General features: G+C 44.6%; 1 protein-coding gene and 1 pseudogene across 3 annotated transcripts; both read right to left on the bottom strand.

Annotated features, from left to right (window-relative positions):
- Positions 1-12,064: 12,064 nt before the first annotated feature.
- On the bottom strand, positions 12,065-13,196 carry LOC136389543 (large ribosomal subunit protein uL30-like; annotated as a pseudogene).
- Positions 13,197-43,934: 30,738 nt separating this feature from the next.
- On the bottom strand, positions 43,935-97,146 carry GCLC (glutamate-cysteine ligase catalytic subunit). 3 transcript variants are annotated; one of them, XM_066359184.1, is made up of 16 exons: positions 96,555-97,146; positions 68,711-68,823; positions 67,038-67,220; positions 62,010-62,123; positions 60,376-60,434; positions 60,143-60,276; positions 55,212-55,286; positions 54,654-54,770; positions 53,154-53,292; positions 52,586-52,698; positions 52,002-52,094; positions 51,622-51,726; positions 46,969-47,050; positions 46,779-46,885; positions 46,585-46,705; positions 43,935-45,561 (listed from the first exon to the last, which is right to left on the bottom strand). In XM_066359184.1, exons 1-16 carry the CDS (start codon positions 96,702-96,704, stop codon positions 45,350-45,352), a joined length of 1,917 nt encoding a protein of 638 aa, XP_066215281.1. In that variant the 5' UTR covers positions 96,705-97,146; the 3' UTR covers positions 43,935-45,349. The 3 variants fall into 3 exon arrangements, with proteins under 3 accessions (XP_066215281.1, XP_066215282.1, XP_066215284.1); XM_066359185.1 differs by having other exon boundaries at positions 46,779-46,882; XM_066359187.1 differs by lacking the exon at positions 96,555-97,146 and adding an exon at positions 87,962-88,056.
- Between the last annotated feature and the right edge of the window lie 47,033 nt (positions 97,147-144,179).

Genomic DNA, 144,179 nt, shown 5'->3' with positions numbered 1-144,179 from the left:
ACCCTGATCCACAGCCAGAACTCCCCGGCCGTAGTTTCCAACCACAGTCCTTGCAAGACATCTACCCTCAAATATATTCAGGAATAGGAGATACATACACCTTATATGGCTTAGGAGGCAGTCTCCCTATCCCCAATGGAATAGTTATTGGCTTCACTTGAACAGTTTGGCCCCCATAACCATCAATGGCCACTGGGGTCCCAGCAAACCGCTCTGGGTTCCCATAGAGGAGGGAACATTCTGCACCTGTATCCACCAAGGCCAACACCCGTTGTACATTGGAAGGGAGCCAGTTCCATGTGTGGCCTCCGGTCCCCATCCATCCCCATTAGACGGGTTCCTCGGCCCTTTTCCTATTCAAACTGGTACAATGGGTCTTGGGAGTTCTCCTCTCCCTTGGCCATCTCTATCATATAATCTTGTAACCAAGCTGCGCGCGCACCAAACGTTTTATTGGTAGCTGCTGCGGCCTTTCGTCTCAGTGGCTGGATCTTCTGTTCTGGTTTAAGCTGCCGCCAAAGCTCCAAAAGAATTTTATTAGACTGGCCATCCAATTTCCCCTTATCTGCTCCAGCCGCAATCAAATCTACCCACACCTGTGTTTGGGTAGCCTGTTTTTTTTGTGGTTTTTTTTTTGTGATTTTTTTTTGTTGTTTTTTTTTAATTTTCTCCTTTTTTTCTGTATTTTTCCGAAGCCGGAAATGGGGAGAGACAGTCAGACAGACTCCCGCATACACCGGACCGGGATCCACCTGGCACGCCCACCAGGGGGCGACGCTCTGCCCACCAGGGGGCGATGCTCCGCCCCTCTGGGGCGTTGCTCTGTCGTGACCAGAGCCACTCTAGCGCCTGGGGCAGAGGCCAAGGAGCCATCCCCAGTGCCCGGGCCATCCCTGCTCCAATGGAGCCTTGGCTGCGGGAGGGGAAGAGAGAGACAGAGAGGAAGGAGAGGGGGAGGGGTGGAGAAGCAGATGGGCGCCTCTCCTGTGTGTCCTGGCTGGGAATCGAACCCGGGACTTCTGCACGCCAGGCCGATGCTCTACCACTGAGCCAACCGGCCAGGGCCTTGGGTAGTCTTTATAGGCTCGTTTCCCTTGTTAGTTGGGGGGGGAGGGGTAACACAGGCAGCAGCCTTCACTGCTTTATGATCTCGAGCGGCCTCCTGTTCTCCCAAATCTGCTACCATCTGTGTAACTGCATTGATGGGCTGCCCCACATAGGGGCCCAAGATAGCCACAAGTGACCCAAAAAGGGCTGATGGGGTGCTAGCAAGGATAAATTCCCTCATTTTTGCCATAAACACTTCCTCATCTGGCCCACGGGACCCAGGATTGAAAACAGCATTCTTCATACCTAGTTCCCGAAGGACCTTTACTAACTCACGGTAGCACTGCCACCAACTCATTGCCCCTGGAAACTCTCCAGCATTCTGCCAGACCATATGAATGGCAGCCATCACCCATTCTAATAGGGCAGGGGTCCCCAAACTACGGCCCGCGGGCCACATGCGGCCCCCTGAGGCCATTTATCCGGCCCCCGCTGCACTTCCGGAAGGGGCACCTCTTTCATTGGTGGTCAATAAAAGGAGCACATTGACCATCTCAACTATGGACCAAAAGCAGGCCCATAGTTCCCATTGAAATACTGGTCAGTTTCTTGATTTAAATTTACTTGTTTTTTATTTTAAATATTGTATTTGTTCCCATTTTGTTTTTTTACTTTAAAATAAGATATGTGCAGTGTGCATAGGGATTTGTTCATAGTTTTTTTTATAGTCTGGCCCTCCAACGGTCTGAGGGACAGTGAACTGGCCCCCTGTGTAAAAAGTTTGGGGACCCCTGTAATAGGGTATGGTCTCCTGGGTTGCCATGGCAGTTCTGAAGATGCTGCCTCAAGGAAGAGTGTGTGGTAATGGCGGCCAATTTCTCCATCTCTGTTCTGGAGAGCGTGATGCCATCCACCCCTATGTCCCATAATCATAGTAACCAGGCTACCAGGGATTCAGTAGGTTTCTGCCTAAATTGTGCCCCCAACTCCATCAGCTCTGCCTGGGTATAGGGCCCGACCACAGAGTGTTCCATTACCTGGGCAGGAGGCTGTGGCTGCCCCTGAGGGATGCTTTGTGGCTGGGTTTTTACCTTCTTGGTGACCACTGGTCAGTGTGCATACGGCAGCTTCAGCCTGAGCCTTCTCATCCTCAGAAGAGGAGTTGCAAGCGCCTGCTCCCGCTGACTCAAAGCCAATCCACCGGCACGGATGCTGCTGCTCCTTTGGCGACCATTTAGGCTCCTGTGGCTGCTGGCTTTTGGCCGGAAGCTGAGACTCAAGCTCTTGAATCTGTAGTTATTTCTCCAACAACTGCTGGTGCAGACGTTCAGCTTCCAGGGCAAACTGCAACTTGTGAACCTGTAATTCCTTCTCCAGTGCTCGCTCCAATTCCAGCCTTTTCTGCAGTTGGATTTGCAATTCATACTGAAGCTTTTGACCTCAGGCAGCTTCTCACACAGAACTCCTGGTTTCCTCTTGAGTAAAAAACATGTAGCCCACAGCCCCTAAAAGGACAGCCATGGGGAGACAGAGCAGCAACCAGTCCTCTACCCCATCCGTCAAGGGTGGCGGCCCTATACCCATCTCCGAATCCTGCCACAAACTATGCCAGTTGTATGGCCAGGAGCCACCATCGTGGCCATTCACATGCAGGTTCCCATTGAATTCGGGCAGATGGTAAAGAAATGGCGGAGTTGGAGGATGGTGGGCCATTCTGTTTATTGGTTTCTCACCAAGACAGGCAAGTCACAAGAGAAGACAACCTGCTTTTCCCATGAAGGGCAAGGGATTAGGGAGGCCCCTGCAATGGTGATAGCAGGAACCAAAAGAGAGCAAGCTCCCGGTCTGTCCCCCTTTATAGAATAGAAATCAAAACTTTCAATCCAATATACAAACAGGGAAGTCTCTGATACAAATCACTTGTCTGAGGCATAATGGGATTCCTCATGAGAGTGTACCACCCCACATCATGCAATAGTCAAGGGCAGGGGTAGTTAACCTTTTTATACCTACTGCCCACTTTTTTTTTTAATTTTTTTATTTTATTTATTCATTTTTAGAGAGGAGAGAGAGAGAGGGAGACAGAGAGAGAGAGTGAGGAGAAAGATACAGGGGGGAGGAGCAGGAAGCATCAACTCCCATATGTGCCTTGACCAGGCAAGCCCAGGGTTTCGAACCTGCGACCTCAGCATTTCCAGGTCGATGCTTTATCCACTGTGCCACCACAGGTCAGGCTTACCTACCACCCACTTTTGTATCTCTGTTAATAGTAAAATTTTCTAACCGTCCACTGGTTCCACAGTAACTGTGATTTATAAAGTAGGGAAGTAACTTTATAAAATTTATAAAGCAGAGTTACAGCAAGTTAAAGCATATAAGAATAATTACTTACCAAGTACTTTATGTCGGATTTTCGCTAAGTTTGGCAGAATAAATCTTAAAACAACTTACTATAGTTAAATCTATCTTTTTATAATATTTATACTTTGGTTGTTCTGCAACCACCCACCATGAAAGCTGGAATGCCCACTAGTGGGCGGTAGGAACCAGGTTGACTACCACTGGTCAAGGGTGTGGGGAAAAGCTTAGTCTTAAAACTAAGCCTCACGCTATAACTACCCAGCCTGCTTACAGCCTGTCCCCCACACACAATGCAAACTATAAATGAGCAAACATATATATCAATTTACAAACATATTTGACCAACATAGTATCTACTTCATTTGTTGTTGTGAGGATTAAATGAATCACTCACTAGATGTGGACCACGAAGAACAATGTCTGGCAGGCAGCAGTTACTCTAGAAATACATGCTTGTTTCACTTGTAGCATTAGCTTCCTGTGGCTAGACAAATTACTAGAGAGTTGGTGCCTTATAAACCACAGGAATTTATACTTCACAGTTCTGGGAGCCAGAAGTTCCACATCAGTTTCACAGGGCAGGTGTCATCAGGGCAGCACTTTCTCCAGAGGCTCTAGGGTAGAACCCATTCTTTGTCTCTTTCAGTTTCTAGTAGCAAGCTGCACTCCTTGGTTTGTGGCCACATCCCAGCAATCTCTGCCTCCATTTTTACCAGCACCAGCTCCTTTGTGTGTGTGTGTGTAATTTCTCTCTGCCTCTCTCTTATAAAATGGCTTGTAATTGGATTTATAGCTCACCGAGGTAATCCAAGATAATCTCTCCAAGGTCAAGATTCTTATTTTAATCACATCTTCAAAGTCCCCTTTTCCTTAGAAAATAACATTTGCAGGTTCCAGAGATTAGGATGTGACATTCTGGGCGGCCATTGTGCAGCATGCTATGCTTGTTGTCCTGCCTACATGAGGTACCCTTTTCTCTTTGTTTCCTCCTTCTCTTTAAGACTCAGTGCAGGGTTTGCCTCCTACAGGAAGCCTTCCTTCACCTTCCCAGTGCTGGATTTAGCTCAGCTCGTCTGTGCTCCCATAATGTCCTGAACATACCCTGTCACTATCATTTTCTTAATACACTTTATTTTGTAGAGAAGTTTTGGGTTTATAGAAAAGTTGCATTGGAAATACAGACCGTTCCCATGTGCTCCCTCTTCCCTTGCCCTCTTTACAGTTGCCCCATTATTAATGTCTTGTGTTAGTGTGGTACATTTGTTATAACTGATGAACCAATACTGAGTCATTATTACTAGTGAAAGTCCATCATTTACCTTAAGTTTTACTCTTTCTGTTAAACCGTTCTGTGAATTTTGACAAATGTATAATGTCCTACATCCACCTTTACTTTACCATACAGACTAGCTTCACTGTCCTCAAAGCATCCTGCGCTCCACCTATTCTGTTGTCTCCCTGTCCACCTGATTTCTTGACAACTGCTGATCTTTTCACTGTCTCCATAGTTTTGCCTTTTTTTTTTCTTTTTTCTTTTATTTCTTTCTTTTTTTTTTTTTTTCATATTTCCGAAGCTGGAAACGGGGAGGCAGTCAGACAGACTCCCGCATGCGCCTGACTGGGATCCACCCGGCATGCCCACCAGGGGGCGATGTTCTGCCCCTCCGGGGTGTTGCTCTGTTGCATGCAGAGCCATTCTAGCACCTGAGGCAGAGGCCACAGAGCCATCCCCAGCGCCCGGGCCATCTTTGCTCCAATGGAGCCTTGGCTGCGGGAGGGGAAGAGAGAGACAGAGAGGAAGGAGAGGGGGAGGGGTGGAGAAGCAGATGGGCGCCTCTTCTGTGTGCCCTGGCCGGGAATCGAACCCGGGACTCCTGCACACCAGGCCGACGCTCTACCGCTGAGCCAACCGGCCAGGGCCTTCTTTTTTCTTTTTTAAGGAAAGAGAGAGTCAGAGAGAGAGAGAGACAGGGACAGACAGAAACGGAGAGAGATGAGAAGCATCAATTCTTTGTTGCAACTCCTTAGTGTTCATTGATTGCATTCTCATATGTGCTTTGACCGGGGGCGGGGGGGCTTCAGCAGAGCAAGTGACCCCTTGCTCAAGCCAGTGACCTTGGGCTCAAGCCAGTGACCATAGGGTCATGTTTATGATCATACACTCAAGCAAGCAATCCTTGTGCTCAAGCTGGTGAGCCCATGCTCACGCCAGATGAGCTTGTACTTAAGCCGAACGAGCCTGCACTCAAGCTGGCAACCTAAGGGTTTTGAACCTGGGTCCTCCGTGTTACAGTCCAACACTCTATCCACTGCACTACTGATTCCAGTTCAGGCTAGATTTTTTAATTATAAAATTTCACACACACACATGTCTTACGCATAGTTTGTATATCGTTCAGGAAAGCTGACATGATGGCTGCTTCAGAGTCAGAGGTGATGGGGGTAGGACATTTCCATGCACTTCTCATTCTTGGATAAGTTGAGTACCTTGGTTAGATCTCTTTGTTTCCACACATCTTCCTAACCAGTCAGTATTCAATGATGGTGGGACAGACTTGACCTTGGTCTGAGGTCTTGAGACTGCTTGGAGCCTCACCCTAAAGTCCAGGTTGCCTCACATGAAACTGTGTAGTCAGAGGCCAAACGCGGAGGCTGTAGTGCCGGCAACCACTTCTGCCTCCCTCCCCAGACCCTGGACCACGCCGGGAATGCTGGGGCCAGGCTCAGCCCTGGGATGAATGAAAGAAGGACTTACTGAGGGAGAAAGAAGGTCTGAGGTGAGGCAGAGTGAAAGGAAACAGCACCCCACTGCATGGCTTTTGGGGGTTTCACAGCTCTGAGCTGGGGAAAACTGTCCTGCTCTCCGTATGTGGGATCCCTGTTCAGAAGGGAGGCACAGAGGGAGGTGATAAGGACACGGAATGGGACCATTTATGTTTCTGTTCAATCTTTGCTTTTGAGAAGGATGTAGAGAATCACCTAGAAGGAAGTTTTTAAGTCACTATGGGTTTCAACTTTTCTATGTAGCTTTGTCCCCTGTTACCAGGAATAATAAAAAATCAGCTGGCTTCCAGGGAAATGAGAAGTTGGTAAACGATCTAATGATTGATGGTAATTTTGGAATGAAAAGCAAGGTGATTATTGTCCAGGAAGCACCAAAGTGCTGAGAAGCCCCCAAATGCTGGTGGGTGGACGAGGAACACGGCTGGCTGCAAGCTTCCATCAGACAGTCCAGATTCTTAGGCAAATAACTGTATCTAATAAAAAAAGACATTAAAACCTGTTGCTTTGCTTTCCCGTCAGGGCATGCTAGCAGGTGGAGCACGGGCTTTCGAACATCCTGGACTGTGATGCACAGGGAGAAACACATTTTATACCAGGGACAGTTATATACCCCTCCCATCCTCTCATACTCTCAGTGCACACGCATAATGGAAAGGAAAACTTAGAAGCAGTACTCTTTAGAAATAAGGTACTAAGATATTTTCCCTGGCCCTGGCCGGTTGGCTCAGCGGTAGAGCGTTGGCCTGGCGTGCGGGGGACCCGGGTTCGATTCCTGGCCAGGGCACACAGGAGAAGCACCCATTTGCTTCTCCACCCCTCCCCCTCTCCTTCCTCTCTGTCTCTCTCTTCCCCTCCCGCAGCCGAGGCTCCATTGGAGCAAAGATGGCCCAGGCGCTGGGGATGGCTCCTTGGCCTCTGCCCCAGGCGCTAGAGTGGCTCTGGTCGCGACAGAGCGATGCCCCGGAGGGGCAGAGCATCGCCCCCTGGTGGGCAGAGCGTCGCCCCTGGTGGGTGTGCTGGGTGGATCCCGGTCGGGCGCATGCAGGAGTCTGTCTGACTGTCTCTCCCCGTTTCCAGCTTCAGAAAAATACAAAAAAAAAAAAAAAAGATATTTTCCCTTCTTCCTAGCTCTAGTGCGTTGAACATAAAATCTATTTGCAGTACACTTAATTGCTAGACTAATGGGTCATAATTTACAATTTGGAATCTAGCAATGGAGAAAGTGTTGGGGATGAAGACGCTGCCGTGGCATGGGGCAGGTTATCCTAAGGTTGGCTGCAACCTTCACTTGTCTGAAAAGTCAGGGCCAGCTGTTCATTGGGTCAGGCTGGTGGTACATGTAGGTAGATGGACAGGTCAAGGTGTATCAGTTTTGTCCAACCTTTGGGGACATGCATCTGTTTTGGAATAACTACCTGCTTAGGGGACCTGGGTAGGTCTAAGATTTTTCCACAGTGGTTAGAGTTCATGTAATTATATAATTTTTAAATATATCTTGTAAAATAAAGGAGCTATCAAGGGAATAGTGCTGCGAGGAAGGACAGGACTCAGATCCTAGCAGGGAATTGTAGTGCAAATGAGAACCCAGACCGAAGCCCTCTGTTTGGTGGGTCCAGGAAGGACAGGACTCAGATCCTAGCGGGGGATTGTAGTGCAAATCAGAACCCAGACCGAAGCCCTCTGTTTGGTGGATCCAGGAAGGACAGGACTCAGATCCTAGCGGGGGATTGTAGTGCAAATCAGAACCCAGACCACAGCCCTCTGTTTGGTGGATCCAGGAAGGACAGGACTCAGATCCTAGCGGGGGATTGTAGTGCAAATCAGAACCCAGACCGCAGCCCTCTGTTTGGTGGCTCCAGGAAGGACAGGACTCAGATCCTAGCAGGGAATTGTAGTGCAAATCAGAACCCAGACCGAAGCCCTCTGTTTGGTGGATCCAGGAAGGACAGGACTCAGATCCTAGCGGGGGATTGTAGTGCAAATCAGAACCCAGACCGAAGCCCTCTGTTTGGTGGCTCCTCAGAGTCCCAGATCACAGCCCCCTCTGAGAACCTAACGGTGTGATTGACCAAGTACAGCCCTAGCCGGGAACTCGTCAGAAACACAAGGCACGGGCCGACCCCAGATGTGCTGAATCAGGAACTGTGCGGAGGGGGGCCCAGCAGCCTATGTTTTAGTGAGTCCCCCAGCTGATTTTCATGCAGGCTAAATTTCAGGATCACTGGTTTAATGACATGGGCACTTTTATCAGAAAAAGGTATATACGCTCACCATATTTTCTATATAATTTCAAATCTTTGTAGAGTCAGGGAGTGCTTAGGTCATAAATTAAACAGGGAACAATGAAACCCAGACAGTTCAGTGAAAACACAGGCGTGTACCTGGAAGGTTCGTGTGAGATCCCAGCCACCGGAAAGCACCCCTGAGTCCAGGGGTCCTGCGGGGTGGATGGGCTCCTACCACACTGTTCGGCTGGGAAAGGACTGACTCGTGCGTCGCCGGGGATCAGCCTGCAGGTGTTTGCACCTGTCTAGAGGAAGTGGGGAAAGCACATGAAACTTCAGGAAGGAGGTTAACATCAGGATACAAGTACAGACCTTCAGGACAATGAACAAAGCGTGAGGATTATGAACATCTTATTAAGGACACCATGCATGTGTGGGTCCCACAATTTCCAGCATGACTCTGATTTCATGTGCTTTTTTATTTTTAATTAAAATCAATCTTTTAAAGTGTAAGTAAGCATAGTTTTATTTTTATAGCTCATGGGGATAAATTTGCAAATCAGAAAAGGTCCTTTACTGAGCCATGTGTTTTGGTTTCTGCTTCAGAGCAAGTGGCCACTCAGCCTGTCTGGCCAATGGGTGCAGTTTCAGGGGGCACTGGCTTCACCAGTAAGTGTTCAGAAGTTTAAAAAAACTGAAGTAGAATCACCTGGCATCTACTGCAATTTTCATGGCAAATAACTTTAAAAAACTCAAGATGAAACTCACATAAAATAAAATCAACCATTTCAAGTCCTGGCTAGTGGTGCAGTGGACAGAGCATCGTCCCAGAGCATCGAGGTTGCCAGCTAGACCTTGAGGGCTCACCTCAATCCTGAGGGTGTCAGCTTGACTCCCAAGGTCTCTGATTCGAGCCCCATCAGGGCACATTTGAGAAGCAATCAATGGCACATCACATAGAACCATAAGTTGGTGCTCCTCCCTCTCTCTCTCTCAAAAAAAAAAAAAAATGAATAATTCAGTGGCAGTGGTCTATTAGAGTGGTGTACAACCACTACCTCCATTTAGTTCCAAAGCATTTTCCTCACTCCAAAATAAGACCCTGTACTTTATAATGCTGTGGTTTTACTTCCTATTGCCTTCTGCTCACAGCCTCTGAACACCAGCGATGTGCTCTCTGTTACCTATTCTGGTTCTTGCGTATACATGGAAGCAGATAATGTGTACCATTTCTTTCTTTTGGCATGTTTTCAAGGTTCATCCAGGTTGTAGCAGATATCAGTACTTCACTCCTTCCTCTGGCTGAGTACTATTCCATTGTATGGCTCCACCATAGTTTGTATATCCACTCATCCATTGGTGGACATTTAGGTTGTTTCAACCTTTTGGCTCTTGTGACTAGTGCTGCACTGACCATTTATGTCCATGGCAAAAAATTTTTTTACTCTTCTCTTTTTAAACCCCCTCCCCAAAAGATGGGAAGGAGAGGAATTCCACCTAGCTTCATTCTCAATTCTGCTGCTGCTGCTTAATGTCTTCAATTTCATTCTTATCCCACACTCCAGCTTGGCTCACTGGGTGGGAGCTAAAACACTGGTTACGGGACCCTTTGAGGCATCACAGTACATATGTTGTTGTATGTATGCTTAGTAAGTGCTGCCCTGTGAGTTTGGTATTTGTTCTGAAGGTGGCCGAGAAATACTGAAGAGAGGATTCCTCCATTGTCATCACCTATATGAATTCTGACTTGAAGAATTTTCATAATTATAAATGATTTGTTCTAAGCCTAGAACATGTCAACTCTTTGGGGTGACATGCCAGGTTTTCTGCCCTTTAATCCCTCTCTTCCCACAGCTAAAGTTACTTCAACCCACCACGATTCTCTGCCTCGCATCCCACTCTTTTAAAATCAGGAGTGTCTCCTTTTAAAATTAGGAGTGTTTCCTTCTCTTATGAAGTTATTAAGGTCTTACAAAGCAGTGAGGTCCGCTCCCCAGCACAAGTTCTTCAAGTGGGCTCCGCCCTTGAAACTTAACGTCAGCATATTTCTGGAGTCTCCATCACCATACCTCCTATTGGCACAATACTTCTCTGGGCTACAGTTATCTTAAGTTATTTCTATAACCACTGCCTCTGTTCGCATAAAATGGGGATTCCAACTTTACCAATCAATGTTGTTACAAGAGTGAAATAAGACATGCAAAGGACCTAGCACGGTTCCTGGCACATGGAAGGCTCCCATCCAATGAGAGAGTTGTGTTATAATCTCCCTGCCCCTTTCTTCTTGCTGAATCTCTCTAGGTTGGCCCCTCTAGTCCTATACTTTTCCTTCCCCACCAGCTGCTCTGTCCCTGCATGCTTAATTCCAGCTTCATTCCTGTCCCCACAACTGGACATGTCCCCAAGCCTACATTCCATTTCCATGGAAGGGAAGCTTCCTTTCCAAGTGTCGGCCTCCTGTGAATGGCCAGTCCCATTGCCTTCCGACTTCTCAATCATGTTTGAGTCACTTGGGAAATATGACTGTAGAAAGAATAAAGGGTTCCTCAGATACATCCAACCGACTTTTTACTTGGAAGGTTAAAAATGTAAAGTAAGCCAACCTTGTGCTGCATGTCTTCTCATCTCTTGGAAGTAAATGGATCTCCCGTGGGAATAGGCTCACTCACTGTGCTAAGTGAGCTATTTGCTCGATCATATCTGTGACACTATCTGCCTTGCACAGAGGCAATCTGAGAAGGAGGAATCAAAAGAGATGGTATTTCATTTTGGCACCATTTATCAAGTGTAGGAAACGATGTCAACGGTTGTGTTAAGGATAGAAATGGACCTTATCATCAGCATAAGACGTGCTGGTTTTTGTCACTCTTCTGAATAACTGGAATCAAAGCTGACCCCAAACCAGATCAAGCTTTTATTATTGCTCATTATATGAGAAGAAACTGGGATAGAATGACTTTTGGAATGCTGCAATCAAGTCTCCCAGGCCAAAGGCTTGGGGAGAAAAAGGCATACTTTTCTAGTTTACAAACAACATTGCATTTTATTCTCAAAGGACTTAAGGGTAGCACAGCCCACACTTGTGCTTGAACCAATGACAGAAGGTGTGTAAGCATGTGCCTGCACATTGCTGATGCTTAACCAACAACAGTGAACAGTGAGTGTTGTGGGAAAGGCAGGCACAGAGAACCAATGAATGTGTTCATATAAACTCAATAACGGATGGATTTTCATGAGAAATAGAAAATGCACCTGGCATTGTTTGAAGAGCTGTTGTAACAAGAGTCCACTGTTAGAGCATAAGAGAAAAAAAAAGCCAAGTTGGGTAGGTGGGAGGATATGAAAGATCTGTTTAATACCTTAATTAAAACATACTCTTTGGACCGTCCACTGTGCAGATTTCTATCTGGTCAGCCTTTAGTTACATAATGGACCCTTAATGCGTTGTCTTCACCAAGCTCTACAGCTACTTGGAACAATGCTGTTCTCCAGGGGTTTAGTATGATCGAATCGTGGCCATTCTTCCCACTCTCTTTCAGAAATCTTGTTCTTTATCTTTTCTCTCTCTCTTTTTTTTTTACAATTTTAAAGCCATCACTTAATTATTTATTAACTGACCAGATTACCAAAATAACCATGTAGATACCTTAGTTCATCTTTCTGATAAGCCCATTGATCTGGACTTCCCTGTGGCCAGCATTTCCACCTTCTATAAAATGAGTGGTCTTTTTCTTCATTCCACCTCATGGAGAAGATCATTTGAAGGGCCACAGGAAGTAGCTTGCCTCTTTGTTTTTATTTATTTATTTATTATAGAAACAGAGAGTGAGTCAGAGAGAGGGATAGACAGGGACAGCCAGACAGGAACGGAGAGGGATGAGAAGCATCAATCATTAGTTTTTCATTGCATGTTGCAACACCTTAGTTGTTCATTGATTGCTTTCTCATATGTGCCTTGACCGCGGGCCTTCAGCAGACCAAGTAACCCCTTGCTGGATCCAGCGACCTTGGGTTCAAGCTGGTGGGCTTTTGCTCAAACCAGATGAGCCCATGCTCAAGCTGGCGACCTCAGGGTCTCGAACCTGGGTCCTCTGCATCCCAGTCCGACGCTCTATCAATTGTGCCACAGCCTGGTCAGGCAGCTTGCCTCTTTGAAGCGTTTTCTAAGAGTATAGATCCCATGAGTTAGATCCTCCATGTAGATGATGGCATATTTACCAACAGATCAAGCAATCGATGTATTATTCATCAGAGCAATTAGTTTTTTGTTGATTTTGCTATAACCGCACTTGTAGATCAATTCACTTACTGACTTCAGGTTTGGGTACCCCCCCATGCAATATATGGTTCCACGATCCTCAACATGTTCATCAAACAAAGCTTTGTTGAGCTTCAGGAAGGTGCTGTTGAAGGTCTGACGCAGGCGCAGAAGCTGCAGCACCGTGAGGACCTTTAAGCTCACACCATTAATGCCTCTGATCCTGATGACAAATGCCAATTTGGGTTCCTCAGGCACATAGAAGTTGCCAGCCTTTCTCGCCATCCTAGCGACTCGAATCTCAGTTCGTACTTCCGCCTGTGCGCCTTGTGATAGTGCTTAGCTTTTTCATAGATGAGCTGCCTCCTGGCCTATCCGAGCATATTTTGGGCAAACCTCTTTCTCAGACACCTGATCTTCAGCTCTGCGAAGTTCCTTTGCTTTTTCTCCAGGGTTGCTGACATAGCAGGAGCCTTCAACTCTCTGGCATTAGCATTCTTCTTCTCTTCTGTGCCTTCCATGGTTCCACCTGGAAAAAAAAAAAAAGCCCTTGTTCTTTTTTTTTTTTTTTCATTTTTCCGAAGCTGGAAACGGGGAGGCAGTCAGACAGACTCCCGCATGCGCCTGACCGGGATCCACCTGGCATGCCCACCAGGGGGCGATGCTTTGCCCCTCTGGGGCATTGCTCTGTTGCATCCAGAGCCATTCTAGCGCCTGAGGCAGAGGCCACAGAGCCATCCCCAGTGCCCAGGCCATCTTTGCTCCAATGGAGCCTCGCTGCGGGAAGGGAAGAGAGAGACAAAGAGGAAGGAGAGGGGGAGGGGTGAAGAAGCAAATGGGCGCCTCTCCTGTGTGCCCTGGCCGGGAATCGAACCCAGGACTCCTGCATGTCAGGCTGACGCTCTACCGCTGAGCCAACCGGCCAGGGCCTACCCCTTGTTCTTTACCTTCTCCTTTAGCCACACTTTGAGTTGGATGTGGATTCAAATCCAGATTCTTAACTAGCTACGTGGCATCTGTGAGTCTCAGTGTCATCAGCTGAAACATGGGGACTGCGTCTGCCTTTTAAAGTTACTATGAGGATGAAACGAGGTAACGCATAAACAAGAAGTTCGGGGTCTTGCACAGAGGAGGGGTTTCATAAATACTTCTTTTGCCTCCTCTCTGGCTCAATCTGTTCCTCTTTCCTGCTTTCTGGTATTCAGTGGATGATTCTTCTGTAGAGACCAGGGCACAAAGGGACACGGGCTGCCATCTGCGTGCCACCCCAACCCCACGCGTCCTACCTCTGTGCTCATCCGGCAGACGCAAACTGAGCAAGGTCTTACGGAGAAGGAAAATGTGTCGGTCGCTTACTTAAGGTCTACCCTAAGGTGGCCTCCACCTAATTTTACTGCCACCATTTCAGCATACACTTTGACCTTACTTGACCATTTTTCTGACCTGTCATGGACCGTAAATAGCAAAAAGCCATAGTAGATTTGAGGCTTAGCAAAAGGCTAAGTTCTCCTCCCCTCCTCCACCTCCATATTGGCTATGATGCTGAGTATTTGCACCCACTTCACTTGCTTCCGTAAGTTGCTGGAAGCAATATACATGCCCTTCCTCTTACTCTTTGTTTGTTTTCAGATGTTGGTAGATTTCACTAATGCATCCTGTTCTTGCCTTGGGAGAGTTCCTGCTTTAGCCTCAGATGTGTAACTTTGTAACAAGGTCTTCTTTGATTTGCATATGGCTATATAATAAAGCAAACTGGGGCTACGGGGCACTCGGATATTGCTATCAGCATTTGAAGAGTCCTCCCGGTCCCATTTTTTCTTAATAAGTGTGTTTCCTTAATTCCGCACCGTTATTAGGAGCCGTGCTGGTCCGCGGCACTGACCCAGGAAGAGACACTCACTTCCATCCCACTCCCATCCAGCCTTCTCTCCCCTGCCCTAGGCTTTCACTCTTGAGGTTTTCTTTACACAGAGCCCTTTCTTCACTCCTCCTTTGAAAGCCTACAACTCTTTAAAAGGCACCTTTTACAAGAAGACAGCCGGCCCCTTTCCCTACCTCACTGACTGTCTTCCTCCATGCCTCAAGCCCTCCATGAAGGAAGTGTATTTTGCCTCAAGCAAATACAAATACACTTGTCATTTCATTTCCCTTGAGCCCTGAAATTGTACCTTTGTATCTCTCATGCAGCTTATACTCTGTATTTCTGCCCTGACTTTTCCCAGAAAGTAATCAAGGCAGGACTTTGTACTCAGTTGCTTTGTAGTTCTGTCTAGGTTCTAGGTTGTAAATTCCACGAGGGCAGAGATTACATCCTCCTCATCTTTGAACATTCCTCCGTTCCCCCACTGACCTTTCCCAGTGATGGGTAAAACATTTATTAAATTAGGTTGAACTTATGTCACCTAACTTTAGAGAAAGCTTAAAGAAGAAGTGAGATTGATAGGGTTGTCAGATAAGAGACCCAGGCTGCCTGTTAAATTAGAATCTGTGATAGACAAAGAGTAATTTGTAGTGTAAGCATGTCTCAAGCGTTGCCTGGGCTGTACTTATACTAAAAATGGGTTTGTTTGGTGTTTTTTTTACGTAAAATTCAAATTCAACTGGATATCCTGTATTTTTATTCACTAAATCCGGCAACTCTAACTCAGGAATGTGTTGTAAAAGGCAACCGTGGGGAAAGTAGCCCGTTAATTTGAATTGTGTTGGAGGGACAGACTAGGAGGAAATGGAGCTTCTGGTCACTCTCCTGAGAGAACTGTGCTTTCTGTCTGTTACCCGCACTCCCCTTCACAGCTGGGCCCTGCCGTGTCCCCTGTGCTGTCTGCAGGTGGTCCCAAGTCCCACCTCACACCTGCTCCTCCTCTCTCAGGCCTTTAATGAGCCACATCATCCAACAGAAGGAAAGGATCAGGAAGCTAGTTTTTTGAGAGAAAAGCATTAGGCTAACACAGTGACATATTAAGCCACTAATGTCCTCTTTTCCCCTTTATTTGAATAACCTTGTATGTACCTTTCACATCGATGTGTATGTTTCAAACCAGTGAAGCCACACTCCCTTTCATTGAAATGTTTTCCCTTTCCTAATATAATAGCCTCCTCTCGTTTCCTTTAACCCCCGCCCCTTGTAAATATATGTTTTCTGCTGTTTCATACCTTCATCTCCCAGAAAGAAATTTTTTAAAAAGATTCATTTCGGCAAATGATGTAGGTTTAAGATGTTCTTCTCATTTCACACTCCAAAATTAAGATAAGGAGCACACCCACCCACACGAATTAAAAGTCCTTGCAGTTCCCTTCTGATTGCTCTTAAGTCCGTCCTCCCACACACCTCAGCTCAGCCCCCCTGCAGAGCAGCGGGAGGGAGGGGCAGCCCCCTCTGCAGAGGAGTCCAGCCTCCCAGCCCCGGGGAGCAGAGAGCAGAAACGCACTGAGCTCCCCTCAGGACGCAGACCGATGGCGTCTTCACCTGTATTGAAATGAAAAGCAGTACACCAAAGGGTAATACCGAGCTCAGTCCCACTCCTCTATTCTATTTCTTGAAGATATAAAATTGTCTTTATTTGCATATCGTATCATCTTTTTTGAATGGAAATCCCAATTTTTTAGTTTATTTCTCAATTACTGTTTACAATCAATATTATTTTGTATTTGTTTCAGGCCTTCCGGTCACTCCCCACCACTCCTGCTCTGCCTCCGCGTCCTCACCTTTCACGTTAACTCAGTGAAGTCCGGCTGTTGCTTCTAATCTTTCAACAGAGGCTGTTTCTTTTGAAGACCACCAGTAACAAGAGGGGCCACACAGGGTCATTTTTGAGAGTGACAGGAGTTGCTACTGATGAGGGTAATAATTAGGACAACAGGTATAAGCATGAGCTGCCCCTGTCCAGACCCTCCCATTTGATGGATCCAAACCTCTTCCCAGCATCTTTCTGGCCCATTCTGGCATCTGATGTGGTCACCACCCTCTGGAACTGTGGCTTATGCTGATCTCATGACATCACAACTCTCTTGATCTGTATTGATCTGGCTCTTCTTGTTGCTGTTGTTTTGCTAAAAAATTTTTGTTTAAATCATGCTGCCTTGGGTAGGAGGATTCTCAAAGGTGTAGGTGCTCACAGGCACCGACCAAATCTGCCCTGAGGGTCCGCGGGCAGAACCACCAGCCCTCCTGGCACCTGGCACTGTGACCTCTGTCGGGAGAGAGGACACTGCTGGTCCTGAGTGGTGGAGGCTGATGGGGCTCGGGGCGCCCGGGTTGTGAGAGAGAGGAGATGTGAGCCATTGTCTTATGGGACAAATTCAATGTAAAATGATTAAGAACTCTCAGGCCACAGCAGAGTATCCAGCCCCAAGCACAGGATCCCATCTGACCCCAGAGCCCTGTGTGACCACTCTGGTCACATGTCCGGGATGTCAGCCTGATGTTAGATGAGAGAATTGATGTAGGGAAATTTAGTTCATTCTTTCAAAAGGCAGTTAAAAAGAAGGGGAATAGCATAAAAAAGAGAGAAAGAGAAAGGGGCAGGGGGACGCCAAGGTGTTTTCAGGGTCTGTGACGACAGAGAGGGGGGCCTTGACAAGGCTGTCCCGCAGGAGATGAGCTGGCCTGGGGCAGGCCCACGGCTGAGGGGTCTGATCTTGGAGCCGACACATCTCTTGGCCAAGGCGGGAGACAGCGAGAGTGAGTATAGAAGCAAAACGTTCAGAACTAGGAGACTTTATCATGAGCACTGGATGGAAATTGGCAGAAGTATTTAAGACTTAATGAGATGCGACTTGGCCTCTGTATCGATGAATTCAGCAATTATTTATATTATATATATGTCATCGAACTAATTACTGTGCCACCCTCTAATGTGAGTCAGTCAGACCCTGTCATAGCATCTCGAAAGAGCTTACAGTGACAGAGGAGACAAAACACAAATCTGTATGCATATTTATGTAAAACTGAGGGCAGACTGTATAAAGACGTGGAAAACACTTTTTAGCCAAACCAGGCTCCCTAGAAATATCCGCCTGCTAATGATTCAGCAGTGAACTCAGCTTGCTACGTCAGGGAAACACAAAGGAAAACAAGGCATGGTGGAGTCAGGGCAGGAAAGGTGGCCTCAGACTACGGCTTTGTTTTCCTTCCAGACACATCGGCCTTACTCCTTCCATGGCTACTCCTTCAGAGCCTACTCTGTTCCAAGCGACAGTGATACGTTGCAAGAGGACTGGTGTGTTTGCAAATGGCGGAGGGTAGGGAAGCAGTTCATAAGATTTCAGGTTGCCATAGGAGAAGCGTTAGCTTTGGGTCTCCAAGAAAAGGCTTCCTGACTCCAAAAGTCCTGTTCTCCAAAAATTTAGCAGCCAAGACAAAGCAGTGGCCTAGCTTCCCTAAGCAGTGACCAGGCTGGTGCCCGACAGACTGTAAGAGAGTTTAGGAAACGAATCTTTGCAAAGGAGCCCAAGGGGCAGACTCAGAATTCACCATGTCTACATCTTGGACATGACTGCAGGATCCTTAAGGAGAGAGAAATGTAGGGCACACCTAGAGACACCAGAATAGCGAGTTAGAAATCAATTAGAAACAATGTATAGTTAGTTAGTGACTGTTTACTGGGGTGCCCTGCATGCCAGGTGCTGTCCTCGGGTCTCACGATGTCCTGGGAACACAAGAGCCCCTGCAGCTACGGGCCTTACATCCTACTGGGTTAGATAACACATGTGTATGTAACATAAAATCAGATCGTGGTGAGTGCTGTGAACTCCATCCAGGAAGCAGGGTAGAGTGAGACGATTGTGCAGGGGTGAGCACACACTGTTTTAGACAGGGGTCAGTGAAGGCCTCCCGAGAGGGCTACCTTTCCATGGGAAGAGGAAAGAAGATGGAGATGAGGGCTGAGTCATGTGAATAGCGGAGAGAAGAGCAAGCCAGGTGGATGGAACGGCACGTACAAAGGCCCTGGGGCAGGGCATGCTTGGGAGCTGAAGGGCAGGCTAGAGCCCGCTGTGTTCTGAGCACAGGGAGATAAGAGAGTGTTATGCATTGAGAGCAGGGCGGTAGCCAGGCTAGTCACTGTGATCCTTGCAGGCCCAGTGAGGCTTTTGAAACTTAGGAGACATTGACCTCAGTTTTGAAAATGACCCGAGTCAGTCAAAGAAAAATTCCAGGCCGAGGAACGAGCCCGTGGAATGGCACAGAGCAGGGGCTGGCCCCGAGTTCAGGGCAGAGATTCTGAGGACTGATGCCGGGGGAGTCCGCATCAAGGAGAGGTGAGCCCGTGGGAGGTGGGTGCGTGGACACTGCGCGCCCCCTGTGTGTGAGGTCCACAGCGCTCCCCTGCGGTGTGGCTGCGAGTGGCCTGCTGGCGAGAGTGGAGCGGAGGCTAGAAATCAGGGTGTCGCGCTCCCTCTGGAGGCCCTTTGGGAGAACCCTTCCTTGCCTCGCTGGTTGTCTGCAATCCTGCAATCCCTGGCATTTCTTGACTCGGAGGAGAGTAACTCCAACCTCTGGCTCCATCTTCACATGGCCTTCTTCCCTGTGTCTCCAGATCTCTCGCATGAGGACACCAGTAGATTGGATTTAGGACCTGCCTTCATCCTGTATGGTATTAACTTAATGACATCTACAAAGGCCAAGTTCCAAATTAAGTTCCATTCGCACATCGTGGAGATTAGGACTTTGACATATTTTGGGGGGAGGACACAATTCAACCCACAATGTTGCTTTACCTCAGTGGTAGGCGCAGGGGGCTGGGAGAGGAGGCAGTCTGCTCAGACCCAGGCAGTAAGAGAGGCATGGTTCATGGGGAGTTTAAAAGCAATAATAGAACAGGCGTCGTTATCGTCGCTCTTCTCCCGGACTCGTAAACAACATCCGTGATGAAGCACTCCTTCCTACTGGGAGGCCACTCCTAGCACGATTCTCCTGCCCCCGCCTGCACAGCGGTGTAAAAGTAGGGACATCATCACTAGTATTTATTTCCTGAACATAAAGTACCACAGACTGGGTGGTTTAAACAACAGAAGTGATCTTTCTCCCAGTTGGGGAGGCAAGCGGTCCGAGATGAGGCGTTGGCAGTGTTGGTTTTGTTGGGTTTCTCAGAGGCCACTCACCAGGCTATCGATGCCCACCTTGTCCCTGTGTCTCCACGTGCTCTCTCTCTGTGTGTGTCAGATTCAGATGTCCTCTTCTTATAAGGACACCAGTCATGTTGGGTTAGGGCCCACCCAAATGACCTCATTCAACTTACTTATCCCTTTATAGACGCTGAATCATAATACAGTCATATACTGAGATCCTAGGGGGTTAAGACTTCAAGATATGAATTGGGGGGGGGCACAATTCAGCCCCTGACACCACTGCCACCAGCTATTTAGTATTTTGGGTGGTGTTATAACAGAAACAAAACTCCTACTTTTTCCAGGAAACTCATTCTTACCTTGACTAGCATGCTGTTATCACAGTTACTATGGCAACATTCCACTAATGGGCTCCTAGGAAACACAGTTTCACAAGCTTACTGGATAAAAGAGGTTCATAGTTAAACAGATTTGGAAACAAAAAGAGTGTAGAGTTCCACACACTATGTTTTTAAATCACAGAACCTCTTTCTTACTGGCTTACCTGTAAATGCCTTTCAGAAAGGTACTCTATGGCAGTGGTCCCCAACCCCCGGGCCACGGACTGGTACCGATCCATGGGTCATTTGGTACCGGTCCGCAGAGAAAGAATAAATAACTTACATTATTTCTGTTTTATTTATATTTAAGTCTGAACGATGTTTTATTTTTAAAAAATGACCAGATTCCCTCTGTTACATCCGTCTAAGACTCACTCTTGACGCTTGTCTCGGTCACGTGATACATTTATCTGTCCCACCCTAAAGGCTGGTCCATGAAAATATTTTCTGACATTAAACTGGTCCATGGCCCAAAAAAGGTTGGGGACCACTGCTCTATAGGACACAATAGGAAAAATAAAAGCTGATTTTGTGGCAACAGAAATATTGCAATGGTATTTGTGTGTGTCTATAATTTACATATATTTATATATACAATATATATACTCTATTTCGGGTAATTTTTGTAGAATAGATTCCTAGAAATAAAACATCTGGATACACCCTGATGGGATAGCTCAGTTGGTTAGAGCATCATTCGAAAGCAGATGTTGCCGGTTCGATCCCCGGTCAGGAGACATACAGGAACCGATCCATGTTCCTGTCTCTCTTTAACTCTCTCCCTTCCTCTCTCTAAAATCAATAAAGTAAACATTAAAAAATAAATAAGTAAAATAAAACTCTTAGATACAAAATATAATATTTTAAGGCTTTTAGGTTTATTGCTATTGAAATATGGAAAAACGCCCATTTTGCTATATCTATGCCAGCACCAAATATGATACTCTTAAAAAAACTGCTAATTTGATCAACAAAAATTGATTTCATTTAGGCCCTGGCTGGTTGGCTCAGTGGTAGCATGTTGGCCCAGCGTGTGGATGTCCCAGGTTTGATTTTTGGTCAAGGCACACAGGTGAAGTGCCCATCTGTTTCTCCATCCCTCCCCCTCTTGCTTCTCTCTCTCTCTTTCTCTTACCCTCCTGCAGTCATGGCTTGACATGGCTCCATGGCCATGCCTCAGCGCTAAGAAGAGCTCTGTTGCTGAGCAATGGAGCAACACCTCAGATGGGCAGAGCATCACTCCCTAGTGGGCTTGCCAGCTGGATCTTGGTAGGGGCATATGTGGGAGTCTGTCTCTGCCTCCCCTCCTCTCACTGAATAAAAAAAAAATTATTCATTTTGATTTCCATTTCCTTAATTACAAATGAATTTGTATAGTTTTTCTTATACTCATTAGCTTTCCTTTTTTATTAAATTTTATTTTTTTTAAATTTTATTGTGGCAAAATACCTATAACACAAAATTTATCATCTTAACCATTTTTAAGTGTACATACAGTTTAGGAGTGTTAATAAGTACATTTACACTGTCGTGCAACCAATCTCCGGAATTTTTTTCATCTTACGAAACTAAACTCTATTCATTAAACAACAACACCCCATTCCTCCTCCACCCAGCCTCTGGCGACAACCCTTTACTTTCTGTCCCTATAAATTTTACTACTCTAACTACCTCATATAAGTGGCATTATACAGTATTTATTTTCTTGTGACTGGCTTATCTCACTTAGCATAATGTCCTCAAAGTTTATCCATGTTGTGGCATGTTATTAAAATTTCCTTCCTTGTTAAGCTTGAACAGTATTTTAGTATATGTGTATACTACCTTTGTTTATCCGTTCATCTGTTGATGGAGACTGGGTTGCTTCCACTTGCAACGAACATGGGAGTAAAAATATCCCTTCGAGACTCAGCTTTCCATTCTTTTTTGTTTGTTTATTTGTTTGTTTTATATTTTTCTGAAATGAGAAGTGGGGAGGCAGAGAGACAGACTCCCGCAAGCACCCGACCGTGATCTACCCAGCATGCCCACTAGGGGGCGATGCTCTGCCCATGTGGGCATTGCTCCGTTGCAACCAGAGCCATTCTAGCACCTGAGACAGAGGCCATGGAGCCATCCTCAGCGCCCAGACCAACTTGCTCCAATGGAGACTTGGATGCGGGAGGGGAAGAGAGAGAGCGAGAAAGCAGAGGAGAAGAAGCAGATGGGCGCTTCTCCCATGTGCCCTGACCGGGAATGAAATCCAGGATATCCACACACCAGGTCGATGCTCTACCACTGAACCAATTGGCCAGGGCTGCTTTTGATTCTTTGGGGTTTGTACTCAGATATGGGTTTCCTAAATTGTATGGTAATTTTATTTTTGATTTCTTTGAGGAATTGACACACTGTTTTCCATAGCAGCCACACCACATTGCACAGTCACACACACAGTGCACAAAGATTCCAGTTGCTCCACACCCTTGCCCCTATTTGTGGTTTTCTGTCTTGTTTTGTTTTTATAGTGGTCTTGCTAATGGTGTGAGATGACATCTCATTGTGGTTTTGATCTGCATTTCTCAGATTAATGTTGTGGAGCACCTTTTTATGTGTTTGTTGTCCATTTGTTTATCTTCTTTGGAGAATTGTCTATTCTAGTTCTTTGTCCATTTTTTAAAGATGAGCTACTTGGGTTTTGTTGTTGTAGAGTTGTAGAAGGTCCTTATATAATCTGGATGTGCACAATCAGATCTATCAGTTGAAATATTGTCTTCCATTCCATAAGTTGGTTTTTCATTCCATTGACTGTTTCCTTCGATATACAGAAGTTGTAACATTTGGTATAGTCTCATTTATCTAGTTTTGCTTTTGTTGACTGTGCATTTGATGTCATATCCAAGAAACCATTGCCAAATCCAATATCATAAAATTTTTCCTCAACTTTTTTTTTCTCTAGGAGTTTATAGTTTTAGGACTTACATCTAGGTCTTTGGTCCATTTTGAGTTGATTTTTGTATATGGTATAAAGTAACGGTCCTGCTTCATTATTTTGCATGTGATTTTCAGTTTTCCCAGCACCATTTGCTGAAAAAAATTGTCCTTGCTCCTATAAATGGTTTTGGCACTCTTGTCAAAAATCCTTTCACCATTAATGTGAGGGTTTATTTCTGGGCTTTCTATTCTATTCTACATGTCTGTATTTATGCCAGCCAGTACCACAGTTTTTTATTACTGTGGCTCTGTAATAAGTTTTAAAATAATAAAATATAAAACCTCCAACATTATCCCTTTTTTTCAAGATTGTTTTGGCTACGCGGGGTCCCTTGAGATTTCATGTACATTTTAAGATGGAGTTTTTATTTCTGTAAAATACACCATTGATGTTTTGACACAAATTGCACTAAATTTGTAGATCGCTTTGGGGAGTATTGACACACTCGCAATATTAAGACACAGCATGTCTTTCCCAACTTTCTCTCTTTTACAAACAGATTTTTGTCCTCTACGGGTACTTGCTTTTTGTAGGCTGTCTTAATACCTTTAATTTTCACTGTTTATAAACTCTCTAAATATTTATATTAAGGACATTAACCTTTTGTCATCTTGTGGCAAATATTTTCTCCAGCTAGTTATCCACCTTTCCATTTTCTTGGCAATTTTAAAAACAATTTAATTAAATTTTGGAGGATGATATTGCTTAATAAAGTTATACAGGCTTCAAGTGTACAACTCTTTATTTCGTCATCTGTATATTGCATTGTGTGTTCATCATCCAGGGTTAAATATCCTTTTTTCACCATATATTTGAATATCTTTATGAGTTCATAAAGATGTTCCCTCTGGTAACCACCATACTATTGTTTGTGTTTATGAGTATTTGTCTTGTTTGTTTGTTGCTTTCAGTTTTATGTCTCACATATGAGTAAAATCATGTGGTTTCTTGACTTTTTCTAACTTATTTCACCTAGGATAATATTCTCAAAGTCCATTCAAGTCATCGTAAATGGCAATATTTCATCTTTTCTAATGGCTGAGTAGTATGCTGTTGTACATATGTACCACATCTAACAAAGGACACTTCAGTTGTTTCCATGTCTTGCCACTGTGAATTATGCTGCAATGAACACATGGGTACATATATTTTTATGAATTAATATTTTCAAAATTGTGGGGTCAATACCCAGAAGAGGGATTCCTAAGTCATATGGTAACTATGTTCTTAATTTTTTTTTTTTGTATTTTTCTGAAGTTGGAAATGAAGAGGCAGTCAGACAGACTCCCGCATGCGCCCGACCAGGATCCACCTGGCATGCCCACCAGGGGGCGATGCTCTGCCCATCTGGGGCATTGCTCTTTTGCAACCAGAGCCATTCTAGCACCTGAGGCAGAGGCCATAGAGCCATCCTCAGCACCCAGGGCCAACTTTGCTCCAATGGAGCCTTGGCTGCGGGAGGGGAAGAGAGAGACAGAGAGGAAGGAGAGGGGGAGGGGTGGAGAAGCAGATGGGCGCTTCTCCTGTGTGCCCTGGCCGGGAATAGAACCCAGGACTCCTGCACGCCAGGCTGACGCTCTACCACTGAGCCAACCGGCCAGGGCCTGTTCTTAATTTTTTGAGGAAGCTTTATACTGTTTTCCATAGTGGTTGTACCAGTTTACATTCCCACCATCAGTAAATGAGTGCTCCTTTACAGCCTCTCCAACAGTTTTTATTATTTGTCTTGCTGACAATAACCATTCTGACAGGTGTGAGATGGTATTTCATTGTGGTTTTGATTTGCGTGAGGTGAATTATTAGGTTGTTTATTTGGGGATTTTCTTGTTTCTTGAGGTAGAACTGTAATGATATAAACATTCTTCCTAAAGCTTTGGCTGTATTCCCAAATTTCTAGTAGGTCATATTGTCATTCTCATCTGTGTCTATGTATCTTTTAATCTCTCCTCTTACTTCTTCTTTGACCCAGTCATTATTTACTAGCACGTTGAATTATGCCCTTTTTCTTCTGAATGCATCTAATCCCCATTCCCCTTTGCAAATCCAGACCTTTACCTCCTCCCTCTGGATGATGTTTTGATATCTTTTACATCAAATTAAAATTTACAGTAGTTTTTTATTATCTTTTTTCATTTAGGGTAATTTTTATTATGATATAATTGACATATAACATTATATTAGTTTCAGGTGTTCAGCAACATGCATTTAGGATACTTTTTAAAAACTGCCCTGGGCTAGGATAACAGCTGGTGTTTATTGAGTACTTACTATTCTAAGGCACTAACGTGCGTGACTCATACGAGCTCTTCTATGCTCACAACTCTGTGAGGTGTTACTATCATCATCATCCCCATTTTACATATGAAGAAACTGAGGCATGAATGGGTTAGGCAGCTCGTCTGCAGTCACACAGCTAAAGTCAAGCAGTCAAAGGTGAGACCTTATTCTTTGATCTCTAGGCTCTCTTGCCTCCCTTCCTTACTTGTGCTTTTTTCTCTCCACTCATGTCCATTCAAACTTAGATTTATTCGGGACAGTGACTACGGAGCAGGAAACCTGCGAGCGTAGGCAGGATCCTTGCCAACAGGGAGCCGTGGTATTCCATAGCGGTTAATACAAGACCAGCTGAGGCACCGGTCTGGCTGACGGGAGCAAGGGAGGGGGTCTGATCCTGGCTGCCTAGAACGAGTCTGCCCAGCAAAAGCCTTTTCTAGCTTGGGGATGGAGAATGGGAAACAACAAACTGGGGGAAAAGAACATTAACTTATTTAACATTTCACATGGCACTGTTTAAATAACTGTCAGGTGAATGACATCTGAAGGTGGGTGTACCCTTCGTGAGAGTTATTCATGGTAACTCTCCTAGATCAGGGGACTTTTTTGAGCCAGAAAAGAAGAGGAATGGATCTTGCCTATTGTTATTTTTATTCTTTTTTTTTTTTTAGATTTTTATTTATTCATTTTTAGAGAGAGGGGAGAGAGAGAGAGAAGGGGGGGGAGCAGGAAGCATCAACTCCCATATGTGCCTTGACTGGGCAAGCCCCGGGTTCTGAACCGGCGACCTCAGCGTTGCAGGTTGATGCTTTATCCACTGCGCCACCACAGGTCAGGCTATTTTTATTCTTTTTATTATTATGATGATTATTATTTTAAGCTTAGCACTGTGCTAAACACATCCTTCCCCTGTCAATCAAAGAATGCCCCCTAGGCTCTCTTGACCAAACTCAGACATGCTTTTTGGGGACATATATTCAAAAGGCAGAGAAAACAGTTACAAGGTTTTGAATACCATTCTGGGCCACCATGATACCAAAGCTACCCTCCACGCTCACCCAGGATGGGTCCAGCACAGTGCTAAGCTTAAAACATCCTGTTTATTTCTCAGGGAGGATCTCATTTACACATAGACCTTAAAATTTTTTTTTTATTGACTTTTAGAGAGAGAGAGAGAGAGAAGGGGGCGCAGAGAAGTAGGAAGCATCAACTCATAGTTGCTTCTCACATGTGCCTTGACTGGGCGAGCCTGAGATTTTGAACCAGTGACCGCAGCATTCCAGGTCAATGCTGTATCCACTGTGCCACCACAGGTCAGGCCCTATGGACCTTTACTCGGTGGTGGGATTCAGCTGGTTCACACCAGTTTGGCAGAACTGATACTGAATTATTTGTTGAGTTCAGTAAACCAGTTGTTAAAATGACAGTTGTAATCAGGGTTCTCGCTAAGGTGGGTGCCTGAGCAGCTGCTCAATGTGGAAATCAGAACTTTACATCCCTTACTCTTTTTTAACGTTCATCTGCGCAACAGCGTATTCTAAGCGCCCGTAGTCATGTTCATTCCGTCCATAGGTGAAAAAAATGTGATGAAACTGTGCTTGTAATTTTTATCTATTCATTTCATAAAACTCATTATACCTTTGATAAAATACTACATTTTAATTCCCTTGCACGTGTTACTTCAGGAAACAAACATATAATGTAAAGGGGAAAAGTGCCAAACAACCAGGGGGTGACAACTTGTACTGTTTTTTGTCAGGTATTATTTAATACTTTTTAATTAATATTGTAAAATTCTTTCTTATAACATAACCTAGTTTTGCGTACCTCTTTTATTCTTAAGTATTAAATGCATGAAATAATAAACTACCTTTCAGTATATCGTTTTTTATACTTAAAATGGTCATTAGGGCAGAGAACTGGTTATTTGAATCTCACCATTGCCTTTACTTTTGAAAAAGTTGCTCCTCTCTGTGAGATGGTGAGTGATGCTTTGCCGGCCTTTGCTGTATAGCAAGTGGGGGCGATACGTCAGTGTCTTCCTAGTGGCTGCCTCATGCATGCGCACAAGCCTGTCTGTCCCCTCTCTTACTGGTCTGACCTGAGCAGCCAGACTGTGGGGCCCAGCTAGGGATGTCATACCTGGGAAGTGACAACAATGCCTATGTGTTGGAACCCCTGAGGTGACAATATTCAAATGGGCAAGAGCGTCCTATGCCGTGTGTGTGTGTGTGTGTGTGTGTGTGTGTGTGTGTGTGTTAAAGGATAATAGAGATGCTAGTGCCTCACTGTCCTTCCATGCTCTCCATAAATGTTAGACAGAAATCCAGAGGCGCCGGACAGAGAAGGAAATCTGAGTTGTGAACCCTGGGTGTGACTGTTGGCGTACACTCGCGAGAATGTGGGGTTCGTGAGGGTGGGAACTGTGTTGTGGTCTCACCGTGCATTTCCCGTGCACCAGCCCCTGGCACTGAGTGGACACACAGTAGGGAGCTGTTGGCTGCGGGCACCTTAGCACTGCTTGTCAGTGCTTCCTCAGCCCCTGGCACTGCGTGGACACACAGTAGGGAGCTGTTGGCTGCGGGGCACCTTAGCACTGCTTGTCAGTGCTTCCTCAGCCCCTGGCACTGCGTGGACACACAGTAGGGAGCTGTTGGCTGCGGGCACCTTAGCACTGCTTGTCAGTGCTTCCTCAGCCCCTGGCACTGAGTGGACACACAGTAGGGAGCTGTTGGCTGCGGGGCACCTTAGCACTGCTTGTCAGTGCTTCCTCAGCCCCTGGCACTGCGTGGACACACAGTAGGGAGCTGTTGGCTGCGGGCACCTTAGCACTGCTTGTCAGTGCTTCCTCAGTCCCAGGCACTGAGTGGACACACAGTAGGGAGCTGTTGGCTGCGGGGCACCTTAGCACTGCTTGTCAGTGCTTCCTCAGCCCCTGGCACTGAGTGGACACACAGTAGGGAGCTGTTGGCTGCGGGGCACCTTAGCACTGCTTGTCAGTGCTTCCTCAGTCCCAGGCACTGAGGACGGTGGCCGCCCAGCAGCTCCAGGGCCCGGGACTCTTTTCTCTAGGCAGAATAGGTGACTCATATCCCACTAGAACGGGACGACTTAAAGATATTCCAAGAACCACCCTAAGTAAAAAAGGCTTCCCCAGTGGTGCCGAAATCCCACGAGTAGAGTTTTTCTGTTTGTGTTATTCTTCCTAACTTCTTTGAAAATATCTAAAGAAGAGGTAACCGCACTGGGCCCTTCCTTGAGTCCTTCATGAGAATGAGTTGATCATGTAAAAGTTTTCTTCACGAGAGAGACCATTAGCAGAAGGGGCGGCTGCCCATTTGGGAGGATGGGACTCGCCTGCTCCAATATTGCCAGGCATGTGGGCTCCAAACTTTCCGACTCAAACTTCGACATTGGCTTAAAATACAGGAGCTACTTGCACCCTTCTTTCCATAAGCGTCTTTCTTAGGAGCAGTGACACCTGCACCCGCGCTTGCAGGCTCCAACAGAGAAAAACCGGTCCCTAGTGAAACAGCCATAATTATGGCTGTATTTCTCTTTCTTTGTAGGAAGAATGGATGTATGGCCTATTACCAACTCCCTTGGGGTTTGTGTGACTTGCGCTGAGACCAGCCAGAAGACCTGCCTGCAAGGCAGAGTGGAGGCGAACATTCATCATATATATATACTAAGCATCTGCAATGTGCCAGGCACTCGGCCAGATGAGCACTTCCTGCTGGAAATGACTTTGTCAGGCAGATATTTTCATTTTCGTGTTTACCAAGTACAAAACTGGGGTTCTGGGTTCTTTGTTTCTACAAAGGACATTTGTAAAGCCGAGAAGCTGGGTTGAATTCCAGAGACTCAGTTCCCTATCCTTTCTTATGGGCACTGACCTTTGCACAGGACCTTGGCGTCTTCTGTTGGGAATGCATATAACAGAAACCCACCCCAAATAAGCTTAAACAAAAATGTAAATTTATTGGGAGGGATATTGGGTATCACCTAGGATAGGAGGAAGGTTGACAGCCAGGTCATGAAGAGCAGGAATCCTGGGCCTTCTCCCTGATTCTCTACCCAGGAGGGGGCTCAGAAACCTGCTTCCGGTTTTTCATTGCAGTCCTCAGGAGAGAGAACCTAATTGGCCCTGGCCAGCCAATGGTTTGTCTCCTTCAATGTCAGGTGTTCACCTCTAACCCAATCAGCTATAGCTGAGAATTAAGTTAAAAACATGGCTTCTAGTTGGTAGTTCTGTGGATAGATGAAACATTTCTCTTTTATAAAACACACACACACAAACAGTTTTGTGCTGGGCAGACAACTCAAAGGTATCTAACATATTTGGCTGTAGCTCAATAAACGTTAATTGTTTATTGCTTTTTTTTTTCTTCCTAACCTAACACTTGGAGAACCGTGGCTGAATTATCCTTCTGTTTTCCATTTAGTCCCTTGGCAGGGTTCATATGTGATCAAGTAAAGATGTGATATTTCTATGAATATGCCGGTTGTCCCCTTGTTTACGACCATTTGGGGCAAATCAAGAAAGGAAAAATGGACTATTTGCTCTCAAATGCTTAGTTTCAAGGGGACAGAGGAAATGGGAACACATCTGGGGCGAGGGCCATTGTGCTTGCTGCTGGAAGACGACCAAGGCCAGTTGTTAAATGAGCGGGCAGCCACAAGACAGGTGTTTTGTTTTCTCCAGTTAGGAAGTTGTTTTCTGTTTTGCAAATCTGTTGAATTTCTGTTGTGCCTGGGATAAATATCCTGAATGCCTGACATTCTTATTTCCCCCCTCAGGGTGCCCTAATTTCGTATTTTACATAACTCTGGGTCCGACCGTAAAGTGTGTTCAATTCCATGGCTTGCACGTGTGGTCCCTGGAGGAAACCGGCAAGCTCGCGGCTTAGTCTTATACCGCCACCATCAGGGCACTGCTGGAATGCCAAGGGACTTTTGGTTAAAATGATGTGTTATCAAATACAGAGCTTCAGAGAGAAAAATAAGCAAGTGGAAAAAATAAAATCACAATGGAACAATCCCCCTCCTAAAAATGACCTTTTGCAAGGGCTTAAAGGGATAGACAATATTTCCAGGTGTGGCCAAGCTAGGTAGGTGAGGGCTTGAGACTTGCCTCAGTCTACCACTATTATATAGTTAGTGTCCTTAGACCAAACACTTGGGTTTTCTAAGCCTCAAGTGTCAAAAAAGCAATGACAGTATCTGTTTCACTCGGTTTTGTATTTGACTAACCGGCCTTGCCTGTTTCGATCTTTAGCACTTGGAAAGCAGTCAATAAATGACTGCTATTGTTAACCTGAACTTGGCCATGCCTGAAAGCATTAGAGAAGTCTTCGGCATGAGGAAAGAGAGAAAGGTAATGGGAGGCTGCATCAGTAACCCAGATAAAACTAAAATCTCAACCTATGCCCTAGATCAGATGTGCAATACATACTTGAAGGCTTGGGGAATGATGTCACTGGACATGGCTCTAATTGTCAAAATAGGGATAAAAACATTCTTTTTTACCATTCATTTTATAGTCAAGGGATTATAAAAATATAGAATGCTCAAGCAGCAAGGATTCTAGAAATGTACTCCAATTTCTTTTTTTTTTCACTCAGCAACTGAGTGGTTGAATCACTTCTTAAGTTAAATGTAGATCAGTAGAAGACTGAGATTAAAATCTAAGACTTTTGACAAATAATCCCAGTGCCCTTTAGATAATGCTGAAATATTGCTCAAGATTAGCCAAATCAGGGCTACCTTAGATTATAAAAAAATTACTTGGGCCCTGGCCAGTTGGCTCAGCGGTAGAGCGTCGGCCTGGCATGCGGGGGACCCGGGTTCGATTCCCAGCCAGGGCACATAGGAGAAGCGCCCATTTGCTTCTCCACCCCCCCACCCCCGTCCTTCCTCTCTGTCTCTCTCTTCCCCTCCCGCAGCCAAGGCTCCATTGGAGCAAAGATGGCCCGGGCGCTGGGGATGGCTCCTTGGCCTCTGCCCCAGGCGCTAGAGTGGCTCTGGTCGCGGCAGAGCGACGCCCCGAGGGGCAGAGCATCGCCCCCTGGTGGGCAGAGCGTCGCCCCTGGTGGGCGTGCCGGGTGGATCCCGGTCCGGTGCATGCGGGAGTCTGTCTGACTGTCTCTCCCCGTTTCCAGCTTCAGAAAAATACAAAAAAAAAAAAAAAATTACTTGGACCTGACCAGATGGTGGCACAGTGGTTAGAGTGTCGGACTGGGACTCAGAGAACCCAGGTTTGAAACTCCGAAGTCGCCAGCTTGAGTGCGGGCTCATCTGGTTTGTGCAAGGCTCACCAGCTTGAGCCCAAGGTTGCTGGCACGAGCAAGGGGTCACTCAGTCTGCTGTAGCCCCATGGTCAAGGTATATATGAGAAAGCAATCAATGAACAACTAAGTTGCAACAACGAAGAATTGATGCTTCTCATCTCTCTCCCTTCCTATCTGTCCCTATTTGTCCCTCTCTCTGTCTCTCGCTGTCTCTGTCACACACACAAAAAATCACTTGGGTGAGTTATTTAACCTGAATCTGTTGTGGTTTCTTTATCTGCAAAATGGTAATAGTAATAATATCCTAGTCCAGAGCGTTGCTGCAGATCAAATGAGATGCTACATGTAAAGCATTTAGTACTATGCAAGAAATGTCAACTGGTATGATGATCTGAAAGCAGAGGTTGTGTCTTGTGACCAGACTGTCTCCCAGACGTGACCAGTCAGCCTTTGCCATCTTTAAAACCATTGGCTTACTAACCCTGGGTCTCCGAATAATAAGCTCTTCGATGGCACCTAGCATATTCATCTTTTTAAAATTAAACTTTTTTATTGTGAGACAGTTATAGATTCACATTCAGTTGTAAGAAATGATAGAGACGGCCTAGCGTGCAGAGGACCCGGGTTCGATTCCCGGCCAGGGCACATAGGAGAAGCGCCCATTTGCTTCTCCACCCCCCCTACCCCCATCCTTCCTCTCTGTCTCTCTCTTCCCCTCCCGCAGCCAAGGCTCCATTGGAGCAAAGATGGCCCGGGCGCTGGGGATGGCTCTGTGGCCTCTGCCTCAGGCGCTAGAGTGGCTCTGGTCGCAACATGGCGACGCCCAGGATGGGCAGAGCATCGCCCCCTGGTGGGCAGAGCGTCGCCCCCTGGTGGGCGTGCCGGGTGGATCCCGGTTGGGCGCATGCGGGAGTCTGTCTGTCTCTCCCTGTTTCCAGCTTCAGAAAAAAAAAGGAAAAAATAAAAATAAAAAAAAAAAAAAAAAAAAAAGAAATGATAGGGAGCTCACGTGCCTTTTACGCAGTTTTCTCCAATGGAAACAGTTTGCGGAAATAGAGTACAGTATCACAACCAAGATGTTGGCATTGATGTAATCCAAAAATCTCATTTATATTTTCCCAGTTTTAACTGTACTCATGGGTGTGTGAAGTTCTGTACAGTTTTATTACACGTGCAGTCTCATATATGTGTCATTATAGCCCAGATACAGAGCAAGTCCACCGTTCACAAAGGTCCCTTGTGCTGTTCTTTGATAACCACACCCATTTCTCTCCTGCGCTCTCCCCTCCCTTCCCTTAACTCCGATCAGCACTAATGGGCATTGGGCCCTTTTCACTCAGCAAAACTCTCTGGAGATTCATCCAGATTGTCGCTTGTGTCAATAGTTTGTTCCTTTTTATTGTGGAGTACTTTTGATGATACAGATGCACCACAGTTTAACCATTCACCCCTTGAGTGACATCTGGGTTGTTTCCTGGGCGTGGCTACTAGGAATAAAGCTGCTATGAAAATCTGTGTACAGGTTTTTGTGTAAATATATGTTTTTATTTCTCTGGGATAAATGCCCAAGAGTGTAACTGCTGGGTTGAATGGTAATGACTATTTTAATTTTATTTCTTTATTTTCCCACCCAGCCCCCACCCCACCCTCCTGTGCAACCATTGCTTTGTTCTCTGAATCTATGGGCCTGTTTTGGTCTTATTAATTTGCTTTGTTTTTTAGGTTCCACATAAAAGTGAGAGTATATGGTATCTGTCTTTTTCTGACTTCTTTCACTTAACATGATACCCTCTAGGTCCATCTGTGTTGTTGCAAATAGCAGGACTTCATTCTGTTTTATGGCTGAATTTCTATTATACATGTACCACATTTTTATTTATTTATCGATTGATGGACATCTAGGTTGCTTCCATATCTTGGCTATTATTAGTAATGCTGCAGTGACCACAGGGGTGCACATATCTTTTTTTTTTTTTTCTTTTTTTTTTTTTTTCTTTTTGCATTTTTCTGAAGCTGGAAACGGGGAGAGACAGTCAGACAGACTCCCGCATGCGCCCGACCGGGATCCACCCGGCACACCCACCAGGGGTGACGCTCTGCCCACCAGGGGGCGATGCTCTGCCCATCCTGGGCGTCGCCATGTTGCGACCAGAGCCACTCTAGCGCCTGGGGCAGAGGCCACAGAGCCATCCCCAGCGCCCGGGCCATCTTTGCTCCAATGGAGCCTTGGCTGCGGGAGGGGAAGAGAGAGACAGAGAGGAAGGCGCGGCGGAGGGGTGGAGAAGCAAATGGGCGCTTCTCCTGTGTGCCCTGGCCGGGAATCGAACCCGGGTCCTCCGCACGCTAGGCCGACGCTCTACCGCTGAGCCAACCGGCCAGGGCGCATATATCTTTTTGAATTAGTGTTTTTGCTTTCTTTGGATAAATACCCAGAAGTGGAATTGCCAGATCATAGAGCAGCTCTATTTTAAATTTCTTTAGGACCCTCCATACTGTTTTCCCATAGCAGCTGTACCAATATACAATCCCACCAATAGTCCCCCAGGGTTCCCTCTCCTCCATACAATCCCACCCACAGTCCCCCAGGGGTTCCCTCTCCTCCATACAGTCCCACCCACAGTCCCCCCAGGGTTCCCTCTCCTCCGTACAATCCCACCCACAGTCCCCCAGGGTTCCCTCTCCTCCGTACAATCCCACCCACAGTCCCCCAGGGTTCTCTCTCCTCCATACAATCCCACCATACAATCCCACCCACAGTTCCCCAGCGTTCCCTCTCCTCCGTATAATCCCACCCACAGTCCCCCAGGGTTCTCTCTCCTCCGTACAATCCCACCCACAGTCCCCCAGGGTTCCCTCTCCTCCATACAATCCCACCCACAGTCCCCCAGGGTTCCCTCTCCTCCATACAATCCCACCCACAGTCCCCCAGGGTTCCCTCTCCTCCATACAATCCCACCCACAGTCCCCCAGGGTTCCCTCTCCTCCGTACAATCCCACCCACAGTCCCCCAGGGTTCCCTCTCCTCCGTACAATCCCACCCACAGTCCCCCAGGGTTCCCTCTCCTCCATACAATCCCACCCACAGTCCCCCAGGGTTCCCTCTCCTCCGTACCATCCCACCCACAGTCCACCAGGGTTCCTTCTCCTCCGTACAATCCCACCCACAGTCCACCAGGGTTCCCTCTCCTCCCTACAATCCCACCCACAGTCCCCCAGGGTTCCCTCTCCTCCGTACAATCCCACCCACAGTCCACCAGGGTTCCCTCTCCTCCATACAATCCCACCCACAGTCCACCAGGGTTCCCTTTCCTCCACACCCTCACTGGCACCTGCGATTTGTTGATTTATTGATGATAGCATTCTGAGAGGTGTGAGATGATCATCTCATTCTGGTTTTACTTTGCATATCTGATAATTAGTGATGTTAAGCATCTCTTATGTCTGCTGACCTTCTGTATGTCCTCTTTGGAGAAGTGTCTGTTCAGGTCCTCTGCCTATTTTTTAACTGAATTGTTTGGGGGGCGGGGTTTGGTGGTAAGTTGTATGAGTTTCTTATATATTTTGGATATTACCCCTGACCGGATGTATCATTTGCAAACATCTTTTCCCATTGAGTGGGTTGTCTTTTCATTTTGTACATAGGTAGTTTTATAAGAAACCGTGAAGCTTTTTTCAGAGAGAGTGCATCATTTTACACCCCACCAGCAATGTAAAAGTGATCTATTTTTCAGCACCCTTGCCAGTATTTAGGATTATCATTTTTTCACTTTAACTTTCCTAATAGATGAGTAGTAACCTCCCATTATGATTTCAATTTGCATGTCTCCAATGGCAATGATGCTGAACATCTTTTCACGCGCTTCTTTGCCACCTGCCTCTCTCCTCTGATGAATTATCCCTTCATGTATTTTGCCCATTTTATAATTAGATTATCAACTTTTTACTCTTGAGTTTTCCAAGTTCTTTATATATTTAAGACATAAGGCCTTAGACATAAAACACTTTGCTTTTAAACTATAATATTCAGCCTGACCAGGCAGTGGCACAGTAAATAGAGCATCGGACTGGGATGCAGAGGACCCAGGTTCAAGACCCCGAGGTCGCCAGCTTGAGCGCGGGCTCATCTGGTTTGAGCAAAAGCTCACCAGCTTGGACCCAAGGTCGCTGGCTTGAGCAAGGGGTACTCAGTCTGCTGTAGCCCCACGGTCAAGGCACATATGAGAAAGCAATCAATGAACAACTAAGGCATCACAATGCACAACGAAAAACTAATGATTGAGGCCCTGGCCGGTTGGCTCAGTGGTGGAGTGTCGGCCTGGTGTGTGGGAGTCCCGGGTTCGGTTCCCAGCCAGGGCACACAGGAGAGGCGCCCATCTGCTTCTCCACCCCTCCCCCTCTCCTTCCTCTCTGTCTCTCTCTTCCCCTCCCGCAGCCGAGGCTCCATTGGAGCAAAGATGGCCCGGGCACTGGGGATGGCTCCTTGGCCTCTGCCCCAGGTGCTAGAGTGGCTCTGGTCGCAGCAGAGCGACGCCCCGGAGGGGCAGAGCATTGCCCCCTGGTGGGCAGAGCGTCGCCCCTGGTGGGCGTGCTGGGTGGATCCCGGTCGGGTGCATGCCGGAGTCTGTCTGACTGTCTCTCCCCGTTTCCAGCTTCAGAAAAATACAAAAAAAAAACAAACAAAAAAAAACTAATGATTGATGCTTCTCATCTCTCTGTCCCTGTCTATCCCTCTCTCTGACTCTCTCTGTCTCTGTAAAATAAATAAATAAACAAACTATAACATTCACATTGGATTATGAATAGCATAACATAAGGAGTAGGAAAATATATAACCATAGTACAAAGGCTGGGGGGTGTGGCTGAAACTATTGCATGGTTTCCTCACATTATATATGAAATGACATCGTGTTAATCCCTGCTGAACTGTGATAAGTTAGAGATGCACATTGTAACCACTCTTTAAAATTCAGAATGAAGAAACATTCAAAAAACAACCAATGACATATAATTAAGTCAATAGAAGAAATAAAAGGGAATACCAAAAGATGGCAAGAAAAGGGAATTAAAGGAACAAAGAACAGCACAAACAGGGAAACAAATACCAAGAAGGTAGGCTTAAACCTAAGCATATTATTATATTACAGGAAGTGTTAATGGCTGTGCACTTCAATGAAAAATGTCAAGACCAACTATTGAGACATTTATAACAAATATACTTTAAATATAAAATCATAGGTAGTAAATAAAATGATAGAAAATACTTATTATGGAAGTGCTAATCATAAGAAATTGCTGTGGCTATATTAATAACAGATAGTAAACTTCAAAACAGGGGGGTATTATCAGAGATAAAAAAAAGAGGTACTTTATTATGATATCAGGGTCAATTATTCAAGAAGATATACCAGTTCTAAATGTGAGCGGACCTACCAACGGAGCTTCAAAGTATATAAGGCAAAACCCGACAAAACCAGATGGAGAAAGAGTTTGAGATTTCTTCACTCTTAGTTGATAGGAAAGCAGACAAAGGGAAGTAGGGAGGATGCAGAGAATTTGAACATTATAAATAATTCAACCCAGTAAAGAACGCTACGGGCCCTGGCCGGTTGGCTCAGCGGTAGAGCGTCGGCCTGGCGTGCGGGGGACCCAGGTTCGATTCCCGGCCAGGGCACATAGAAGAAGCGCCCATTTGCTTCTCCACCGCCCCCCCCCTCCTTCCTCTCTGTCTCTCTCTTCCTCTCCCGCAGCCAAGGCTCCATTGGAGCAAAGATGGCCCAGGTGCTGGGGATGGCTCCTTGGCCTCTGCCCCAGGCGCTAGAGTGGCTCTGGTCTCGGCAGAGCGACGCCCCGGAGGGGCAGAGCATCGCCCCCTGCTGGGCAGAGCGTCGCCCCTGGTGGGCGTGCTGGGTGGATCCCGGTCGGGCGCATGCGGGAGTCTGACTGTCTCTCCCCGTTTCCAGCTTCAGAAAAATACAAAAAAAAAAAAAAAAAAGAATGCTACACACTGTGCTCTCAAATACATTTTAAAGTGTATATTACATACTCATCAATAAAGACCAAATATTTAGCTATAAAAAACATCTACAGTTCAAAATTTTGAATCCTTACAGAATAATCCATGGCCACAATGAACCGATGTTAAACATCAATAATAAAAGTAAATCTAGAAAATTCCCAAGATTTTAAAATGAAGTAGAATGCTACTAAGTAACGCATGAATCAAAGAAAAAATCACAAAGGATTAGAAAGTATTTGTAACTAAACAACAAATAAAAACACAATGTAAGAGTCTGACCAGGCAGTGACGCAGTGAATAGAGCATTGACCTGGGATGTTGAGGACCCAGGCTAGAAACCCGAGGTTGCCAGCTTGAGCGTGAACTCACCAGCTTGAGTGTGGGGTCACTGGCTAAAGCATGGGATCATAAACATGACCCAATGATCACTGGATTGAGCCTAAGGTTGCTGGCTTGAGCAAGGAGTCTCTGGCTCAGCCGTAGCGCCCGCCTCCCCCCACGGCACATATGAGAAAGCAATCAATGAACACTAAGGTGCCGCTAGGAAGAGATGATGCTTCTCATCTCTCTCTCTTCCTGTCTCTCTGTCCCTATATGTCTCTCTCTCTCTCCTCTCTCCTCTCTATTGCTAACAACACAACAACAAAAAACCATAAGGAAATGTGTGGTTACCGCTAAAACTGAAGTAAAAGCGAAATCCATAGCTTTAACTAGTCAGGCTAAAATAACACGCCTATTTCCATTTTAAAATGACACTAGAAATAAAAATAGATCTCAGTGTGAAATGTGGAATTTCATTTTATCGTATCTGTTCAGAAGTGTCTCTGAATTGGGAAATATTTGTAAACCAATAAAATGAAATGAAAAGGCAACTACAGAATAAACCGCTAGATGGCACTACTATCTAAAACTAGAGGAAAAAGCTTTTGAGATTTTTCTCTTTATTTTGCGAATAAGACAGTTGAGTTCCAGAGCGAGCAAATGACTTCCTCAACTGCATACAAGCATAGGAACAGTGTTAGAACTAGAACCCATCTTCTGATTTTTCATGAAAGCACAGACAGACCCAGGCTTTCCTATCAGGGCAATGAGCTGTTTTCTGCCGAGATTGCTCAGCTACTGGGATGTCTGCCGGAGTTGGTGCATTTCTCCCTGTGGAAAGCCTGCCTGAGTGAGAGTGCTTAAACCATGAGAGTGGCAAGCACAGGCCGGGATGAAGCAACCAGGACCAGATGGCATTTGAGCCCCAGTCAGCAGTGTTTGAAACTAGTGTGATTTCTTGGGTGTTTCAGTTGTGCATGCTGGTATAGACCTTTTTTATTTAAAGCCAGCTGATAAAGGGTTTCCTATCACTTCCAACCAAGAGCCTTGAATATGCCAAGTTTCTTGATTTGGCAAGAAGGCCACTAGTACTCGGAACACATGGCTTTATTTTGGAATAAGGAAAAATAGAAGGTTCTAGGAAACTCAAGATGGTGTTTGGGAGGTGATAGCTAAGGAGAGAACAACATATGAGGACATTATCAGGTTTCATTTTTACTCCCAGAAATTTTAGTTCCTAGGTTATCTATATAATGCCCCACCCCCCCACCCCGCTGACTTCTCTATTGCATTCTTGGAAGGGTGAATCATCTCAAAGGAGACCTTTCAGAAAGCATGTTGGTAGAATGGAGATACAGGTCACACCGCCTTTCATACAATAGTGTCCTCTGACTCTCGAGGGATAGACTAGGGAGTAAAAATAGCTTTCCAGAACAGTCTGTGTACTTTGCCCCACCGCAACTCTGCCAAGTATGCTCATGTCTCTTACAGATGAAACAGCAGAGGGAAAGAGAGGATAAATGGTGATGGAGACTCGACTCGGGGTGGTGAGCACAGTAAAACATAACAATGTACAGATGATGTATTATAGAATTGTACACCTGACGCCTCTATAATTTTATTATCCAATGTTACCCCAATAAATGCAATAAAAATAAATAAAATGGGGGAAAAAGAGACAATATTTATGTCACTGCCCAAGGTCACCCAGTGAGTACATGTAAATATTAGGATTTGAACTCGGGTCTATCTGTTCATTTTTATGCTAGAAGTACTTACTTATATTGGTACTTCATACCAAGCCCAACAAAATTTTAGGAACCCCTGAACACAACATTTTTGATAGAGATGTTAGCTGTGCACTGCTTTCATTAAGATGCCACGATAGCCTGACCAGGCAGTGGTACAGTGGATAGAGCATCGGACTGGGACACAGAGGACCCAGGTTCACAACCCTGAGGTTGCCAGCTTGAGTGTGGGCTCACCAGCTTGTGTGTGGGGTCACTGGCTTGAGCGTGAGATCATAGACATGACCTCATGGTTGCTGGCTTGAACAAGGGGTCACTCGGTCTGCTCTAGCACCCTGGTCAAGGCACATATAAGAAAGCAATCAATGAACAACTAAGGTGCCGCAATGAAGAACGAATGCTTCTCATCTCCCTTCCTTTTTGTCCCTCTGACTTTGTCTCTGTCAAAAAAAAAAAAAAATGCCATGATGACAGCCATAGCAGATGACATAGTGACGTTGGCAACAACATGAGTGGATCTTGAGAACATTATACTGAATGAAATAAATAAATCAGAAAAAGCTAAGAACTGTGTAATTTCGCACATAGGTGGGATATAAAGAAAAAGATGCCACGATGAAAACATAATACATTCAAAAGGTATAAAAAACGCAGTTAGTTATTCACCACACACACCATAGGAAGAACTTGTTTTTGCTCAGGAAAATTTTTTATTCCCTCCTCTCTTCTGAATCATTTTTACCCTTTTTTTGGGGGGAGGGGGCTGAGATACAGAAAATGTGTCCAGTGCACTCATCTCTGGTGTGTAAGCTCAGTGACTTTTAAACGTATTTATGTCCAAGAGTCGTCACCCAGATTACGACACAGAGCATGTCTAGTACTCCAGAGGTTTTCTTTCAGGTTTAAAGGCACCAGCTCACTCTCACCTGGAGATAACCATTAGTGGGACTAAGGTAACTGTCACTTAGTTTTGTCTGTTCTTAAACTTAGAAATGGAATCATCTTCATTTTTGGTCTGGCTTCCTAATGTAAGCTTTGTGAGACTTTGTGAGCATGTTATGTGTAGCCGCTCTATTTTCTGCCATTGTGCTATATTATATAGTCTGTTGCTGTTTTATTGAGGCATAACTGATGTTTAACATTGTATGTTTCGGGTGTACGACATGATTTCCTATTTGTACACATTGTGAAATAGTCACAAATCTAGTTAATACCCATCACCGGTTACAAAAAAGATTGTTTCTTGTGGAAAACTTTTAAGATCTCGCAGCAACTTTCAAATATAAAATATAGGATTATGAACTCGAGTCACCATCCTGTATACTACGTTACAAACCCGTGACATACTTTGTAACTGGAAGTTTGTACATTTTGACTCCCTTCACTCTTTCACCATGCCCTCTGACAACCACCAATTTGTTCTCAGCATCTCTGAGCTTGTTTTTCTGTTGTCTCCACATATAACTGAGATCACAGGCTATTTGCCTCTGCTTTACCTCACTTAGCATAATGCCCTGAAGGGCCACCCATGTTACTACAAATGGCAAGATTTCATTACTTTTGCATGGCTTAGTATCATTCTATTGTGTGTGTGTACCACATCTTTATTGATTCACCCATTAATGGACACCTTAGTTGATCTATTATATTGGCTATTGTAAACAATGCTGCAATAAACAAGGAGGTGCAAAGATAGTTTTCAAGTTGCAGTTTCCATTTTCTTCAGATAACCACCTAGAAGTAGAATTGCTGGATCCTACAGCAGTTCTATTTTTAAGTTTGTTTTAGGAGCCTCCATACTGTTCTCCACAGTGGCTGCACCAATTTACACTCCCAACAAGGGACAGAGGTCCCCTCTTCTCACATCCTTGCCAACACTAATTTTTGTCTTTTTGATAACAGCCATTCTAACAAGTACGAAGTGATACTTCATTCTAGTTTTGACTTGCATTTGTTTAGTGATGCTGAGCATCTTTTCAAATACCTGTTGGCCATCTGTGTCTTCTCTGGAAAATGTCTCTTCAGAGCTGTCCATTTTTAACTTGGGATTGCTTGGGAGTTTTTGCTACTGAGTTTCATGAGTTATTTGTATATTTTGGATATTAATCCCTTATCAGATATATTATTTGTAAATATTTTCTCCCATTCAGTAGGTTGCCTTTTCATTTTGTTGGTTCCCTTTGCTGTGTAAAAGCTTTTTAGTTTAATGTAGTCCCTTTTATTAATTTTGATGTCAGTTTTTTAAAAAAAAATCACCACCAGGCCAATATCAAAGAGTTTACCACCTGTTTTCTAGAATTCTTATAGTTTTCTTATTTTCAAGCCTTTAATTCATATTAATTTTTGCGTACGGTAGAAGATAGTGGTACAGTTTCCCCGGCACCATTTATTGAAGAGACTGTATATTCTTGGCTCCTTTGTTATAAATTGAGCATGTATGCATGGGTTCATTTCTGGGCGCTCAAATTCCTTTCCTTTGATCTATGTGCCTAGTTTTATGCCAATACCATACTATTTTGATTATCACAGCTTTGCAATTAGTTTGAAATAATAAAGTTGGTGGTGCCATTGCCCTCCCTTAAAGCATTTTCCACACTTAGGTCTGTCAGGTTTCATGTCGTAGAACGTTGAGAGTGGGAGGGCTTTAGGGATTACCGTCCCAGCTCAGCTCCTCTCACCAACACACGAGGGACAGGCTAGTGTACGGTTGCCAGCCAAGGCTGCCACCAGCGTCTCATTTCTAGTCCAGGCCTCACCAGTTCCCATGTAACGGACACTTCTCTAAACATGACTCAGCATGTGTGTTCCGAGAACGTTAAATAGCTTCACAAAAGCGTAACAGAGGGACAGCAGCTGGTAGGACTCAGTGGCCTATCTTCAGGGAAAGTGGGGGGAGACCACCTCAATGAAAGGCTTATTAGCAGCATCTCTACACACCTTGCAGGTAGGCAGCCAGTTACGGTTCTGGAAAGGGCCCCACAGCTGACCCAGCCTGGGGCCCGCCCCTCCCGTCAAAGCCCCACTAGCCGCTGGAAGGGTCCTTCCACCGTTTCCCTTTGCAAGGTTTCAGGTCCCCACGAAACTTACTTCAGCTCCTCAGAGATAGGGCCTAACCCGCACCACATCCTGGACTTCCATGTCACTTGCTTTAGGTGTGTTTGGCGGCAGTTTTGACAGAGGCGGCCAGGGCAGGCCCCTCCGGGTCCGAGCAGCTGAGGGAGGAGCCACGCGGTAGGGCAGGCGGCTTCCCGGGACCGGGAAGAACCCTCTTTCCAATTCAGGAGAAATCGGGGCGCAGGAAACTCCACCCGGTGTGAGAAGTGGGCTCGGGTTGTATGGAGGGTCTGGGTCCCGGCTGAGCCACCGAGCACGGAGCCCTTCCTGCTTATCTCAGCATTTGTAGTTCTCCTAAAACGAAGTCGTCGGCTGTGTTCATTCAGGTGGTAAAACTCATGAAAGGCAGAACTCATTTTCTGGCCTGGGAGACAGAGTACCCTCACCTGGTTCTCAGTAAGAGGAAAATCTAATAGAACCCACAGGGAGTGAAAAGCTCATGTCATTTGAGATGTATAACTCTGGTTTCTCTTCAGATCGCATAAATCTTTCGCCTTTTACAATGGACGTGTTTGTAACGGGCACAGAAAGTGAGTAGAGCCCACGGCACCCGGGGCGCCACCTGGGCGCTTGTTAGAGATGAAGCACCATGGGCACCGCCCAAGGCCCACAGAGCCCGCACCCGCACCCGCACTGCAATGATCCCCCCGAGAGCGGTGCACAGGTCAGCTCCACGGGCTCTGCCCTGGGACCAGGCAGATGAGAGGCACAGCTCTGAGGAAAGTAGACAGGCTCCATGAAGAACATCCGAGGGGAGGTGATTCGAGGCCACTGGCTGAGAACAGCTCTCTGCCCGACTGGCTGATTCTCCGTCCGAGTGTCTCCAGCTCAGGCGGGAGTGTGCAGCAACAGCCCAGTTACCGGGCACCCACCGTGCGAGCGCTGACTCAGCTAATGTCCCTCCCCTCCCCACAGGGGTTGACGGCTGCTGGGGGAGATGAGGCATCTGTCTCTATCACTGTGCTTCTTTCTAAAAACATCTGAGGATCACAAATCATTTCAGATTCTCTGAGCTAATTAAAAAAAAAACCCACCCCACCACCATCCCTTCAGTGGCAGAACTCACACATTCAAGAGTTTTCAGAAGGCTAATTCTTTTATTTCCTCATACCACAAACATTTTAGTTTATCTGCATTTTTACTACCTGATTTACAAGCAAACTGCAAATGAAAAACAGGTATTCCTTAATCCTCCAAAATGCATGTATGAAATGTAGCATAAACCCTAATATTTGTACATAAACAGGCTGAGCGGCAGCAGCTCTATCACAATCTCTTAAAAGTAGCATTACAGTTGACGCACTGGTGCCTGGTAAGGTTTGCATAATCTACTAGACACAGTTACTTCCAAAGCAGGTAAGACTTTTAACCAATTGGGAGAAAAACGTCAACAAAATTCTCTAACAATTGTGAAACGTAAATTATTTACAATTAAACATCTAGGGTCCTGATTCACACACTCAGTGCATGTCATGATCTATCTGTGAGTTGCATAAAGAAGGCAGTAAGCAGCAAGTCGAGTATCCACCAGGTAAAATCAGAGCAAATGGCTTTCAGAGGAACACCGTCCGTGTGCTTACTGGAAACTAACAAAGCACACACTCCTGCAACTGCATTTGATCTGCAAATTTAAATATACAGCAGCGACCTGAATAAACAGACCAACACATAAGAGCCGGTGCCATTTTTGACAATACTCTGTAGGTTATGCACAGGAAGAACCCCCCCCCTTAACAAACAAACAGACAAAATATATATCACCCCCAATAATCACATGTGAACTCAGGGTTAATACTTCCTGACTTCCTGCAGCATTCTCTTTATCCTTAATGCCTGAATCTTCAAATTTAAACAAAAGAAGGAAAAGTACCTTTCATTACAACCTTCAGTTCAGTGGATTTTACTTGGTGGTGAAAGCTTAGCGCAGGGTAACTAAGTGGTTAGCGATTCTGATTACAAAGGAAACAGAAAAGGTGCCAGAAATCCAAGGTGACCCCTGAAGTCCTTCCATTGATTCAATAGCGATTTTATGTATAAAACAAAGGATATCTGACTCTAAAAAGTCTGTCATGTTAATCGTCTTTATGTGAAGTGATCCATTTCAGTGAATCAGGTCCCAGGTAAAGTCTTAAAAAATTTTTACAGTAAACATTTTGAACTCTGGAATGCAGGGATAGTACAATGACTGGTATATATTACACTCACAAACTGCTGAGACAGTTGTTGCTCCAGAGTAAGGACTGAAAAATGTACAAGCCAGTCCACGATGTCTTTAGATGTTATTAAAATACATTGTTAATCATAAAAATACTTTACTATGTACATGTTCACTGTATAAACTCTAGATTTATCTACTGAAGGGCGCCTCTAAGCCCCTTCTGGCCCACGGGCCCAGGAAGCAGTCCAGTCCTGTCGCTGGGTTTCACACCACCCTCTGGCCGAGGACTGCCGTCCGTTCCACCACCGCCAGCAGCGTGTCCTCTGCACAGCGTCTAGGTGGAGGGGTCGCTTTTACTCCCGCTGTATTTCATTTTCTTACACGCCGGTCCAAGTAACTCTGGGCATTCGCATAATTCATTTGCAATTTGGTTACACTTGACAATAAGGCTATAGTTCATTTTATCAGTTATTACACTGTCTTGCTTGTAGTCAGGATGGTTTGCAATAAACTCCCGCATCCATCTTGCAACTGTCATTAGTTCTCCTGGGGGAAAAAAAAGGTTTTTAAGGCCCTTTAAGTTCATAGTAGTGCTTTTTAAAAATAAGTTTGTGTTCAGTGGCCAGGACAAACACGATCAGGAAGAAAAATAGTTTGACCTTTCCGTGTAGCCAGATGGCAGGGGTTGGGAAAAACACGTTCTCCGTAGTGGCTGAAGAATTCCTCTTGGGAAAGTTTTAGGTTGCTGGTGGCTACCAAACATGCCGGCCACACTGCTACCCGTTAGGTGAATGACACTGCCAGCTCATAAGAAACGGGAGCCAACACTGCATGTGTGCTAGGGCGTGTCCTCCCGTGTGGCCAGGAGGGCTGACACACATGCTGGCGCGGTCACGGGACAATCTCAGAGGACGGGAGGCCCCGAGTTTGCCAGAGCAATCCCTGGCCAAAGAGGTGGAAAGAACGAAGAATGGCAAGCAGAGTGAATGAGGGGACTGGCAGGTGCACCCCTTGGGGGGTATATCCTTTGTGACTCCGGAAAGTTTACAGCAGCCTCAAGTGCAATACTGATGCTGTCCCCATTGTCACTGTTGCGTTAGTCACCGCAGACAGCTCCTGTGGGCACGGCCAATGTGAGCCCCTCAAAGCTAACCAAGAAGGGGTCCTCAGGGGCTCGCTGTATGCAGGCAGGCCGAGGGCCCAGCATCTGAGCTGTGTTCCTTCCTTAACCTGCCGGTAGCCTTATGAGAGCCCGTGACGGCGCACAATGAACACAGCTGGACTTAAAGGACAAACAGGCAACTAGGACCCTGTCTGACATCACGCATGATGCTGTCGACTTAGAGATGCACCCCTGTTTTATGAACCGGTTTTTAAAAAGCACTGTTCATTAAACTGTGATTATCAAAGGGTTATAAGGTATATCCGGGCACAGAGGTGTCAATACGTAAAATGCATCTTTTACAAGATGTCTTTAAGAAACTGAGTATTGTAAGATTGTGAGGTTCTGCCTACATTATGAGACTTTTTTTTTTTTAAAGAAAGAAAAGCAAGCAAAGGATACCATACCAGATGCTCTCTTCTTAATCAGCTTCAGGTATTTCAGAATACTACATCTGGTGTCCACATCCACTTCCATGTTTTCAAGGTAGGAGTTCAGAATCGGGATGAGCCCAGGAAACACCCCTTCCTACAAGAGGCAGGAAATACCATTAGCGCCCTGCCCGCTGGCCTGGGCAGCGCCGCGCGCCCCGGGACCCTACCTTCCCGTTGATGATGGTGTCGATGCTCATCAGGGTGTACTCCTCCGCGGCCGGCTCCGTGCTGTTCGGGGCCTTGCCACAGCCGTCCACCACGGCGTTGCCACCTGCTGAGGGACAAGGGAGACGGTGACGCGGCCTTAGTGGCCGGCTGTGGCTACAGTGACCCGGGAAATCCAGGAGAACGGAATACCTTTGCAAATGTCCTTCCTGAAGTAGAACAGTCCCCGCAGGACAGCGTCTCGTTTCTGTGCTGCTTTCATGTTCTCGTCAACCTGGGGGCAGGAATTCTCGGGCTAAGTCACCAGTTCTAGTGCCTTCCTCCCTCTGCAATCAGGACTGGCTCCTTCAGGGAGTCTGTCCTGCCCACGCCTTCGGGGGAGGAACGCTTTGTCCTTTTATGTGCCTGCGGCCTGAGGCCGTCACTCAATCACAAACTGGGAGGTGCTTTTTAATAACAAAGGGGAAATTCTAAGGAAGCTTACCTTAAAAAACAAAACAAAAACTTATAATCAGGTAGGCTGCATGCATTTCAAAGCACCCCTGAGACAGAACCTTGTGAGAAATCTCTTCAGGGCCTGCGGTTGGTTCCCTTTGCAGGACAGACTCGTCCAAGCTCCCAGTAAGGACAGGAAGAGCCAGGCCTCCTGACTTCCAGTCCCCTGCTCTGCCCTCCCCGCCCCTGGGGCTCTGCCGCCTGGCTTCGGTGCGGGCAAGGAGAAGGCGGGTTGTCCAAGCACTCCAGGGCCAGAGGGTCACCAGTGCTGTTTGTCCACCGATGGTCCTGGCCCTGTCAACTTCTTCATGTCAACTTAAACTCTTCATCTGTTAATTCTCCATCTCTCCAATGACTTTGTAAGATCCACAAGGTAGAACTTTTAAAACTCCTTAGTAGTCCCTTATTTTCTACAATGAGAACTTAGGGCAGGGGTCAGGAATCTTTGTGGCTGAGAGAGCCATGAACACCACATATTTCAAAATGTAATTCCGTGACAGCCATACAACAACCCATGTACGTTAGGCATTATCCAATAAAAATTTAGTATTTTCCTGGAGGACAGCTGTGATTGACTCCAGCCAACTGCAGCCATGACCATAAGAGGCAGGAAATGAATGGACTGTAATACATGAGAATGTTTTATATTTTTAATGTTATTATTTTTTTTATTAAAGATTTGTCTGAAAGCCAGATGCAGCCATCAAAAGAGCCACATCTGGCTCGCAAGCCATAGGTTCCCGACCCTGACTTAGGGGAATCTCAGCATATAAGACACAAGTTAGAGGGCTACACTGAATTGGAACGGACAGGATAAAGCCCAACTACAGAGCCTCTGCATCACCCTCATTCATTCCTCTTCTTGAAGCTGTTTTGTTTTTTGTTTTCTTTAAAGGCACATATGACTTGAACAATTGAGATACTTCTAGGAGCATATTCAAATAATAGTCTAAAATACCACCCTGGTTGTTTTCATTTCTAGTATTTTTTTCTTGGTCCTGAAGAAAGTTATAATCACTGTCTTCGGTTCCTGCTTTTATGCATTCATTTTAATGAATAGTGTATTTTATTGCCCTGGCCGGTTGGCTCAGCGGTAGAGCGTCAGCATGTGGAAGTCCCAGGTTCGATTCTTGGCCAGGGCATATAGGAGAAGCACCCATCTGCTTCTCCACCCTTCCCCCTCTCCTTTCTCTCTGTCTCTCTCTTCCCCTCCTGTAGCCAAGGCCATTGGAGCAAAGTTGGCCTGGTGCTGAGGATGGCTCCATGGCCTCCACCTCAGGTGCTAGAATGGCTCCGGTTGCAACTGGAGTAATGCCCCAAATGGGCTGAGCATCGCCCCCTGGTGGGCATGCTGGGTAGATCCTAGTCGGGTGCATGCAGGAGTCTGTCTGCCTGTCCCCCCTCCCTTCTCACTTTGGAAAAATACAAAAAGAAAAAAAAAGTGTATTTTACTATTGCTCTTCAGATCCTCACTTTTGACTGCTCAGGTCTGTTTCTCTTCAACCTCTCGTTTAAAGCACGTCGTGGTACAATTCCCCCTCTGGGACTGGCTTCGTGCACCCTGCCAGCCACTCTCCTGCCCAGGCTGAAATTCGGGTTCTGACTTAATCTGAAATCTAGTTGGAAAACATCTGAAGTGTCCACTAGTTAAATGTCTCTGCAACAGATTTTTCTTGATCAATTTTGGTAAATCTTCCTCAGGGCACCTGACAAGATGCACCATGGTATGAGATCTGTGACAGGCTACACAACTGAGCTCAGCACCGATGTCATTTAACCTGCGTCCTGCCTGCCCTCCTCATTCTCCTCTGTGACCTGTCAGTCACTGAGGAACACCCGGGGCACTCCACTGGGTCATTCACCGCCACGGCTCCGCAGGCCTCGGCACTGACACTTACCCCCTCGGCACGCACACGGGGGCACCGCCGGGATAGTAACTCGCCGGGCTCTCCAGCTAGTAAGCAGCGCAGGCAAGTTCAGCACTCCAGAGCCAGACGTCACCACACTACGTCCGTCGCCTCTAAATGCGCCTCCGCTTCTGAGAAACGCCTGCTACAGCGTGAAGGGAACCACGAGCCCGTTCCCACGCAGAAGTACAGACGGCTGGCTTTCTCTGTCTCATTTCCTTCTTTCCACCGCCCACCTCATTTTCTGTTATTAATTTATCCCTCTGGCTAGCTCTTTAAAAGGTCACCATGTAGCTCTCTATTTTCCACATTTGTCCTTATTTTAGGTACCTCATAATGCAAACAACATATGCCATTTCGTTGCTATTTTATATCATCGGTTTCAGCTTTTTAATAGGAGAGTTTATTCAAGTTTGTTGTCTTTTTAACCACTATATGCTCTCTGGCCGCCTCACCACTGCCCAGACCCACACCGGCTGTGGGGGTGCTGCAGTCGCTCTTTCCCCACAGCGTTTAGCGAGCAAGTTGAAAGTAGCCGATCTTATTCCTCTACTATCAGTAATTTTTCTTGTAAGTAGTTTTCAAGTTCTCTCTAGAGGTCACGCACTAAAGAGTATCTACCATCCATCTCCGCCATCCCTTCACTCGATAAGACTACTGGCATACTTTTAGCCTTAATAACTTTTTAAGTTTTGTTGGAATTACCTGAAATTTAAAGAATAGTTTTGGTTGAGAAGAGACTTCAATGGCGGTAATTCTGAACTGCTCCGAGTTCTAAAGACCTTCCCCAATCTCTTGTTAATTATTTAAGGTTAAATGCGGATGAGACTCTCAACTGATGTCCCCCCTTGTGGCAGCCATGTCAATTCTGTCTCCTATCCAGAGAGCTGACGTTTTTTCTTTGAGATTCAGAAATTCCTAGGTTTGGGTTCTTCTTTCTTTTCTTCGAAATTATTACGCAAACATCGAACTTTCCAGAGCAATCCTCCATGTTTCAGTTTCCCCATAATTTCCATTTCTTTGCCACCCTGCCAGGATGAATCTTACTGACTGATCTTCAGCAACATCTGCTCTACTGGCGCAAATACTGAGCATCAGAAGTGTGACCGCCGTGTCCTCTGTCTCTAACAACTATTCTCCAAATGCTCTTCGGTCCGCAGTGACCCTTGGAGAATTTCTTCGAGTCCTCTCCTGGAATTAACTGTTTCACTGAGGATAATACTCCGCAGGCCCAGCTGTGCTCTTCCCTTTAAGGCTGTTGAAAGTTCTTAGTTTTCCCTTGACTTTCAGACACCTACTGACATTTGTAAACGAAGGCCTAGACTAGTGGCTTCCACAGAGTGTGCCTTAGTGGGCTGCTCTCCTCAGCAGGTGTGCCCATGTGGGCCATGGGTCCCGTTTGGCCTGGGGGTGGGGAGCAGGCAGGGACACGTGGACAGCAGGCTCCCTTCAGGGTGTGTGGGTGGGACAGGGCAGGACTGACGCCCCCTGGTGGAGGGGGAGGGAGCAGGCAGGGACACGTGGACAGCAGGCTCCCTTCAGGGTGTGTGGGTGGGACAGGGCAGGACTGACGCCCCCTGGTGGAGGGGGAGGGAGCAGGCAGGGACACGTGGACAGCAGGCTCCCTTCAGGGTGTGTGGGTGGGACAGGGCAGGACTGACGCCCCCTGGTGGAGGGGGAGGGAGCAGGCAGGGACACGTGGACAGCAGGCTCCCTTCAGGGTGTGTGGGTGGGGCAGGGCAGGCCGGACGCCCCCTGGTGGAGGGGGAGGGCACAGGCGCTGGCTCAGTCTGCTTGTCCCCCTCCCAGGCCTGCTGGGACAGCACCGCTCCACGTGCCCTCCCTCTGCCCCGACACCTCAGCAGACCCGCACTCTGCCTTGGGCACATCTTTCCTAGTCACCTTCTGTGCCAACAGACTTGCGGGCCAGGAGCCACAGCCTGGAACTGTTCCAAAGCTCTGCCAGAAAACTGCTTCCAGAAGGTTCCCTGTTTTGTGTTTTACTGGGCTGGGCTGATGTCCTAGATGCCTTGTTTTTCTGATAGTCCCACGCCGTCTGCCGTCTGCGGAGACATCTCCAGCCGGCACACGGAGACGACCACCCCCTGCCCTTCCGTCCTAATTTTAGTGCCATGACCAAAATGAGATTCTGGGGAGAGTGACATCAACCTGTGGAGCTCACTCCACCCACCATCCCCTTTCCCGTGGGCTGAGGAAGGAACTACCATGAGCACCGTTTTCAGGAGTCCCCACCAATGCAGTGCCAAATCTATAGCATGATGTTAGGTTCAAGAGAAAAAAGACTAGGGTGGAGGAAGAAGCATTTCATTCTAAAAGGTGGACAATCTAAATGAGGGCAGGTTTAAAATGAGTGTGATATATAAATGAACAGGGTAAATCCACAGCGATCTGGACCCATTGCTACACTGAGACATGTCCTTACCTTGGACAGTGGAATGAGAAAATCCAGTTTGTATGAAAGGATCACTCGAGTGAGCAGGACCACGAACACCACATACGCAGAATTCTCAAAGTCTGTTAACTGAACCTAGACGAGCAGGAGCCAAGAGAGTTAGGGACCAGCCGCCCAACAGGGCGCCCCTCGGATCACATCACCCCCTCGCTTCCCACCTGGGTCTGGGAGCCCTCTGCCCACAACCTGTTCTCAGAAATCAATCCTCCTGAGCCTTCGGATGTGCTCAGAGCACACACACACTGGTTCGGACTGCCTTCCGATTAACTTAGGAGACTCTGATAAAAGCCGCAGAAGGGACGGCGGTCAGAGAGGTGCGTGGGGTCAGTTCCTGCCTGTGTGCATCTTACCTCCATAGGTCGGAATTCCACTCTCCATCCAATATCTGAGTTTGGAGGGGGAGGTTTAAATCTCATTGTCTGCCAATTTGTGGACTGAATATTCTATAATGAAAAGGCAGAAAATAAAACCAACTTTCCATAGGCCCAAGAAAACAGTACGATGACTTGATATTTAACAAGGAAAGACAGTTCACTGTCCATACCTACTACTCTTCAAATTACAATTACAAAAAGGTACAATTTAAGCTTTTCTTGCAGCGTGACCTGCTAGGAAAACAAACAGCAAGTGTTTAACAAGGTGGTGGGTACGTCAGCAGCTCTGAAATAGCTGGCCACGTTGTTTTTATGCAGCATGCCTAAATTTTTCACCATTATGCAAACAACAGAAAACACTGAGCAAGAAATTTAGAATTGGAGCTGTATGAGGTAGGAGTCATCATAAAATTCTTTAAACCGATTTAAAATTTTCCGAGTTCTTCCCTGCACTGGGTCATGAAAGGCAGATGGGTTTCCACTGTCATAACTTCTCACTGGTACAGAAAACTGCTTCCGTCGTGGTTAAAGGGATAAAATGCATTTAAAACAGCAAATACCTCAAAGTGGTCAGACTCGTTGGCATCATCCAGGTGTATCTTCTCTTCGAACAGAGTCAGTGGGTCCCTAATAAAGAGATGAGCGACGTGCTGGGCCAGGAGATGATCAATGCCTGCAAAGAGAGGTCAGCCCGATTCACTTCAAAGCTCGCGACTCCCCTGCTGAGTCCCGTCAGCGGGAGGACGGCTCATGGAGTGTGGAAGAGAGGGCAGCTGAGCGCTCAGGCAGTGGCTGGTTTGTGCGTTACTCTCAGGTCGCCCGGGATTTTATCCTGCGGGCCCTGGGGAAGTGCCAGGGCCATAGTCACTACTTACACAATGCCTGGCGGGGCACTGGTGGGGACCTAGATACAGACCTCCAAATAAGTTCCTTTTGCTAAAAGTCTAGAAGATCTCACAAGTATTTGGAACTTGAAACTTTAGGAACAAGCAGCCTCCTAAGAAAAGTTAGAGACTTCACACTAAAAACAGAAACCAGACCAGGAGTCAGCAAAAAAAAAGTTTAAGAGAGTTTTGAAGAACTAAAGTTGTATAATCAAATCTAGGGGGAAAAGGCAAGGACGCTCACCTTCCTGCAACAGTTGTTCGTAGATTTCTTTATCTATTGTCAGGTCGATGTCGTTGTATTTCTCACCACACTCGGATAAGTAACTGTCTATGGAATCATATCGAGATTTACTAATCCTATAGTTATTGTTCTTCAGTGGCTAAAATAAAAAAAAAAAATGCATGCCATATAAAACCATCTGGAAAGAAATACTTCCAAATAATTATATTAAAATGCCATATTTTTATATATAATGATATAGAAATATCCAACCTTCACATAAGACCCTGAAAAAGCAGTTAATAATGAAAAGTATTCCTAGGGAAAATTACATTTAAAAACCCTGGAGACAAATTAGCATTTAAATATACTATCTTTTGAAAGCAGATCATGTCCACTCTTATTAAGCTTGGAAAATAAATGTCACAGTTGACAGCAAAAAAAAAAAAGAAGCCTGACCAGGCAGTGGCACAGCGGATAGAGTGTCAGCCTGGGATGCTGAAGACCCAGGTTCAAAACCCCAAGGTCGCCAAATTGAGTGTGGGTCATCCAGCTTGAGCACAGGCTCACCAGCTTGAACGCAGGGTTGCTCGCTTGAGCAAGGGGTCATTGGCTCGGCTGGAGGCCCCCCTCCCGGGTCAAGGCACATATGAGAAAGCAATCAATGAATAGCTAAGGTGCCACAACTATGAGTTGATGCTTCTCACCCCTCTCCTTCCTATCTGTCCCCTCTGAGAGAGACAGACAGACACAGACAGAGACAGATTCTCTGTCCCCCTCATGCTAAAAAAAAAAGCTTATACTGTGAAAGAAAACTATCAAAATTATGTTTTCCTTTAAAGTTCATTTATTTTTAGAAAGCATGTTTATGGACAATTACATAAAGACCTGAGCAGCAGTAGTGTGACCCTGGCTGAGGACATGACATATGAATTCCTTGTGAGGTCTCCTTTGAAAACACCTATGTCAAGGTTACAGTCCTAGAGATAGTTATCAGGTCTAAGATGGACCTATGTGTCTATTTTTTTTAAAGATCTCCAGAGGTGGTTCTGATAAGACACTCTTGGTTGGAGAAATGCAAGGTCACAGTTCAACATGCAAACAAGAGGCACTAAATTTGACCCTTCAGTGGGTAAAAATATCTTTGACAACAGAGTACACCTTCCACAGCAGAAAGCATCATTTACAAAGCACTCATGTAGTGCAAAAAGCCTTTTGGTAAAAACAGCCATCAAATGACTTAAAAAATGCATTATTAATTTTAGAAGATAAAACAAATACAGATTTCAAAATAGGATGAAAATTCCCCACCCAAATCATGTTTCCCACATAGTCACCCCAAAATAAACACTATAAAGCCAAAGACCATAAAGATAGGTTTATAACCCGTGAATTTCTTCCCATATGTCATAGACCTATTTAAGACAAAAATTGAAGAGAAACTTCAAAATCACAAGTAGTTACAATAACTCCATTTTGCCTGGACGACACACAAAGGCTATTAAGGAAAATCGTTCCCACCTCCAGTCCTCTCTCTTCCCGAGTTCTGTCGTCTACAGATGCAGAAATCACTCCCCAGCGACAATCAATGTCTGACACATAGCCTCGGTAAAAAGGTGACGCGGCACTCAAAGCCATCTGAAAACAAACAGAAGTCAGCACCTGCCGGTTCAAAGTGTCACTTATATGCTGAAAAGAGTTCCATGCAATCATCTCTGGACAAGAATCAGTTACACAAACCACACAGAGCTCTATTACACCATCTGTGCCTGGTTCTCATAGTGAAACACACTGGCATATGATCCATTTAAATCATCCTATGTACAATGTGAGGACAGGAAGGCTGGGAGAAGATGGCTCTACTCGAACTTGATGCTTGAGCACATAAATCTCTTCTAGCAACAGTAACATCTGCAGCTTACTCTTAGTCCGTTGGCTCTTAATCTACATATTATCTGTGTTAGTTCATTTCTGAACGAAGTCTGAACGGGACTGAAGTAGCACACGCAGCAAATTTTGCACATGCGGTCTTTATTTTATACAAAGAAGTATTTAAAGTAAGATGTGATTTCTACTTACGACAATTGGGCAGATGGTGGCCAACTGATCATATAGGTATCTAGCCTCAGATATGCTGCAGGCTTGGAATGTCACCTGTTTAAGAATTACAGGTTATTAACAACAGAATCATTAACATCCTCACCCCGGAGTGAAGTCTGAGAAGAAGGCTGGGAAAGGGAGGGGCCTGGTGTGTAAGTCATTCCACTGCTGAAACATTTACTACAGGAGTTTTGTTTAAAAGCTGTCTTAGATGAATTTTACTAGAAAATGTTATTTGATCATGTTTACCATATTAATAACCATGTTCCTAGGTTAAACAGAATTTTAAAAGTCAAGAAAGAAAAATAAGACACTAAATAAAGGACGAAGTTCAGTAAGGCAGTTCCTCTTCGACGGGCTCATTTCTCTCAAGAGCTCCCCATTCACACCCGTTGGCTGAGGGGCTACAGAAATTGTGGTAGGCTGGGGACTCAGAGATGCTACATGGGTTTCAAAGCCCACTGGTGGTAGTCTGAGGAACAGGGTGGAAGGCTCAAAACTGGAGGGAGCAGAACAGTTCAGACACTGCCAGCCGTCGAAGAAAAAGCTGTGCAGAGCAGCACCAAAGCAGCAGTCGCTGCTGGCCGGGGGCTGTAGTTGGGGAGGTGTGACTCAGGACCTGGCTTTGGTGTTCTGGGACAGACAGAAAAGACACCGTGAACAAAGGGCTTATGAAGACAAGGGACAGACAGTCCAAGAAGGCCTGTGAGTGGCTAAGTCCCAGGGCTGGTGCCCGGAAGAAACACATGGGCTGGAGAAGTATTTGGAGCAGGCTCATATGATGGGCAGATCACCCCGAGTCTGCACAAGATGGGCACGTAGGACATTTAAGAGTCAGGCAGAAAAAAAGACCACATAATGATTAATGCACATCATCCCTAAACAGTGACTGGAGAGAAATTAAAGTGCTCCCTTCTTTAGGAAGGAGGGACTGGGAGCAGAGGACAGAGCAGAGGGTGCAAATCGTGGCTGTGTCGGCACACCTGCCTAACTGCAAGATGGAACAGTTCATTATTTAATAATGACAGCTCGAATGTAGGGTTGGTGTAGGAACCTGGGCGAACCTCGACATGTTAGCTGCAGTAGGTTTGGCTAGGTCTCAACTTCGCATTTTTTAAAAGCTGAGAACTTCTGCTGGAGAAGTCACAGATGCGCCCGCTGAACCACGGTGGCATTTCATATCAGTGTGGAAACTGTGGGAATCAATCATCTGGCCAAATTATTGTGTCCTGATCTTCCTATAATTCCTATTTTAAAGCTGTTTTCGTGAAAATGTACTAGTTAACCAGCCATTACAAATTCAACATGGAGAAGAGCTGTGTCACAGACATCAACGAATAAGAGTATCCAAGTTTAAAATGTATAAAGATTGAGAGGGATTGAAGGGGAGTTTCTGAGACGAGGGGACTCAGAAAGTAGTTTGTGCGTGGGAGATGGCAGGAAGGTCTTGACACTTCTCCGCTGTGACCCCGCCACTGAAAGCTCCAGGAGGGCGGGGCCTCAGAAAGTAGTTTGTGCGTGGGAGATGGCAGGAAGGTCTTGACACTTCTCTGCTGTGACCCCGCCACTGAAAGCTCCAGGAGGGCGGGGACTCAGAAAGTAGTTTGTGCGTGGGAGATGGCAGGAAGGTCTTGACACTTCTCCGCTGTGACCCCGCCGCTGAGAGCTCCAGGAGGGCGGGGCCCCTTGGCCTGAGTTCTCTGTCCCAAGTGTGTAGAATAGTGTCCGACACCTACCTGGTACTTAGCTAGATGTTTATTAAATGAATACAGTATCTTGCAGGAATGAGGATGCTAAATTAAAGAAGAGAATGGGAAGGGGGGAGAAATGTTTTATTTTTATAAAATGGTGAGATACTTGAAAAACTTTGACCCTACAGGCCAAATTCACAGGGATTGAAATGACAAGGACCTAAATGTTCCCCAACAATTTTGATTGCTGAATTCTTTTGAATATACATCTCTAGTTTATTCAGGTCCTGTTTTGTCTCTTTTGGGTATTTTAGAATGTATCTGTTCCTTTTGTCTTTAAAAACATACTATGGTGAACATTTTTTTCTTTTCAGTTTTGACACTCTTAGCCAGCCTAGTGCATACTAGACAACCCACAGGCAAATCCTAGAAAAGTCAACCCTAGGAAAGTATGCTTAAGAAAATTAGCACCTGGAACTCCAACAGTAAAGTGACTTAGTTATTTTACATCTATTTACTGTGCTGGTAAGTCATTATTACCAAACCAAATGCAACCTCACTGCAGATAATGGCTTTAGAGGGGAAGGAAAAACAGTTCCAGCACTCAGGAAAGGTATAAACATACGAACAGTTGGCTTCCAGTATCCTTTTAACGTAAATAAAGAGAAACAATTTCACTGGGAAACTGATGAGAGGGGAAGAAAAAGGAAGCATGAAAAATAGATGTTAGGTACGTAAACATATAAATCTAAAATCTGCCTACAACCCAGTTTTGCAGCCACACGATTTTCTTGAAGGTGGGGATGCCTCTCACAATAGGCATGAACGTGCGACAAAAACATGTCAAATGACTCCTAAAAATCACCCCCCAGTCCCAGAATCTAAATGTGGTTAAAATGAAATTCTGTTTTGTCAAGTAAGTTTTCCATTAATCTTAAATTACTTTAAAACTATTATTTTTTTCTGCTTTACTGCAATAAGCAGTTTCTAGTGTTCCACTTAAGAGATTCAAAGTAGGGACTTCTGTGTTGATTGTGAAGGTGTCTCCTTTGCCACGCACTTCCCAATATTGGTGTCGATTTTTTTGAGTATTGAAACTGGGGTGCTGAGTGTGCCATTGAGGAAAAAAACCAACCAAATCTCAAACCCATGACAACGCTTAAATTGGACAGAAAACTTATCTACTAGCTATAAAAATGTTCTCTCCCTACCATTAGAACACATTTATTTGTATAAATACAGTATTTCAAGTGAAAGAACAGACAGCCCTTTGGAACGGAGCCCCTGTGCGTCCCTGGCAAACACCCTGGTTTAACATTAAACCAGCAAAAGGCCAGCAGTGCTCCAAGGCACCCATCCAGTTTTCAAGCCCTGAACTGTAAGTTCTAGAGCTTAATTACAAATATTTCCAAAGGGAACCATTAAGATAGGAAAGCAGATATGCAGGTGCAGTCAGACGATCTTTTTATGAGGTATGACCATCTGTGAGGAAACTTGCTGGCCTGTGTGTGTTTGTAAGCCACATGCTTTATGCCACTTATGTGAGCCGGAAAAAAAATATTTTATCCTTGGCCATGGCTATTGAAACCAGGTTAGCATTGCTGGTCAAAAAAGTGTACAATATGATTTTCATGTTTGCTCATTTCTAGTTTGCATTGGGGGCTGGGTGCCAGGTGTAGGTGTTCTGTGAAATTGCAAATTACCTTCCTGCTTGGGAAGGGCCATTGTTTTGCTAATGTTGGCTGGAGGAGAGGTTTTTGCACCAGCAAGTTTTGAAGAAAGAGAGAAGAGGCAGAAAGAAGCCATGTTTGCAGAATGAGAGCCGAGAGAATGCAGAGTGCTGAGGGAGAAGCCAGTTTGTGCAGAGAGAGAAGGTGAGCAGATGGGGAACCAGAGCTGAGGGCTTTGGAAGCCCTACTGAGACTGGTGGGGGCCTTTGATTCTAGGAGGAACTGGAGAAGATTCTCCCAGTTGTGGAACCAGAGAATGTGTCAGGGCTTTGTGAGCTCTGAATGACTGGGTGTCCCTTATCGGCCGGTACAAGACTTTAATAAAGGAATGGCCCACCATTTTCTGGCTCCACTGATACTGTTTCTTTACCATCTGTCCGAATTCAATGGGAACCTGCATGGGCACAGCCGCAGTCACAGCGGCCTCTGGCCATACAAGCTTGGAAGAATACTCTGATTCTGGCGATCAATTTTGATTACACATAGCTGTCAAAATAAACCCATCTGAGATAGGTGCGAGAAGATGTGTGTGTCTACGCTGCGGCCGTCTGAGATGAGGAGAGCGGGCTTTCTGGGCCTGAGTCGGGAGCACTTGGGCTGCAGCCCAGAGGCCTGACGTGGGGCCGGGCTTTGCACTGCTCCAGGGACACTGTTTCTAATCAGCTAAAATAATTAGAAGCAGATAAAATCTCCTTGGAAAATAACAAGAAGCCTCTCTTTCTTTTTTATTTGAATTTTTTCAATTTGAACATGTCCATTTTCAACTCCTGTTCTAAGAGGCTTTTAAACAAATTAAAGGTTAAGACAAATACTTCTGTTCACATAAACAATGAAATAAGTATTAGCTTGGAGCGGGTCCTAGAAGGGGCCTTAACATAAACCCTTCCTTCAGCTGCTGAGAAAACTGAGGCCAAAAGAAGCGAAGGGAGTTACCCAAGTACTGGAACAGCCACGGCCCGAATACACCCCCGTGCTGCGAAGGAGTTCTGTGCTCTCCCACCCGGGCAGGGCTGACTCGGGGCTGGGGGCTCTTCTCTGTACACGGCCAGAAGGCCTTGCACGCCCATGAAAATTCAAAGTCCAAACAGTCCTTCCCTTGGATTACAAAAGCACTGGAATGCATTCATCAGAGTTCATTTTCAGAAATAAGAGACTGGAGCGATGTTTACATCCTCAAAGCCACACGGTCGCTAGATGGCAGCAAAGATCAGGCATGGAGGAAGGACAGAGACAATGCCCTGGGAGTAAGTAGTTCGCATTTCAAGTTAATTCACTACCTATCTTTATAGTGCACGTTAGACTCTGTCAATCCTGTTAAGGGAATAGCTTCCGGTGAATTTCCTACATAACTACGCTGGTTTTCAGAAAGGCATCGTAGCTAGCTACCATTTCAACCCGATTAGATGGGATTTTACAAAAGGAAACAAGTATGTAAAGAAGAGGAGTTCCGAGCAGAAAGGGTGGGGGCGTGTCTGCGTGTGAAGCATACCTGCAGACAGCAGTTGCCCATCCCAAATCCCATGGCGTCCATGTAAATGTGATCGGGCTTCGCCGCCTTCGCCGCCTCGTCATCCTCTGGAAACGTTTCCATAAACGGTGATGGTGTGTTCTTATCCTTAAATACTGTATTTTTAAAAAAACAAAACGGAAGTGGGTGAGCGCCCAGGACCAGACACCAAGCCCGCAGGGTGCGCTCCCACCGCCACCGCCCCGTGGACTCACTCGGAACATTGATGACCACCTTCTCCCCTCGCCGGTGTCGGATATTTCTTGTTAGGGTGCTGAAACAGACAACCAGATGTCACAGATCACCACCAAAGACCCATTTTGTAAAAGAAGAATTTGAACAAATACAAGTAAATGAATTGCAACTAATTTTGAGGGCACTCTATAGATAACTTATGTGGCTCAAGATATTCAGAGGGACCCTCTCAATGAGGCTTTGCATTGACACTTCCCTGGGCGCTCACTCAAGAAGCCCCCTCTCGCTGCGCAATCCCTGCTTCCCCCATCCTCCTCGGAACTCACAGATCAGGTGTTTGGAGTCTGCCATGGGCTGGTCTCACGGTGCACGTTTAACACACTTCCCATGTTAACCAAGGCTTTAACCCAACTTGAGTACTTGCTCTCCACAGAACCCCAACACCTCATTACTCCCACCCCCAACCCGCAGCTTTAATAGTGCTTATTCCTCCAGACCTGCAATGTCTGATCCAGAAGCTACCAGGCCAGTGTGGCTACTGAGCACTTGAAATGTGGCTAGTCCTAATTAAGCTATACTCTGAAGGTAAAACACACAATTTACGATTTTGATAATTTAGTGCAAAAAAGAAATTATTAATACTTTTAAAATACTGAGGTTATGAGCTGAAATAGTATTTTAGATATGTAGGGTTAAATGAAACATTACAAAATAAGTCTACATTTTTTATTTTTAATGTGGCTACTAGAAAATCTAAGACATTGTCTGTGGCTTGCCTTACAATTCTGTTGGGCAGTGCTGCTGCAGACTAAGCTTAAGTGCCACCTCTTCCGGGAAGCCTGCTTTGATCCCCAGTAGAAACACCCTCATTTCTCCAAAGAGTACACCTGGTGCTACCATTTTTTGACAGTTGTAATCTATCTTTTCTTGTAGCTGAACAGCTCTGTTTTCCCCTTAGCATACTATAACATCTGAAGTTGTGTAAACTATGTCTACAAATCTTTTGTCTCACCCAGAAGACTCTGCATATGGCAGGTGTGCAGGCCTCTTTAAAAACTGATGCTGAGAGGTCCTAACTTTAGATCAGGCCCCTCAGTTCAGGACGATGGGTGACACTCAAGGTACAAAGCCAGGATCAGACTGATGTGAGCCCCGAAGCAACTTAAAGCCCAAGAATTAAACTACAAATCATGTACACACTTTACCTTACTACCAAGGGACACAGAGTGGGGTGAGTAGATCACAGATATTGGTGGTAGCTCACAGGGGAAGAGAAAAGTAGAAATAACTAGGACAGAAAAGAATCTACTCACAAAGAGAGAAAGCAGAGGCTAAGTTAGTGACTTGAAGGTGAGTTAGAAATGGGCAAGTGAAGCCTGGCACGAAAAGCAACAGTCAAGCAGCCCTGGGGGTACTGAGCACGTAACGTGTGTGTGTGTGTGTGTGTGTGTGTGTGTGTGTGTGTGTGTGAGTGAGAGAGAGAGAATGTATTTATATATACATGTATACCGTCTGCTGTCCTCTCTGGTAAATTTCACAAGGAGCCAGAATCCAGTAAATGCTCACTAAGGATTCCTGGGCAGGACTCTCACGCTCTCAGAAGGCAAGGATTTGAGTGAGGGGCACCTGTGTTTAAACACAAAGCCATACTCACCTGAAGCGGGGGTGCTTGTTGATGGCTTCATCAGGAAAGAAGAGGGACTTGGAAGCGCCTCCTTCGACTGGGCTGGGTTTGCACTCAGGCAGCGTGAACCCAGAACAGCCTAATCTACAACAAATTGAAGAACTAAATGGATAGGCTTTTTCATCAAAAGTTAACTGTGCCTCGCCATCACTGGAGCTGCTAAAATAGCTCGTGTCTATTATGCCCCTTTTCAGCAGGCAAGCACACTGATGTTTTGAGAATACAGTGCCCCACGACAACCACTTCCTTGTATTTTCTTAGTCACCAAGATCTCCTTTTGTGATTCCAGCCCTTTAATGACCTTATCTGAGAACTTCCTTTCGCTCGCGGTCTACACCCACTTACGCAGTACCCAGCTCTTCATTCCACAGCAGTGACCCACAGCACAGAGGTCCCGGCTGGCCCGTGGTCACATCCGCTGTCATGGGGCATGGCTGCAGGGGCTTCCTCTTTCACTGCTCTAAGCTCTCCGCTCATCTTCTGACCCTGAACACAGCCACTGCCCGCAACCTCCTGCTAAGGTTCTTCTGAATGAGAAAGGGGTCACCAGTGTTTTGCCTCCACAGGTCGCCTCACGAATCCCTCAAGATTAAGTAGTGTCTCCACAGGTGACCCCATCCACCCGAGATCTCACCCTAAAGTCTGAAAGCCGACCCTACTACCTATCTGACCTGAAGGAGCTTTCATTCCGACTCAGAAAAGGAAGCTCTGTGTGTACCCCTGAACGTACAGCGCCAGGTCCGCGGCCCTTGTGGTGACGCCGGCGGTTCTTCGAGTTAAGAATGTTCAAGTCATTGTTAAGTGTGCTGCGAAGGAGGACGAAGGCTAAGAAGTTACTAAGAACAAAACAAAGGAGGCTCTTGTCAGGGCTGTAGAGCAGTGATAGGAGGTGTCTGGTTGAGAGCCAAGACTGGACCCAGACTTATTTTCAACCCCTCCCTTCTATAACTCGAAGTACCTGTTGGCTCACCACTCTCCTGTGACCAGCAACTAAATTTGCTGATCTTACCTAAATAGAAAACAGTCCCGGTTGCTGGGAACTCCTGCCCCTATGTGCTGTGAGTCTGCAACCTTAGGAAAAGTCCTTTGGGGGAGTGGCGAACTTACACCTGGGGAATTCTTGGCCAACCAGAACTAGCTGACCTGGCAAGTGAGAACTCAGATCTCTAGCCACCTACAACACTGCTTTTCTCCGAGAGCCGTACTCTGCAACAGAACTTCCTGCAACGACGGGTGGACACTGGTAGTCCCTGCGCTCACACCGCCGTGGTCGTCACCAGCCACGCGGGGCTCCTGAGCACGGAAGAGCAACCAGGGTGAATGAGGAACTGAAGTCTTCATTTTCTGTACGTTTGTTAAATTTAAGTTGTCATATGACCATTGTTTTGGACTACAATCCACACTACAGTTCTGCCTCTCTACAGAGAGAAAAACCATACTATTTACACTTAAGAAAACAAGTGCTATTTTTACTCTTGATCTCAAAATAAAACTTTATTTATCATTCACTATCGATGAAAGTAAGGTGAGGCTTCTAAAGCTAAATATTATTCTTATTCCGTTTGCAATTTCAAAAATACCTTCCCATTATAAAACATTTGGCTAGGCTTTAAAAAACAAACAAACAAGATTTTTTAGAATAAAACTTGTCTCAACTGTCCTTCAAATCTTAAAAAATGGAGGTCGGGGTGGCAACTGATTGATATAGAGCCATTCTTACAAGATAAAAGACACATTAGGTTTAATCAAAAATGTTCCTTTGTGGCCCACTGCCACAATACTACATATTTATACATTCTTGAATTTTAAATTATAAGATAAAACAATTCCGGTTTATATTACAAACCTCATTTTTAAAAAATTTGCTAAATGAGCCTGACCTGTGGTGGCGCAGTGGATAAAGAGCTGACCTGGAAATGCTGAGGTCGCCGGTTCAAAACCCTGGGCTTGCCTGGTCAAGGCACATACGATAAGCAACTATGAGTTGATGGTTCCCACTTCTCCCCTTGCTTTTCTCTCTCACCTCTCCCTAAAATCAGTAAAAACTTAAAATAAAATTTAAAAAAATGTATTAAGCGAAAGAACCCTCTAATGTTAAGAGATAAAATGGAAAATTTAAGAATTTTTCAGTATACTGAAACTTGTCAAATGACATCTGCAACCTACTTCTGCCTTTATTATTCTAAATTTCATTATCATCACTTCAACAGCCCTGACATCTCCTCTCGCCGCCCACAGGCTTGCTGGTTTGCCATCTCTTGATCCACCCACTTTCTCCACGTCCACCAGCCCCTCCCATCCAGGCCCTGCCGCCATCCAGGCTCTGTCACCTCCGTGGGGGGGGGGGGGCTCCTTCTCTCCCCTGGGGCTGCAGAACCAGACACCGTGCTGTCCACCCAACACATCTTCCCAAGGCTTCCTACTGCTTTCAGGATCGCGGCCACCATCAGCCCCGCCAACTGCCTAGTGTCGCCTCACCCCACAATTCCACTGCATTCTCAGGACCCCCGAGTCCTTCGGGTCGACTCACCCTAGGACTTGTGCCCATGCTGCTCCCTCTCCACTCATGTTCAACTCCTTCTAGAACTTCAGACACCGCTCCCATCATCCTCCCTGCAAGAGGCCTTCCTCTGCCGTGCAGAAGCCATCACCAAACAGGACACTCCGCTGCACGCCCCTTCCTCACTCACTCCCTGCCCAACTCCACATGCACCGGACCTGTGGGTATGATGACTCTTCTCCTCTCCCACTAGCTCCAGGGAGGGAGAGACTGCTACGTCCACTCATGATCTCGTCTGCTCACTGCATGGTTCTGGCATGGAACAGACCCTCAGGTGTCCAAGCGAATGGCAGTCATGACTTATCTCCTGCTTCAAACAGTGGGGCAAAGGAACATGCCAGTTCTCTTCTGAGCAAACCTGCCCACCCTCACCCAGCCGGGGTTTTTGTTTCCGGCAAGGAGAGCGGAGCGGCCTACACGAATAGAATGAAGGCATCACCGAAAATAAGAGACGGTTTCTCAATATTTGATGTGTTGTTTAAGGTTTCAACTATTTAGATGTGACAATGGAAATTTAAAAAATGAAAATTCTCATTCAAGTAATCTCCCTGAGACCAATGGTATGACTCTGACTGCTTGTGTTGCTCATTATGGACATTTATCATGAAACAAAAAAAAAAGTATGAAAATAGTTCAAAGTGTGTCAGGACATAGAAACCAATACACACAGCTCTTCTGAACTTTGAAGACGTAACCTTACCTGTCACACTCTGACAGGTTTATAGCACAGACCAATCAGGCTGACGATCTGGTAGAACTGTATTCTTACCCGTCGGTCCTAAGTATGTATGATTGTAGCATATTATGTCCCTCATTGTTAGCTAAGAACATAATCTCACTACTGATATTTACTTGATATTTATTTATAAACTTTTAGCCATTACTAGATTTGATGACAAATCTAAAATTTTTTTTCAGCACAATACCCACATGACCTAATGGCCCCCTCCCTGTTCACAGTTAATAGGTGTCGGTAGTGCCCTGGGGCACTGATGCCAGCCCTTCAACGGGTGACCCTTTGACTGGCCACCAATATCACCATTTGCTGGTAGGCAAACAAACACACGTGACGGTGCAACTGTTACAGCCGAGTGAGGATGTAGTCACACTGACAGTCACAGGGGACTGGCTACTGCACACAGGTCAGACCTGCGGGGCAGCAGGGTGTGCTGCTGCTGTCACACTGACAGTCACAGGGGACTGGCTACTGCACACAGGTCAGACCCGCGGGGCAGCAGGGTGTGCTGCTGCTGTCACACTGACAGTCACAGGGGACTGGCTACTGTACACAGGTCAGACCCGCGGGGCAGCAGGGTGTGCTGCTGCTGTCACACTGACAGTCACAGGGGACTGGCTACTGCGCACAGGTCAGACCTGCGGGGCAGCAGGGTGTGCTGCTGCTGTCACACTGACAGTCACAGGGGACTCGGCTACTGCACACAGGTCAGACCCGCGGGGCAGCAGGGTGTGCTGCTGTCACACTGACAGTCACAGGGGACTGGGCTACTGCGCACAGGTCAGACCTGCGGGGCAGCAGGGTGTGCTGCTGCTGTCACACTGACAGTCACAGGGGACTGGCTACTGTACACAGGTCAGACCTGCGGGGCAGCAGGGTGTGCTGCTGCTGTCACACTGACAGTCACAGGGGACTGGCTACTGCGCACAGGTCAGACCTGCGGGGCAGCAGGGTGTGCTGCTGCTGTCACACTGACAGTCACAGGGGACTGGCTACTGCGCACAGGACAGACCCGCATGGCTGCAGGGAGTGCTGCTGCTGTCACACTGACAGTCACAGGGGACTGGCTACTGTACACAGGTCAGACCTGTGGGGCAGCAGGGTGTGCTGCTGCTGTCACACTGACAGTCACAGGGGACTGGCTACTGTACACAGGTCAGACCCGCGTGGCAGCAGGGTGTGCTGCTGCTGTCACACTGACAGTCACAGGGGACTGGCTACTGTACACAGGTCAGACCCGCGGGGCAGCAGGGTGTGCTGCTGCTGTCACACTGACAGTCACAGGGGACTGGCTACTGCGCACAGGTCAGACCTGCGGGGCTGCAGGGAGTGCTGCTGCTGTCACACTGACGGTCACAGGGGGCTGGGCTACTGCGCACAGGACAGACCTGCGGGGCTGCAGGGTGTGCTGCTGCTGTCACACTGCTGACCAGTCACAGCTGTCCTCCTGGTCTTTCTCACCAGGCTAGACGACCGCTCTCACCACAGTGCTCCGGGCCACGGCCACCCACCACGGCTGGCGTGCCATTTTTGCCTGTGACATTACAAAGCTCTAACATTATAGAGTCTAGCAAAGGCAGTCCTTTGAAGAATGACTGTCTGAAGTGTGAGAACTGCAGGGTCAAATGCTCGTCGTGATTTGCTCCCGTTATTACCCATCCCTCTGCCCTGGCTGCTGGGGCGTGTCTGTGTAGGAACTAACCTGGGAAATGAAGTTATTGTGCAAACAGCCTGATTTTCTTTTAATAAAGACGTCGCCTCCTTCCGGCGCTTCCTCATGTTGTCTTCCACGGTGTTGAACTCCGACATGGTCCCTCCGTACGGCTGTCCGGGCGTCCCTTCAATCATGTAACTCCCATACTCCGGTCTCCAAAGTGTAGGGTGGCTACAGAGGAAAAAAATCACCCCATCTTACTCTTTTGCTGCAGTCTATTCAATGTTTAGAAGTCGGGTTTGTTTTTTTTTAAATTATCTAAAAATTTTTGAAACTATCAGGTATGGAGTTTAAAACCTCCTTTATAATTCCCAAAGGCCATTAATTTTTTCATAGTTCTTCAACTATGTAAGGCAGGGGTCCCCAAACTTTTTACACAGGAAGCCAGTTCACTGTTCCTCAGACCGTTGGAGGGCCGGACTGTAAAAAACACTATGAACAAATCCCTATGCACACTGCACATATCTTATTTTAAAGTAAAAACAAAATGGCAACAAATACAATATTTAAAATAAAGAACAAGTAAATTGAAATCAACAAACTGACCAGTATTTCAATGGGAACTAAAAATAAGACAGCCCCCGTCTTTTGGGGGTAAAATTAATATAAGACAGGGTCTTATAATAGGGGAAACATGGCGTGTAGTAATGTGGGGGGAGACTTTTGGGCAAAGGGAGGTTACAGGGGCCGTTCTGTTGTTGTACATTTGGGGGAGTATGGGGGCCATTGTACTGTGTAGTAATGGTTATAGTGCTTTGCCTTTCTTCCTACTTCTGCTGTTATGTCACACTGCTTCCGGTGACGTGGGGTGCCACAGCCGCAGACCGGATGTGTGTCATATAACGCGCTTCCAGAGCTGTGACGCATGCGTCCCACGTCACTGGAAGTAGTACTGTACGTGAGCTACGCCACATGCATCCGCATCCTGTGTTCCTCTCACCACCAATGAAAGAGGTGCCCCTTCTGGAAGTGCGGCGAGGATAAATGGCCTCAGGGGGCCACAGTAAGGGTTAAAAAAGTGCTGGATCTAAAATGTTGATAAAGAACTAAAACGCACACACAGGGCTCTCCGTGTCCCGACAGGCTGGTCCGCTCCACAGGAAAGGACAGGAGGCCTGGAGGGCTCTTTCAGGTCCACGCGCAGGTGTGACCTCACACGCAGCCCAGCAAACTCCAGTGGGAAAAACAAACCAGCGAGCACAGCCCAGGCCCCGCCCCTCTCTGTCCACTTCAATACGTATTTAAATAACATCCTGCCGGCCAAACAAAACCCTTCTGCAAGTTCTATCTTGGCACCATAGTTTGAGATCCCAGTAACACTAGGCATTTTTTATTTATTTTTTGTTACAGTTTAATATTACATAGTAAACAGGCTTTTTTATTGAGTTTTACTATTCTAAGTGCTTTCACATATTAATATTGAAAATATCAACACCCTACAAGGTGGATATTAACCCTACCCGACGGATGGGGAAACTGAGGCACAGAGAAGTGAAGGGACTTGCCTCAGGTTCCCCAACTATTAGAACACAGACCCCGGCAGCCAGCAGCCGGAGCCCGGGCTCCACACCCGCTATGCTCTCCGTCCCCTTCTCATCTGGGGAAAGAGGCTATTCTAGCAGTTCTAATAGTTTCAAAAACACCACAAGCCTTTAGCTTACTTTGGGTTTGTCCTTTCCCCCTTTTCTTGTAGACTTTCAAGAACTTCCTCTCCAGACAGGACCAACTGGACCTTTTCATTTTCATGGTCAAAAGACACCAACATGTACTCCACCTGTTGAAAAGAAGGAGACAGGGATGAACACCCTTCCCGACTGGTGCTCGGTGTGATGTCTAGAAGGCAAGGGGTGTGAAGGGCAAAGGGGACCAACAGAGACTTGAAACTCACATTTTCTCACATGACGGCACATCCAGCATGTAATAAGTGTCCGTTTGTATAACATGAAAAGCCGGAGAAATGGTCAATAGTGGCACTGTCTGAGGACAGGAATTCTTACGCCTCAATTCCTTCTTTCCCTGTTCTAATATCTATCTATCCCACAGGAAGGTCGAGATGCCCATTTTGACAAAATGTACTTCAAGAGAGAAGTATTCAAAGCTAAGATTCTGTAAATTACAGTTTCAGGAAGCTGCATTTTAAATATTTCTTCAGTTGGCTTACTATTGTATAAGCTTATGAAAGTGGTTATCTGGGCATTCTGATTAAGGTGCACTATCCTTACTAACTGGCAGGTAATTTGACACTGGAAGTCCCACTGCTGGAGAGTTCAATCGTGGACACATCAATATGGAGCAGTTATTTTAGTAGTCTCAGTCATCTAGTTTGGGTTTTTCAATAATAATGTAAGACAACTTCCCGACTCTGAAACCAGATCAAACTGACAATACAAGGTGTACCAGTGATTTATAACAATACCTGGGGGGAATTCTGATAAAAATCAAGAGTTCAATGCCAAAGTAAGACTTTTCTGGGCAGAGTACAAACAGAACCTACTTTTGTTCTCCCTGAAATCACATGCTTTAAGTCATGACTACTAAAAGCAACAGTGAAGATTATGAACCACTACGACTGAAATAAAACACACATTACCCATATGTAAGAGAAGGGCATGCAACTGGACCATGCAGGCAAACACTGGAGAGTACTTTCTGCACAAGACAGAGGAGGCAGCAAACGAAGGCCCCACAAGGCAGATCAGTACACAGATGTCTTTTGTTTGGCTAGCATAGTATTAGAATTACAATTTTTAAAAAAGCAAGCAACAATACATCCACTACCTGCATGCCAGCTCACATGTAAATCCAGATTCCCAGACTTAAAAGCAAACCCCAGGCCCTGGCTGGTTGGCTCAGTGGTAGAGCGTTGGCCTGGCGTGCAGGCGTCCCGGGTTCGATTCCCGGCCAGGGCACACAGGAGAAGCGCCCATCTGCTTCTCCACCCCTCCCCCTCTCCTTCCTCTCTGCCTCTCTCTTCCTCTCCCGCAGCCGAGGCTCCATTGGAGCAAAGTTGGCCCGGGTGCTGATGGCTCCATGGCCTCTGCCTCAGGCGCTAGAATGGCTCTGGTTGCAGCAGAGCGACGCCCGGGATGGGCAGAGCATCGCCCCCTGGTGGGCATGCCAGGTGGATCCTGGTCGGGCGCATGTGGGAGTCTGTCTGACTGCCTCCCCGTTTCCAACTTCAGAAAAATACAAAAAAAGAAAAAGCAAACCCCAGCAGCCCAGCACTGCGCTGCAGTCCTGCTTGATGAGGTCGGACTGCTCCCCCTGTGGGGGCGCACTGTGGTCTGCAGGGGCCTGGCCCTTACTTATGAGGACCTGCCCAGTCTCGGAAGGCATTTGAGCCAACGTCCCTATCACAGAAATGATCACGATCAAGACACTGTTTTGCCCTTCAGCTAAGAAATAGACTTTATAAAGGGGGGAGGGATGTTAGTCACTATAGAAAATAGCCTGGAAGGTTTAAACAATAAGGAGATAAGCTTTCTTTGTTGTTTTTTTTTCCTGTATTTTTCTGAAGCCGGAAACAGGGAGAGACAGTCAGACAGACTCCCACATGTGCCCCACCGGGATCCACCCGGCACGCCCACCAGGGGGCGACGCTCTGCCCACCAGGGGGCAATGCTCTGCCCCTCCGGGGCGTCGCTCTCTTGCGACCAGAGCCACTCTAGCGCCTGGGGCAGAGGCCGAGGAGCCATCCCCAGCGCCAGGGCCATCTTTGCTCCAATGGAGCCTCGCTGCGGGAGGGGAAGAGAGACAGAGAGGAAGGAGAGGGGGAGGGGTGGAGAAGCAGATGGATGGACGCTTCTCCTGTGTGCCCTGGCCGGGAATCGAACCCGGGACTTCTACACGCCAGGCCGACGCTCTACCACTGAGCCAACCGGCCAGGGCAAGGAGATAAGCTTTCAATTAACTTTTATTAGTTGTTGCTATGAACTGAATGTGCCCCCACAACCTCAAATTCACCTGTTGAAGCTCTTCATCTACAATGTAATGGTATTTGAGGGGAGGTCTTCAAGGTACTTAGGTCAGGAGAGTGGAGCCCTCATGATAGGATGGATTAGTGCCCTTCTAAGAAGGGATGAAACACGATCTCTCTTTTCACCATGTGAGGGCACAGCAAGAAGGTGGCCATTTGTAAACCAGGAAGAGAGCCCTTACTTGGAACTGAATCTGCTGACACCTTTGATCCTGGACTTCCCAACCTCCTGAACTTTGAGAAATAAAGGTCTGTTTAAACCACCTAGTCCAGGGGTCTCAAACTCAACTCGGCATGTGGGCCGCAGAGCAAGATCACAGCCGTTCGGCGGGCCGCACTAGGTCTACAAAAGGCAACTGTTACGCAACACTTTTCACTGTCACAAAACGACCAGAAACTGTAGTTTGTGGATTAGTCTGCAGGCCGCACAAAATTGTTCGGCGGGCCGCGAGTTTGAGACCTCTGACTTAGTCTACGGTATTTGTTACAATGGCCTGAACTGACAAGATATTATCAATAAGTTTAAGTTTTCTCCTTCATGCTTCTCCATTAGAACTTTTTAGTTAAAAAAAAAATAGTTGCCCTGGCCGGTTGGCTCAGCGGTAGAGCGTCGGCCTAGCGTGCGGAGGACCCGGGTTCGATTCCCGGCCAGGGCACACAGGAGAAGCGCCCATTTGCTTCTCCACCCCTCCGCCGCGCTTTCCTCTCTGTCTCTCTCTTCCCCTCCCGCAGCCAAGGCTCCATTGGAACAAAGATGGCCTGGGCGCTGGGGATGGCTCTGTGGCCTCTGCCTCAGGCGCTAGAGTGGCTCTGGTCGCAACATGGCGACGCCCAGGATGGGCAGAGCACCGCCCCTGGTGGGCGTGCCGGGTGGATCCCGGTCGGGCGCATGCGGGAGTCTGTCTGACTGTCTCTCCCTGTTTCCAGCTTCAGAAAAATGAAAAAAAAAAAAAATAGTTAAGACTACTTGATTTATGTACACAAACCATAAATGTGAGATTTGCACCTGTACAATTACTCAGTGTCCAATGCCTGAAACCTGTAGGCTACAGAATCAGGAACTCTCCCAATTTAAAGTACAGGTTGTTGTTAGTCAGCATCTACAGATCCATGATTCCCGAAAAACTAAAACATGATGGAGCAGGAAACTTTGTTAAGTCTTAGGATGGATATATGAATACATCATAGGTATGAGAAACAAATTTATCTCTAAATCAACAAGGTGAACTTTTCATTTATGGATCCTAATCTTCAAACCCATCATGCAAAGTAGCTATGATCACCCATTTTACAGATGGGCAAAGAGACTTAGAGATGCTGTGTAAGTTGCCCAAGGTCGCAAGTGTTGGAGAGAGGATTTGAACTCAGCACTGTCTGGTCTCAAGGCACAGCACACCTTGCTGCTAGGACTATAGAGGATGCTGGTCTTGGTTAGTGATAAACTTTTTAAAAACTGTTGTAAGCTATAGGGCAGGGAAAGATTATAATACTGGCTGAAAAATCTCTCAAGTTGATTAGGCCCCAATTTTATGAAGTGGGCATGACACTGTATCACAGTAGCTGAGATGTAATGTTATGGTTACAGATTTACATAGATGGGTCTGTCCATCTCTTAGGCCCAGGACAGAGTGCACGTGTGCTCTAGACCAGTGGTACCCAACCTTTTTTGGGCCACGGACCAGTTTAATGTCAGAAAATATTTTCACAGACCGGCCTTTAGGGTGGGATGGATAAATGTATCATGTGACCGAGACAAGCCTCAAGAGTGAGTCTTAGACGGATGTAACAGAGGGAATCTGGTCATTTTTTAAAAATAAAACATTGTTCGGACTTAAATATAAATAAAATGGAAATAATGTAAGTTATTTATTCTTTCTCTGCGGACCGGTACCAAATGGCCCATGGACCGGTACCGGTCCATGGCCCGGGGGTTGGGGACCACTGCTCTAGGCAGCATTCCAAACTCTCCTGGTTAGAAGGAATCTTCCTCCTTCCTTTACTGGTTCTGCCACATCTGCCTGAAACTTACTAGCTTACTGGCTTCCTGTCATTTACCATCACAATAAGCAAGAATTTCTGCACCAGTGTATAAACTAAACTGCAGTAACTTTTGTTAGATTCCTAGTTTTGAAATCCTTCGTTTTCAAAAATCACTCTTAGCCCACACTTTAGAGCAAGAGAAGAGCAAAAAGAATAAAAAGCTTAAACTCAGTTTAGGTTTTAAATATCAGCCAACTGGATGACATTTAAAATGCCAGCAAACTAAACTCTCCTTAATTAAAAAAGAATCAGCCATGATCTCATTAAGCAAATGAAACTAAAAACCATCAGAATATTTATCAATTGAGAAAGAAAAATAAACTTACTTTTGGATGAAATCTAAGTTGTTAGAAACCTGTACAACTCAAATGTAAGCATTATGGAGTAACTGCCCCTACAGTCAGTCACCTTGACCTTTCTGCACCAGGGCTCAAAATGGTTCTTTACCCTCTCGGCTTTTTGTTATCTTACTTAATCATTCCCCTACCAATTTCAATACATTTATGTTTCTTTCCGATTCTAGTTCATACAAACACTCAAATAATTAACTCAATCTTTTAGAGCCAAACTAGAGCTGAAATGGATTTTGTTTCAGTAACCTAGCGGTTGAAATTAAGTGATACAAGAAGACAATGATTTCCCAATATTAAACACCTAAAGCCACAGTAATTTATTTTACTATTTCTAGATTTTGTCCAGAAATTTTCATTTTGCATCCAAAGGATGAAAGGAAAAGATAAACAAAAGAGAAAATAACAGAACAGGATACAGCGGTCCTTCTGTACACAACACTGTACCAGTGTCCTGACTTGCGCCCAGAGGGACCACAACATCTATGTGCACTGCACACACACAACTCTACAAGAACATGCCCGAAGAGCATTATAAGTGGACTGTAGAGTGACTAATTCACATTTGTGTAATTAACACATCATTTAGAAGAAGCAAAAAATAGCCACTGTTCTATTCTCAGTGCACAGATTACAACACCCTAGCTGTAACTTAGGGACGCTATTTGGTGCCCATCAGTTATCTTTTTAAACGGGTGGAGAATAAGCCCTATAAAAATAACCTACCACTCTTGGTGAGACACTCATTTTTTTTAAATGTACACTACTGACCCTGGCCAGTTGGCTCAGTGGTAGAGGGTCGGCCTGGTGTGTGGAAGTCCTGGGTTTGATTCCCGGTCAGGGCACACAGGAGAAGCACCCATCTGCTTCTCTATCTTTCCTTCTTCTCTATCCCCCCCCCCCCCCCCACAGCCATGGTTTATTTGAGCAAGGTATTCCCTGGGCGCTGAGGATGGCACCATGGTCTTGCCTCAGGTGCTAAAATAGCTCGGTTCCTAAGCAACGAAGTAGCAGCCCCAGATGGGCAGAGCATCGCCCCCTAGTGGGCTTGCTGGGTGGATCCTGGTTGGGATGCATGCGGGAATCTGTCTCTCTGCCTCCCTGCCTCTCACTGAATAGTAAAAAAAACCCAAAACACTTTTTCTACAAATGAAAATCAAAATTCTTTACATTTCATTGCTAAAAGGCTAAATGGCTAAATTTTATCCCACTAAGGTAACAGGCACTAATATCTCCGAGCTGTACAATCAGACAAAGGCACATTCAAAAGCCTGTTATAGAGTTTACTGTTACAAAGTGTTGCTAAGAAGACCTGGAGACAATAACCCTCCAGTCATTTGCCTCAGGTCTGCACAAGCACAAAGTGCTTTATGTTCATCTGAAACTACGCCAATAAACATAATCTTCACTGAGGATGATGTAAGTACCCAGCACAATACTGAACATACCATTGACCATGAAATACTTGTGGCATTGAAGTTCAAGTTAACTGTTAATATTAACTGCTAATCTTAAAACAGTAAAAATTTTAGTATTTATGCTGTCTTTAAATGGCATTTACTAATAGTTTAAAATCAAAGTTTTTCCTTTTTAAAACAACAACAAAAACCATTCTGATACATTCAGGGAGCTTAGACTTTAAGAAAAGGCTAGACATTTTATAAAACACATTTTTAAATTTCTACTTTTTGGAGGTGAAAACAGTGCTTAGTTAGGAAAACAATCTAGTCCTGTAAGGCTCAGAAGAAAGTATAGCTATTACCCTAGTCAGAGACTTTACACTCTGAGGGAATTCCTTGTCTCCACTACCCTACTGACATTCAGAACTCAGGCTCTGAGCAGGCTGCTCCCGCACTGCTGGCTCTCCTCCAGGGGCCCAAGCCTGCAGTCCTGACTTCTGCTAGAACCAACTGCTGCTTCTCAGAGACCCAGTTTTCTCTTCACACTAACTTCAAAAAAGCCCATTGCCATTTTGAGGGTTAAGGCTCTAGTGAGAGTTTTATCTTTCTCTTTGTGTGTGTGTGTGTGTGTGTGTGTGTGTGTTTGTGAGAGAGAGAGAGAGAGAGAGAGAGAGAGAGAGAGAGAGAGAGAGAGAGAGAAACACAAACAGGAAGGTAGAGAGATGAGAAGCATCAATTTTTCATTGTGGCTTCTTAATCTCCTTAGTTGTTCATTGATTGCTTTCTCCTATGTGCCTTGACTGGGGGGCTACAGCAGAGCGAGTGACCCCTTGCTCAAGCCAGTGGCCTTTAGGCTCAAGTCAGTAACCATGGGGTCATGTCTATGATCCGGCACTCAAGCTGGAGACCTCAGGGTTTCGAACCTGGGTCCTCTACATCCCAGTCCAACTCTCTATCCACTGTGCCACCATCTGGTCAGGCTCTAGTGAGAGTTAATGACCATAAATCAATGCCCAAAACGGCCTCTCACAGCCTCCCTTACTCCTTTCCCCTCCCACCCCTGCTCTGTCCTTTCATCCGTTCACAAAAGTCCTGCGCTGGGAAGACTATGAAGATGCAGGCAGGCGTGGTTCCTGCTCTCAAGCTCACCCTGTGGCTGGAGCCACAGCCAACAGCACAGAATAGCGTAATGCTCTGTGAGAGTGCTTGAGATGCGCCCCTGTAACGGGAGGGAGACTCTGACCCCGGCGTGGAGATCAGAAACTTCCAGGAGGAAAGGGACAGCTCAGGCGAAGGGGCGGGTCTGCGGCCGCTTCAGCATAAACACAGCCTCCCCCACGATTCCCACTCTCCCTGACCACCATTCTGACTGCAGCAGAACCGCCTGTCAGGCCGGTCAGACCCACAGAGATCATGCCACAAACATCCTTCTCTAGATCATAAGCTGCTTTAAAGCTAGTGATCATGCATCCTGTCCAGAAGACTACTTCCTCATAAGGCAAAATATATAGTAATGACTAATAATTTTCAGCACTCTCAAACCATCTAGTTGGAGGGCATCCATTTCCTTATCTAGCACGATACCCAAACTTGGAAGACCCAAACAGGTATGAGCTGTAGCCTTTATTTTTTCTTTTTTTTAATCACGTCTACTTAGATAGGGAAGACCCCAATGACAGGACTCAAAGAGTAGCTGAGCTTAAAATAGTGGATAAACTTCAGTAAGAAACTCTAATATAGATGTAATAAAATTTGATAAGGCTCAGAATTCAGTTTAAGGCAGACTCCCAGGGTAGGTATGCCTAAGGCTGATATTACTAAATATCAAAACCACTGTTTTATGTGATAACATCTGAGCCCTTTGGGGAAACAAGTATGAAGGAGAACTGTAACATGCACTTCCGTATAGTCACATGTATATTTTAAACTGGTAGCTGTTGATACATCAAATTAAACTTGTCCTATGTCCCCCCCCCCAAAAAAAAAATGTCTTAGTAGTACAGTCTAAAGTTATATCAAATTCTTATATTTTGACTTTCCCCCCTACTATGAAATGTCCTTTCATGCACAGAATTACACAGATAAACTCTAAGGAGGTTACACTTTTAGAAACTGCAATCAGTGTGGCCTCACGCTGACCTCGTCTTTGTTGGCATGCTAGAATAGGACGGCGGCTTCCGGAGCAACATAAAGAACATCAATGCATTTCCTATATGATTAGGTGAAGCAACTCCTTGAATCATTATTCTGGCCCACACTGAGAAAACAAATTCTTCACATGCCACGATTAGCGCTATGATGCTTAAGTGAAAAATATTAGGGCTTTAAAAGAAAGAAGTAAACCGGGAGTTGCTGGAAAAATTGTGGTGAATCTCATAAGGGAACAATGACACCTCTGTCGCTAAAGGGAAGGGGGGAGGAGCCATGCTGTCCATTACCAGGCATGTGTGACCACTTAGAATTAAAATTAATTAAAATTCAGTTCCCAAGTCCCACTATGGCTAGTGACTATCCTATTGGCTAACCCAGATATTCTGCTCACAAAACAAGGGGATATTTCAAAATGAATGTGAAGTGATTAAAAAAAAAAGCATTTGATTTTTTTATTAAACAAGAACATCAGAAAAGCAAAACACAAGTCAAAGAAAGTTGTTCAATTATGCAAAACCAACTTTTATTTCATTGGTGAAAATGCGCTGTACAAAAGGCTGAAAGTACCCTTGTGTCTGCACGGTCCCTGATCCCCTAATTTTTGTGAGTGGTATACTTCTATCACTGCAGAAAGTTACACTGGACAGCACTGGACTAAACTCAAGACCCCTCAGCCCGGGAGCTGTACCTGGAAATAGGGATCTGTCACACGGGAAGTCCCTGCTGTAGACCTGTCCCTCAGCCCGGGAGCTGTACCTGGAAATAGGGATCTGTCACACGGGAAGTCCCTGCTGTAGACCTGTCCCTCAGCCCGGGGGCTGTACCTGGAAATAGGGATCTGTCACACGGGAAGTCCCCGGCTGTAGACCTGTCCCTCAGCCCGGGAGCTGTACCTGGAAATAGGGATCTGTCACACGGGAAGTCCCTGCTGTAGACCTGTCCCTCAGCCCGGGAGCTGTACCTGGAAATAGGGATCTGTCACACGGGAAGTCCCTGCTGTAGACCTGTCCCTCAGCCCGGGGGCTGTACCTGGAAATAGGGATCTGTCACACGGGAAGTCCCTGCTGTAGACCTGTCCCTCAGCCCGGGGGCTGTACCTGGAAATAGGGATCTGTCACACGGGAAGTCCCCGGCTGTAGACCTGTCCCTCAGCCCGGGAGCTGTACCTGGAAATAGGGATCTGTCACACGGGAAGTCCCCGGCTGTAGACCTGTCCCTCAGCCCGGGGGCTGTACCTGGAAATAGGGATCTGTCACACGGGAAGTCCCCGGCTGTAGACCTGTCCCTCAGCCCGGGGGCTGTACCTGGAAATAGGGATCTGTCACACGGGAAGTCCCTGCTGTAGACCTGTCCCTCAGCCCGGGAGCTGTACCTGGAAATAGGGATCTGTCACACGGGAAGTCCCCGGCTGTAGACCTGTCTTTTCAGGGCCCACAGATGGAATGAGACATTCCATTTCTGGCCAGGAGAATTGACACTGATTGTTTCTTTCTCTCTTTTTTTTAAGCCATACCATTACAGTTCAGGCATGTCAGCTTTAATTTTCTGATGGTTATAACGACCATGTTAAGGTATCTTATGATTTCTGAATCAAATCTAACAGAACCCAACCAATCTTCTCACAGAGGAACCTCAAAAAGTCAGCACATACAGTGCTTATCCATGGTGATATTCATCTGGCCACCAAGTCAGTGCAGTCAGCCAGCAATGGAGAAATCTGAACCTAACAGAAAACTTCTCCCCCTAAAGAAACAATACTGTGAATATAAGTAGTTTCCATTTACCTCAAAACACCTGTGATTTAGGACTATCACTATGGGTTCTAAGGACAAGGGAATTCCTCGGCTCTTCCTGAGGACATAGTTCCCTGCCAAAGCCCCAGTTACCATGTGGCTGACAAGAAATAGGGTATCTTGGTTCCCAGATAGAGGCTGCTTTGGGTCAACGGCTGTGCAGTGCTCAGCTGGGGGGGGGGGGGGGGTGAGGCCACAACAAGAATCCGGAGGGAGTAAGGACCATCAGGAACTCTGAGGTGGCTCCTATCGGGCGCAGAAGAGCCCAGGACTTTGGCAGAGGCAGGGCCGTGGCTAGATAGAACACCCACCCTCAGGGCCTAATGCACTCCCAGAGCTGAGCAAGCAAGAAAGCAAGCACATTCCCTTGTGACCCGTTCATAAATCAGGCCGGCCTAAACTCAGGAACTGCCTATGAGCAAATCGAGGTTTTAGTTCTTAGGAACGAGTGGTAGACGAACCCACCCAACAAAGGGTGGCGGGGGTCAGGGGGCAGAGACTGCTTTCTAAAGAGACTGAGAGTGAATGCTACAACAGAGTAACTGCTGTGCTCAGAGGGGCCCACCTGTGCCCCAGGAACTCCACAGTCCACCATCACAACAATCTGAGCTGTTCCCCTTTCATGAGCACATCTCCTGAAGCAGCAGCGGGGCCCCCCTTCAGGAATCGCTCCTGGGGGGCAGGGCAGAGCCCACCCACACACCTGCTCCAGTGGGGATCGGAAGGTGGACTCTTGGTAACATAGCTCCTTCACTGCCATGTTTGAAACTCACATTAAAGGAGTAAAATCTCAAAGAGGGAGGTCGAAGCTCCTAGCCCTGGGCTGTGACGCTGGCCAGCTCCCTGCTGCCCTGAGATGCGCTGGCACAGGCTGCGTGCCTAGCGGGTGAGCTCAGCTGGCCCTTCGTGCACAGGTGTGTCGGCACCTGCCTTCAGTAGGGCCCGGGCCAGCAGCAGGTGAGCTGGGAAGGCTGCGGCCACATTACCAAACCTGTGAGCATTTATTTGTCCTGCAGACTCAGAAAGTGACCGCACATATTCGATATTACTGTTTTGAAAGAATGCTGGCATTACACTAGAAGGGAATCGCTGGCCATCTGGTAACAAAAAATATTTTAGCCTGCATTTGTGGCTCTAAGACATTTATATTTTCATTCAGAAACAACCCCGCCCCCCCCAAAACAAACCCTCCTTTCTTTGATGACACCATCCCTTCCTCTGTGGTTTCCCCTTTCACTTTTCATCTCCACTCTCACCCGGGGCACAGCCTACGAATGCTGCCACAGCTGCTTCCCCGGGGTATCTGGGAGGTGGTCCCCGGGGAGCAGCCAGGAGTGCCAGCTTCCCATTCAGTCTGGTTCTCAGTAACTTCTCCGAGTTCCACTTTTCCTTTTGTAAAATGGGGTAACAGCTACCTTACGGAGCCACGCGTCAGTGGTTATTTTTTAGCTCTAAGGCAGTGGTCCTTACTGGGGCAGAATGGTGGCTTGTAAGTGTGTCTCGAATGTGGGTGACAACCCCTTAGTGGGCCATAGTGGGTTGTAATCAACACTACAAACATTTTTTGAAATAAAATGGAATAAAATACCAGAATATGTCACTTATGGAAAGGGAAGTCCTGTTTCACCAAAGTATGGTTTCAAATGGCATCTATTTCAGGAACCGCTAGTCTCAGACAAAGGTGCACGCCCCGCGTGGGGCACACTAGCTCCGCAGGCAAAGGTGCACGCCCCGCGTGGGGCACACTAGCTCCGCAGGTCGGCAGACCGGCCGGGCTTCTTCTCCAAGCAGATGCGTCACTCCCCTCCCCTCCTGGAAACTCTCACATGGCTCACACCCAGCAAAACAGCCGACCCCCCGCAGAGCAGTAGCCCATCTTCCGGCCCTCCAGGTGGACCCCTGCCCCACAACCCCCACACGGCACCCACACGGGCCACCTCTCTGTCTCCCACACCACTTCACGGCCTCCATGCACTTTCATTCTCTCTGCCTGGAAAGACGTCACCTCAGCCCATCAAGTAGCTGGCACCAGTGGGTCTCAGGTCCAGTACCACCTCGTCAGAGACACCTTATTAGCTAAAACCACTCCCCCTACATGGAGACCCCCTTACACACACACACACACACGGGGCACCAATCACACTAGCGCCTCCTGGATTTGGGCAAGGTGGTTACCCCACCAGAGCAATCTTCATTTCCCTCCTGTCACAAATATCACGACTGTAGACATCTGGAATGTGTTCTGATCTCTGGGCCTTAGTTTCATCATCTGGAAAATAAAGGGAAAAAATATCCCTTCCAGCTCTCAACTACTCTTTCTGTAATTAAACTCTTCCAAAAATTCTCTTGGTAGATAACCATCAATTTTTATTCCACTCTCAAATACAATCAATACATTATATAATATATTACTTAGTCTGTATTGCCTAGAATGTAATTTCATTCAAATGCCCTTTTAAGCATATGATCTCTTACAAAATTATATATATGTATCAGTGGAAATCTTTATAAAATTGATTGCACCCTCTTCTGCTACCAATGGGAGGATACTAACTAAAGACACCCTCACTTGACTTTGAGAAAGAGACAGCCAGACAGATGGACAGACAGGAAGAGAGAGAGAGATGAGAAGCATCAATTCGTCGTCGTCGCAGCACTTGAGTCCTTCAGTGGTTGCTTCTCATACATGCCTTGCCTGGGTGGCTTCCAACCTAGCCAGTAACCCCTTGGGCTTCACGCCAGTGACCTCTGGGACCAAGCCAGGGACCAGGGAGTTACGTCAATGATCTCACACTCAAGCCAGCGACCCTTCGCTCAAGCTGGCTGGCGACCTTGGGGTTTCGAACCTGGGACCTCAGTGTCCCAGGTCGAGACTCTATCCACTGTGCCATCACCAGTTCAGGAGAGACACATTTACTTTTTATTAACCCTTTGGGTAGTATGAACGTTCATGTACATCCTCGTGTCTCCTGACCATCCAGACAGAGTACGATTGTAACAAAAATTTTTATTTTAAAAATGTGTAAGGCAACATTAAAAAAAAGGCAAATGTATGTTCTTGTTTCCATAAATTGGTTATCAAACAAACATGATTACTAAAACTGGAACTGAAACTAATTTCATTTTTTGGATAAAAAAAACCTCCCTCTCAGGGGTCAGCGAGCATGAAAAACACTTATCACTCCGAAGGGTTAAGGCTGCAGACTTCACTAGCAACCTTGTTTCTGACTAGAGTCGCAGAGCCAGACCTATGGAGGCCCACACTGCCCCTAGAGCCGCCCTTCCAGCTGATCTCTCCCTGGGTCTCTCATTCTGCCTCAGGTGACTTTCTGTAGTTCATCCTGAGCTGGGAAACCAGACGGAAGAGCTGGCAGGAATTGTGTGTAAAAGCCAGTGATCTCTGGGGAAGGACCTGAGACACACTTTCAGGAAGAAAGTGCATGAACTCTGTACTTAGGGGACTTGCGCTTACTGCCTATTTTACTCTCTGAGTCAGTAGATCATGACCCCAAGATGGCCAACTGCAAATGGCCAAGGTGGCCCTGGGCACCCGAAGGAGAGGACTGCCACGCTGAGCACAGGCAGGATTGTTGAAAGTATACTAGATGACAACACACTGTGCAAGGACCTGATTTGTGCAAGTATGTAAATATTTAGAGAGGGAATTGAAGAAAGCATCCCCAAATAACCTCTTTTGGTTCATCTGAAGCTTACAATTCTCAGAGTATATACATTACAAACAAGGATATGTCCAGAATGAGTTCTGGCTAGAAGTCTGAAGCTTATTCGTGTCCCCCATATTCTTCAACAATGTCTGAGAAGCCCAACGTTTAAGTAGAGATCCGGAGTCATCATCCTGCCATACTCAATCCACTGCAATCAGTTCAACACACAACAGAGATCACTTACCAGCCACAGAGACACTGCTTAACAACAGAGATCACTTACCAGCCACAGAGACACTGCTTAAGTGGCCCAAACTCATATGCTCTCTCAGTTCAATTCTGTTTCTTTCTGAAAATTATAGACATGATTTCAGGGACTCTACACGCTGTGAAAACATGCATGGGCTTTGTGCCCTTTATTCTGGCCAGAGACCAACTTTTACTCTTTTCCCGAGTTCTTGATATGCTTGAAACAGGCTGTTGCCAAAGCCTCCTGTCCCTGCCTAACCAGCAAATCCAACGGCCTCATTTCAGTTCCCATCCTTCCACACTTCTGGCAAGCCTGCCACCCTTCTCCACACAGGGCAGTCCTACCTCCCTTCTCGGGGTCCCCCCCTAAATCCCTGGCCCTCACGCGCGTGTTCATCAGGGTTCCGAGCACGCCACCGTTTCCCGATTGGCCTTGTGCACACACACAGCCAGCTCAGATGCGGCTCGGCTCTCTCCGCACTGTCCCCCAGGCAGAGGGAGCACTGAGCCCCCTGAATGACAGGTTCCAAACCAGCTCCCTCAGAAACTGTCCCCACAGGGATTCTTACCCACTGGTCATCTGATCGAGGACCAGGGCAGAGACATACCCACTCAGGTGCAGGTGCTCAGGAGCTCTTGAATAGGCACGACTCTCCCTCGAGAGCCCTGCCTGACTCCCTGCTCCCTCCCTCTGCAGCTGTCCTGTCCAGCGTGAGATCCTTCAGCACCTATTTTTCACACCATTACCAATGGGATCTACCTAGGAAAAAAATCTCCTTGTACCATTCCTGGATTTAAAATACCACATCTGCCTTTACGGGCTATTATTATAAAGGACCTTCAACAGCCTGAATCCAACCCACCTTTCTAACCATAACCTCCAGCCATTCCCTACTCCCTCCTCTGGTTCTATGTTATAGCAGCACTCCCTCAACTGCAGGCGCCTTAGTCCTTTCACATCTGCACAGGCCCTCTGAGCTGCTCCCAGAAGGTCCCCCCATCTGTAAGACTCCCGGGGTCTCCAAGCACAGAGCAAACCCACCCCACCAACCACTGGCGTTCAAGGGCAGAGAGCCCCCTCTTTCCTTGGCTTCTCTCTTCAGCCCCATGATCTAGCATAGAAAGTCCTCCATAAATACGAGGGACTCAATAACCACGTCTTCATTTCAGTCATCTCATTCATCATGGAGATAAAGGCTTTAGTGTTTTGCTACATGTAAGTAAAGGTTAAGTCTCAGTTTTTCTGAACGAACAGTTTGCAACACCATCTTGCTTTTTATAAAAAGAGCTATAAGCCTGACCTGTGGTGGCGCAGTGGGATAAAGCGTCGACCTGGAACACTGAGGTTGCTGGTTCGAAACCTTGGGCTTGCCTGGTCAAGGCACATATGGGAGTTGATGCTTCCTGCTCCTCCCCCTTCTCTCTCTCCTTCTCTCTCTCTCTCTCTCTCTCACTCACTCCTCTCTGTCTAAAAAAAAAAATCAATAAATAAAATATATTGGCCCTGGCCAGTTGGCTCAGTGGTAGAGCATCGGCCTGGCATGCAGAAGTCCCGGGTTCGATTCCCGGCCAGGGCACACAGGAGAAGTGCCCATCTGCTTCTCCACCCCTCCCCCTCTCCTTCCTCTCTGTCTCTCTCTTCCCCTCTCGCAGCCGAGGCTCCACTGGAGCAAAGATGGCCCGCACGCTGATGGCTCCTTGGCCTCTGCCCCAGGCGCTAGAGTGGCTCTGGTCGTAGCAGAGCGACGCCCCGGAGGGGCAGAGCATCGCCCCCTGGTGGGCGTGCCGGGTGGATCCTGGTCGGGCGCATGCGGGAGTCTGTCTGACTGTCTCTCCCCGTTTCTGGCTTCAGAAAAATACAAAAAAAAAATAATAAATAAAAAATAAAATAAAATAAAATAAAAAATAAAATATAAAAAATAGAGCTATAAGGCTCAAAAAGGTTTACTGAGAAAGCTAAAAATTTTTTTTCTAGAAACCTATTATCTATGGCTTTATAATTAGATTACTTTCTCAGTAATCAGTATATGTTATCTCAGAAAAATTCTAAAACATGCCTGACAGGCAGTGGCGTAGTGGATAGAGCGTTGGACTGGGATGCAGAGGACCCAGGTTCAAAACGCTGAGGTCACTAACTTGAGTGCAGGCTCATCAGCTTGAGCACGGGGTTGCTGGCTTGAGTGTGGGATCACAGACATGACTCCATGGTCACTGGCTTGAGCCCAAAGGTTATTGGCTTGAAGCCCAAGGCCGCTCGCTTGAGCCAGGGGGCACTAGCTGTGCTGTAGTCCCCCGCCCCTCGTCAAGGCACATATGAGAGAGCAATCAATGAACAACTAGGTGTCGCCGCAAGGAAGAACTGATGCTTCTTATCTCTCTCCCTTCCTGTCTGTCCCTATCTGTCCCTCTCTTTCTCTATGTCTCTGTCACAGAAAAAGAAAAATGATAAAACCCAAAAGGTGACAAGGCAAGGAAATGGATTCTACCATTTCTAGTACACACTTCCAGATTTTCATAAGTTGTATAGAGTTTAAAGCATTCTGACAGTTAAATGGCTAAGAGATACAATTAGATATACAAATAAAGCATGCGATTCAAAACCAAATAATAGAATATTTTTATTTGTCTCACAGATTTAGAAATTGTGGTCCAAAAAAATTAAGATTTGTATCTAAGATTCCACAACCACTTGAGCAAACACTTTAGGCTCAGACTCCTATCTTTGAATTAAAGTCCATTCAGAAAATGTATGTGAACTTTCTAAATAATTGTGTTTTTACTAAATACCCAGCCACAGGATGATAACAGTGACATATGTGTTGAACATTATAGCATAAGAACAAAGAAAAAGAAACCCTGGCTTTAAAAATCTAGCTATATCTTGGTTGCTGGAGATAGAACCACGAGTGTAGCCAGCCTGAGGACCAAGGTTTACAAAGGTGAGCAGAGCTGAAAGAATAGGAAACCTGGGAAAGACTTGCACCTTTGATCAGAACGATGTACGAGCAAGCAATTCATCCTCCCACCTGAACTGAGAGAGAGAGAGTGAACGAATAGGAGAACGTAAAAGAATATAGTATTTTTCAACACACTGGGCATCAGATAGCCAAGGGAAGAGATCCCTGAGATTCGCGATTCAGGGTGGGGATAATTAAGTGAGCCCTACAATCGCCCCAACTTACAAATCAAAGAAAGGCTGGGAGGTGAACCAGAGCCTGGAGGACCCCCTGAATTGAAGGGATGGAGCTGAACGTCTGAACCAAGGGAATCAGAGTTCACAGGACCAAGTATCAAAGAGAAGAGAGCTGCACCTAAAAGCCCAGAGAGCTACAGGGCGTCCGCCTTAAGGATTTAGTACATCAACCCATGCACGTGAGGCAAGTACTCAAAGCCAGACAGGGTAAGTCCCACAGCCATGACAGAATAACTCCTAATTTAGGACCAGTGGGGAAAGTACTCATGAAAGTCTTTATTCAGTAAAAGGAAATAATTTGCCCTAAGCTAAGACTTCTCTGAATCTGCCTAATAAATTATAAACAGTAATACCTGAAAGGATCAAACTATCTCCAAATAACTATATTCCAGAACAAAGAATACTTTTTAATACTACTTTTAGGAATATACAAATATCAATTACCTAACAAGGTAAAATTCATAATGTCTGGCATCCTATCAGGGACTACAAGACATGCAAAGAAGCAGGAAAACATTAAAAACGGAGAAAAAAAACAAACCAATTGAACCTGACCTAAATGACAAGATGATAGAATTCACAAAAACTTGAAACAATAATTAGAACTATACCTGACCAGGTGGTGGCACAGTGGATAGAGCACTGGACTGGGATGCTGAGGACCCAGGTTCGAAACCCTGAGGTCGCCGACTTGACTGTGGGCTCACCAGCTTTAGCGCGGGATCGCTGGCTTGAGCAGGGGATCATAGACATGACCCCATATTGCTGGCTTGAAGCCTAAAGGTCACTGGTTCTGGTGAAGCCCTCCCTCCCGTCAAGGCACTTATGAGAAAGCACTCAATGAACTAAGGTGCCACAACTAGAGTTGATGCTTCTCATCTCTCTCTTTCTGTCTGTGTGTCCCTCTTACCTCTCTCTCAAAAAGGAAAAAAAAAAGAGAACTATGTTCCACATGTTCAAAAGTCAGTTTAGTAAGGCTGCAGGATACAGATACATGATAAATACACAAAATCAATTTTATGTCAATATACAAGGTAGGGCAAAAACAGGTTTACAATTGTCCATACTAAAAATATGATAATTAAGAAATACCAGGCCCTGGCTGGTTGGCTCAGCGGTAGAGCGTCGGCCTGGCATGCGGGGGACCCGTTTGATTCCCGGCCAGGGCACACAGGAGAAGCGCCCATTTGTTTCTCCACCACCTCCCCCCCTCCTTCCTCTCTGTCTCTCTCTTCCCCTCCCGCAGCCAAGGCTCCATTGGAGCAAAGATGGCCCGGGTGCTGGGGATGGCTCCTTGGCCTCTGCCCCAGGTGCTGGAGTGGCTCTGGTCGCGGCATAGTGACGCCCCGGAGGGACAGAGCATTGCCCCCTGGTGGGCAGACCATTGCCCCTGGTGGGCATGCCGGGTGGATCCCGGTCGGTCGCATGCGGGAGTCTGTCTGACTGTCTCTCCCCGTTTCCAGTTTCAGAAAAATACAAAAAAAAAAATACCAATACAAAGAATAGCTCTGTGTTTTGCATACTCACAACAGCAAACCTACTTCTGTCCCACTGTGTATTAGTAATGAGTAATAAATTGAAACTTAAAAAGTAATACCATTTACAATAGAATAAAGAAATATGAAACTGATAAATCTGACAAAGATGTTAAAGACTTGTACACTGAAAACTACAAACACTGATGAAAGAAATTAAATCATAAATAATGAAGAAATGTAGCCTGACCAGACAGTGGCACAGTGAATGGAGCGTCGGAGGTCACCGGCTTGAGCGTGGACTCATCTGGTTTGAACAAGGCTCACCAGCTTGAGCCCTCGGGGTTTTAAACCCCTAGGTCGCTGGCTTGAGCAAGGAGTCACTCGGTCTGCTCTAGCCCCCCAGTCAAGGCACAGATGAGAATGCAATCAATGAACTAAGGTGCCACAACAAAGAATTGATGCTTCTGATCTCTCCCCTTTCCTGTCTGTCCCTCTCTCTGACTCTCTCTGTCACTGTCACACACACAATAATAATTAATAATAAAAATAATGAAGAAATGTATTTGTTTAGGGGTCAGAAGACTCATCGTTACGATGTCAATTCTCCCCTAACTGACCTGCAGATTCAATGCAATCCCAGTCAAAATCCCAGCAGGTTTTGTTTCTGGTAGAAATTGCCAAGTTGTTCTAAAAACCATGTGGAAAATTGAAAGGACCTAGAAGAAAACAAACCAGTTCAAAAAGAAAGAAGTTGCAGAGCTAACAGTACCTGACCTTATGGCTTACGATAAAGCTCTAGCAATAAGAAATGCGGTATTGCCATAACAATAAACAGATAAAATGGAACAGCACAAAAAAAATCCAGAAATAAAACCACACATGCATTGAAAATTGGTATTAGACAAAAGAGCAAAAAAGCCTTGTGCCTTCAGCAGTGGACAAAGACAGTCTTTCAACAGATGCTGCTAGGGTAATGTGCAAAAACAATCAAACCCAGATCCATACCTTGCACCATATGCAAAAATTAACTCAAAATGGATCACAGACATAACTAAAAACCTAAGATCATAAAACTTCTTTCTATAAGAGCAGAAAACCTTTGTGACCTGGGATTAAAGAAAGATTTCTCAGATATGACACCAAAAGCATGATCCATAAAAGAACAAATGAATAGGCCCTGGCCGGTTGGCTCAGTGGTAGAGCATCGGCCTGGCGTGCAGAAGTCCCGGGTTCGATTCCCGGCCAGGGCACACAGGAGAGGCGCCCATCTGCTTCTCCACCCCTTCCCCTCTCCTTCCTCTCTGTCTCTCTCTTACCCTCGCACAGCGAGGCTCCATTGGAGCAAAGATGGCCCAGGCGCTGGGTATGGCTCCTTGGCCTCTGCCCCAGGCGCTAGAGTGGCTCTGGTCGTGACAGAGCGACGCCCCGGAGGGGCAGAGCATTGCCCCCTGGTGGGCAGAGCGTCGCCCCCTGGTGGGCGTGCCGGGTGGATCCCGGTCGGGCGCATGCGGGAGTCTGTCTGACTGTCTATCCCCATTTCCAGCTTCAGAAAAATACAAAAAAAAAAAAAAAAAAAAGAACAAATGAATAAATTGGACTTCATCAATACGAACAACTTCTGTCCTTCAAAGGGCAGTTAAGAAAACAGACTAGGAGAATATAGGTGGCAAAAGCATATATCTGATACAAATTATATCCAGGATACCTCAAGAACCCTCAAAACTCAGTAATAAGAAAGTTGAAATAGACAAATGATTTTAACCTACTTCACAAAAAAGATCTGGAGATGGCAAATAAGCATATGAAAAGATCCTCAACATCACTGGTCTTTAGGGAAATACAATTAAAAATACAATGAAATATCAGCACACACCTATGAGAACAGCTAAAATGGAAGAGACCGAGTATATCAAATGCCGACAAGGATGCGGACAAACTGGAATTAGTATAAAATGCTGGTGGAAATGTAAAATGTGGTACAACCACTGAGGAAACATTTGCTGGTTTCATTAAAAAGTTAAAATATATCACACTTAGATAACAAAGTTGAAAGCCTAAGTCCACACAAAAACGTGTATGCATGTTCATGAATGTTTTGTTTGTAACAGTTAAAAACTGGATATAATTCAAATAGTGCATAAACAAATTATAGTGTATTCTCTCTGTCACAAAAAAGAAAAAGAAAAAAAGGAATGAACTACTGACACAGGCAACCACATGAAGGAATCTCAAAATATACATGCAGAGTTCAAAAACCAGACCTAAAAGGTATATGCTGTATGATTTCTCAGATACAAAACTCTAGAAAATTCAAACCAAGCTACAGTGAAACGAAGAGGACCCCCTTCTCCAGGGAAGGGCAGGGGAGGGAGGTATTACAAAGGGGCACAGGGCATTTTTGGAGCTGATGGATACGTTCATTATTTGGATAGTGGTGATGGTTTCACAGGAGTGTGTGTGTGTGTGTATATATATAAACTTATCAAACTGTACATTTTATATGTGTACAGTTTATTGTATGTCAATTATATCTAAGTAAAGCTGTTACAATGTTTAAAAAACAGGTTAAATCATGAACATATAAACAGAATATTATTAAAAATTGTCAAGCTCACTAGGATATAGTCTATCCAATAACACCAGCAACATCAGTAATGCCCCACATATGGTTTTCTAAGTTTAACAGCACATTCAGATGACTTGAGCATCTAAAAACGTTCAGAAACACAAATTCTGATGGTAACTGTTCAATATTCTGACATCTTTTCTCAAGATACAGGGTCTTAATAAAGTTTATCTAAATTTATACTTCCAAATGAAGCTACAGACGGAATACTAGCAAGTACATTTGCTAATACCACTTGTAGACATTACTGTATGTGCTGTTAGAAGTGATATCCTAGAAATTACTCTTCACAGATATATTCAACAGTGATACGGTATGGATTTAGTAACTGGTTCAGAAGTCCAGGAACATTTTTTAGAGGTGCCAAGTATCCTGAAGTATTGAACCTTTTTCTCCCATTCTGTGTTCCTCATGCCTTTAAAGTACAGCAAAACCTCTACTTACCCAGAACTATACGAAGACCTCTACAAACTAATCATACCTAATCACTGCACTTACAACACCTATGTACACATAACCCTCACATACCAATGCTGTTTCTCACCTTCCTGCCTTTTTATGACATTGTTCTTTGGCCTAGAATGCCTTCCCTTCTCTTCATCTAATCCAGGGGTAGTCAACCTTTTTATATCTACAGCCCACTTTTGTATCTCTGTTAGTAGAATTTTCTAACCACCCACCGGTTCCACAGTAATGGTGACTTATAAAGTAGGGAAGTAACTTTACTTTATAAATATTATAAAGCAGAGTTACAGCAAGTTAAAGCATATAATAATAATTACTTTCCAAGTACTTTATGTCGGATTTTTGCTAAGTTTGGCAGAATAAATCTTTATAAAACAACTTACTACTGTTAAATGTCTTTTTATGTATACTTTGGTTGCTTCGCTACCGCCCACCATGAAAGCTGGGACGCCCACTAGTGGGCGGTAGGGACCAGGTTGACTACCACTGATCTAATCCACAGCCACTCACTCTAGGGCAGTTTCCCAAAGGTGGTGTCTGAAGGACCAGAATCACCGAAGTGTTGTTTCCCTTTGTCTCAAACACATGTACCTCTCTCTGTAAGGAACATGGAACTTCTGGGGCGTGATCGGAGTGTTATATCCAAATGTTTTATATTTTTAATTTTGGCTGTGTTGGCAGATATCTGGTTATATATACTTGTTAAAAGTCATTGAACTATACGTTTAAAATGGGTGCATATTACTGAATATAAATTATAATTCAACAAAACTGGTTTAAAAAGCAAGTCCATGCAAAACTAAGACAGAATGAACAAAAAACTGAGATTTACCCCAGAAGTAATAGTCAAGATCACATTTAAGCTTTAAATTCTCAGCCTCACCTGACTAGGCGGTGGCACAGTGGATAGAGCAACGGACTGGGATGCGGAGGACCCAGGTTCGAGACCCCGAGATCGCCAGCTTGAGCGCGGGCTCATCTGGTTTGAGCAAGGCTCACCAGCTTGAACCCAAAGTTGATGGCTCAAGCAAGGAGTCAGTCTGCTGTAGCCCCCCCCCCCCCGTCAAGGCACATATGAGAAAGCAATCAATGAACAACTAAGGTGCCGCCAACAAAGAATTGATGCTTCTCATCTCTCTCCCATCCTGTCTGTCCCCATCTGTCCCTCTGTCTGTCACAAAAAAAAAAAAAAAAATCTCCGCCTCAATTCCTAATATAAATATTAGGTCAATTATCTGGTTCCCTAACCTTCAAAAATGAACCTCTTGATACAAAAGGTAATTTGGGGGGAAAAAAATCACCAGAAGACTCCAACCATGTTTCACTCCTTATTCCTTCATTAGACCACTGTGCTTGGCACATGTCAATATGCTATTAAACTAATTCCACAGTGACAGCTGAGAGAGAAAGATGCAACAACTTTGTTTTACGTGAACTAATCATAATGACTATTAAGAAATAACCTGGCCCTGGCCGGCTGGCTCAACGGTAGAGCGTCGGCCTGGCGTGCGGGGGACCCGGGTTCAATTCCCGGCCAGGGCACATGGGAGAGGCACCCATTTGCTTCTCCACCCCCCCCCCTTCCTCTCTCTCTCTTCCCCTCCCGCAGCCGAGGCTCCATTGGAGCAGAGATGGCCCGGGTCGGTCGCTGGGGATGGCTCCTTGGCCTCTGCCCCAGGCGCTAGAGTGGCTCTGGTCGTGGCGGAGCGACGCCCCGGAGGGGCAGAGCGTTGCCCCTGGTGGGCGTGCCGGGTGGATCCCGGTCGGGCGCATGCGGGAGTCTGTCTGACTGTCTCTCCCCGTTTCCAGCTTCAGAAAAATACAAAAAAAAAAAAAAAAAAAGAAGAAATAATCTGTGCTCAATATCTTATTCTAAGAAGTCAATGTCTAAAAATACCATAAAAAATCATTAAACTAATAATGGAATAAACTTATAACTAAGCAGGCAAATTTCAGTTAGTTTTAAAAACCCACACACATAGAAACTCCTCATTCCCCAATGACCATTCTATTTAAATGAGATATAATGGATGTTAAAAAAAATTCAAGTAAACATTTTAAGCAACCATTTTATAAGTCTTTACTTAAAAGGCTAGGCTCTCACTTGTAATCTACTCATCAACCTTATCTCATTTAATCTTAATAACCCTGTAAGGAATGTTTATTGTCCCCATTTCATAGATGACACAAATGAGGTTGAGAGATTTAAGTAATTGGTCCAACGCTACACAAAACCTTCCAGTAGACCATGCTCGTCTAGTCTATAGATTTATAGCTCAGGATTATGTTATGTTTGCAATAGACGCATAACCGTAATCACTGACAAGCTAAGCATTGTCTAAGTCGTCACTTAAGCAGTTTTAACATACACAGGTAAATTTGTAGTTTGAAAATCAATGGAGGATATATCAGCCCTTAAACCCCACCTCAGTTTTATTAGTTTTATGCATATTAATTAAGAACCCACTCAAACATTAAAAGACATTTTCCTCCCAAAGGTCACATGGGACTTTTCTGCTAACTAGAGGACAATACACCATCTGGCCTTTGAGAGCCACACTACAGTGGGTTAAAATTTTTTGTTTTCACTTTTAAATGTTGTGTTCTGGCTCCTCGTGCAACCTGTGGCGTTTGAACTCTCTCTGTAAATGGAGATTTGATGAAATCTCATACATTGTAAATAATCCAAAACCTAGTATAATGTGTTTAAGAAATGGACCTGGAGTTGGCCAGATTTCAATTCTGATAATGCCGCTGCCTCTAAATAGCTGAGAAAGCCTGGCAGGTAGCTAACACTAGAGTGATTATTAAGAAAAATTCAGGAGTTGTATTTATTGCCACATTTGCAGCAAATGTTCTGTTTGTCTTTTAATGTGCAGACTCCCAAGTTAGAAGCAAAGTCTGTACCTGCGAAGTTGTGTGTGAGCTATGAAAAGAGAAGTGTTTACTTTCCTGCATACCTACTATACTTAGCAGGCCACAGAGCACCCAGGAATAGCCAGCCATCTTACTTCTCCCCTCTTCACCCTCCCCCCAACCCTGGGGCAAAATGAATCCATGAGTTCCTGGCCCTGAGGAGTTGGAACTTCCCTTTCTGATACCAACAGCGTAATAAATGGTGGCAAGGGTTAGGACCTGTCACAATAAAGGTGAAACAGCATCTCTAAGCTGAACTGCGGATCCACCTATTTATAAGGTTCTTACTTTTTGAGTTCCGATAATAGCCAGCATACACACATCTATATTATACAGTCCACTTTTACATGGCCATTGGTGTCAGCCTTCTCTTCTCGGCATTCTGAAGATTATCTCCAATGGCTTTCAAAGACTAAAATTCTAGTCTGAACGATGTACATTATTGCAACTGTACTTACTCTAACTGTAAACGCTGCAAAGGAAAGAGCATCCAGCCCTCTCTTGCCGAATCAGGAAGCTGAGGCTGAGAATCACACAGGCAGTTTTGTTAGGCCTTGGATGCAATGCAAGTGAAACTCCAGACCCGGGACTCTCTGATTAAATACCACCTGAGATAAATATTGTCCTAGTAACTAGAGCTGAGCATTTCTAAAGTGGCAGGCTCTTCTTCCACAGTTTTAAGGCACATTTTCTCCCCCTTTTTAATCCAAACCCATGGCCCCCTAAGTACACCACCAAAACTTTCCACGAAGAGCAATACTCTGGTATCACACTAACCTTGTCCAACACATTGCATCCCAAACACCACTTTCTGTCTGCCAAGGCCATCCTTCATCTCAGGGGCCATATTACCCACCACACCCATTTCTACTCTTATCTGTCCGGCCAGTTTCTCAGCTTGCTTGTCGTTCGCTGGTCTGAAGACTTCTATTCATCAGATCTGATAGTGAATTCCTACTATGTGTAAGTAGGGATGAGTGCTAACTACTCTATTGCTCTTTTTCAAAGGCTCAACTCACTAAGGAAGCCTTCTGTAATAAATCTGTGATGCTGGCTTTCAAACTCCTTTAACGGCAACCACGGTAAGAAACGATTTACATGCAACCTAACACACACCACCTCAAATAAATAACTTAAAAGTGTATAGTGATATTCTTTACTACGTAGAATAAATCAATATCCTTCATCCTATTCCACTTTTATAAAAGTCCTGGAGAGAAAAAAATCAAGGGGGAGAGAGAAGATAGATCGTAAAATACACACGACACACAAATATATAAAATGTCAAACACTATAAAGAAACAATGAATGTTAAACATCTAAAATCTTTTATTAATTCTCAACCCACTAATGGATCATGATGCAGTTTGGAAAATAATGCTCTGTAACATAAAAGCGTGATTTGTTTGACATGATACTAGAAAACAGAGGCATAGGCAAATACTTAGGTGTGAGACTCCTCCCATCCTCCCCCTTAAATGCCCCAAAGAGGTAGAGGTATTGCAGTGGGGAATTAGTACCTGTATACCAAAGGTGACGAATGACAGAGAACCAACTTGCAGGGAAACCAAGGACCCTTTCAGGAATAGAAAGTAGAGTGGAGTGGGGCTTTTTTTGTCTTTTCTGCACCACCTGGACATTCTTCACAATCTCAATTCTAACTAACTTTGTGTCAGGCTGCCTGTTCCCAACTGGTCTGTCAACACTCACAAGCAGGAATTTTATTCCTCTTAAAAATCCTACACTCTACCAGAGACATGACTGAAGCACAACTCAAAATAAGTAAGCACAGGTTATTTTTTAAATCAAACTTTTCTACTTCGTGGTTTCTCTTAAACAGTAAATTCCAAAGTTTACGAGTGGGGGAAAAAAAGAGGCAGTGTGGGAGAGAAAACACGTTCGGGGGATAGAGGATAGGTCATAAAATACACATAATATACAAATGAGCATATAAAATGTCAGATGCTGTAAAGAAACAATGAACTTTAGACTAAAACTGAAGGATTACCACCAAACACAAAAGGGACCCTTTTTCCACCTGAAAACAAACCACTAATAGTAGAAATGTAAATGACTTGTCATTATACTTTTATAACTTAAAACAGCACATAATTCCTTCAACCGCAAGAGGCAGAAGTATGTTCCCATCTTAGAAATAGAAAAAACTAACTTTGCAGGGAGAGATTCTGTACTGGTGAAGCAGCACCTTTGACACTTAGGTCGAGTGATAACAATGACTAGAAGGTAAATCATTTACATCTGACCAAGCCATTAAGCATATGACAAAAACAAAAAATAGAAATGAACTTTTCAAGAAGTCATTTAATTATCTGAATTGTATACATGCATGATTGTTAAAAACGGGGAGGGCACAAAATGCTTTGGTAGAAAAAAATTTAATTCTAACATGAGGTGATGCTTTCAGATCATTCCATTAAACAATGGTCCAGAGACATTTCACCTGTAGGCAGAATATATGTTGGAGCATTGAGTTGTCAAGTTTAGATGCTGTATTTAGGTCACGGATAGGTACTAACAAATCCCAATTACAAAGCGCTAAGAGTTCCCAATTATAATCAAACAGGGCCAGGGGGGCTCCTCCCATTTAGGAAAACAGTTTCAAGTTATCCCTATAAAGTGTGTGTGTGTTTAGGGAGGGGGAACTGATGAGGAGATGGAGGTTTGAAAGATAACTGGAATAAGGATGGGGGGGGGGGGGCAGAAGTGAACATCCTTTAGACCTGATTCCAATAGCGACAGGCCTTCCCTGGGACAACTTTCCTTTCCCATTAGTAGCAAAAACGCATTGTGAGAAAGGGACTGTGGATCGCTAAAGGCTGCCGGCACCTAAGTATGAGACTAAACTCCTCGAAGCACCAAATGTCACACTTTTTCCTGGTCGCGTCCTCCCACTTCCCAATCTACAATAGCTTCAAGACGGGGAAAACCCGAACGAATGAATGAATCGGAGAGAGAAGTCCGGGCAGAAGACTCAGAGCAGGCCCCCACACCACAGACAGTCCTGGACGCCCGCCGGGCAAGGGCAGGAGCGGCGCGCCGGGGCAGGGCGGCGCTCGGGGCCCCTCGGGGTGCAGTGCGGGACACGGACAGCCGTGGGGTCGCAGGGAGGGCCTTGCCTAGCACGGCCGGCGCGGGGCGGCCTGACAGGGGAGCCCCGAGGGGACGGGGTCGCGGGCGCTCACCTCGTCGCCCCACTTGAGCACGTCCTTGTGCCGGTCCTTGACGGCGTGGTAGATGTGCAGGAACTGGAGGATCCCGTGCCGCCGCACGTGGTCGGCGTGGCGCTTGGTTTCCTCCCAGCTCAGCGGCGAGCCCTGGGACAGCAGCCCCATGGCCGCCCCCCTTTCCTCCTCGGCGCTGACGGCGGCCGCACGCTCCCGGCGCGGGGCGCGAGCCGGGCGCTCAGCAGCTCGCAGGAGGCGGTGGCGGCCGCTGCTCCGCCCCGCGGGGGCGCCCTCGGGCCGCACTCGGCAGAGGGAGAGTCGAGTCAGTTCCGGCTCCCCGGCGCGGGGTCCTCCCGCCCAGGTGACCGACGCAGGGGTCCAGCGCACCTTGCGGGCTCAGAGGCAGAGGACCGCACGGCGGGCTGGGTCCCTCGCCCGTTCCAGATCCCGCCCAGCTCTTGCTCCGAGGAGGCGCGGACGAAGCCTACAGCCGCGATGCCGCAGCGGCTACCGCTTCTCTTTGCCGGTGTCGTGCACTAGCTTCTTCCTACTTGTGACCAAAACCTGCGCCGCCACGGAGCATGCCCAGTCTTCCTATCCGCTCGCTCGCCCTGCTGGGCGCGATCCGTCTCTCCGGATCTTATAAACTACGGGGCGTGGGGCGGGGAGAGGAGGCGGGGCGGGGAGGGGAGGCGGGGCTGAGCGCCAGAAGGACCAACAGGGGCTACAGAAGAGGCGTGCGCAGGCGTGGTCAGGGTGGAGTCAGAGGGAAGGAGTAGGACGGGGGCGGGGACTGTGGTCGGCCTTGCTGTAAGCAAACGCGGTATGTGAAAGTTCGTCGTTTTCTTCTATTCAAAGCAATGAACTCTGGTTTGGAGAAGAAAGTTGATTACTGAAATTAATAAATAACCCACTAGATTACTTTTTAGGTGAGAGGGATTCACACTTAAAAAGCAGGGTGATAACGGGGTGGCAAGAAAAATATTAACTTGGGAGTCAGATAAAACACATTCAATTCTGGTTTCCACCGTTTACAGACTGTGAGACCTTGGGCGAGTTATTTCCACACTTGTACAAAATTATATTAATTTCTTTTATGCATGTTTTAATCATGTGTACAAAGCAGAGGTGCATAAAGTTAATGGTCAATAAATGATTAAGAAGGAGCCATTTGTCTACAAGTTTTTAGACACATGTATATATTACTAGTATTTGTATATTCTCTAAATTAACTATTTATAATTAATTTTTTAAACATTTTTCCATTTTTCATTATCACTAGAATTTATTTATTTTTAATTTAATTTTATTTTTTTACAGAGAGAGAACGAGGGATAGACAGGGACAGACAGAAACGGAGAGATGAGAAGCATCAATCATTAGTTTTTCGTTGCACATTGCGACACCTTAGTTGTTCATAGATTGCCCTCTCATATGTGCCTTGACCACGGGCCTTCAGTAGACCGAGTAACCCCTTGCTTGAGCCAGTGACCTTGAGTCCAAGCTGGTGAATTTTTGCTCAAACCAGATGAGCCCACACTCAAGCTGGTGACCTCGGGGTCTCAAACCTGGGTCCTCCACATCCCAGTCTGACGCTCTATCCACTGCGCCACCGCCTGGTCAGGCTAAATTAACTATTTAATGACATACATTCTCCGGATGACACAGACAGCCTTCTCGGCAACAAAGGGTGCTTTGTCAATGACCCCAGATGGATCATTTAAAGGAATCACCTCCAAAAGTATATTCTGGGTCCAAGCGCAAGAGTCATCCATTAAGTGATTAAAATGTTTATATGAGCTTACCATGGGGGTAGAAGAAATAAGAAACAGCTGGAGTTAGCCCTATCCTGGCAGGAAAGGAAAGAAATGAGGTACTTCATCCTAAAGTAATTGTTCAAAAAATATGTGTTGATAGAGAAAGAACATGACAGGTCAGGGGAAGAGTGACAGCAACTAGATCATACATGTACTGAGGCCAAAAAGTGTGGACGTATTGTGCCCACTTTGCTCACACTGCAAAGTTAACATTTAGTAAACACTAACTGCTGAGTGGACAAATGATAGTAGCAGTCTCTCCTCTCACACCTTTCATATTGGATGTGCCGGTCTCAGGGCTTGGGGACATGGATACCCAAAGTCTGGCTATAATTTCCACAGCAGGGCATGTACATGTATGGAGGATGGAGTGATGCAGTGTTTAAAGCTCAGAGGCAGATGCTTCCATCCCCAGGGCACAGCCAGGATAAGAACCAAGCCTCATTCTAATTTGTCCACAACTGACTCAACATCCTCAGCCACTGCTCCTACTCTTCCCTGTACCCTCCCCACCAACCTCTCCAGGCTTGTGTGGTCCTGGCTTTCTGGTTTTTTTCTGCTTGGAGTTTTCCATCTGACACATTCCAGTTCATCCTTTGAGTTGCAGTTACTCCTAAGTAACTTTTAAGAAAATTTGGAAGACATTGGGAATGTAAATTCACTATAAAATCTAAACATAGATCAAGTATTTCCAGTGAAAATTTAGTGGCCTAGATTAGAAGATGTGCTGTGGGTGTAATACACACAACCAATTCAAAGGCTTAGTACAAAAAATAAGGTAAATATCTCATTAGTAATTTTATATTGATTAAGTTGCTATACTAGTATTTTGGATATGTGAAGATACAATATTAAATTAATTCATCTGTTTCTTTTTAATGTTTCAAGGTGGCTAATGGAAAATTTTAGATTATATATGTGACTTGTATTCCACTTAATTAAAATAGTACAAGTGTAGACACACTTTGCAAAGCACACTTTTCCACTATACCTGCTTCATTTTCTCACAATACAATGAAGCAAGTCTCTCAGGAAAGTATCAGTTTGGTTTGAATAAGGAAACAGGAAAAGACAAAGTACAAGTCTAGCGAAAGCTCTACGTAATGCTGAGTGTAGTGCGAGTTAATACCATAATTTGAATCGCTCAGTCTCAGATTCCGGTTGATACTCACAGAAGAGTGCCTCTTCCACCCTACATCCAAATTCCAAACCAGCATGCCAAGAGGAAGCTCCTGGGCTCTTGACAATCCCAACTTGGGTGAAGCGTGGTAGCACCGCCTAGCAGTTATGTCAAATTAAAACCCTGCCCTCTACAGTGCCTTTGCCAATTACTGTCCCAAGGGATAAAGAAACCCACCACACAACAAGGTAAGTCGTATTCAACAACAGTCATTTCCCTCTATTTGACAGTATTTTGCATTTTAGGTTTTTCTTCTCGATTTTGTTCTGTATTGCTACCAGTACTGGGGTTCGACCTCTGAAGAGTGGGCTTTCTGCAGAAAGCCCCAGACAGATCGTTCAGGGTTTTAAAGATCATTAGAGAGAAAAGAAGTTCTTATCTTGCAGAATCACTTCTTCCCCAGGCCTTGCCCAAAGGCGGATACCTAGTTATTCTAAGGAAAAAACCAAGAAGACTCCCTCGGCCAGACCAAGCCCTGACAAAGGTGGTTCAGACAGCGCATCCTGGGCTCCTAGCACCCACGGCGGCGGCCCAGAAAACCCGGACCATGGAGTAGGGCGGCTGGGTAGTCCACGCAATCGCGCGGGCGAGCTGAGCATGCTCGGAGAGCGGGTTTGTCGCGGGAGGAAGCGGCGCGGGCTGCACGCCGCGCGGTTGTTGTGATACAGCCCCCTGCCACGTGACTGCACGGGGCCCGCCTCCGGGCGCGCGGCACCGCCTCCCCGTGACTCAGCACTTTGTGCAGGTGCTAGAGGTCAATACCAGGAGGGCTGCTCCGGGACAAAGTCTCAATTGGTCAATCCTAACCCCTAGGCTGCTACTCCTGCTATTGCAGCAGCCATTTCACATCGACGGTTTTCAGGACTCCTGGCGAGAAGGAAAAAAAAAAATACATCATTTCCCTGTAATCACGCCGTTCCCAGTTTCCCCTGAGTCAGCGGTTCCGCGGAGAGCTTGGGTTGAGCAAAGAGAGCATAAGTGAGGAAAGCGGAGGGGGTGTGCCTATGGGTCTCTGAGAGAGGAACTTGTAGGTTCAAGCCACTTGTCAACCCTTCCTTCCCAGACCATACTGATTGATCTCTTTGGCCTGAACATCTCCCTCGATGGTCTCACCGGTGGTCTCAATAATTTGAGCACCTGGTTTAAACCAAGCATTCTGATCTGGAATCCAAAGAACTGTTGCCGCGTTTTATAGATGAGGCAACTGAGATCCAGTATAATAGTGCCCACTTATCCGCGGGGCATGCAATCCAAGAACCGCAGTAGATGCGTGAAAGCACAGATAGTTTTTCCTATACATATATACTTTAAGTAGAGTTTAAACTATTCTTGTGCTTTGGGTCATTATTAAAGTTCACTTGAACTGATAACTGAGATGGCTACTAAATGACTAAGGCAGGGAGGGTATACAGGGTGAACACTCCAGACTAAGGGATGATTCACATCTGCAGGCAGACGGCGAGAGGTTTCATCATGCTACTCAGAACGCACACACAGTTTAAAACTTAAACATTATTTCTTACGTTTTCCAGTTGATATTTTCAGACTGCAGGTGGCTCTGGTAACTGAAACTGGAAAGGGAAAATTGAAACCCTGGATAAGGGAGGGAACTATTGTAATTGTACATAACATGTAGTGGCTACAGGGATTTGGACTCCAGTGAGATTTCAAAGCCTCTACCCCTTTATTATACCTCAGAGCGTGGGTGAAGCTGAGGACTGCTTTCTGTAGGAGTCCTTCTGGATATTGATAACACCTCCACAGATCCCGCCTCCTCCTCTCGCACACCTGTTCCCAGAAAGACCTCTGATCTGCCAGTGGGGTGCTGAAGAATTTATTTTTATTTTAATTAATTGGTAGGAACAAACGCAGTTATTTCTTAACTTCAGTTACAAAAGATGTAGAAAGGATTTCGCCCTACAATTACATTATACTTGGTGCCGAGACCAGCTCAGCCATGGGTGTGCACGAAAGGAAAAATGCTGCAGGATATAAGAAAAAACACACAAGACACAACGTACAGAAAAGATGGGCACAGGGGACTCCCAGCCTCTAGGACTGAGAGCCCAGATCTCTGCAGCTTCATTGTATTTATTGGTCTCTTTGCTCATCAAGCAAATTAGCAGAGCCTGGGCCAAATTAGTCTACAATGGATTCTGGTGCAGAGATAGATGACCAACCGATGCCCCAGGCATGTAGGAAAATGGCTATGGTGACCACCTGCTTCCTATAAACAATCTTAGTAGTGCTTAGCGGTGCAGCGTTCTGCGCCTGCAGGACTTCGTGTTCTGAAGTCCACACTGAAGACCTGTCTCAAGGCTGTAGTTTAATCTCTCAGTCATTTTCCTACAACTTGGAATTTGATTAGTTTATACTGAACAGGAACAAGACACACACACACACACACACACACACACACACCCCGCCGCCACCGGACCTTCGGACAAAAAAACAGCCGCCAAAAGACTTTGAGGTCTTTACCCTAGCTCAGAGGGTAACCTGCTGGGTCGATTTAAGCAAAGTTGTGTCTATTCTTAGGGACCCCCCCCCCTTTCACTTCTTCAAATGAGACTCCAGAAGGAAATGATTACTCCCTTCCAAACTAAACATCCTCTGATGTCAATACCACTGAATTAGCGGGGAAAAGTGCAAATCTTTTTGTATTGTACTATATAGTATGAGTATTCTGACATGTTTCTGAGATGTAGCATTGTCATTTTAGTGAAGAAGAAGAAGTAGAAGAAGAGGAGGAGGAAGAGGAAGAAGGAAAAAGGAAGAAGAAGAGGAAGAAGAAGAAAAGCCTGACCGGTGGTGGTGCATGGGTAAAGTGTCTACCTGAAATGCTCAGGTCACTGGATTCATGGTCAAGTCCTCTGCCATAAGCAACTACTATGAATTAATGCTTACTTCCTTGACCCCCATTTCTCTCTCTCTCTCTCTCTCTCTAAAAAAAATCAATAAATAAAATCTTTTAAAAACTCTTCTTATAGCCTGACCGGGCAGTGGTGCAGTGGATAGAGCGTCGGACTGGGATGTGGAAGAGCCAGGTTCGACACCCCGCGGTCGCCAGCTTGAGCGAGGGCTCATCTGGTTTGAGCAAAAGCTCACCAGCTTGAGCTCAAGGTCGCTGGCTTGAGCAAGGGGCTACTCGGTCTGCTGAAGGCCTGCGGTCAAGGCACGTATGAGAAGGCAATTAATGAACAACTAAGGTGTTGCAATGCACAATGAAAAACTAATGATTGATGCTTCTCATCTCTCCGTTCCTGCCTGTCTGTCCCTGTCTATCCCTCTCTGTCTCTGTAAAAAAACAAAAACAAAACAAAATTCTTTTAAAAAAACAAACAAAAAAACAGAAAAACCCCAACCTCTTCTTATTTAGTTTTTAAAGACAACTTTAGCTCATATAGATTTTTTTAAAATATAAATAAGCTCATTTTCATGTAAAGTTATAAAAGGTCTGCTTAGTCAAGTGGAGGCCTTTTTTATGATGGGGAAGCTTCAGTGAATACAGAAGATGGATAAGAGTGGATGGGCGGGCGTGAGAATAAAGATGTGGGAGTCAGAAAGGATGCCTTAGAGCAGGGTCTTCAGGAGACATGACTTGATGGGATCCAGAACACACATGAAGTGTTTTTCCCCTAACAGTATCATCGTTTTCCTGTCAGACACTAGGGGATAGAGTCAGGGTGCCAAGATTAGCATGTTGGGCCCGGAAAGCTGAGAGCTAAGTCCAGCAGAATCAATCATTTCACTGGAGCATGGCTAAAGAAACACAACTTGCCTGGCCGGTGGTGGCGCAGTGGATAGGGAGTTGACTTGGACCGCTGAGGTCACCAGTTTGAAACCATGGTCTTGCCGGTCAAGGCACATATGACAAGCCAACAAGCAAACAAAGAATAACTAAAGTGAAGCAACTTTGAGTCGATACTTCTCACTCTGCCCACCCCACCCCCATAAAATCAATAAATAAAGTCTAAAATAAATAAATAAAAAAAGAAACACAACTTTTATAATGAACATTTCTAAACAAGTACAAAAACAGAAAAAACATAGTGTAATGAACCTGTTACCAGTGGTGAGATTCAAATAATTCAACAAACGGTTCTCTGCCCTAATGGCCATTTTAAGTATAAAAAAATGATATACCAAAAGGTAGTTTATTATTTCATGCATTTAATATTTAAATAAAAATAATAAAAGAGGTACACAAAACTAGATTATGTTATAAGAAAAAGTTTTAAAATATTAATGAAAAAATATTAATACCTGACAAAAAACAACAAAACTGTTATTTAAGCTATTTCCATATTGCTTCTTGATTGGCATCCTCACTTGCAATTTTTTTCACCTATGGACAGAATGAACATTACTACAGGCGCTTAGAATACACTATTGCACAGATGAACATTAAAAAGGAGTAAGAAATGTCAATTTGTGATTTCCACATTGGGCGGCTGCCCAGGTGCCCCCCTTAGAGAGAACCCTGATTACAAGTGCCATTTTAACAACCGGTTCGCCAAACAACAAAAATTTAGGTATCAGTTCTGCCAAACCGGTGCAAACTGGCTGAATCCTACCACTGCCTGTCACTCATCTTCAGAGTAACCACAGGGCTAACCCTGTTTTGGGTGCTGCGGACCAGCGCAGCTCCTAATAACGGTGCAGAATTAAGGAAACACACTTGTCAAATCAAAAACGATGGGACCGGGAGGACTCTTCAAAATGCCTGGCAGTATCTGAGTGCCTCATAGCCCCCGTTTGCTTTATTATATAGACATATACAAATCAAGGACCCTGATACAAAGTTGCACATCAAAGGCTAAGACAGGAACTCTCCCAAGGCAAAAACAGGATACATTAGTGAAATTTACAAACATCTGAAACAAACAAAGAGTCAGAGGAAGGGCATGTATATTGCTTCCAGCAACCCAAGGAAGCAAGTGGAGTGGGTGCAAATACTCAGCATCAAAGCCAAATATGGAGATGGAGGGGGAGAATTTAGCCTTTTGCTAAGCCTTGAATCTATAATGGCTTTTTGCCATTAACGGTCCACAACATTTGGGTCCTTACTCTCTTTCATTAGTTTAAAGCAAATCTCACTAGGTTATGATCTCAGGTGGTTAGCTTGAGGTGGGGGCTGAAAAAAGAGGAACATAAAAGACTGTTTGAATAGCTGGTGCGAGAGATGGTCCAGGAAGATGGAGACGAATGAGCAATAGGCTAATCCCTTACTGGAAATCAATTTCCTTCATCCTGAAACTGGAGTCTGTTGATGTTATCCAGTTGCTGTTATGCTAAATTTTCTAGCCACTATTGTTCTAAATTATGGGACATTGTATTTATAAACAAAACCAAACAATCATGCTTGTCACACGGAGCATAAAATATTTCATACTGACTAGCATGGATAATTTTTATGAGCAAAGTAGGCCCATTGTCCAACAATGAGTAAGGTCTTTAAGGCAGCATTTACCCTTTTAAAGATTTCTAATCTTAGTCACCACATTTCTTTTCCTTCTATTCTATTCACCTGGGTTCACAAACTATATGTAAATTTCTTTCTAGGTTAGATAGCACCAACCCCCCGCCCCCCCAAAAAAAAGACCCCACTTTTTTTGAGAGAGAGGAAGGGAGAGTGAAAGAGAGAGAGAGAGAGACATCAACTTATTATTTCACTTAGTTGTGCCATTGATTGCTTTTCATATGTGCCCTGACCGGGGCTCAAACCAGTGACCTGAGGCAGGGAACAGGGTACATGTGGAGCCCACACCCTTGAATTGAGCTGGTGGTCCCAGGATTGAGCTGCTGACCTCAGGATCAAATTGGCAACCTTGATGGTGCAGGACACACTCTATCCACTGTGCCACCATCCAGGGCAACACCAAATAATTTAATTTGGGGCACACAGCAGTGCATCATTTGGGTGAAGAAATATGAAAAAGTATTAACCATAATTACATCTTTGCAGAAAGGCAATATTGAGCAATTTTGCTTCAATAAGACCAGTTCCTCAGAGTAAAAAAAAAAAAAAGAAAAGAAAAGAAAGTAATAACATAATTCATAATTGTGCTTCCTGAAGGTATTGTATTTTTCCACACACAATACCCCCTGCCACCTATTTTAGTACTTAGGTTCAAATGTTGCAGGTATCTTTTAGGGGTAAGGGGGAATCAACTCTTCTATAAATAACTTGTTCTATAATGCACAGGACAGTCCCACACAAAGACTCATCCATCTCAAAATGTCAACAGTGCCAACATGGAGACACCTTGGCCTATGTGCATTAGGATTAATTGTAAGTATTACAGGAGTACGTTTCTATAAATATTTTCAAGAATTTCTAGGGTCATCAAAATGATTAGTTGAGAAGAACTGAGTATATACAATGGTTGGTATCACTTTATGTGTACTTATCATGAGCAGAAATAGATACAGCCATCTAGTATACTACCGTTCTCCAGTGCACTGATGGAGCCCATGATAGGAGGGCTTAAAGTCCCGTCTTTATCCTGTTTCTTTTAGCCTTGTGGCCACTTACTTGTCCAGCCCTGGTCTATTCTCCATAGTGTCTTATTTCTGGTCCATGTGAGACTAGTTATATACTTGTACTAATATTAATTCTCATCTACCTACACTACGTCTTGTGCTTTATATCAACAGTTTTATTCAATTATCTTAAGTTTTAATTCCTTATGAACTTATAGTAGATCACTTTCACAGGTTTTACAAATTTAATATGCCTTTTCATAATTTTTTCTCTATACCTCACTCCTAAGAACCAGACTCAAAGAACGAGCACACTAATAACTTACATCTGTGTATACATTTCAACTATTTGATCTCACTTTATTCTTATTACACACCCTTGTAACAGGGTAATTTTTCAGGGGAGCAAACTGAGGCTGATAGGTTACTTGTCTTACCCCAAAGTCACACCGCTAAACCGAGCCTGAGCTGGGATTAGACCTGTCATCATTGCTCCTACCCCGCCAGCACTTGGCAGCGGACATTGATTAGTGAGTATTTCATCACAAACCCAGTTCTTCAAGAGTTTAAGTTTAGCAGATAGTTTTTCCCCTGTCCTCCCTTTAAAAAATATCCCCAGTCAACTGTTTTTTGTTCTTGTTTTTTTTTTTTTTTTTTTTTAATACCAAAAGAAAAAAAAGCTGGCCCAAGAAATGACTTTCATCTCTGGAGAGAGGGGCTGCTGGCTTGGGGCAGGGGGTGAGGTCAGCATCCTTCCTCTCAGATGATGGCTTGACTGCCCAGGTTCACCCCGTCTCCTCCTCACGAAGTCTTTCCTGACAGTACCTTCATCTGACCTCCTGCCTGCAGGTTTTAGTATGCAGACTGCCTTAATATAGTATGTAAAGGCCAACTTTAATACAGGTGCTCTATTTTCACAACTGGATTATGTAATATCGTAGAATTTTCATACAATTTCATTGTAGAGATGAGCACGCTGAACTAGAGAAGAACTGAATGATAGAATCTATGCTTGAACCCAGGACTTCTGACTGCAAGTTCAGGGCCCTGTTTGCCCCATGAGCGATGATGCTGTTTCATTCAGTGAAAACTTTCAAAAAAAAGATAGTCGTCTTTACTGGGTGAAGACTATACAAAAGAAACTCTTAACCTTGGTGATATTTTAAATTTCTTTATGTATTTCTAATTTTCTCTCTATACTCTTTGATTTCTTTGCCTCTAGTTTTTGGATTTTAGAATAATACCTATGTCATGTGCTGAGAGAGGAAGATACAGACAGACAAAGGAAAAAAGGGCAGATCAGAGAGGTTAAATCACCAATCAGGTGAAGAACAGGCTTGAGAGGTGAGAGTCCTTACTGTGAGAACTACTATAGGTAGAAGACCCTTAATAGATTATTTCTTTTTAAAGGAAAACCCTAATTTAGTATGATTCTTAAAGTAAATCCATGAATGTAAAATAGGCCACTCCTTTTTGAGTATTATGTAGTAAGATCATCCACTAAAAAAATAGTGAAAATTCTCTGTCCAGAGATGTCTTCAAGTATACAGGAAAGCCCCTTTTCCTGTCCATGAAAACCAAATGCAACTTTTGTGATTAATCACAAGCCGTTTTTCACATACAGGGTGTTAATCGCTGTTCACACGTCCCTCAGGGGCACAGTCCCATGGTTGCCGGCAAGGGCCACGGGGAAATTCAGTAGGTTTTCTGAGTCATGATTAGATTGCAATTACAACGGCAAAAGCTAAAACCAGGAGTATGAGAACTTGTCCTTGAAGGTAAGATGCTTACTAAAGTTAGACTGAGGCACTATCTTTTTGTTTTCCCTAAGCAAAACAAAAACTAAGAAATCTTTTACAGATGTCTTTTAATATTTAATAACATGGATTCACTTTATCCATAGACTGGCTGTGAAATTAGTACCACTGCTGATCTGGGCTACAAAAAAACTCTGAACGTTTGAACAATATATACATTTCCATGATTATATGACTAAGGCAATTCTCTGTCAGTCGAATTAAATTTGTGCGTGGTTATTTAACAAATATTTACTCTGTGCAGGTCCTGTTCTTGGTGCTGAGGATACTAAGGAACGGGAAGGGCTGCATTTCTGTTCCCCTGGAGTTTTCCATCTAGAGGAAGAAGACAGACAATAAACAAGAAAATAAACTCGATAATTTTAGCTGCCATTTTGAAGAAAGTATTTATTGTAATGATTTACATGTGCCAGGCGGCATTCTGGTTAATTTTCCTAGTGACTTAGTGACCAGTGCTGTGATTTTGCAGGTTAAAAAAACTGTCAGCTTTAGAAATTTTTCCCTTGCCCCAGCTGGGGGTAAAATGCCTGTTGAAGGATTTCCCTCCATTTTCTTTCAGGTATGGCAAATAGCTTCCTTCCTAAATTCCTTCAAAATGAGCTAATCGTGAACAGTTGTTGCAAAACAGATGCTTTAGTTACCTTTGACAGTTCCTAGTTTCTGTTATGAATCTACAGATCCTTAGAAACATGATATTCAAACAATTACTAAAGCCTGAAAGGCGTATGAGAGATTTTTGGTAGGATTTATTCAGAAAGCCAAAATGTATCAAAATGTCAAGATTATTTGATTTGATATTTCAAGCCTGTTGATTAAATCAGCTTATGTTGTTACAAGGTTAAAATTTTTTCCCACAATTTACTTGGGATGAAAATGACAATAATGGCATGCTTTTGCTGATATTGCACTATAATATTCTGTAGGCGATCATATTGCTATAAAGTTTCTAGCACAGGGTGGTGGAAGGCATCTAGATTGTAAAACAAGGGAGAAAATGTACAAACAGTTCTGTTTTTCAGAAATTTGGATTATTTGATGATGTCAAATATGTAATAAGTAAGTAATTTAACCCATACTAATGATATTACACCCAAGGTTGCTTATAAATCTTGTTTTCTTCCCTTCAAAAGCAAACAACACATAAATCCTGCTTGAAGATGGAATCCTCAAGAGTCTCCTCTCTTCCACCCATTTTTGTGTTTTCTAGATGTTGAAAGGGGATTTGGGGCCATCACATTTTAACTAAAGTAACATGCCTAGAGGTTTCCAAATTTTAATTTTCAAGTTCTGTCTAGTTTATACAGTGTTAGGGCTGTTTTACAGTCAGGTGATTATATGGTAGTTTATGTTAAAAGCAAAAGAAATGCCAACGCAACCCTGAAAATATTTACTTCAACATTTACAGTCTGTTAACAGCTCAATTCAGGTAACATGTTATTGCATGATTCATGAAAGCTGGGTTTCTCTTAGCTGTACTTGGAAAGAACGCTGTTGAAATAATAAAAAAACAATGGTTATTCTGTTTTGTTTTCTCTGAGACTTGTAGTTTAGTAATCGCCTTACAATTGCATTCCAGAGTCCCAGAGGAAGGACATAAAAACTGGTGTAGATGAAGAGAAGTTACCAGAAAGACGCAGAGAGAAAGAAAGAATGGGGGGTGGGGGAAATAAAGAAGAAAAGGAGAAAAGGGAAAGGAAGGAAAGGAAATAGCACAGATTAGTGTCTTAGATTCCCTGCTTACTAGCTCATTAGTTAACCCACCCATTCATTCCTTCACATGTTAGTGTGCTAGTGATATGACTTTGGGCCAATAAATTCACCTCTCAGCCTAGATTTGGGGAAGGGGGGATTAGGGGGAAAAAGTAAGAAAAAAACCCCAGGAAATGATAATAATTCCAGCCCTGTCTCACAGTTACTGTGAGGGTTAAGCAACATAACATATGAAGGTGCTTTGAAAAAAAATGCTCCACAGAAGAAAATTCTCTATAGATATTATTAATAAAAGGCATAGGCCCATTTGCCATCTTCTGTCTAAAACCATATCTGGGGTATTTCACATGGCCTCTAAGTGGGGCTCAGGCCTGTAGTACAGAGAGTAAGAATGAACATTCCTTATTTTACAAGAAAGCTTGCAGGGTGTCTCAGTGCTCAAGATGAGTGTATAAGGGTACAGTAGGAAGAAAACAGTATTTCTTTGATAATGCTTATGATAAAATTTTAAAAAGCTATGGTTTTGCATATTTGCTTTCTTATTGTTTGGGAAGATACTGGTTATGAGAAGATATTGGTTAGTGATTCAATCTACAAAACAGGAAAAGATGAAGGAGGCTGATTCATCAAAGCCAGGATCAGAGATACTCACGCAGATTGAGTTTCAATAGTTGAAACCATAGTGTGTGCCTGTCATTGTGTTCAAACTCTTAGGCATCCTCTTTTTTTTTTTTTACAGAGTCAGAGAGTCAGAGAGAGGAATAGATAGGGACAGACAGACAGGAACGGAGAGAGATGAGAAGCATCAATCATCAGTTTTTTGTTGTGGCACTTTAGCTGTTCATTCATTGCTTTCTCATATGTGCCTTGACTGGGGGGCTACAGCAGACCGAGTAACCCCTTGCTCAAGCCAGTGACCTTGGGTCCAAGCTTTTTGCTCAAACCAGATGAACCCACGCTCAAGCTGGCGACCTCAGGGTCTTGAACCTGGGTCCTTCGCATCCCAGTCCAATGCTCTCTCGACTGCGCCACTACCTGGTCAGGTGACATCCCCTCTTTCAATCTCAAATCAGCCACATGAAGTGGGCAGTAACATCTCCATTTAGCAGCTGAAAAAAAGCAACCTTTGGAGGGTTTAAGCCAGGGGTCAGGAACCTATGGCTCACAAGCCAGATGTGGCTCTTTTGATGGCTGCATCTGGCTCGCAAACAAATCTTTAATAAAAAAAAAATGTTAAAAATATAAAATTCTCATGTATTACAATCCATTCATTTCCTACCACTCATGTTCATGGTTGCGGGTGGCTGGAGCCAATCACAGCTGACCTCTGGGACAACACCAAATTTTTACCGGATAATGCGTAATGTACATGGGTCATTGTGAGGTCAGGAAGTAAACATCCCTCCTTTTAATCAAGTAGTGAGCTAGCTAATTGCAGAAACCCTTTTGACATAGAAGATGGCTAAAAGAAAAAAAGATGTGAATATCATACTTTTCAGCAGGAATGGACAGAGGAATTCACCTTTGTGGAGAAAGCAGATTCTGCAGTGTGTCTAATATGCAATGATAAAATTGCATCGATGAAATGGTCAAATATAAAGCAGCATTTTGATACACACCATACTACATTTGCATCAAAACGTCCAGCGGGGGACAGCAGGAAGAAAGCATGTCAAGAGCTACTGTGCAGAGTGCAAGTTAGTCAGCAGCAACTCCGTGTTTGGACCCAACAAGGTGACTGGAATTGGGCTAGCTTTGCTGGCGCTTTAGCAATTGTGAGAAACAGAAAGCCATTCACAGATGGGAAGTATACCAAAATATTCATGCTGGATGTTGCCAATGAACTTTTTGATGACTTTTCGGATAAAGACAAGATAAACAAAAGACATGCCTCTGTCAGCAAGAACTGTTCATGATTGTACCATCATGATGGCAAATCAAATTGAGGCAACACAAGTGAAGGACATAAATGCAGCACCATTCTTTTCTCTCGCTTTGAATGAGTCAACAGACGTAAGCCATTTATCCTAGTTCAGCGTGATTGCAAGGTATGCTGTCGATGACACACTATGTGAGGAAAGTCTTGCTGTTTTGCCTATGAAAGAGACAAAAGAGGGGAGAATTTATTCAAGTCTTTCACTGACTTCACTAAAGAAAAAAATCTACCAATGAATAAACTTATTTCGGTGTGTACTGATGGTGTACCGTGCATAGTGGGGAAAAACAGAGGATTTGTAGCGCTTCTTCGCGAACATAAAGAGACCCATCCTAAGTTTTCACTGCATCCTACATCAGGAGGCACTTTGTGCTCAAATGTGTGGCGAGCAGCTTGATGAGGAGATGTCGCTGGTCATTCGGGTGATCAACTTTATTGTTGCCCAAGCTTTAAATGATCGCCAGTTTAAAACACTGCTGGATGAAGTTGGGAATAATTAGCCTGGTCTGCTTCTGCACAGCAATGTGCTTTGGTTGTCAAGAGGGAAGGTGCTCAGCCATTTCGTGGCTTGTCTGAGCGAAATCCGGACTTTTCTTGAAATTAAAAACGTCGAGCATCCTGAGTTAGCTAACACTGAGTGGCTCCTGAAGTTCTACTATCTTGTGGTCATGACTGAACATCTGAACCAGCTCAATGTGAAAATGCAAGGTGTTGGAAATATAGTCTTATCCCTTCAACAAGCAGTGTTTGCATTTGAAAACAAGCTGGAACTCTTCATTGCTGACATTGAAACAGTACGTTTACTACACTTTGAAAAACTGGGAGAGTTTAAAGATGCATGCACAGCAAGTGACCCTGCTCAACATCTTGATCTCCAGCAGCTAGCAGGCTTCACATCTAATCTCCTGCAGTCATTCAAAGCATGCTTTGGAGAATTTCGTGAGCGCACTCGTCTTTTTAAGTTCATCACCCATCCACACGAGTGTGCAGTGGACAGCGCCGACCTGAGTTACATCCCTGGTGTCTCCATCAGAGATTTTGAGCTACAAGCTGCTGACCTGAAGGCCTCAGACATGTGGGTGAATAAGTTCAAGTCACTGAATGAAGATTTGGAAAGACTTGCACGACAGCAAGCAGAGTTGGCAAGCAAACACAAGTGGGGAGAAATGAAAAAACTTCAACCCGCAGACCAGCTGATTGTCAAAACTTGGAACGCGCTTCCTGTCACATACCACACACTGCAGCATGTGAGTATTGCTATACTGACAATGTTTGGCTCTACGTATGCATGTGAGCAGTCTTTCTCACATCTAAAGAACGTTAAGACCAACCTTTGATCACGTTTAACGGATGAAAGTCTCAATGCCTGCATGAAGCTTAACCTCACCACTTATCAACCAGACAACAAAGCCATCAGCAAAACCATGCAGCACCAGAAGTCGCACTAATGGTAAGCAGTACTTTATTCATCATTGGTTAGCAACAGCATAACAATGTTATTAAAAAGAATTCAGAGACTTATTATACTTTAAAAGTCTTGGTCTTACATAAAATGCACACATTTACTTGTATTTATGTTAAACATATTGTATGGCTCTCACGGAATTACATTTTAAAATATGTGGCGTTCATGACTCTCTCAGCCAGAAAGGTTCCCAACCCCTGCTCTAATGGCTAATTGTGTTGAGCATCTATTCATGTGCTTATTTACCATCTCTATATCTTCTTTGGTGAAGTATCTGCTCAAGAAAAACCATATTGGGGGCCATGAGACAAATCTCAATAAATTGAGAAATATTAAAGTTATACAAAGCATATTTTTAGACCACATGGAATTAAATTAGAAACCAATAATAGGATGATAGCTGGAAAATCCCCCAATATCTGGATCCAGTGTTGCTGTTAAGAAATCTGATGCCACACTGATTCGTGTAATTTTGTAGGAAGTTTTTTTAAATTTCTTTTTCTCTTTGATGTGCTTAAATTTTCCAATACTGTATCTGAATTCTAAGTCTCTCTTATTTGGCACACAATTCTTTTCCTCTAAGTTCTTTCATCTTTCTTAATTCAGGAATCTTTATTTTTATTATTTCCTTAAATATTTTTTCCTTCTTTTTTTTTCTCTCCTTTTGGATTCCTATTTTTGATATGTTAGTATGTCTACTTTGATCTTCCCTGCCCCTTAACTTATTATTTCTTTATTTATCTCTTTAACCTTTTTTTTCCCTGCCTCCTGGCAGAGTATCTCAGTCTGCTCTTTTAGTTCTGCAATTTATTCTTTGGCTATATTCAGCTTGTTGCTTATCCCATCTACTTTCTTTCAATTGTTATTTTTTTTTATACTTAATATTCCATTAGTTTCTTTCTTAAAATTTTTCCTGTTTCATATTACCAATCTCTTTTTTTTTTTTTTACAGAGACAGAGTCAGCCAGAGAGAGGGATTGACAGGGACAGACAGACAGGAACAGAGAGATGAGAAGCATCAATCATTTGTTTTTTGTTGCGCATTGCGACACCTTAGTTGTTCATTGTTTGCTTTCTCATATGTGCCTTGACCACGGGCCTTCAGCAGACCGAGTAACCCCTTGCTTGAGCCAGCAATCTTGGGTCCAAGCTGGTGAGCTTTTGCTCAAACCAGATGAGCCTGCGCTCAAGCTGGCGAGACTCCCACTCGGAGTCTCGAACCTGGGTCCTTGGCATCGCAGTCCGATGCTCTAACCACTGCGCCACTGCCTGGTCAGGCCAATCTCTTTTGATATCTTAAATTGTGTTTGTTTTCAATTCTTTTTTGTGTATGTGTGTGCCGAGACAGAGACAGAGAAAGGGACAGATAGAGACAGACAGACAGGAAAGGTGAGAGATGAGAAGCATTAATTCTTTGTTGAGACACTTTAGTTGTTCATTGATTGCTTTCTCACATGTGTCTTGACCAGGGGGCTATAGCAAACTGAGTGACCCCTTGCTCAAGCCAGCAACCTTGGGCTCAAGCTGGTGAACCTTGCTCAAGCCAGATAAGCCTGCACTTAAGCCAGCTACCTCGGGGTTTTGAACCTGGGTCCTCCGGGTCCCAGTCTGATGCTCTATCCACTGCACCACCACCTGGTCAGGCTGTTTTTGATTCTTAATCTATTCGTTCCTATATTTTCACTTGATATGATGTATGTTGTTCAATTTGTAGTTAGAGTGCTCTAACTTCAAGTACTTTAGTCTGTGAGCTAATGTTCCCTTAGAGTTATCAGGTACCAGGATGAGATACCAAGGCTCCGCCCCAGTTTATGGTGTCCTTGTGATTTTAAGAAGAGGGTAGAAGATGAGTCCCAGGGCAGGCAGTTCTAGACAACAGAACTGCCATCAACCAGCCATCTGTTGCCTCTCTACTAGGCATTCCTCTGATAAGGATTCTCCTTTAAAGTTTTAAAAGAAAATAGTTATCTCATAGGTGATCTACCATCCCTGATATGGGTTTGCTGAGGGGGTTTGGAGGAGTCAGTGCTCAGGGCAACTGGTCAAACTCCCCCACGTTATGTGGGCTGTTTGTTGTTGCTGCCTTCTTACTCAACAGTGTAATGGGCAGGCAGTGATCCAGAGGCAATCTGAAAGAGAGGCAGAGTAGAACCTAACACTCTCTTTACCTGTTCTTCCACCTCTGCGTGCCTCTCCACCCAAAGTTCATGATGGCCTTCAGTTTTTTCAGGAATTTCTCAGTTTTTATTTTTTTATTTTATTTTATTTTTTTGTATTTTTCTGAAGCTGGAAACGGGGATAGACAGACTCCCACATGCGCCCGACCGGGATCCACCCGGCACGCCCACCAGGGGCAACGCTCTGCCCACCAGGGGGCAATGCTCTGCCCCTCCGGGGCGTCGCTCTGTCGTGACCAGAGCCACTCTAGCGCCTGGGGCAGAGGCCAAGGAGCCATCCCCAGCGCCCGGGCCATCTTTGCTCCAATGGAGCCTCCCCGCTGGAGGGGAAGAGAGAGACAGAGAGGAAGGAGAGGGGGAGGGGTGGAGAAGCAGACGGGCGCTTCTCCTGTGTGCCCTGGCCGGGAATCGAACCCGGGTTCTCCGCACGCTAGGCCGACGCTCTACCACTGAGCCAACCGGCCAGGGCCAGGAATTTCTCAGTTTTTAAAATAAATGTACTCATCCCCCTTCTTCTTCCCCAGAGCTGATTCCCTGTGTCCCGTGCCTGGTAAACAACTGTCTGTACTTCATGGGGAGCTATGGCAGATAGGTTACTGGGTGCCTTTGAGTTTTGCTATGGGAGAATTAATTTCGCAGCAGAGTGCAATAAAAGGAGGAAGGAAACACAGTTAATAGCCTAAGTAAGCAGTAATGAAGATCTGGACTAATATACTTCTCCCAAATATTAGGGGATATTTTAAAATGAGTATGAAGCGGTAAAATATCCCCTAATTTTTGTGAGCAGTAGAGTTTGTATATTGAAGGGGGAAGATTTTATTTCTGTATAAATAACGTATTAGTTAGTTGAACCCAACCTTGAAGAAGCTGCTGTGTTATTTTCTAAACATATTTATTCTTAGTTTAGTTTAGTTTTGTTTTGTTTTTTAGGAATTGCAAACTAAGCACTGGCGGACAGCGGAGATAGGAAAAGGAAAGCTAAATGGGGCCAGAGTGGAGAGCAAATTGTTATTATTTAAAACTTACGGACCACCCTGAATACTCTAAGTTCTAGTTAAGAAAAAAAAAAAAACAACCCCAGAAGAAACATGATCCCTTCCATTTAACAGCTAACGTTTTGAGGAAAATATTGACCACGTTTCTACGCGCGTTCTGTTCCATGTACTGCTGAATTCCACACTTCTTTAGTTTGAGGAATTTCCTCTTCTTAGTTTTCTTTCCCTCGATATTTTTTTTGAGAGCATTTTCCTTTCTCTTCTTATATAAATAGAGACTACAAACAAATGTTATTGTATATTTTCAGAAGTTAGTTGGTAACAGAAACATTTCTTGGTCCTGTGGTTCTTTATAACGCAGGCTTGTGAAGGAGTGATTTTGACCCCCTTACCACACTGTTCAGTGTGTCTGCCTCTTCCCTTGACAGTGACTGGCTGGGGTCTATTTTTATTTTAGACTAAAATGTTAAAAATCTGGTTTGAACTTAACATGCAAGATTTATGTTAACTATAAATACACGAAAAATGTTCAGTCTTAAGTAAGACCATTTTTTTTTCTAGCCTATCAAGCTGCCAAAAATTACATGTAAAAAGATTTTGGCAGTAAGAATTCTCATAAAATGCTGATGGAGACATAGCTTCTGCTGACCGTGGAGGATATTACAGACACAGCTATCGTCTCTGTGTAGCAGGAGAGCCCCACCCCCAGCACATCCCGTATTCTGGTGGTTCTTCAACTTCAGCAGGCATCCAAGTCACCCAGGGAGCTTGTGAACACATAGGTTGCTACCAGGGTTCAGGTCTACTCCCAATGACTCTCACTGGTTAAGATTGGGGTCTGGATGTCGTACTTTGTAAAACTCTTCAGGAGATTCTGTGGTGCCCTTAAGGTTGAGAACCACTGCTACACACCCATCTCTCCACCCTCCACCCAGAGGGGCTCATGTAGCTAGCTGCTGTTCCACTTCTACTCAAGCCTTCGGCATTAATGGATTATGACGATATTTTTATTTAATTTGGTATGTCCATTGGTCTTGGTCACCACCAAAATGTATCACTATTTCTACTTCTTTACTCTTGTTTCCCATGATTTCTCTCTCTCTCTCTCTCTCTCTCTCTCTTTGTATTTTTCCAAAGTGAGAAGCGAGGGGTGGGGGGTGGGGGCAGACAGACAGACTCCTGCATGCACCCCACCAGATCCACCTGGCCTGCCCACCAGGGACGATGCTCTGCCCCTCTGGGGTGTTGCTCTGCTGCAACCAGAGCCATTCCAGTGCCTGAGGCAGAGGCCACAAAGCCATCCTCAGCGCCCGGGGCCAACTTGCTCCAATGGAGCCTTGGCTGTGGGAGGGGAAGAGAGAGACAGAGAGGAAGGAGAGGGGGAGGGGTGGAGAAGCAGATGAGTGCTTCTCCTATGTGCCCTGGCTGGGAATTGAACCCAGGACTTCCACACGCCAGGCCGATGCTCTATCGCTGAGCCAACTGGCCAGGGTGTGATTTTTCTCTCTTGACCCAATCTCTCCTCCCCTTGTTCTTCCCTTCATCATCCTGCTTTCATCTTCCCATTGCTTCCCACAAGGTCATTGTGAGAATAGAACCAGCTGTGTGTGAAAGTGCTTCGACAATAGTAAAGTGCCAGAGAACGAAGAAAAGGTGTCCTTGGAGGATGGGGCGTGGTGCTCCTTTGGGCTTCAAAGGAAATATTAAGCTAAATTGACTTAAAAAAATCTGTAAGTTTGTCATATTGTTAATGATACACTGTAAATTTTTTAAATGGTTGGAATAAATTGTAGTTTTGGAATTATAAAATAAGTGAATGAAAATGAATAAAAATATCAGAAATTTATTGAATTAAGTACTTCAGATTTTGAAAATACATAAACAGGCCCTGGCCAGTGGTTCAATGGATAGAGTGTCAGCCTGGCATATGTACCATATTTTTTGCTCCATAAGACACACTTTTTCCCCCCAAAAGTGGAGGGGAAAATGCCTACGTGTCTTATGGAGAGAAGGTTTTTTTTTTCTTAGCTGCTGCAGGAAGAGTATTTGAACATTAAAGTCTCTGCTCATTTGTTAATAACAGTGCTACTGGTTTTAAAACTGCTGTTGAGTTTACATTGTTGAAATATATATTATTGTGGTATATTTTATTAAATATTTTAACACCATTTGATTCAGAATATTTTTTTTCTTATTTTTCTCCTTAAAACCCTAGGTATGTCTTATGGTCAGGTGCATCTTATGGAGCTAAAAACACGGTATATCCTGGGTTCAATTCCTGGTCAGGGCACATAGGAGAAGCGACCATCTGCTTCTCTCTGCCCTCCTCCCCTCTCTCCCTCTTCTCCTCCCACAGCCAGTGGCTTGACTGGTTTGAGCGTGGTCCTAGGTGCTGAGGATAGCTTTGTTTGAGCGCATCAGTCTCAGGTGCTAAAAATAACTCGGTTGATTTGAGCATTGGCCCCAGACAGGGTTGCCAGATAGATCCTGGTTGGGGTGCAGAAAGGAGTCTGCCTTACTATCTCTCCTCCTTTTACCTAAAAAATAAAAAGATAAAAAAAGAAAATACATAAAATATTTTACTATCCAAATAAAATCATTCGGCCCTTGCATAAGCCTTTTCTTTTATAATAATGATGCCCTGATTTATAATATTAAACCTGACCTGAGGTGGCGCAGTGGGTAAAGTGTGGACCTGGAACACTGAGGTCGCCAGTTTGAATCCCCGGGCTTGCCTGGTCAAGGCACATATGAGAACAGCTATAAGTTGATGCTTCCTGCTCCTCTTCCACTGCCTTTGTCTTTCTCTCTCTTTTCTCTAAAAATCAATCAGTTATATAAAAAAATCTTTAAAATATTAAAAAGTTGGATGTAGGAATAGTTTAGGTATTCTACTCTACCCACCAAGAATAATCTTTTATATTTTACATTTAAAAAAAATCAAGTTTTATTTGTTTTTAGGGTTTGTTTTTTTTTAATTTATTGATTTTACAGAGTGAGGAGAGAGGTGGGTCGGAGTGAGAAGTATTAACTCATAGTTGCTTCACTTTAGTTGTTCACTGATTGCTTGTCATCTGTATCTTGACTGGGCAAGCCCAAGGTTCTGAACCAGCAACCTCAACATGGTTTGTCCACTGTACCACCACAGGCCAGGCAGACCAGCAAGTTTTAACATGATGCATATGAGAATGTTAATTGCCTGGAATATTCTAGTTTCTGGAAATCTCATTGGTCATGTGAGTCTCACAATCTATCAAATTTATGGTCCTTTTAGCCTTTCAAACCAAAAATTTGCAAGCATAATCTTAGTTTAGACAAGGAATATGAATGCTCCTACTAAGAACATATCTCCTAAGACACTCTATAAACATTTGCTAAATAAATAAGTAAATAAATAAAGGATAGATGATCAGCCTGACCAGTGGTGGAGTACAGTGGATAGAGCCTCGACCTGGGACACTGAGGTCCCAGGTTTGAAATCCCAAGGTCACCTGCTTGAGCAAGCATTCACCAGCTTGAGTGAAAAATCATAGACATGACCCTGAAGGTCACTGGCTTGAAGCCCAACGTCTCTAGCTTGAGCAAGAGGTCACCAGCTCAGCTTGAGCCTCCCCAGTTAAAGCATGTATGAGGAAGCAATCAAAGAACAACTAAAGTGATGCAACTACGAGTTGGTGCTTCTCATCTCTTTTCCTTTCTGTCTCTCTCTCACTAAAAAAAAAAAAAAAAAAAAAAAAAAGAATAGATGATCAGCGCATCAAATGCCAAGGGCAGCGAGCTTGAAATAGCTCAAGGCTAAAATCAAGTCACACAAATTTAATAGCAAATGCTAATAATGCTAAGATTATGGGCCATTGAGGAATTAGAAAGAACAGTGTGTCTTCTACAAAGCATATTTGTTCCTCCCAGCAAGAAATCATTGTTGGTTCCCCACCCTCCAAATTCATGAAAAGGATCAAATAAATATATGAATAGGGAAAATACAAGTTAGCACTGTCCACATACCAGAAATATCTAGTAAGTTTAGCAGAAGCCCTCCAAAGGAGAAAGGCAATGAGGTAGGCAGTGGAGTCATCAGTGGCACAGCATTTGGCCTCTCTCCTCTTTTTTGTGCTTTCTGTAAGCCTAAAGTCTTCACCAACATTCAGGTTCCACCCAGAGATGACATTGTCACTGCCCTCTGCAGCTCGTCACTCCTTGTCCTATTGGAAGGCTGTGTTGCTATTTCTTCTTCTGCTGTCTTCACTGCAATCCATAAAGAGAGGAATAGAAGAGAAGAGGGGCTGAGATGACAGGTAAGCACAGTCTGAGTTGCAGGTGTGAACTGAAAGGCTGTGCCCAGGGTTTGAATGCCAGCCTGTGCTTCTCAGGGGAGCCGCTAAGGGATGCCTCCTTACTGGGTTGGGAAAAGCTGAGAAGGATTAGCGGGAAAGAACTGATGTGACCCATGTGGTTATGGGAAGGTGGTTAGGGAAGCCAGAAGGTTCAGGACGCAGCTTACTTCTTATTAACATCGAAGGGAATTCTGGGAATTCAGGAACCTGGAAAGGAGTGTGATGCAGAAAGAATGAAGGGATAATTTGAACACAGAATAATAAATTGCCACTGTGGTCTGAATCAACTCTACTATATGTTCACTGAGAATTCTCTCTTCCCTTCCAAGTTTCCTGCCATACCACTGGGAACCAACACAAAAGAACAGGAGCAAGAGTCAGATCAGAGTCCATCTCTAAAAGCCACCACCTATGGGCTTGGGTTTCTTTGCTCCACTGATTTCTCCTAAGGCTCATGAGGATTTTGATCGGAGAAGAACAATTTTATGGCACATTGCCGAGTACATGAACATACTTCCTTCTACACCATTTTGAGGAGTATATTTTCTTTTTCTTTAGAGGGAGTCTATTCTCAATGTTGTTGTTTTTTCCTTAGGAACTATTTCCTGTGATAAAACCCAATAGCCAAAGATCACCAGAAACAAATCAGGATTTCAACAAAGATAATTTTATTCTCCCCGTTGTCTCTTCCATTCTGGATGATTACACCAACCAATACCAAAGTTGCGTATGTGATGAATAAGGATCATTTACAAGCATTCCGTTATTTGATAGCTGACTGGTGATACAAAGGAAGAACTGCCATTGTGAAAGAGATTCTGAACAGGGTCAGAATCGGAATAACCCCACGTGGAGTGCATTCTGTGAAGGTCATGTTTCTACCTTCCTCAAGTTCCCTTTCCTTTAGGCCAGTGAAGAACAGCCAAGCATCCGCATATAAAGAATGCGCCTCGCTAGTAAATATCTGTCTGATAGGTAGAACCTTGAAATAAAATGCAGTAGCTTGTTCTTTTTTAATTCTTTCTTTTCTATTATATTTATAAACAACACAGAAGAAGTTCAAAATTTAGAAACCAGTAAAATTAAACTGAAACACATGCCTCAGTGTATTATTGTATATTCTAATTTTATGCAATTCTTTTCTTTTCTATTCTTAGAAATGTCATGAAAGTCAAGATTTATGAGCACTAGCAACTCTTGTCATGCTTCCTTTCTTGCTGTTTTGATGTTAGTGGATTTAGTTAACAAACCATTCATTCAAATAAAAAAAATCATACTATTGTAGTTCCAGGCAAAAGGCAGATGTGGATCCAACCCTTTAGGAGCTTAGAGCCCCCAGAATAAATACCCTTTCTCTCTTGGGCTTTAGTACCACCTCTAAAAAAAGGAGCAAAATACTTCTCTTTTAAATATCTGGTATATGTATGGCTCATTATATTTATGATTACTTTAAACTTAAATTAGGAGGAAGTTCCTTGAGTAAATATTTTGTAGATTAAGCAAAAGATTATTGTGATAGATTGCAAAGATAACCAAATTATTATCTTTGCAAATTATCTAACAAATTATTTTATTTCTATAATGTGAATTTATGGTCTTTCTAGCAAGAGGTAAATTCTATTTCTCAAACCCGATAAATCTTGGCTTGGTCGACAGGACATTAAGAAATAAATGCATTCTAAGTCGAGGCCTGGAAAGTGCTCATGCATTACGGCTTGCTGTCTTGCTGCACTTGGAATCCTGAGACAACATTGAATGAGCTTGAGCTATCCTGCTGGATGAAGAGAGACACATGGTCATATTCACGTCCCTCCAGCCAACATATGTCAACCATCAGAGATAAGACTGAGGCTGTCCTGTGCGGAAGACCCAGGTTCAAAACCCTCAGGTTGCTGGCTTGAGCTTGGCTCATCTGGTTTGAGCAAGGCTCACCAGTTTGAGCCCAAGGTCGCTGGCCTGAATAAGGGGTCATTTGGTCTGCTGTAGTCCCCTGGTCAGGGCACATATGAGAAAGCAATCCGTGAACAACTAAGGTGCTGCAACAAAGAACTGATGCTTCTTATCTCTCTCCCTTCCTGCCTGTCTGTCTCTGTCACAATAAATAAATAAATACATAAATTTTAAAAAAGAAGGACTGAAGCTATCCTAGACCCTGTGCTCTAGTTTAATCGTGAACTATCTGTAAATGTAGTTGAGCAGACCCAGTCTTCCCAACCCACAGAGTTGTAGAAAATAGTAAATGTTTGTTGCTTCAAGTCGTTATATTTTCGGATGCTGTTATGCACAAAAGTTAACTGATACAATAGTACTTATTTTTAAGGTTTTATTTACTGATTTTTAGAGAGAAGGGGAGAAGAAGGAAGCATCAACTCCCATATGTGCCTTGGCCAGACAAGCCCAGGGTTTTGAACCAGCGACCTCAGCATTCCAGGTCAACACTTTATCTACTGTGCCACCACAGGTCAGGTGATACAATAGTATTTTTAATCCCTTAAAATTTAGCACAATGTAATTCAACCTGATGCAACTATGGGATTAGGATGAGTTCAGAAAGTAAAAATAAAACCATATAATGTAACATTTCTTAAGCCTGCTAAGAAATCTATTGAAATTTTAACCTGAGCAATTAAATAACTGATAGAGATCTTTTAAAACATATTTTACCTATTGATTTTTTAGAAAGTTGAGAAAGATTTAGAAAAAATACCCCCACATTATTAAAGTTCGATTGACATATAAAAAAAAGCTGTACATATTATTTTATTATTTCTAGCACAAGATCCAATATTAAAAGTGGTTAGGGGTAAGAGTTGCAGTTCATAGACGAATAGAAGAACAGCTTTTACTCTGGCTATGCCTAACACGCTGTGAGTCAATGTTTGTGAGCTATCCCCGCCACCACTCATCTCTCAGGTACTCACTCCCACTGCGCAATGGCTCCAGCGATACATTGTAGAAAGTGGTACTTCAGGTGCCCGGCTGGAAGCCCAGGGGATGCAGCAGCTGTCTCAGTGTTGTCTTTCTCCCCTGCTACTCCTCAGCCTACTTTAATTGGGTTCCTGCTCCACCACGCCAACTACATGCTTCTCAACAAGGTCACAAGGAACCGTATTGCTAAACACAATGATCACGTTTCAATTTCTATTTTAACCTCTTAGCAGCATATGACACTGTTGACTAATCTCTAATCCCTCCTTCAAGTATGTTCCTCTCGTAGCTTCTGTTATTCCACTGTCTTCTGATTTTCTTCCTACTATTCTAAACACTGCAGTCTCCTTTGAGGGCTCTATTTTTTTATTTTTCAATATTTCCATTCATTTTTTTTTTTAATTATTAAGTAGGAGGCAAGGAGGCAAAGAAACAGACTCCCGCATGCGCCCCAACCAGGATCCAACCAGCCAGTCCACTAGGGGGCGATGCTCTGCCCATCTGGAGCCATTGCGCCATTGCTCCATTGCTCTGCAACTGAGCCATTTCAGCGTCTGAGGCAAGGCCATGTTGTGATCCTCAGCACCTGGGGCCAACTTGCTTAATGAGCCTTGGCTGTGGGAAGAGGGAGAGAGAGAAAGAGAGAAGGAGAAGGGGAAGGGTTGAGAAGCAGGTGGTTGCTTTTCCTATGTGCCCTGACTGGGAATTGAACCCGGGACTTCCACACGCCGGGGGCCCACGACACTCTACTGCTGAGCCAACCGACCAGGGCCAGTATCTCTATTCCTTATATATTGGTGTTCCTGTAGGTTATGCCCTAGGTCATCTTCTATTCTTATTCCATACTCTCTTCTGGGGCGGTCTCTTCCTTTACCTAGCTTCTTGTCATCTGTGTATTCACCTCTCCCAGACTGTCTCCAGTCAAAATCTCTCTCCTGCGCATCGAAAATCAAGCCAGCTACCGAGCAGCTTCTCTCTGATGTCTCTCAGGCAGGTCAGCCTCAACGTGTCTGAAACTGAAGGCTGGAGCACAAATTGGTAGTTACAGAATAATCACAGGGGATTGATTACAGCACAGGGAATGTCATCAATAATATCGCAATAACTGTGTGTGGGGCCAAGTGGGTCCTGGAAATATCGGGTAGAACACTTTGTAAAGTATATGATTGTCTGACCACTCTGCTGTACACCTGAAACTAACACAGAATAATATTGAATGTAAACTGTAATTAAACATAAAAACAAAACAAAACAGAAAACCCGAAGGCTGAATTCTTCTTTTCCCTAGGATGCATAACGGCTTTCTTCTCCCCCCATTCCTCAGCTTCTCTTATGGTCCCAAATGCTATCTGGTGACTCAAGAGAAAACCCCAGGAGTCATCCTTGGCTTCTCCCTCTCCTCTACTGCAGGCCTCAATTAATAACCAGTCCTCGGTTCTACTCCTTCAGTAGTTCTTCAGTTAAATCCCTTCCTCTTCAGCTTTCTCGCCCCCCATTTCAGGGAAGGCTTGTTCCCTAAACGCCCGTGTCTCTAAACCTGCCAAGGCCCTGCCTCTTGAAACTGAAATGCCGAACACTGGACTCCATTGTTACTTTCATTTTGCCAGATATTACCTGCCCTGAAGCTATAAAGAAAAAAAAAACTGACTTCATCTGAAAGGCCAGAGGGCATGGAACTGTGAGTGGGCGTTTGTGAACCTCTTTCATTTAAAATACTATCAAGCTGCATCTATAGTAATTTCTACAGCTTAACCATCCTCCATTTATTTTCTAGAACTCTGTATCTGTTTTGTAGTTGATAATAATCATGTAAATTGCACAGATTTTTTTTTTCTTTCAGTAATTTTAGCTCTCAATGTTGAAACTCAAATGTTTGCTTTCTAACTTCTTACATATTATTATCATTTTTTAAATATTTTTATTTCTTTTTACAGAGACAGAGTCAGAGAGAGGGATAGACAAGGACAGACAGACAGGAACGAAGAGAGGTGAGAAGCATCAATCATCAATTTTTTGTTGCAACACCTTAGTTGTTCATTGATTGCTTTCTCATATGTGCCTTGACCAGGGGGCTACAGCAGAGCGAGTAACCCCTTGCTCAAACCAGTGACCTTAGGTCCAAGCTGGTGAGCCTTGCTCAAACCAGATGAGCCCGCGCTCAAGCTGGCGACCTCGGGGTCTCGAACCTGGGTCCTCTGCATCCCAGTCTGATGCTCTATCCACTGCGCCACTGCCTGGTCAGGCTCACATATTATTTATTATTATTACTTTTAGGTGAGAGAAGGGGATAGACAGACTCCCACCTGTGCCCCTACTGGGATTCACCCAGCAAGCCCCGTCTGGGATCTATGCTCAAATCAACTGAGCCACTGGCTACAGGAGGGAAGAGAAGCAGATGGACGTCCCCAGTTGACCAGGTTCAACCTGGGACATCGCGTGCTGGGCCAACACTCTCTCCACTGAGCCACTGGCCAGGGCTTCACATATTCTTGAAAGATATTTTTCCAGTCTGCTGAGATTTTTCATCCCCACATTTGCTTGGCATTTTTACCCCCAAACTGTCTACTATATACAGCAAAATTATAACTTCGTAAAATAAAACATCACATTTACAACTATGTGGTGACTCCTCACTGCTCAACTTTCTTTTTCTTTTATTCTGAAAAGTGTTTATTTTTACTATTTCCTTTTTTTTTTTAACTCAAGAAGATAATCAAAATTAAGAGGACCACTTTTGAAAATATCTATGTGTAGATATCACTCATATTTTGGGACTAAGCACAAAGATGGGTTATGAGAATATCTTCTCCAAAGATTCTCCATATTTTCATGTTTTTAAATACTTATTAGGTACTGTGTGGCAGTCAATTGGCCTGTAGGAGATGGTGGCACAATTTGAGAACTATATGAAAGATAGAGTCAAGACGTGTAAACTATATGGATGTGTTTGTATTTGGTAAGTGTGTAGTATATTTCTTGCATGCCATTTGGCATCAGCAACCAGATGCAAAAGGTGTAACCTAGCAACGGCTTGCTTCAATTGTACTGTGTACCTCCTGCTGGCCTGTTACTGCTCTGCTCTTGTAGTGTGGGATGTCTAGGAACTCACTGAGACATTGTGACAGATACATAAACCGGAAGTGCAATAGAGTAACACTCCATGGAGCAATCTTTGACCAATGAGGAATAAGAGCCAGCCTACAATGTGAGTAAATATACTTTAATTACTTGACTTCTTTCAGTCTCAGTCTCCTGCTCTGTAAAGGAGAGAGAAACATTCCTACCTAATAATAAATACCCTCCAGCATAATAAGGATTAAATGAGTTAAAATATGTACGGGTCTATCAAATAGTAGTAGATGCTCAAAACACGTTAAATTTTCTCTCTGTTCCTATATTTATAAAATCAAGAAAATAAGTGTTACTATTTGGTTAGTGTTTTTACTATTAGACTTTTAAAATAATTTAAAGAAAATACTCTTTTAAACTTAAAACTCGTGCAAAATTGGAATTACCAACAATAACCAATAACTATAGCCAAGCTGTATAGTTGAAAAAGCGTCTTATGTGTAATCAGAAAAACTCAGATTATGGTTCTGGTCCCATTGGTTACTTACTATTTGTATCACTGAACAATCTGTGGTGACTCACACAACACTGGGTGAGGAAATAGGCTTGTTTTAACTTCTAAACAACTGTTGGTGGGGAGGGGGGAGGGCAAGGGGAAGAAGGGGAGAAGAATGTTTAATAGTAACACAGCTAACAGGGAATTTATTTCCAACTTTCACTCCAAATGGGCAGTGATTCTTAACAACTAAAATAGGTCTAAAACTACACACATACTCTGTCACAACATGCAAAATGATGATCTGCAGAAAGGACACCATGACTTCAGATCTCACAGGTGCAGCGACAGAGCTCAGCAACTCACAGCCAGAATTTTGCCGCTATTAATAGACAAAGCTGACCCTGGCCAAGTAGCTCAGATGGTTAGAGCTTCATTTGAAATGCCAAGGTTGGCCCTGGCCGGTTGGCTCAGCGGTAGAGCGTCGGCCTAGCCTGCGGAGGACCCGGGTTCGATTCCCGGCCAGGGCACATAGGAGAAGCGCCCATTTGCTTCTCCACCCCTCCGCCGCGCCTTCCTCTCTGTCTCTCTCTTCCCCTCCCGCAGCCAAGGCTCCATTGGAGCAAAGATGGCCCGGGCGCTGGGGAGGGCTCTGTGGCCTCTGCCTCAGGCGCTAGAGTGGCTCTGGTCGCAACATGGCGACACCCAGGATGGGCAGAGCATCGCCCCCTGGTGGGCAGAGCGTCGCCCCTGGTGGGCGTGCCGGTGGATCCCGGTCGGGCGCATGCGGGAGTCTGTCTGACTGTCTCTCCCTGTTTCCAGCTTCAGAAAAATGCAAAAAAAAAAAAAAAAAAAAAAAAAAAAAAAAAGAAATGCCAAGGTTGCAGGTTCGATCTCCGGTCAGAGCACATACAAAAATCAACCAGTAAATGCAGAGATAAGTGGAATAACAAATTGATATTTCTCTGAACTCAGTAAATTAAAATTTAAAAAATAATAATGGACAAAGCCTTTCATGATAACCATCTGATAAAACCAGGCTTAACAGAATTTCTATTAAGGAGCAACGCTAACTGCACGAAGGCTGCCAAAGCAAGAAGCAGATACCTACTTGGTTGATTGGCATAAGCATATTGTGAGTCATGCAGAGAACCCAGACTGAACTCAAGCTAGTCCCACTAAGAATTTTAGGGGAGAGAAGCCAGAGATGATATTAAACATGCTCTATGTCCTTTGGAATTTGTTGTACATGCTTGTGGCGTGAGAACCGAGTACGTCTCATTCTAAGGTGTCATTTCAGTCATTCTCACCAATTGTTTGATTTCTTTTAAAATCCTGAATTAACTATTGTAAGTGTTTTAGTTTTGTTTTTTTGTTGTTTTTTTTTAACTTTTTTATTCTGGTAAGGATATACAACATTAAATGTTTGTTTGTTCTTAACCATTTTAAATATTACAGTTCAGTAGTGTTACATTTATTCACACTGTTATGCAACAGATCTCTAGAACTTCTTCATCTTGCGAAATTGAATTCTATACCCACTAAATGCTACATCTCCCTCCCTCTTAGCCCTTGGCAACCACCTGTCTAGTTTCTGTTTCTATGATTTTGACTACTTTAGATATGTTATATGAGTGAAATCATACAGTATTTATTCTCTTATGACTGGCTTATCTTGCTTAGCATAATGTCCTCGAGGTTCATCCATACTTGAGCAAGTCACAGGATCTTATTCTTTTTTGGAGCTGCATAAAATCCCATTGTAGGAATATACCACATGTTCTTTGTCCATTCATCTCTTCGTGTACCTTTGGGTTGCTTTTCACCTCTTGAACAATGCCATGAACATTGATATACAAATATTTTTTTTTGAGATCCTGCTTTGAATTCATTTGGATATATATGCAGAAGTGAAATTGCTGGATCATATGGTAGTTCTATTTTTAATGTTTTGAGGAACCTCCATGCTGTTTTCCATAATGGTTGTAGCATTTTACGTTCCTACCAACAGTGCACAAAAGTTCTGATTTCTCTGCATCCTCATCAACACTTTTTATTTTCTGTTCCTTTAGCAGTGCTAGTGGGTGTGAGGTGATATTTCTGTGGCTTTGATTTGTATTTGTTAAGTGATTACTTATGTTGAGCATTTTTCATATGCGTGTTGGCCATTCCTCTATCTTTTATGGGAAATAGTCTATTGAAGTTCTTCCCTTATTTTTAAAATCAGGTTGTTTTTTGTTGTTGAGTTGTAGAAGTTCCTTATACACTGCTCACACAAATTAGAGGATCAGGGAGCATGCAGACACTCCAGCACTTTCAGCCTTTTGTACGGCGCATTTTCACCAATGAAATAAAAGTTGGTTTTGCATCTCATTTGCATAATCAAACAACTTTTTTGACTTGTTCACTTTTCTGATGTTCTTGTTTAATAAAAAAAATAAAATGCTTCTTTTTTTTTTATCGCTTCATATTCATTTTGAAATATCCCTAATTTTTGTGAGCAGTATATTTTCTGGATGTCAACTTTTATGTGTTAGATATATGGTTTAAGGAGATTTTCTCTCATTCTGTAGATTGCTTTTTCATTTTGTTCTTTCCTTTGATGCACAGAAGTTTTTAAGTTTGCCTTTGTTGCCTGGATTGTAGTGTCATATCCAAGAGATCATTGCAAAGTCCAGTGTTCTGAAGCATTTTCCCTATATTTTCTTCTAGAGTTTTATAGTTTTAGGCCTTACATTTATATCTTTAATTCATCTTTAATTTTTTTTTTTTTTTGCATTTGAGGTATGGTAAGGTAATTTTGTTTTTGCATTTGATTCAATTTTTTTTTTTTTTTTTTGGTATGTGGATATCCAGTTTTCCCAACATCATTTGCTGAAGGCTCTACCATTCCCTATGTGTGTAGTTGTGTTGAAAATTATTTAGCCATATATGCAAGGTTTTACTTCTGGACTTTCTATTCTGTTTTGTTGGTCTATATATCTGTCTTTATGCCAGTACTACATCATCTGGATTACTGTTGATTTTTAGTATGGTTTGAAATCAGAAAGTCTGAAGCCTCCAGCTTTGTTCTTTTACAAGATCATTTTGGCTACTCAGAATCTGTTAAGATTCTATATGAATTTTAGATGGTTTATTCTTTTTCTGAAGAATAACCATTGGGGTTTTGATAGTCTTTGTGTTGAATCTATAGGTCACTTTGGGTAGTACAGTTTAATAATATTAAGCCTTGCAATCTATGAGCAAGGAATGTCTTTCCAATTTTTTGTATTGTCTTTGATTTTTTTTCAAGCAGAGTTGTTGCTTTCATTGTACAAGTCTTTTACCTCCTTGGTTAAGTTTATTGCTAAGTATTTTATTATTTTTGATGCTATAATAAATGATATTATTGTCTTAATTTTTTTTCAAATTAGTCATTGCTAATATATAGAAATGCAATTGATTTTTATGTGTTGATTTTTTTCACCCTGCAACTTTGTTAAAATCTATTATTTGTAGCAATTCTGTGTGTGTGTGTGTATGTGTGTGTGTGTGTGTGTGTGTGTGTGTGTGTGTGTGTGGTGTTTAGGGTTTCCCATGTATAAAGATCATGTCAACTGCAAACAGAGATAGTTTTGCTTCTTTTTCAATTGGGATGCCTTTTCTTTGTTGGTTTTAGATTTTTGAACAATAAAATTACGATTCTAGTCTAATATACAACACCTGGTGAGGAAAACCCAGGGCCTTTGCTGCCCCAAATGGCACCTTGGTATAAATGAGAGAAGTGAACCACCTCCCCCAGGTAGGTGCAGCCTGTACCAGGTGCCTGACTGTAGACCAGAACACAGGATGCACTTCTGTCCATCTAATCCCCTTGACTTAGATGGACTCTTAGTATCATCGCAAATCCTTTTGGCCTCACTTCTTCTTCCAGCCACAGCTACAGCGACCAGTTTTGTGCACACGTCAACCAGTTCCACGCAGGTGCCACTGACTAGTGCTTTACCTACCACCCCAGGCCTCTCACTTCCTGTTTGGGGGCTTTGGTGATTCCCTTCGTGACAAGGTCCTCGGAAACTTTCTTGGAACTCACACATGGGTAAGATTGAAGTGTGGATCTGGGGAGTGGGAGGGATGGTGGCAGGGCGCATGTGGGTGGGTAGGAGAGGGGAGCTAACATTTCATGAGGCAACCCTTAACCAGTGAGGGAAGGGGGCAGTGGATAAGTGCTCTGCCCACTCCACAAACCTCCATGGAAGGTTCTGAGACACAGTTCATAAGAATTGTCAAAGGGGCGCCCGGGATAGAGTAACTGTCTGAAGTTCTGCTTTGGGGAACCCACCATAAATACTGTTTGTATGCCTGTTTGCAGCACTTCTGACAAGAGCCTTTGACCCCAACTTGCTTCAGATTCCCTTAAAGACTCATTTGTTAAAAAAAAGAAAAAGAAGACTCATTTGTCTTGGGTGCTTTACGTGCTACACAACCATTTTACATTTACTTATTAAACTCAAAAACATTTTTAAAATCACACTTAACTTTCAATACTATATTAGTTTCAGATGGATCCATCGTAGTCACACATTTATATCACTTGCAAACCACTTCATATTTCTGAGTTTCAATGTCTTCTTTGTAAAATGAAAGTAAAAGTACTTTAACATGTATTTAAAGTGTAAACCACTAACTATATTTAAATCATTAGCTATAAATTTTTATTTCTGTTTTTAAACCTCACATTCATTGCCATATATATGAATATTTGCCTCTGTAAAAAAATTATGTATACAGGTCTCTAGACTCATGATTACAGGCAAAGAGTGTTTTTGATTTTTTTTTTTGAGCGAGACTTAGAGAAATAGACAGGGACAGACAGAAAGGGAGAGAGATAAGAAGCATCAACTCATAGTTGCAGCACTTTAGTTGTTCATTGATTGCTTTCTCGTGTGTGCCTTGACCAGGGGGCTCCAGCAGAGCCAGTGACCCCTTACTCAAGCCAACTACCTTTGGGCTCAAGCCAGCGACCATGGGTTCATGTCTATGATCCCCTGCTCAAGCCAGCCACTCCATGCTCAAGCTGGTGACCTCGGGATTTCGACCCTGAGTCCTCAGGGTCCCAGGTTGATGCTCTACCTCCGGTGCCACCACCTGGTCAGGCTGCAAGGAGTGTTTCTTGTTGAGCTGCTGATTCTAGAGAGAACCCTTTTTTAATTTATCTTTTCATCTTTATCTAGGTGGCAGGATTCCTCAACTCGGTCTGCACAATCTGGGCTCAGTCACCGCCTGCCTTTCCAGGGGCTTATGCAGACTCTGACCACTAGGTCTGTGTGGTTTTGCCTGCCTGCCCACGTCCCATTTTAAGAACCAGTTATTAGAAATGAATCTTTGAAACTTCTTAGAGCCCGATAGTGTCAATCTAGTGAGGGCAGTTTTGCTCTGATCGCAACTCAAAATTCCACCCTCACTGGAATCTCTTCTCCGTCAATACTTTTGAAGGTACAACCTCGTGGTATCACAAAGGATCTGTAATGAGTTCATTGCTATCTTAAACTTTAATCTTATTTTTGGTCTCAGAAATAGCCTGTCATGCACAGATGAGAGGAAACACTGAACACAATCTCTTTTCTTTCTACATAACAAAACAATCAGATTATTGTCATTCATTCAAGTATCTTTGCTTCTTCCTTTGATACTAAATGTTTTCATTACTGGAGCCAAGCTAGTATCAGAGGAAACTGTGGTTATCTCCTTTTCATAACACAAGATTATCACATCATTGACTTCATTGTCACACTTCCGGTAAGGTACTGTGAAGCCTGGGTGTTTAGGGACCTAGGTCTGTGCCCATTTCTCCCACCAGCTGTGTAACTTTGGATAGTCACTTAATTTCTCTTGGCTTCAATTTCCACTTCCACAAAGGGTGACACCACCCACCTTCTCTGAAATTCCAGAAATATCTCCTCTCTGCTTTGGGGTCAACTAAGCATATACATCAGGGTAAGATGATCAATATTTGTGTGTCCTCCTTTCTTATTTTTTCAACCGTTCTTTTCATTTAAAAAAAAATTCATACCAGTACTTTGCTTGAATCTTATTACTATGATGTATTTTCTACTCATGGAATACCATTCAACATAGAGTCTTCCAGCCCATATTTAACTGTTCTGATTTCCTATGTAGTATTAGAGCAGTGAGAACAATGATGATTTTAATTTAAAGACCTTCCTTCTTTTGTTCACTCTACTGTCAAAGAATACGTTTCTCTGGGAGTATCCAGTGGAGGAAAAGCAGGAGGGGCTTTGCTGAGTGAGGGGCTAAAGGAGGGAGCACGTATTCCACTCAGGTGAGAAAGTAATGTCAAGGCTTTCTGTCTTGTCTGTTAGTCACAGGATTAGCACAGGATTAGCATACAGAAGTGAGATGGTTGGCTTGAGGTCATTCATAAACAAGTCAAGTCAAGTTGAATTGATAAAGTCAGGTGGCTAAAAGCTATTGTTTATTCTTCTTTTATTTTTAAGTTTAATTACACAGAATTATGACCAGATCACAAAGAAACCCTGAGTTACGGTAAAGAAAAACATATCCATACATGAAATGGTGTAAAGACTTTAAATTTACCTAACATCTTTTTTTCCTTTTTTTTTAAAGAGTACTTTATTTTTTAATTTTTTAAGATTTTTATTTTTTTTACAGAGACAGAGCAAGAGTCAGAGAGAGGGATAGATGGGGACAGACAGACAGGAACGCAGAGAGATGAGAAGCATCAATCATCAGTTTTTCGTTGTGGCACGTTAGTTGTTCATTGATTGCTTTCTCATGTGCCTTGACCGTGGGGCTACAGCAGACCGAGTAACCCCTTGCTCAAGCCAGCGACCTTGGGTCCAAGCTGGTGAGCTTTGCTCAAACCAGATGAGCCCACGCTCAAGCTGGTGACCTCGGGGTCTTGAACTTGGGTCCTCCACATCCCAGTTTGACGCTCTATCCACTGCGCCACCACCTGGTCAGGCTTTTTTGTCCTTTTTTGCTAATTGGGTTAACCCTCTTTCCTTTTACTTCATAACTAAAGACATTTCTCATTTATATACTTTAATTTTGGTTTCTGAGAAAATAATTTCATGACTGTGTAAAGCCAGTAGCCGTGGCCACCATCACAGCCGCCTGGCCGGTGCAGGTTTAGTTCACATTTAATTCGGACAGATCGGAAAGAAACAGTGGAGCCAAAAACTGGTGAGCCATCCTCTTTATTCCTGCTCACAACTGGGGGGGGGGGGGAGGTGTGTGAGAAAACACACACAGCGGGAAAACACTTCTCTTTCCATTCAGGGCTTCCAAAGCCACTACTTTTTCTGTTTTTTTCCTAGAATCAAAGGCTCTCACCAGTCTCATTCACCTCTGTTCCCCATCTCCTTCTCCTGCACAAACTGGCTTCTCCTTCAGCATTCCACCATTTTGGCTGCTTCTCCTCTCCTCCACGTGGCCTACAACAACGTGGTCTCCTCTCTCCAAAACGGCTTCCCAGCTTCTCCTTTTAAAACTTTGCAGCATGACAACCCTCTCCTCCAGCACACATTAGCATAACCAAGCCCCTTCCCAAGCATGAAAGGCAATTAGCTGTATCACGTGAGAGCATCATCACGTGAGCAGTGGCCATCTTTAATAAAGTGAGCATAAATTTACAGTTTACCAATTTATCTGCCCAACAGACGGCTATGCTCTTCTGTAGTCATAGGGAATGCTCATATTCATCACAACATTATGAATTTATCTTATCCTTTTAAAACAACCACTACTAGAAAATAACTCAAAACTAATAGTACTATTTTCCTCTGCTGAACAATTTTTTTTAGACTTGGAAAGAATGATCTAAAAACTGTGAGTAGATACCATAGGTATTTAGTGTTTTTTCTTTTCTTTTCTTTTTTTAAAATTTATTTCATGGCCCTGGCTGGTTGGCTCAGTGGTAGAGCGTCGGCCTGGCGTGCGGAAGTCCTGGGTTCGATTCCCGGCCAGGGCACACAGGAGAGGCGCCCATCAGCTTCTCCACCCCTCCCCCTCTCCTTCCTCTCTCTCTCTTCCCCTCCCGAAGCCGAGGCTCCATTGGAGCAAAAGATGGCCCGGGCGCTGGGGATGGCTCCTTGGCCTCTGCCCCAGGCACTAGAGTGGCTCTGGTTACGACAGAGCGACGCCCCAGAGGGGCAGAGCATCACCCCCTGGTGGGCAGAGCGTCGCCCCCTGGTGGGCGTGCCGGGTGGATCCCGGTCGGGCACATGCGGGAGTCTGTCTGACTGTCTCTCCCCGTTTCCAGCTTCAGAAAAATACAAAAAAAAAAAAATTATTTCAGAGAGAGAGGAAGGGAGACAGGAACTTTAATCTGATCCTGAATTTGCCCTGAGCGGGATCAAACTGGAACCTCTAGGCTGCTGGACGATGCTCTAACCAAGTGAGCTATCCCACCAAGACTTACTGTTTATTTTATATTGCTCTTTCCTCTTGTCAGACTATGCTAGGTGCAGTGTTTCCTCAATGGTCCCTAAATTTCAATTTCAAGTTGGAGGGAGTATATGTTTACAGAGGCAACCTTTTGTGCTCATTAGTCCTAGTTCCAACTCGCAGGGCTAAATTTCTGTGGCTCAAAGAAGCTCTAAATTAGCAAATGACTTTGGACTGCTTTCTCAAAATATTAGTTATTTTACATTTTATCTCCATTTCGGAGCTTATGTTATCGCACCAGAATATTTTGGTTTTAAATGAGTTGATTTTAAATTAATACGTGATTTTAAATTACTAAGCTCTTGGATATCAAAATGATAAGTATCCATTTGAATTTTGTAATAAGTGTCCACAGGCACAGTTATAAATTACTGTTAAGAGGAGCTAACTGGCCCTGGCTGGATTCTCGGCTGCTTAGAGCATCATCCCAAAGCACAGAGTCTGTGGTCAGGGCACACACAGAAACAAATTGATGTTCCTGTCTGTCTGTCTGTCTCTCTCTCTCTCTCTCTCTCTCTCTCTCTCTCCCTTCCTCTCTCACTGAAATCCATAAATAAAAACATTTTTTTTTTAAAAAAAGGAGATAACTGAAATTCTGAGATGTGTCTAAATCACATCATAAGAAGAAATAAAGAAAGCGTTAGGCTAGTGACACAGATGGGAAGGAGGGATTCTCAGGGTGTTTAAGGGCTGTTTTAAGTGCAGAACAGACTATTCATAGATTTGCTTAAGCTTTAAAAGTTAACAATAAATATTATAGTTACAGATTAAAAATCATAACTTTTCCTCAAGCTTTAAAATTCAGTTTATAAATCTTATTTTATTTTTAAACTAAGCAAAGTTCTGCAGTCACTTATAAGGGTCTCTGATTAATATTTGGTTTATTTATGGATTTCTTAAACATCTTCAAACATTTTACATTATACATCTTTATTTAATATAGTTCAGATTTTAAAAACGTTTTTATTTATTGATTTCAGTGAGAAAAGAGGGAAGTGAGAGAGACAGAGAGGAACATTGGTCTGTTCCTGTAGGTGCCCTGACCGGGGATCAAACCGGCAACCTCTGTGCCTCAGAATGATGCTCTAATCAACTGAGCTATCTTGCCAGGTCATTTTTTTTAATATACTTTTTTTTTTTTTTTTTTTTACAGAGACAGAGAGAGAGTCAGAGAGAGGGGTAGACAGGGACAGACAGACAGAAACAGAGAGAGATGAAAAGCATCAATCATCAGTTTTTCGTTATGACACCTTAGTTGTTCATTGATTGCTTTCTCACATGTGCCTTGACTGTGAGGATACAGCAGACCGAGTAACCCCTTGCTCGAGCCAGTGACCTTGGGTCCAAGCTGGTGAGCTTTGCTCAAACCAGATGAGCCCATGTTCAAGCTGGCGACCTCAGGGTCTCGAACCTGGGTCCTCCGCATCCCAGTCCGACGCTCTATCCACTGCGCCACCGCCTGATCAGGCGCCAGGTCATTTGTTTATCTTAAAAAATTGTTTGATAAATAAGCCTTTCCAAGTGCTTAAATGATTTTTATAAATCCAGTACATTAAACTTATAAAGGTAACGAACAAAATTCTCTTAAGTGTTCCAGGACTACTTCCCAAATTTGAAAGATTTTAACCAAAAATAGCAAGTCTGTCTTGAGTACTCAAGTTACACACTTAAATTCTAATTAAAAGGTTGAGACTCTGATAGACTTAATTCCCCTAACTATTCTCAATATAGAAAACACTAAGTTTACACACATACCCTAGTGTCAATAGAGCAACATATGACTTTGATTATCTTTTTTCTTTTTTAAGTGAGAGGAGAGTGAAAGGCAGAAACCTTGGGCTTAACCAAAAACATGAGGCTAGTGTGTTCCAAAAGGAAAGTTTATTTTAAAAATGCCTGGATGCAGGCAGGCTGAGACCAGCAAAGGGTGTCAGCCCCGAGGGAAGGGCAGGGGTTATACGGATTGTCAAAGAGCTTTGGGTAAAGGCAGCTGCAAGATTAACTTCTTTTTGTGGTTGGGAGTGGTGCCCATAGTTTTTCAAAATTGTATACAACAGCATCCAATCGTCCCTATCAGCATCCAGCTACAAGGGAGAGCTGAGCCAGATGATTGAGTAGGCCAAGTCTTTCTTTCTCCTTCAGGCCTGCTTTGTTCTTAAGAGAGATGGTGGCTGAGTAGCTATTTTATCTATCAGAGGGGAAATAATGAGACAGACTCTTGCATGTGCCCCAACTGGCATCTACCTGGCTACCCATGTCTTGGTCCAATGCTAGAATCAACTGAGCTATTTTTAGCACCTGAGGCTGAGGCACTTGGAACAACTGGGCTATCTTCAGCACCCTGGCCAATGCTCAAACCAATCAAGCCACTGGCTGTGGGACAGGAAGAGGGAGAGAAGGGGGAGAAGAAGGGAGAGAGAAGCAGGTGGTCTCTTCTCTTGTGTGCCCTGACTGGGGATCAAAGCTGGGACATCTGTAACCCAGGCTAATGCTCTACCCACTGAGAAAACTGGCCAGGGCCAGCTTTGATTATCCTAAACATTTCTATGCTCAATTTAGAATCTTCTCAGAATCAAAAGGTGCTCTTTCAGGGTAGAAGCTATTTCATCGTCCCACACAGTATGGGGATACTGTCTTGGCTTGCCTGAGATTGCACAATGACTGGAATTCTCAGCCAGGAGGTTTACTGTATTCTTTTTGGAGACTTTGAGGGGACACACTAAACCTGATTTCTGTAGCTTTGTCATTGACTCTGATTTCTAGAGCCAGGTGGTCACTTAGCCCCCAAACTTCTCATTCTCTCCTTGGGGAAGTTTGTTATCCCTTTCTCCTTGACTCTTAAGGTTTGTTAATAAATGTCTTTTGTACATGTCTCTCTAGTACTTTTCATTTTATGGAACTTCATAGATAAGGTGACCAATCATTCTCCTTTAGGTAGGATAGTCCTTTTGTAAGTTGCGTCCTCCCTTGAAAAGTGTCCTTCTACATGTCCTCCTTTTTGATATTGGAAGACTGTAAGGCCAGGAGCCGCCATCATGGCCATTCACATGCAGGTTCCCATTGGATTCGGGCAGACAGTTAAGAAATGGCGGAGTCAGAGGATGGTGGGCCATTCTGTTTATTGGTGTCTCACCAAGACAGGCAGACCACAAGAGAAGACAAGGGAAAAGCAGAAAACCAGCTTTTCCCATGAAGGGCAAGGGATCAGGGAGGCCCCTGCAATGGTGATAGCAGGAACCAAGAGAGAGCAAGCTCTTGGTCTGCCCCACTTTATAGTATAGAAATCAAAGCCTTTAATCCAATATACAAACAAGGAAGTCTCTGATACAAAGTCACTTATCTGAGGCATAATGAGATTCCTCATGAGAGTGCACCACCCAGATCATGCAATCAGTCAAGGGTGTGGGGAAAAGCTTAGTCTTAAAACTAAGCCTTAGGCTATAACCACCCTACCTACTTACAGCCTGTCCCCCACACACAATGCAAACTATAAGCGAGCAAACATATATATCATATTTACAAACTTATTTGACCAACAAAGACTAATCTGTAAATGTCTGTATTTGATCAATGCAGAGTCGATCCATTGTGTGTGACGTGACATATTTGTATCTAAATGAGTACTTTTTTCTTACAATTATTATTAAAAATTAATAGGCATGTAAGCATAATTACAATATAAAATATTATGTAAAGCCAGAAGCCACTACGCCAAATGTGTAGCCAGTAGGCATGGCCACTATCAAAGCAGCCTGGCCCATGCAGGTTCACATCGGATTCGGACAGTCAGTAAAGAAACAACGGAGCCAAAAACTTGTGGGCCATAGTCTTTAATCCTAGCTTGCACCCGGGGGGCAAGCAAAAAACACACACTGGGCTCCAAAACCCACTCACATTCAGTGCTCACAAAGCTAATGACTTATCTGAGTTTCCTAGAATCAAAGGTTTCTAGCTCACCAGACTTATTCACCTCTGTTCCCCATCTCCTTCCTTCTCCCTACACAAATTCTGCACGAACTGGCTTCTCACTCAACACTCCGCCATCTTGGCTGCTTCTCCTGGCCTCCTCCACGTGGCCTCTCTCTGCTCTCTCATGCTAATCTCAGGAACCAAGAGAGTAAGCTCCCGTTCTGCCCCCATTTTATAGTGTAGATTCAAAACCTTTATCCAATATACAAAATAGGGAAGTCTCTAATACAAAGTCACTTCTCTGAGGCATGATTGGATTGTACCTCCCCACATCAAAAAGGGTGGGAAAGGCTCAATCCCAAAACCAAGCCCCAGGCTACAATGATCCTGCCTGCCCACAGCCTGCCCCCAACACACATTAATATCACCTGGGCGACGGCTTCCACGTGGGCAGCACCATCTTTAACAAAGTGAGCATAATACATTTTATCCGCCCAACAAATGGGAAGTGTTTTCCCACCGTGTGTATTTCTTGCCCACCAGGTACAAGCTAAAATTAAAGCTAATAGCCCACCAGTTCTTGGCTCTGTTGTTTCATTACCGTCTGTCCAAATCAAATGCAAACCTGCATGGGCCAGGCAGCTGTCATGGTGGCCGTGGCTACTGGCTTTACAACAAACCTGACAGGAATCCCTACCTAATGCTGCACTACATGACTGGAGAGAACCCTGTAGCCATAGATGTACCAATTCTATGACTGTGGATGAAAAAGGGGCCACATGCTGAACCTGACAAGCTCAAGGGAGGCCTGCATGGTGGCCTTGCAGACTCAGTGACCTAAAGTAACCACACAGGATGGTCTGAAATTAAAACTTTCTAACTGAAAGCAGTTCTTGGTGGGTAGTCATGTCCTAGGGAGGTATTTTTCCCTAACAAAGGTCAATGCTTACCTTAATCTGGTCTGTCTGTTGTCTTTTGCATCTACAATAATGTACTTGATAACATGCCTTTGAAATGTAAAGATAATCTTATTTCCCTGCCATGCTCAGGGGAGGCATCCCACCAGAGCCGAAACTAACAAACCCCCTCATTGTTATTATTATCATGTGAATTAACTGTTAACTATCTTCTGCCTCCTTATGTAAAAGAAGTTTCAGTATATACATTTTTACTTTTTATCCCATTCCAGAGATTCTCCTTCCTTTTTGCTTTCTCCCACCTCCCCAATCTATCACCAATCAGTTTCCCCTATCATCTTCCCCTTTGGTTCTGATGTATAAAATAAGTAGTAAAATTGCCGTTTTCGGAGCTTTTTTCTTTCTTTCTTTTAAGTGAGAGGAGGAGAGATAGAGAGACAGACTCCTGCAAGCTCTCTGCCTGGGATCCACCTGGTGATCCCTCCCAACCGCCCCACCCCCATCTGAGGCAGATGCTCTGCCTGTCTGAGACCAAGTTATTTTTAGCTCCTGAGGTGGAGGCTCCAGGTACCATCCTCAGCAGCTGGGGCCGACCATTGGAATCAATTGAGCCATGGTTGTGGGAGCAGAAGAGAGAGACAGAGAGAGAGAGAGAGTGAAGGGGCAGGAGGATAGGGGAGAAGCAGATGGTTGCCTCCAGGAGCATTTTCTCAATCCATTGAGATTTTGCTTCCTGGCAATTGTCGACAGTTTGGCTCAAATAAACTCATAAAAATTTTTACAGGTTTGAATGTTTTTTACATTGATAACTCTCACAGAATAATATGATTTGTTTTTTAGAACCGGTGTTGGGCGGATAAAATGTATTATGCTCACTTTGTTAAAGATGCCATCGCCCAGGTGATATTAATGTGTGTTGGAGGCAGACAGGATCATTGTAGCCTGGGGCTTGGTTTTGGGATTAAGCCTCTCTCACCCGTCTTGATGTGGGGTGGTACAATCCAATCATGCCTCAGAGAAGTGACTTTGTATTAGAGACTTCCCTGTTATGTATATTGGATTAAGGGTTTGGATTTCTACACTATAAAATGGGGACGGAACGAGAGTTTGGGCTCTTGGTTCCTGAGGTTAGCATGAGAGAGCGGAGAGAGTAGAGCAAGCAGCTAAAGGAGGCCACGTGGAGAAGGCCAGGAGAAGCAGCCAAGATGGCGGAGTGCTGAGTGAGATGCCAGTTTGTGTAGAGTTTGTATCTGGGATAAGGAAGAAGATGGGGAACTGAGGAGAGTAAGTCTGGTGAGCTAGAAACCTTTGATTCTAGGAAACTTGGATAAGTCAGTGGCTTTGTGAGCACTGAGTGTGACTGGGTTTTGGAGCCCAGTGTGTATTTTTACTTGCCCGCCGGGTGCAAGGTAGGATTAAAGGCTATGGCCCACCAGTTTTTGGCTCCGCTGTTTCTTTGCCGACTGTCCGAATCCAATGTGAACCTGCATGGGCCAGAAGGCTGCTGTGATGGTGGCTCTGGCCCTGCCTGCTGGCTTTACAACCGGGCATCCACAGGTGCCTCATTTTACCTATGTAACTGGTGTTTTCAAGAAAGCTGGCTTTTCAGTTAAGAGGCTGTTGGGCAAAAGAGTTTGTAAAATTTGTATTTTCTGAGTTGCTCACTTTTATTGTTAAAAATGGGTGCCCAGATATGTGATCTGTGAAACTGCTAATTACCTTCCTGCTTGGGAAGGGGCTTTATTATGCTAATGTGTGCTGGAGGAGGGGTTTTGAGACAAAAAGTTTTGAAAGAAGAAGGAGAAAGGAGAGGAAGGGGGTCATGTTTTTGTAGAGTGAGAGCAGGGAGGAAGTGTGGTGAGGAGAAGCAGCAGCCAAGATGGCAGGGTGCTGAAGGAGACGCCAGTTTGTGCCGAGTATAAGAAGCCATGTTGGCAGATGGGGAACCAGAGGTGACTTAGACTGGTGGGGGGCCTTTGATTCTAGAAAAAACCAGAAAAGATTCTCCCAGTTGTGAGTGCGTTTTGGTGACTTCTGTGTGTTTGTTTTTACTTGCCAGGCAGTTGCAAAGCTAGAATAGAGGAATGGCCCACCATTTTTTGGCTCCGCTGTTTCTTTACCGTCTGTCCGAATCTAATGGGAACCTGCACGTGCCTGGCAGCGGCGGCGGTGATGGCTGTGGCTACTGGACGTACAGAGGCATCTTAGCCAACAGCCCTGGTTCATTGTGTTCAATGATGTTCTTCCTTCTGTCTCCCCCTCTCCATCACCACCATCCATCCTCCTGTCTCTTTTTCGAAACAACACACAATAAATGAGTGCCTAAGATGGGCGTGATTCCAAAAATTAAAAAGGTAAGCAAAACCGACATAGATAATGATTAAACCAATGGGTGCATACTGATAAGATTTTAAAACTTTAACAAATTGCTTTCATATAGTAAAAGTGCACAAAATTTATGTATAAGCTCAATGAATTACTCATAAATTATGAACTTTCATAATTGGTAGGAAGCTTATTCAGGAATTATAAAACTTTTACCCATGAACACAGTATCCCAAATAAAATAAGCAGACTTTGGCTGGAAATTCAGCTTGAAGGCCATTACTGAGCTATCTGTGAGTTGTTGGGTGAGAGCAGGATGGATCAAGTGCGGCCTGTGTGTGGGTCAGCACTACTTCTGGGTGGCCCAGGAGCTAAGGATGGTTTTTATATTTTTAAAGGGTTTAACACAAAGTAGAAGAAGAAAAAAGAGAAGGAGGAGAAGAAGGAACAGAGACTCTATGTGGACTGTAAAGTTTCAAATATTTACTTTCAGGCCCCTTACAGAAGACAATCGTTGACCAAACGTTTGTTGACCCTGGAGCGGAGGAAAGAAAGCTCAGCGGAAGCCGAGTGACTGCTCCCTCCCTTCGCTCTCTAGCCCAGGCAGCCGAAGTGTCAACAGGTTCTCTGACTGGCACGAACAGGTTGCTCAATCAGAAAAGGGTTTAAATTTTTACTAGCTTAAGTCAGTCCCATCTAGTGAAATTAAGTACAAGGAAGAGTTTGTTGACACACTGCCCGAACCACTGTCAGAGGTTGTGACCTCAAACTTGATAGGAACTTCATTTTTCAGAAGTATAGGAATGGTGATGGCTATGTTTAACTATGTTCAAGGCTACAGGTGTGTGTGGAAGACCTTGCCAGAGACATTGTCATCATCTACTGGTGTGGGTATCCCCTGGGACCTTTGCAGCCCCTGCGGGGAGAGGTGGAAGCAGGGAATGGAGGTTTGGGGCTGTGACTCAGCAGTTTCCAACCATACAATCTACCCTTCCTTCTCTCTCCAGGTAATCCCCGTGCTTCTTCCTCCAGCCTCTCCCAGCTCGGAGTGTGCTTCAGCCATCAACATCCTACTCTTCAGAGGGGAATTCAGGCTCAAATCAGGCCAGTCGGGGTGTGGTTACTGGATACGGGACAGCTTAGGAGTTGCTAGGCAGTGCTGATTTTAGAATTGTCACTGTGGCTTGGGTTGGTCATGTTGTTGGATCAACTGAGGTTACAGGCATAGAGATAAGGGGGAAGTCTTAGATGAAGAGTGTAATAGCACTTCCTCACCCGCTTTTACAGGCTGTGGTGGAAAAGCACATCGCTCAGTTTTAAGCATAAGTTAACCAGGTCAAAGGCTGCCTATTGACTTTCTTGCATCTTTAACTAGACTTTTCTCTCACATGTTGCGCTCGTCACTTTGACCTCTTTCACGTGTGCCACATGTTTCTTGCTCTGCCTGACAATGTACCCTACGGACAGGGTCAGACTGAGTCGTTGTGGTTTTTGTTTGTTTGTTTGTTTGTTTGTTTTACAGAGACAGAGAGAGAGAGTCAGAGAGAGGGATAGATAGGGACAGACAGACAGGAACGGAGAGAGATGAGAAGCATCAATCATTAGTTTTTCGT

The sequence above is a fragment of the Saccopteryx leptura genome, chromosome 1 (assembly GCF_036850995.1).
Source record: "Saccopteryx leptura isolate mSacLep1 chromosome 1, mSacLep1_pri_phased_curated, whole genome shotgun sequence".
In the NCBI taxonomy this organism is placed as follows: Eukaryota; Metazoa; Chordata; class Mammalia; order Chiroptera; family Emballonuridae; genus Saccopteryx; species Saccopteryx leptura.
Note: the sequence above shows the minus strand (reverse complement) of the source record. Positions and strands in the feature narration are given on the sequence as shown.

Coding starts and splice junctions, on each gene's coding strand:
- GCLC (XM_066359184.1), bottom strand. CDS start 96,704: ATGGGGCTGCTGTCCCAGGGCTCGCCGCTGAGCTGGGAGGAAACCAAG. Junction 60,435..62,009: donor AACAAGCACCCCCGCTTCAG/GTGAGTATGGCT, acceptor TGTCTGTTTCAG/CACCCTAACAAGAAATATCC. Junction 45,562..46,584: donor GATTAAGAAGAGAGCATCTG/GTATGGTATCCT, acceptor TTTTTCCCCCAG/GAGAACTAATGACAGTTGCA.